The sequence below is a fragment of the Tyto alba genome, unplaced genomic scaffold (genome assembly GCF_018691265.1).
Source record: "Tyto alba isolate M040663 unplaced genomic scaffold, T.alba_DEE_v4.0 Super-Scaffold_27, whole genome shotgun sequence".
Classification (NCBI taxonomy): domain Eukaryota; kingdom Metazoa; phylum Chordata; class Aves; order Strigiformes; family Tytonidae; genus Tyto; species Tyto alba.
The window spans coordinates 6,533,296-6,677,474 of NW_024881301.1; the positions used below are offsets into that span (position 1 = coordinate 6,533,296).

General features: G+C 40.2%; 2 protein-coding genes and 1 long non-coding RNA gene across 5 annotated transcripts in view; 1 reads left to right on the forward strand and 2 right to left on the reverse strand.

Annotated features, from left to right (window-relative positions):
* Positions 1–1,679: 1,679 nt before the first annotated feature.
* TAF4B (TATA-box binding protein associated factor 4b) lies at positions 1,680–75,285 on the reverse strand. The gene is made up of 15 exons (XM_042798274.1): positions 74,939–75,285; positions 59,738–59,886; positions 58,878–58,970; positions 54,457–54,624; positions 54,222–54,344; positions 51,968–52,057; positions 48,277–48,852; positions 42,570–42,705; positions 41,887–41,992; positions 36,683–36,855; positions 33,792–33,922; positions 27,995–28,120; positions 26,906–26,962; positions 14,749–14,868; positions 1,680–3,474 (listed from the first exon to the last, which is right to left on the reverse strand). Exons 1-15 carry the CDS (start codon positions 75,195–75,197, stop codon positions 3,307–3,309), a joined length of 2,475 nt encoding a protein of 824 aa, XP_042654208.1. The 5' UTR covers positions 75,198–75,285; the 3' UTR covers positions 1,680–3,306.
* A 13,069-nt stretch (positions 75,286–88,354) lies between these two features.
* On the reverse strand, positions 88,355–94,048 carry LOC116963649. The gene is made up of 3 exons (XR_004408326.2): positions 93,908–94,048; positions 90,053–90,364; positions 88,355–89,615 (listed from the first exon to the last, which is right to left on the reverse strand). It is a non-coding gene; the product is annotated as an uncharacterized LOC116963649 (long non-coding RNA).
* A 9,081-nt stretch (positions 94,049–103,129) lies between these two features.
* SS18 (SS18 subunit of BAF chromatin remodeling complex) overlaps positions 103,130–144,179 on the forward strand; it is a 44,172-nt gene continuing 3,122 nt past the window's right edge. The window contains exons 1-10 of one of the 3 annotated variants that reach the window (XM_042798066.1): positions 103,130–103,424; positions 106,544–106,620; positions 107,937–108,021; positions 122,858–123,011; positions 127,916–128,137; positions 136,562–136,729; positions 137,453–137,557; positions 139,737–139,829; positions 140,553–140,675; positions 143,297–143,430. In XM_042798066.1, the coding sequence (XP_042654000.1) occupies positions 103,224–103,424; positions 106,544–106,620; positions 107,937–108,021; positions 122,858–123,011; positions 127,916–128,137; positions 136,562–136,729; positions 137,453–137,557; positions 139,737–139,829; positions 140,553–140,675; positions 143,297–143,430 (1,362 nt within the window). In that variant the 5' untranslated portion in view covers positions 103,130–103,223. The remainder of the gene's footprint in view (positions 103,425–106,543; positions 106,621–107,936; positions 108,022–122,857; positions 123,012–127,915; positions 128,138–136,561; positions 136,730–137,452; positions 137,558–139,736; positions 139,830–140,552; positions 140,676–143,296; positions 143,431–144,179) is intronic. The other 2 variants (XM_042798067.1, XM_042798068.1) reach the window with 2 other exon arrangements.

Consider the following 144,179-nt stretch of genomic DNA (forward strand, 5'->3'; position numbering starts at 1 on the left):
GTGGCCTTGAGGAATCACCTAGCAATGTCTCATAGGCCCCCACGACCTGACCTTCCTCATTAAACCGTGAACAGAGCTGCAGGGTGTGTTAGTGCACTCTGGCTAGTCTTTGCCAGGGGGGTGGAAGGGAAAAGTTGGAGCCAAAAACAGTGCAAAGGGCTGGATTCAGTGGTAAGACTTGAAAATGGCAATAAAAGGAAAAAGCAGCAGCTGGAAGAGAAAAAAGTACAGGGCCCCTTTTGTCACCACGTAACATACAAAACTCGGCAAACTATGCTGCTAAGATAGTAGTAATCAAGAAGCAGCAACAACAGCTTTCCCGCAACTGTATATACTGTTTGCTCTAAAGGCTGAATACTCACTTGACAGAGACAGTTGCCCAGGCAGCTCCGTGTATCAGAAATAGCCACTAGGCTAGCAGGCTACCAGGACAGCCACGAGTGCCTGGAGCGAGCTTTAGACCCCTCGAAGCATCGGTGGCACAGACAGCTCTGCTGCTGGGTTCCCAGGCTTGGACGCGAGCATGCCGAGAGCCAAGGCAAGGGAGCACGGTGCCAGGGTTTGTCCTCATCTCCCCGTGACTGAGATTCTAGTGTTCCCATAAAGGGCAGCACAACTGGGGAATAGAGGGGCAAAGTGAGCCCCTGGTCATCTCTCCTTTAACTGCTGGTGTGGCTGAGCAAAGCCCAAGTGTCTCCTAAGTGCCACTTTGGAGGACACTTGTTCTCAGAAGCAAAGTTGAGCTCAAGGGAGAGGCAGGCTGAACCCCTGGGCAGGAGATAAGTATTTTTAGCCTTTGCACCAAGGCCTCGTCTGTGCCTGTCTGAAATTAGGCCCAAAGACCTGCTGAAAAAGCTTTCTAAAAATGCCTGCTACTCCTTAAAGGATAAAATTTTGGGGTTTGGGGTGCGATTTTGTTATTGGGGGGGGATGAAGGGGGGAAGAGGAGGCACACAGGGAGGAAATACTGATGAAAGAGACAACTTGCTATGGCAGCAATGAAAGCAGGCAATCCACAGCATAGGTAGGCCATAAAAATCTTAAATCATTTATCATACTTTATATATATTTATCAATTAAGATATTTTCTCCAACATCTTTAATTTTAATATCGTATTGGTTTAAAGAAGATGAAGACGGAGACCAGTATGTGGATGCTCATATTTTGTTCTCCAACCTGCACTTAATTAATTATAAGTTGCTTTAAAAATAATTTAGGACAATGCTTCCACTGCACATTGCTAAAGTCTGAGACTGTTGTTGTGTTTTTACTTCCCAGAACACGTGCAAAGCACTCACCTCTGCCCAGTTGTTAAAGAAAAACCAAAAAGCACCCGAGCCTCTGTGCTGACTGACCGGGAAATCAGACAAATGAAAGGTTGATTTTTCTTGCTGCCCACTCCCCCTTCAAGTAATCCTTTGCTCTGTCACCTAGTTCTGTTTAAAAACCTTAAAATATAGATGTTTATCATTAATACGTCACGTGAGGCAACCATGCCAATTCCTGTGATGGGATGATAGCCGGGGCTCGCTCTCAGAGCCACGCCATTAGTCATGGTGACGACAGCTTCAGACGCTGAATTTCTCACGTTAGGAAACAAAGTTACCAATTTATTATTTTTAATAAAATAATTGCTTTAATGCAGTATTTAAAATAATTTTAAACATCTGATCAATAAGATACAGTACACAAATATGGAAAATGCTGCACTTTACGTAAAAAGTAAAGCTAAGCATTTAATTATACAAAACAATTTTGCCTGATGCCATCAATATCTTGCAAACTATAGCTTAGTCAAAGTACTGCTTTTCTTTTTTATATATATATGCTATATATACATATATAAATAATTTACAGCATTCATTTACTAGATTTGTTTACTACTGTACCAACAAAAAAAAACCCATAACCGATTCAAAACTTACTGAATTGGATAATTATCTGCAGGATGGTGGAGGGCGTTTGAATCATCACTTCAAGTTTTGAAGTAGCATTGCAAATAATCATAGGAAGCTTGTTCCTTAAAAGAAAAAAGTTCCAGCAGGAAGCCATTCAATACTGTCAGTACCTTTCCCACCAGTCCTAGAAAACAGCCATGCTATACAGCACTGTGTCATGGAAGGCAAAATGTTTGGAGGCTGGGGAGGAAGGTGAACCCAGAGGGTTTTCCTTCCACCACAAGGCAGTCTTTACCAGCAAGTAGAAAATCTTTGAATCTATTCTAGCTGTCTTAATAATCCAGTTCTCCTCCTTACTGAATGGAAACCAGGCAACTGTCTAAATACATTCTATTTGGGAAGTTTCCCCTGTTATACCACATTAAGGTATTAAATCAATATTTTAAATAAAGTAGTGAATCCTGTGCTTTGCAAACACTGCTCTTCTCCTTAAAGAGTCTCCAGCTGCTAAGTTTCAGTGCATCTCAAGCTTTCTTTTTTGCAGTCAGCACAGGTTGCTTTTGTTCATTTCTTTCTACATCTATACTCAAGTTCAATGCTATTTTTTATATCTACATAAACTGTTTACACTTCCTTTTTAGGCTCTTTCACTCTTTGTATTCAAGTTTAGTAACTCCAAATTTTCCCCAGACATTGAAGTATGCCCTAACTACACTGTCGGATGTACTTCAGTCACAAGAACGATGACCAATTTGTTCACTTTCCCTCAGTGACTTTCTCAGAGAAAAGGGGGAGGGCGGTTGAAGCTAGGTTGGGGGTAGGAGGGAGGGGGGTTGGGGAGAAGAAAGCAGCCCTCAATTCCTTTTGCTTGCTACTTTGCTCTCCACAAACGAGCATCCAGTAGCAATTCTAAAACCAGAAAACTTAAGGGGATGCTGAGTCAGGTAGGCAATACATTAGCATGTTGACTGACTGCTGGTTCATGATTAAATACAGTTGCCATGCTATGCAGTGCCTTTAAAGTGTTGTTTGTTTCCCTAAATGAGGTTGGATTAGAAGAAGGCACTACACATAGAACAGATGTTGCAGACTCTGGAGTACTGAAGCAAGCGACGTACATAAACTAGGGACATGTATCATGTCTTGCAAGACAGTCAAATGCAAGCAGGTAGTCAGGTGCTTGTGTGTGGCAGCTGAGTGTTTTCACTGGTTTACAGACTGGTTTAAGCCAAATATTATTAAAAACCCTACAGGTGCTAAGTTAGGTATTTAATAAAAACGTTTATCTGTAAACAAGAGTTATCCTTACAACGGATCAGTTTCCAGAAATTGGAATTTCAAGACAGTGCAACAATGCTTCAGTGTTTTCTTTGGCAGTAGACAGCAAGGTGAAATGTAAAATTCAAATCACTTCAGAAGAGCACGGTACAAGGTTAGAGAATGCTTCATCTCTCTCTCTTGTTCCATGCAGAAAATCAAGTCCCTGAGACAGACGCGTGTTATTCTTGGACAGAGCAGCTGTTTTGTAAGGCTAAAAGCTGATGATCCAGGAGCAATTCCACTGCCATTCAAACCCTAAATGGGAGAGAAAGAGAAAAAAAAAAAATTCAATAGAAATGCAAGTTTTTAACCAAACTGGTTGAATTATACTGCCTATTTGCATAAAACTAGACTGCTGACCTTCAGCTTTACATGCTGAAAACCAGCAATCCAGAAATTCTTGCACATTAGATACTTTAAAAGACAAAGCAAGCACTTGACAGTTGATGGTTTATTTCCATCAAAGCAACCAGAAAATTCTATCTTTCTTTAAAACTTTTTAATTATAAATATTATTATAGTAAGGTAACTAACTGCCATTTCACTGAAGTCATACTACGTAGACGCTTGCACCGAGAGGACAAGCTAACAATGAAGAAGGTACCACAGCTCCTGTGCAGAGCCCCAGGTTGTGTGCAGCTCTTACTCCCACTTGCAAACCCCCAGGTTTCAGACGTTCACACCTATTCTTGAAGAAAACCATCACTGTGAGTGGGCTCTAGCCTTGAAACACTGCCGGGAGAAACTCTTACCCTGGCCATCACCTGTGAATTGTGCTTTAAGGGAGCAACAAATACCCACAGTGGAAGCATCTGTGTGTTCAGAACACTGTATGTGAGCCTATCCATCTCAGTCGGCTGCCTCGCTTGGTTATGAAAGCACAATTGGTAGGAGATGATGATATTTAGTAGTTATATATTCAGGCTACTGGAATGAGCAACCCCCACGCATTCCAAAATGCCCCAAGATTTATTATTAGGGGCGGGGAGGAGGAAGATTACCATGAGCTGCACAATAGACTGGCTACTTATCTTGGAGCCAATCTATGCTACACAGCCAGTCTCTTATCACTACTGGAGGGTTCTTGGTAATGAATGCAATTTGTACAAATATGAGTGCTCAGTCTCTGTAACTTCAGTAAGGCAATGCCTGCCAGCATCAACACCACTTGGAGATGGTGTTGCTTGGATGCCGTGTTAACTATATAAATTCTTACTCTAACACTCTCTGCAAGACTTCAGCAAAATGACTTTGCCCACTTTGCTTAGAGAAATCTGGTTAAAAACCCCATATATTAGAAACAAATACCAGTGCTGGATTATCTATAGCAGTGAATGCTACTGTTGTTAAGGGGGAAGCATTGAAATTTATTAAAAAAATAAGGAGATTCACCAGAGAGCACACACTAACCACAGAAAACCCAGGGCATATTGCAGAAATGGAAGCTGTATTTCTTACTAGCAGCATGCAGGGTATTCAGCACCATTTCATTTGCTTTACAGTCAATACTATTAAACACTATGAAATGCCATCATTTGAAACTTTCAGTTTGTTAAATGGCTTGGAACAAATGTGTGCATGGGGAAGACTGCTGGCCACGTCGCACAGAGAGGGCACTGCTGTCCTGGTAAGACACAAAGGGGTCACGGTTCAAGTTTGTCATATGACAACCCTGAAGGATTCAGGGAAAAGATAGCTCTGCAATGCAGCTGCCAGCACGGGTTGAAAAGGAGGTCAATCCAACAGGATGCAGCAGAAGGCCTGAGGCAATGTTATAAATGAAACAAACCCCAAGGGTTTTCAGTAACCCAACAGCAACGTCCTTTATAATTCAAAGAACTTTATTGAGGTGAAAGTATTTTCCCTCTAAATAGTCATTAGACTAGAAGTCTTACCTTTAAAAACTAAGGTACCTCAATCCTGTTTGCTCCCTTACAAAAAGGGAGGCAGGCAGCACAAACCCCCCAGCCTACTTTGGAAGCTGTTGGAGCTGCAAGATGCTACAATAGGGCAGAAGCATCAAGCTGCCTGCATTTGAGAGAGTTACGGATTTGTTTATTCTTAAATTCTTACCCATCATGCCTAGTGCAGAGGAGTAAAGCGATATTATGCTGTAGTATTGAATCCAAAGCCAAAGCTTAGAGTGGGCTCCTGTTTGCTAAGACAGCCAGTTTGTACTTCTAAGTTTCATGTAGCATCACACTAGCTTATCAGAGCTATTGAATACAGCATTTCAAGGGCCAGGGGCTCTTTAACTAGTTACTGAACATATCTAAACGAACAGCTGCTACCACATTTAAGTTAAAAGAAAAGGTCCTTCTCTCAAAGTGCACAATGGTTTTAAATTAAAGAAGTCAACAGAGAGCCTACATCATTTCAATCCAGACTGGGACTGTGGTGGGGAACTCACTCTGAACCAAATTTATACAGGGCTGGGCACTAACTCTTTCAGCTACTGTCCTCCACAACTGCATCAAAACAGTGGTCTTTCGTTGGTTTGCTTTGGACTTTGGACCAAGCTGTGGAGGGTGATGTCTTTTTGTAATACAGTATTTAGAGAACAAAAAGTGAAAACACTTGAAGTTAAGATGCCACCTGCCAGCTGCTTCTGTTAATGTCCAAGACCTTATTTAAGAAGTGCCCAGCCCTGAGCTCTCCAGCTGACAAGGGACACTTCAGGGGATGGTCCTCTGCTGCTCAGTTCCCAGAGCTTACTCTTGAGCAAGTTCCTCTTGGGCAGCAGGTCGATCTTGTCTGGCCCTAGGCAACAGCCAGCAGTCCTCTCCTTTACATCTTATATACCCTTTCCTGCAGAGAAGCTCCCCCACACTACTTTTGAGACCTTAAATACACTGGTTAGAACACAACCAGCCCACTCTTTGCTCCCAGACATCTCTATTAGGTTCCTCCCAGCTGGGCAGCAACAGCTTGTGTCTTGATATTTCAGGGGATTCTTCACTGTGAAAGTCTGTAGCCTACCCTAACACAGCTTTGTAAGCCTCTTCTGAGGGGGAAAGTGTCGCTTTTCAACCAGGCCATAGACAAGTACAAAGATCAGTGAACCAATTCTAGCAAAGCGAGTAAGTGAGCAAATTCTAGCTACAACCAGCCTACGCCCCCTTTCTGCAACATCTAATTATTAGTGCCTTAACTAGCAACTTCTTTTTTTCTTTTTCCATTTTCTTCTTTTTTTTTTTTTTTTTAATTTATTTTTAAATTGGAAACACTCCTCTACAGGGAAGGCTGGAAGATGTCAGCTGTATCCTGAAGTTCCTGCCTTTCACTGAACCCCCAGCACCCCACTTTCCTTCTGAAAGGGAAATGACAGAGACACGCAGCCCGAGAGGGGTAACTACCAGCACAGATACTACCAGTTAACCTGGGTATCAACAGCTGACAGACCCTGTTTGTAAGGCAGGCAAGGTGCTACGGCAGCATGGAAACCCTCTTTCACAGTACTGAGAGCACCAGCTGGCTTAAAACCAGCCCAGGAGGCCACAGCGGCAGCCGGCCTGCTTTTGGCCTATCCTCAGAGTCGAGTCAAATCAGCAACTTTTCCAAAGTAACACGCTGTCGCACTTTCTTGATCCTCAGAGCTTTTTATGTACACCTGACAGAGATGAGTTACTCTCACTGATTTTGGCAGCAGAAGACATCGTGGAAGTCCTGCTGCAGTCCCACACCTGCTGCGCAGCTCGTTCTGTTGCGAGGCTGTTCCTGAAACCTTTTAAGATCTCTAGAGCTCTCTCCAGTGGCTGGACTGAGAATTAAATGCCAGCTCCCTCTGAAAAGGCAAGAGTGACATTGATATGGAGCCACAGCTCGCAACAAGGCTCCTCCTTTACCTGAGCAACCATCACCACCTTATTCCTCATCTCCAAGGTATTTAGAGCATGTGAGCTGCACGCCTGGATCACAGGTACTGACAAGGATAAAGATGCTCAGAGCTATTCTACAGGCCCTGATACAAAGCTCAGAGAGGTCAGCAGACTCCTTCATTCTCACCAAACTCAGATCACGCTCAGTGAGATGTTTCTTGCAGAGTATATGCTCCCTTCTCAAATTCAATGGCTTCACACCAATCACATTCAAAATTTTAAACTCTTGAGAGAGGGGCACTTTAAGGCAGCAAAGTGTTCAGTCAAAAGTAGAGCCAAGAGTTCTCACTTCAATTTTTGGTGTGGTATAAACACATCCCAGTCCCAGAGACAAGATCCCAAGAGAGCAAACTGTCATTGCAGCTCTGCTACACATTATAAAAACACCACCAGCAGAAGGAAGCAAAGTCACAAGACAGTTTTCAATGACATCTCCAAACACTGACAAATTACAGCTGTGTGCAGCAGGGATGTTGTCGAAAGGTGGTAAGAGCACCTAGTGAATTGGAGCAAAATCATCCAGGTTCAGCCCCCAGCTCTGTCACCTGCGGTCACACTGAGGTTGGTGGCGTCTAGTATACCCTATACATTAGGTTTCCCAGCTGTAAAACACAGAATGCATTCCTGTCTCACCAGATGATAAAAGGTTAAAAAGCCATTAAAACACTGTGCAGTGCTCAAACACTTCCCTGGGTCTCCCCCAAGGGAAAGAGGAAGGGAAGGAAGAGACCCTGTCAGAATTGTGACAATTTTGTTTGTACAAATAAGCGCCTGATTTAGGCCAGAGAAAACAAAGTGAAAGAAGTTGATACTACTTTGGTGACAAGCCAGCCTACTGGTGCTGCCTGTTCTAACAAGCTCAGTCTGAAAGAAATACTCCCAAATTCACAATACTAAAATACTACATTACTCAATATTTATATGATTTTTTTTTTTTTTTTTTTTAAAAAACAAAGTTGGTTGTGTTGGTTGGTTGGGTGGTTGGGGTTTTGGGGGATTTTCTTTTTTTTTTTAAACCTTAAAGGCCAAGCCAATGTCTGAAAAGCTTAGATCTCTCTTTTCAGGCTGTTTCTCCTGCAGCTGAAAACAAACATGTATATTTATGATGCTACCTGCAGCCTACAAAGAAGCCTCACGAAGCTGTCAGATCCATATAATAGAGAATGCTATTCAACTATGCATTTTTCCTCTGATTTCATTGCAACATTCCTACAAGTCCTTTCAAATGTAGGCAACAACATGTTTTACATATTGAAACAAATTACTGTGAATGTAATGTCAGTTTATTCACTATTATGCCCAAGATTCATGTACGCATGTCACTTCATATGGCTACATCAGATGCTTAATCTGTACCTGGAGGTAATGAATACTATACAAATATGTCATGTTAGTTAATAGACAATTATTAAGCTGAAATTTTCTGGCTCTTTGCCACATCATTTTAAGCAATGTATTGTCAACTAAATTATAAATCTCTTGACCCTTCACATGTCATCAACATTTGCGCGTTACCAATATGTTCTGCCTAAAGCTACAATGCAATTAGTCATTTAAATTGCAGATATATTTCACACATAAGAAGAATTAAGTTCATCTCTAGCACAGAGAAGGCACGATATGGGCCAATGAACAGTATTTCTGAAGTGTGTGAATGGCAGTCAAGAATATTTTTGCCTATTTACATAGAAAAAAATTCATATCAAGTGTATGGCCTAGATTGACAGCAGTCAGGAAATTCAGTGCTGAAATTGTAACTCTCTAGCTGACAGAGCTGTGCTTAGGTCTTACAGCAGATAAGTAAGATGCTGAAGCCATATTTTATAATTGCAGTAACACTTTTAGCTCCCCTCTTCCCCAAAGGTATGACCATGCAGTAGACTTCAATTGTCCCAACAGCCTGAATAAGAACCAGAAACTGAAATCAAGCGTCTGCATATGTTAAGCATATGCAAAGTAGGAAAAAGAAAAATCCTCCTTCAGACTTAGATCTCAAAATGGGCTGGGGGAAGGGGTGGTAGAGACACAGAGAAAGAGAGGGAAACCCCTCAAGTGTTGAAATAGATTTTGTAGTTTTGCTCTGAACACCTACTTACATGCAAGTAGGATAGGTCCGATTTAAAGTGATTGCTTTTAAATTAATTTTCTGCAGCTTTTAAGAAAGTACTTTAACAGACTATCATGTACCAATACCAAGCACCAGCCAGCAGCCTCTCTGCACCCCACGGATATACAGGGAGCAGAAAACCTATTGTCCATTCGCTACAGAGCCGACTTCTGTGTTCAATTTGCATTTAGACAAAGTCATGTCCTTAACACCAATACTGAGGTTGATGAATTATGCTAGCGTGTTCTCTCATCAGAAGAGCTTATGGCCAGAAAGGCAGCAGTAACTTCTGCAGCTACCACTTGTAAGAGTATAAAGCCAGACAGCCCTTTAACTGCCACATATCTCTCCTGCAAACATCAAAAAAACTGAGAGTGATTTGATTGCCACACAGTGGAAAAACCAGAACAACTCTCTTCCCCAAACATTTGGAAGAGTTGGGGTTTTCTTTCATTCTGCAGAAAAGGACTTGTGCTTAGAATCTTAGCTCTTCCCAGGTGAGGCTAAAGAGCATTTCCAAAGCTTAAACATGCACCACATACAGAATATGTTTGATCAACATGCATACCAGCAAACTAAGCTGAAAATCAAGAAGGGTAAGTTTAAATTCTGCTCAAAGTGATCATCTGTGGCAGACAGTTTGCCCTAAAAGAGAAGGCAACATGCTTATTTTCTCCACTTACAATCAGTACTGGAACAATGACCGGTGTGGTAAACAAGACACTTCTCCCATTTCTTCTTGCCAAATTTCTTCTCAGAAAGAGAATACAAGCTTATTTGTGGACTGCTCTATTAGAAGATGTGCATCACCCTGGAAGTATCACATTATTTCATGCATGTTGGCCAGAGCTAAGAGTTTGACAGAAAGAAAGTACTTGAATGGCTCTGCACCGATCCCAGGATATCAGTGGCATTGTTTACTTCTGTAGCAGCTACTTGCAGTAAGACTAAGTTTAGACTACAGGTGGCAAGACCCACACTTACTAACAGACCAGCCAGTCTTGGTGGGGGACAGAACAGCCACAAACAGTATCTGGAAGAAAGAAATTTCATTTGCCATTAGATCAGGCAAAAAGAAAGAAGAGACACAAGATCTACTCCTGAGTCAGTCAATGTGATAAACGTGGAAGGAGGCAAGTGAAGGACACACCACCAACAGCAATTTGGGGCAAGACAGACTGCATCCCTTCCAAGAAGTTAATGTATTTTCATTTAGCCAGAAAATGGATGAGAAGCAAGCAGTGTCCCAAAAAAATTATGCAGAAGTGCAGGCATCGAAATAAGTTTTCCTATATAAAGCAGAAGAATGGTCCAACCACAGCCTCCAGAAGCTGACCATAAGCCTAACAGCCAGTCACCTAACTCTACTTTTAAAAATGTGTCTAGACATTTTTTTATCTCACTTCTGTGTTACACCACACCAATATACTGCTCTCAGTTCAAGGCCAAAGATAAGTTGGGGCCTGCGATACCTTTGGATAGAAGGAAAGGAAGTTTAAGGACTCAGAACTTCAGCCTGTTTCCTCAAAGAAAAAAAAAGCTTTCAATATCTGCAAGGGTTTTCAAACTTCTAAGACTCCAGTTACAGTGAGAATGAGACAAAGCTGTTTCCAAAACAGCTTTGTCATCAGAAAAGCAGTAAAACTTAATCCAAAATAATCCTTGACTACTTCTCAGCATTGAAAACACTACAGGGCCAACCAATTATGGGAAAAACATTGTGTTGCCAACCAATAAAAACTATGAAATAGAACACAGAATTGGGAAAACAAGTCTGTGGCTTCAAGTCTACTTTTTTTTTTGATTTGTTTTAGATGTGTTCTCCCTTCTCAAGATGAGTTATTTTTCAATTCTTCCCACCCTTTAATTCATTACTGTTCACCACATGCCCACGTAAAAAAGAAAAGAGGTGAATGAAATCCAAAAGCCTCTTCCCACTCATTGTATCCAAAAGTGTCCGGAGGGACCAGAAAGAGTGATGAAGATATTACCACCTCTGGAGTACAAGTAGCACCAATTAACACATTTACACAATAGGAGGATTTTCTTACAAGGGCTTTCTCAAATTTCTCTTTCTGAACAATACCATTCAAATTCTAAGTTGTAGTGAAGAGAACATGCAAAATACCCCAACGAGTGTTCCCAACCAGAAGGGGAAAGAATTCCCATTATACTGATGCCTTATTATATATTTTTTTTTAATTTGGCCTAGAGCATTAGCCTTATTTTTTCATTCCATGACCGTCATGGATTTGCCCCTATTGCTATTTCAAAGTTTATCGACACGTAAGCAATAATCACGGCAAGATGTAATTCACACTTTTTATATTGCTTTTAGGTCCGAATTAGTCAACAGATGCTCCTCTGGGCAAGAACTTCTTTATTTGCTACCTGCCACACTACAAAGTGATGTGGCTGCTAGTAAGCAGGTTTCTAGCTGTAAAGCACATGCTCATGTCACCATATATTCTAGTTCCCAGATTAAAATAATCCCTAACAGGCCTCCTTAGAAGAACAAATAACGAAAGCAGAATTTCAGAGAACAAGATAGGATGAGTGTGAAGGAATCACGCATTTAATGATCCCAGGAAAAAGACTTTCTAGAAGAGGTGCAAAACCAGGTGGCAGAGTACAGAGGAAGCAGATACCTAAGGCTGAAAAATCATCCCAATTAAACACAGATACATTTATGGAGAAAGGAAACACGTTATGTTAACAAATTGCTGTTCTCAGCCCTTTGCCCTTACTGTTACTGCAACAGAAGGTAGCAGATCCATACCAATCCAGTCTGCTGAGCTACACTCTTTCAGTACCCATTACATTTTGGTACTGAATAAAGAAAGGCAAATATGTAACAAATTTGCTTAGAGAGTTTCACTTTTAAAATATATACTGTAACTGATTATTGCTTCTTTGTCTCCCCAAATACCTTAGGGCTCCAGTTTACATCAATAATAGCTTGAAACAATTCCTTTCCTTTAATTATTGCAGTAGGCAACAATAAAAAGAAGCTGAAGAGAGTCAACTTTGCTCTAACACAGACATAAGACATACAAACATTGTACAAAGAAGATTATCCAAGAAAAGTTGAAGTCTTAGTTAAAAAAAACAAATGCGGTTAGCACCAGCGATTTAATTCAATACTGTCAAAGGATCATTCATATTCAGGAATAACTTCTTCCATCATACTTGTCTACCAAGATATTAGGCTTTAAAAAAAAGTCACAGGAGTATTATGCACAGATTTGCTCCTTGTCATTGCATAGTCAGGAAGTTCTGACATTTAAGATTATTTGAGAGTAAAGCTGTCTGTATTTGTAATTTGAAATGAGAAAGTACATCCTGACTGTTTAAATTATTCTCAGACAAGTTGCCCAAAAAGATGATTTTAAAGATGCCCAAATGTGTATCAGCCTAAGGCCATATTGTACCTGCTTTCAGTTTCAAAGACCTCCTTTCATCTCTGAAGAATGGAATGTTGTTTACTGCTCAGGATGTTTTGCCATGTTATCATGAATGTATTACAAATGTTCTTGCTCCTTGAACTAGAGGGTGTTTGTCAAAACCATTCTTTATTCTACATGAGAAGTCTTAAGCCTTTTATAAATCCTGCTCAGATATATTGGGACACTTAAACATCTATGTCTAAACATCCTTCTCAAGTTTGCTATCCTGCATAATTTCACAAAAAAGAAAAAAGGTCCACAGAGAATTGCTTTCTGGTAGCATGAAGTCTAAGTACTAGGCACTGGAATGTGAGATTGCATGCAAGAAACAGAAGTAGTTTCATTGGCAGAATTACTTTCACCTACTGCCCTTACAACTCAGTCTAGTAAGGCAGCCTATATGAGAAGCATCTTAAAATACAGCAAGTAAATTTGTGACAATGAAATGCTATCAAGGTTTATGGTCAGTTTTAGGCATGTTATGTCCACTGGCAATTAAACTGGCAATGTAAATTTTCAACAACTCTTATCTGTCTCACTTTCGCACAGTCTCATGAAGCTTTTAATAAAGCAGACACACCACAGACGATGAGAAATAACTGAAAAGTACCTAACAGGCAGACTTGTTAAATATTCAGAAACAAATCCGACAATAATTACAGAAAACCACTACGAAGAACAGGAATAGTTACTCAATAGAAGCTTGGGGGAAGACGAGAAAAGGATGGGGAAAACTGTTCTTGTGCTAGACACATTTTTTTCAAGTTTTTCCAGTGGTATTATAAAAAAAAATAACTATACCTTCAGCTCCATGTGAAAGTACATTCAAAAACTTCAAAGAAATGAAGAATAGCTGCTCAAAAGCTGGGAATGCTTTCTGCAACTTGTTTAGATACAGATTTCTTCAGTTCACTTGCAGTAAACAGGGAGTGGTGTTCAAGGAGCTAATTGTGTCTCCACATCAGAAAAAAAAAAAAAAAAAAAAAAAAAAAAATCAGAGAAACAAGTCTACCTCACCTCCTTACAGAGGTCTCTCATCACAGTCCAGGCCAAGGGAAAACCTACAGGACAGATGCCACCACTGTCTCAATTACACTGCAAATAACTGAGCTTTATATAAGGTCCTTCCAGACTCCAGTATGCAAAAGCACCAGATAATTTTCAACCCTAGTATCTATTTAAGTCTCCTAGGCCACAAGAATGAAAAAGACTTAAGGCTTATCAGGAAGGACAACTTCACCACCACTTCTTCTGCACAACAGTTACTCTCCAGGCTTCTGTTCACTGTGCTTGGTCACAAGCCAACCAGATGTTCACTTGAGCAGTGCTGAGGCTTCATGAGAAAAAGGGGCAAAACTGTCAACAATACTTGAATGACAGCCCACCACTCATTTCTCCTGTCTTCAAGCAAGATGATCACTAATAGGCTGTCAGCCTCCTTGGAAAGAAGTTCTGCAGCCCCATAAACTTCCCAGGACCCAGAATCAGTTAATCTCCAGCACAACATTAAGAGATTTGTTCAGACCAAGATTTCTTAAAAGCATCTTCAAGGCACCTTTCAAATGCAGCACGAGCCAGAAAGGTGATCTGGCTCATTGCAGAAATAGAATGGTCTAGCTTTGGTTATTTATTTATTTTTTTATTGCTTTTTGGGAGGATCCAAGGCAAATTCACAGTATATTTGAAAAGAGTCCCTATGCAATGTGCATGGAAAGAAGTCCACAGCCACATATCAAAGCGAGAGTCATTTCAAAAGCCATCCAAAATGGCCATTACAGCTTCAACTGAGGAGCCATGACAACTAGCTGCTGTGGAAGACCACCACAGCTTCATTACCCTCCACTGCAGATCGAAGTTTCTCTGAGCCATAATTTCATTCAGAGCTTTACACACAGTGCTCTTATCCACAGTTCATCCTGTAATACGCAATTAAACATTCCCCATCAAACTTACCAGAAATAATCCTTTCAATCATCTAACATCCAGACCAGTTTACCTGAAGTATATAACCAGCCACTGCATGTGAGAGAATTCTCACTTCTTCCTGAAGTATGAAATAATTCAGTATGAAGATACAACATGCAAGTTATTTCTGTACCTCCAACCCAGATCCAACGTTGGATGAATCCAATGGTCTTTTCTTCCTTGGTCCAATGGCTGCCAAAGCTGTGAGGTTGGCCTCTCTCTGTTGCATTTGTGCTAACTCCAACTGTTGCATCTAATTTAAAAAGAAAACACCTATGTTAATTATGATATACAGTATCCTAAAGGTCTTGTTCTCTTTATGGCAGCTTCAGACAGCTCTGTAGTCCCTACTAAAACAATGTATTTCAAAGCATCTTTTCCTTTTTGGACGCTTTTGACAGATTACAATACTCAGTCACGCTTAGAGCCTTGAAACGCTAACAGCCCTACAGATAGCACTGTGTAAGTAACACGTTTCATTGTGGTATCAACGCAGCCTTAACAGGAACCTCACTGCTGGTTCCTCAGCTCATAAGCTCTACCATTTCTGATTGACAGAAAATATTGATTGGAAGTGGCTTACGAGACCAGATTAGTATTAATAGTTGAGAGCTGCCGAGTTCTGGGAACTGGGTATATTGTTAATTCAAAATCTCAATTCATGACTGGCACAAGGAAGACACTCAATTTCTTCATGCTGTACTACCTGAACCCAGCACGCAATACTGCAATTCTGAAATACCTTATTATCCAACTGAACAGGATGCTGTCAGTTCACTGATACTCCCTCTTTTCCCAGTACATCTTTGAACGTTCAGGCATATCTGAAGCAAGTTAAAGATACGCTACATATATTTATTTTTGCTCACCTCCAGAAACCGTTCAACACAAGAAAATCCTTAGAAACAACTTCTACCTGGGATAGGTAAAATTGGAATAGGAAAGAAACCCACATTCAAGAGAATTTAAAAAATAAAAATAAGAATTTTACCTCTGTATTTTGAGGTACATACTACTTCATTCTATTCAGTAACTATATGTGCCAGCTGCTCTAGAGCTCAACTAAGTCACGTCTGCTAACAGACTAACTAGCTTGGATTGGCCACCTCACCAGTGCAGCCACTCTGCCTTCAGATCCGCCAGCTGTCCAGCTTGGAGCAAGAGTGGAGGGGAGTGCTTGCTCTCTGTAGAGAAGGAAGCTCTTCTATTTTCTCAAGTTGAGTTTGACCTTAAACACAAACCTTCGGGTTTGATGTTAACCCTTAGATGATCTGACACACAACTAGAACAGCTCCTTAGCCCATGCTCTTCTCCCCCATCCCCAGGACTTACAAAATTGTTTGGATGGCAATTCTCTGCATGCATCTGTGTGCATATCTTTAAAGAAAGTACAGCCATATCATGGTAGGAAAGTATCCAATTCTCCTCTCTTACTCTCCTCCCCCTTTCAATGATAAAAACAATTAATTTATTGGAATTCCTCATCCAGTCAGTACAGATATTTTGCTTACTAAGCTTGCAACACCCTATGGTTCTGCTTGCCTTTCAGCTCTCACAAATCCCACTTGGAGACGAGAAATTCAGCGGGTAAGAACTGAGCTTGTAGCACCTACATGGCATTACTCCCCCACTTGCTACTACTTAAATAAAGATGAATCCACAATAAAGAAATAGTGTGGGGTTTTTTTGGGGGGTGTGTGTGTATCTGTTGTTTTGGGGAAGATGGCTGTCTGGTTAGGTGGGTTTTGGGTGGGTTTTTTTGCAAGTCTTATTTGATTTCACATGGCAGCTTCACATAGAATACTGCAGCAGTTGACTATTTAAAGAAAAATGGTATTTCAGTGCAAGATTCCTAAAAGGACATCCTCCCCTGTAAGACTCTATACACACGCTCAAGATTTTTCAGCAGAAATCAGCGAATACAAGACTTTGACACATACATGTTGAGAACAGCTAATCTGGGGGGTTTAGTGGGGTTTTGGGTTTTTTTTTGAAGAGGAAACAAGTGCTTCAGTTACAAAACCAACACTATTTGCAAGTCATCTTTGAATCACACTATGTAGGCATAAGATTACAGAAATGTAGTAGTGCTTCTTCAGTGCTAGATACTATCATTCACTTACTACACACACTACTCTTGCTTTTGTGTGCAGTGTAAACACAACCTTTTTTATTAGAATCTATTCATTCTGAATGGGGTCTTGTTTGTTTTTTCAAAGTATGCAGTATTGCTTTCACAAATATTTTAGAGACTGTAAGGTTTTATGTCCCTTGAACTTGAAAACTACTTGTGTTCTGCAATTGTCCAAGGTTACCACCAGTCAGCCTACTTGCATAACACGTTTAAGAAAAACTTCCCCTTAATTTCAGTCTTAAATATGTATATTTATATTCAGGAACACATTGCAACCAATCAGGGATGGGGGAAAATAAGACTAAATCTGAAAAAGTAACACAAAACTTCACAAACTCTGTGAAACACTGAGGCTTAGAAACTATTTTTATGTGATATCTTCATCACTCCCTGGATTAATTGGGAGCAATAAAATGCTGAGCTTCTCTGGCAGAAGCACATGCTGACTACCAGCTCTGGCTGCCCAGGCCTCCAACACCTGGAGACACCCCCGGAGCTACCCCCACCTTCCAGGCAGCTAGATAGCATCCCTGCAGAAGCATACCTTCCTGCTAGCAGTGCTGTTCAGTTGTCACAGTGGTTGCATGTACACCACAGCCTTCTTGCCATGAGAAGGGGCATCACAACACTCCATGCACTGGCATCCCTCTGGGGGCTGATTAAATGCCAAAAGGCTCCAGTGGCAAAGAAAACCAGAAGAGAAAAGACCTCCCTCAATGCTACAAAACACAGGTAAAGAAGCTTCACTGCAGTTAGACACGTTAAAAACAGGTGGCTGCTAAACATTTGGTCACTGGCTTGAAGCAGCATCAAAATAAGACCCTCTCTCCTTTTTACACCTGATGTTAATGGGCAGCCATGGTAAAGACCAAAGACAAGAGGCAGAGCTGTGAATTAAATACCAAGGGAGTTTTGGGTGGGCATCAGCAGAGGGTGGAGGGGACTGAGTGCCTCTTGGTGGGGTACAACTGCAGCTCTGGCTGAGGACTGGGCAGTGCCTGGGCACCATCACCACTTACCCCACGCAATTCAAGCTGACAAAGAGTGCCATCGACATAGATGCCCTGCAAAAGCAAGCACTGCTGCTGGAGGGCAGTGCTGGCAGAAAATCTACTCATATAAACGACGGGAAAACACTTGGACGGTATGAAAAAGATGCACTTTCTAGAAACAGAACTGGTGCATCTTTGACCACACATTTCCCAAGACAATGCTGGAAGCACATGCCATTACCGTCATCTATTCTCCCCAGTACATTTTCTACCTTGTAACCAGTCAAAGGAATTTTCAAATCAGGAAGAATCTCACCAGGGTTTTGGAGCAAAAGAAAAAAAAGAAATCATAGTCTTGTTGCATTCTAGACATCTTGGGAATTTTTCTGAGAACATAATTAAGACAAATGAATTTAAACATTCAATCTCCGTAATGGACTCAACAGATCCCCATTAAGACATATGGGCAGGCATCCAAATCACCCTGCTGAAGCCAGCAAAATCATCTTTTCATCAAGTTTTGTTCCATTAAAAAGTGTCAGATTAAATGTCCAAACATTGTGTGAGCAGTTAAAAGCACAGGATAAAGAGACGACAGGCAGATAACATCAAGGGATACCCGAGGACACTGGCTGGCTAACTACTGCCAGATTTTCCTAAACAAGATTAGGAAAGAGCAAGAGGCAACTATGTTGAGTTCTTTAACAGACAGTTTTGTAGAACACAAGTTAGGGCAGAAAGATCACTGCAGCAAGTGAAAGACAATAAAAGTTGTATAGACACTGTATTAAAATATAACATAGAGAAGCTGCATCTAGTATTGTTGCGCTTCTATGGGCCAGTTTGACTAATATTAGTGTCTCTGATTAAAATTGGAAACGAATAGGAACTGTCATACCCAGGTTTGTATCTTGAAAACAGATTCACTTTTTCTCTTGAAAACAGAAGTGTGTAATGACAGTTCAGGAGGAGCAGGGGGAACCTGCACCATACATTGGTCCCACAAACTAGCAGATTTCCTCTCAACCCAACCTACTTCATCTGCTGAAAGATGCTGCTGCTGTTCCACCACGACACACAGGAGTCCAACACATGTTCTGTTCAAAATTCATTCCTCAAGAACGGCATTGAGAAGGGACAGTCTCCAGGCAAGAAACAAATGAATGTTCATGCTCCTTTTCCCCTCTTTCTGATTTTTACATACACTAAGAATCACAGTACAAAGAGTTCTAAAAACCAGTGTATAAAGATCAAATTGCTATGAAAACGTCTCAGAACTTGTAAAATAGTCTTTGTTGCTGCTGGCCTTTTTAATAATAAAAATAGGGTTTAAAGTCTGGTCTTGCAGCAAGCAGAAATCTCTAGGGTGACACAATAACCATTTTAGTTAATCTGACCTGCAGCACAAATCAAGAAGTAAGGTATGTTTTAAAGTCCTCCCTTATAGTGAAATGGCATTTGCAGCATGGCTGTAATCACACAAAATGAAAGGTTTTAAAATTGACCTCTCTGTTCTTTACTCAATCCTCTACTGAGAAAAATATTTCTTTTCCTGCTCACAGAAATTCTCTCTCACATCTCACACTCTACATTTCAAAGAATACGTAAAATCTATTTTTACTACTACACCAATGACATATTTGTGGCATTTTAATATTAAAAATTAAATTTCAAGTTGCATAAGAAGACAAGTACTTCAGCTATGAGATGCCAAGATTTTTCTTTTAAAGCAATACTGCAAGTTGGTTTTAAATGCTTTCAGTTATGAAGTACACGATATGTGGTTGTTAGCATTATCAGAGCTCCAAGAATTCAAGTTATGCAAATCTCACAAGATTTTCCCTGAACGCTGCAAGGAAGAATCCCTTAAACACAACCGAAGAAAGGAAAAGGTATACTCTACTACAAACAAAGTCAGCTAATTCACATCAGCTAATCCATGATGTGTACAGCAGCAGGTGGCTGTATTATCAAAGCAGGGAAACAGAAGAGCTACCTAGCTGAACACACATTCACCTTCAAATAGGAGTTACACAAACCCTCATGTCTGGTCACAAAGTACCCAAAATGGAGCAGGGTATTTGGTATAAGCTTTCATAGAAGACAAAGCACATGAAATCTTTACTGTCTAGATCCTTAAGAATGGTTTTACCAGGAAAATTTCTCTAAAAGGTAGAGACAAGAAATCAAGCACCTGTATGAGCCAGGGCTCACAGAGCAGTAACAGGTCTGAGGTTAAAGAAAAGCCAAACAGGTGGCACTTGTCCAGCACAACGTTGGCAGCTAACACCTATCTCAAGAAATTCATACCGCTGTCCACTTCTGCAGGAGCTTCAATATACAAAATTCTAGGAAGTAAACGAAGAGAGATTTATTTTCTCTACTTCTCAGATTTGAGTGCTAGAAACTTAGTTTAAAAAGAAAAAAAAAAAATAAGTCTTGGCAATGTAATAACAAATAAATACAGCTGTATGGACGTAAACGAGCTCAGAAGAAATGCTGGTAAGACAGATGGGGAAGTTAAACACCACGATTCTGGACCTGGTTATAATTAAACTAAAGGAAAGACGAAAAAGCATATATACAAGGTACTGGGTTTAATATCAAGGAAAAAAATGGGGATGTCTCCACATATGACATTACAGGCTGACAGAGTATGGGACAGATTAAATACATATTTAAAGTAACAGAAGAACTGGCAGGAAAGGAAACCAGGGAAGGCAGAAGACAAGTTAATGTATGCCTAAGGGTTATGCATGCTATCCAGCAATAAGTACATCAGAAGTAATAAAAGCACTAAAGTAGATGAACAAGAACTTGTATAAGACTTGCGGGGGGCAAAAAAGCAAGGTATATAAGCATACAAAAGAGGCAGAAGCCCCTGATTCTTTCAGCTTCCACAATAAAGAAATTAAACAATAAATTAATGAATATTAAAATTCAAAATAAATCGAAGCAACTGTGACCAAATATCAACATCTTTTTTCTAGCTTGCATTAGTGAAAAATGAACCTGAACACCTGCATGGGTCTTTACTATTGCCCTTTACTGTACATTTTTAAAGAACTAAATACTGAGGTACCTTTCAAGTGGGGCCTCTTATCCCACTGAACTGACTTCTCTCTATCTTTCTAGTCATAGCTTTTTGACCCCCTTTTTCAACTAAAGTTTCACTGGATTTCACTGTGTCCTCCATTTAGTGCTTTGAAAGTTTTCTACTGCTCTCAGCTGCTTCTCCCTTCATTGTTTTTGGAAAAAAGGACTCAAATTTTTTCACATTCCCTTTAAGCATTTTAAGGAACTTGAGACAAAAACGAAAAATAAACCTTAAAAATCTGTTTTCAATCCCAAGCCTCTCACACTGGTTGTCATAAAGCTCAATGAGCATTACTGCCTCCAGCCTTTACCTTTCCCACACAAAATTTTCTGCCCTACAGGTTGAATGTGGCTCAATAGCAAACTTTTCATATGGGGGACATTCTCTGAGGAAAACTGACATTTGAAGGCTGCATATTTAAACATTTACCATCCTCTCCTCTTGCCTATAATGCAATTTCTCTACTTGCAATTGCTTCCTTTCAAACTGTTTTAATTAGGCATACAATTAGTTTCCACTGACTTTTCCCTCCATTGTAATTTTAGATTTAACAGCAGAAAGGCAGAATAGCATGCACTGGTTTGATATGAAGTCCTAACTTATAATAGGGCTGCATGTAATACTGTAGATTTCTTTCAGGTTAATACTCCACATACATGCTTCAGTGGCAGAACAGGACCTATTGTGGCTGTGTCCCCCAGGACAAGGTGCCTCGTCTGTCTAATACTAAAGTATTGCCTTTTACCATTTTTTTTTGTTTGTTTTGTTTAACAATTATTGATACATTTCTGTGTATTCTAGAACATCTGGAGCATGCTTTTCCATGTGCACACACCATCAGCTTGTCTGACCTGGAGGCCCAGGGAAGTTCCTGGGTGTTTAGTATCCGGCATCCAGCTCTTTCCGTGTGTTTTCAGATACTGCCTAGGCTACTTTTGTTGCAAGGCCAAGAACAAGCCTACAGCACACCACACCAAGGCAATGTATTCTGTATTTTTTGCTTCAGGTGCTATCACTTGTGAGAAGAGTGCTCAATGATCATCACAGACCTGCGCTATCACAACGGGGCAGTGCCCAGCCCTTGCAAGACATTACTTTAAAAACAATCACGGTTATTCCAAGTGCACGGTATTTTGAATTCTTTTCAGCTGCTGTTACACTGTATTCATTCACTCACTCTCATTTCCTCTATTAGCAAATTTCTAATCCAAGGCTATATTTTCAGTTGGTTACATGTCCATTATAGTCTTTCAGAGAAACTTAGAAAAGGTTATTTGAAAATCTATGAACAGGCTTAATGGAGTTTGGGGGAGCTTTTGTTTTTCACTAAAGACAGTTGCTATCGTCTTCCAGTCAGCTGGTTTCAGGGTATCCGACACAATCTCAGCTGCTCTTTTCTTACGTTCCTTCAGAATACCAATACGATTTCCACATAAACAGGAATTTGGTTCACTTTTTAGTTGGCTCAATCTAACACTTTACAGGATTTCCATCCCTGACTTTCTGCAAGACTTGTAACACACTGAATCTCTGAGGATAGTCCTTTGTTATTTGAAGGGCTACACTGCAGGGTAACAAAATTTACGTCTGTTCAATAATCATGCTTTTTTTTCAGAACATGTAGAAGCAGGTAAGGAACACTACAGAACAATAATGATGATATAAATCAGATAATTAAGCAGAAGCTCTCAGGTTGTCACTGAAGACTCATAAAAAGTCAATTGATCGCGATGAGATCTTATTTTGCTCGCAGCATCTTGTTTGCTTTTTTGAGAGGTTATGGTTAACTAGGGAGTTTCCTTTTCCCCTGCCATGAGAGTGGTCTTAAAGAATTTGAACCATTAGGTCCAGAAGACTAAATACAGAAGCAGCACAAGAGGCATGGGGGGAAAAGTAAACAAACAGCTTGAAAATGTGGGTTGGAGACGGTAGGGAGAACAGCATAGAATCAGGTTACAGTTACTTTTTATCTGAGAATGTGAGAAGAAATTTGGCAAAGAGTTAGGATGGACAGACGAAATAGAAAATTAAAAAAAGATGATTTTTGAAAAAAAGATACTACAGAACAACTAAAATTCAGTTAATAACTATGTAACACCCAGGAACTCATTGGAATCATGCAGACTTTGTGTTTGATGTTTTTGATAGGGTTTGTTTTGTCTCTACAAAAAACCCCAGGGTTTGCTATTTTCCTCCCAGTCAGTTGATACTAAAAGGTATTGAATTTTCTCAGCGTCTCATCTACTGCCGTCTTGTGACGTCTGTGACAAACTCACAACAGTAAAATGCACAACTGCGTCAAGCAGGCAGGAACATGGGACTGGGAAGACCTGTGCAGCCGTAAGTGAATAGAGCTGCTGGACGAGCAAGGAATGAATGGGGCAGGCAAGCCTGCTGTCCATCAGGTGCTTGCTCCACACACTCCTTCCCCTAGTTCAAGACACAGCTGCTCACCTTTATCCACCAACAAATGCTGCAAGGTCCACAAGTTAAGAGCAGAGATGAAGGTAACTACCATGGAATGAGCAAAGATGCTATCGGTACAACACCTGTTCACCTGCTCAACCCCAAGCAGCAATCTTGCACACATATAACCTGAAAGGTTTCTTCAGCCTCAGCCTTAAGCTTCCTGAAGCCATCCTACAAGCATACTCATTTTTGAAGATGAGAGACAGAATTACAAAAGATCAGGGTTTATATTTAAATTTAGAGTATACGTGGTTTAATACTGACATTTTTACAGGTCTCCTGGGATTCACTGTTCATATGGTGTGCTTGTGCATTTGACAGCATCCTACACCTACTCAATTTAAGTAAGCTCGTTTCAGAAAAGGGATGAATCCAGAGATAAACTATAAATACAGCTACAAGAATTGCATCAACTGAACATTTTCTTTGTGATTGGAAGTATAGTTGAAAGTACAACAGAAAATAGCAGAAAGCACCTAAAAAAAGTTATGGCTTAAAAGTGCAAGCATCAGGGACAATGCAAGGACTGTGTCCTCTCAGCTTGAAGTGACAGATAAGGCTGAATGAACAGCAGGGGTAATTTACCCAGACTTCAGGAACACCGTTGCACAAAGAGCTGGCCCATGAGGTGAGCAAGGACAAAATTCTTGAGTGCACAAAGGCGCAGCTTGCGGCAAGCCTTGAAGCTGTCTCAGAAGGAATGCGCACTTTCTATATGTATTAAAATCTGCTGAAACAGGTGAAAGGTGGAAGTAAATAGATGTAATTCAGAGCAAGCTACGTAGACTAAGAATATAGGAAAGTAAATGACTTAGCATAGGGGAGGTTTGAGGCAATAGGTCATGCAAAAAGGGATGAAAAGGTCACAGCAATTATATATAGCCTTTTGGATAAAAGAATCCACTGCTGAGTCTCTGGATGTACTTCCAGCAATGTTAAGATGTTGCCTCCAGCTGCTGGATGACAGCACATCCTGGATTGATGAGTATTCATTGTTAGGATATAGACTTTGCATTTTGGGAAATAATGCTTTAGAACATGCTCCAGTGCCATTACCCCACCCCCTCTTCCTTCTCCTGGGGTCACCATCAACACATAAAACATGGATTTGAAAAAGGAAGGCCCATATTCATTCTTAAAGAACTTTAAGTGGATCAGATCAGGCTTTCCAGAGGATACTCGGAGTGGTCTGGAAAGGGTCCAGTTCCAGCTGACAGAGGTATCAAAATTCCCGAGTGGCTTCTTAGGAGCAGGCTACACTCCCAACACAACAGGACAGACAGACAATGGTAAGCACCTCAGGCTTTCATCCCAGTATACACTGTGCTTCTGTGTTACCAGTTTCAGCCTTCGGATATATGTCAATTTTTATTTTGTTCTTATTCCAGCTCTAGTCATGTTTGCATTTTTTAATGCAAAAGTGTGCTGACCATTTATCACCAAGCTGTCAATAGAGTGCCAAACTGACCAGTTGCATTTGGGCTCACTTCCACTCTAGCTTAAGATGGTCTCACAGATAAGAGAGGCACAGAAGGTAGGTATCCCCATGTGAAATGTGAAGCCTAGAGAAGTTCTGGCTGCCTCACTCTCCAGAGAACAAAGCAGCAGGACAAAGGACAAGGCAATACCAACTGACACAAAGATCTGTGTTGTCCCAAAAGGCACATCTGCCTCCTCTTCTTTTGGTGAAGCAGTTGGAGACTGTTGCTGTGGGAGCAGCACAGCATGGAAAAATATGCACGACAAGTGCAATGAAGGCTGTGTTAGTCTGGCACAAGATAAGATGCACTTAAGGAGGTGAAGTCAAGCACTTAGTAGAACACCAAGTGCTAAACTTAGATGCTGCCTCTGCTCTGTTGGGTCCTTTTCTCTACACCTATATGCCACTTTTTAAAAGAAATTTCATTAACAAGAGATTAAAGAGATTTCATTAACAGTACCAACCAACCTAAAAAAAGACCCAAACCACACACCTAACTTCCTTCTGTTCTAAATATCCAGATCACAGAATATTTTTCAAGATCCTACACATTATTGTTCAGAAGAAAAGAGAAAAGAAGCTGCATAAATGTATCACTTTGCAGTGTTTTATTAAAAGAAAGAACCTCTAAAAATGACCAGATGATGCAGAGGTAAAGCCACCTACAAAACAAGACAAATTAGCATCACCCACTGATTGTTGATCCTGGTGCCACTAGAGGCAAACTGGGAAGAGCTTTAGGGCAACTTTGTACTCACAGATTGCAAGCATGAAGAAAGAGTTGTAAGTAGAAAGAAAGAATTAATTGATAGATAGTAAAGCAAGTTCCTTCTCTCTCCTCTTATTTTACAAATTTCTTCTACTATGGTGCAAATCCAGAGCATTGATTCTAATACTATTTTACTGGATTTCCATTTGTTTTGCCTGGGCTCCTACATTAATCCAAACAATAAGGGACTTTAAAGCATTCATAAATAACCTGCTGCTGCTGCTGGCACCTAGGAGCCAAGTGCAGCAATGTTAAGCAACAACAAATTTCATAGTTCAAGAGGCACAGTTAAGGAAAAAGGTTGCTCAGAAAATCACTCTCATTTAGCACAAAGATCCTTAAAAATTGCATGAAATCAGTCAAGTAACTATAGAAACCAATTTCTTCAGCTCTGTATCACACGTCTCACACCTCAATTGTCTTTATTATCGTCTGCTGTCAGATCCTTAATCAGAAATGTGAACAGGCTTGATGATTTATTCAGCAGGGAAAAGAATCTGTAGGTCAAGTGAAAAATTTCACACACATACACATGCACACACATCTTCAACCTTAGGTACTTTCATTTCATTCTGTTCCCAGTAGCTCTGGGGGCAACTCCAGTGAGATCCAATATTAAGGCTCAATTAAAATAAGCTCCAATTAGTGGAGCTTTTTTCTCTCAGGCTAGAAAAGTCAGGAAATGGATATTGGGAAATGTAAAAAGTCAGCTACTGAGAGGAGGCTGCAGACATAAATGAACTTATTTGTTGATTTCTACAGTTGCTATGCAGAGGCCTCTGGGAGTAAAAGCTTAACCAGTCTAAGCTATAAACTAAAACCCCTGCAGCTAAACATGAACTGTGTGAAACAAGGGCTCCATTCCAGAACAGAAAACTGCTGGGCCCAGAAAATTAAAAGCCAGAGGCGTTTTCCATTTAAAACTAAATCCCAGTACCGCCTCCCAGCCAAAGAATTATAAGCAGTATCAGATTTACAAAACGAACAATTACCCTGGAAAAATGTAGCCTATTGTACAGTCCCAGATGCTAAATCTCAAAGTTTCTTTTTTTTTTTTTTTTTTTCCTCTCTAATCCCACATTATATTCCTACCAAGTGTACTGCTGCAGTTTACAAAGGACCATTTCTAGACAGGACTGAAACTACGAAAATAAAATGTTAAAAAAGAGAGCTCATAATTCATTGACCTCATTTGAAGCACTGCCCTTGCCTGTGGCAGTTCCTGTCCTTCCCCAAGGCCTCTGCAAATGGTATGCAGCAGCAAAATAAACCCTGACCTAATTGCCAGGACAGGGCTGCCAACCTTCTCTCAACACACAAAGGCAAGCATGGTAACTGGAAAGTCCTACCTCTTTCGCTTTCTGCTTTAACCGCAGTTGCTCTGGATCTTCTTTATTGGAACGGCTCTACCGAAGGAAGAGGAAAAAGATTGAATAGAAAATACTGGCATCCAAACACCGTAGTATCTGTTAAATATTTAATAAATGACAATTTTCTCTGGTGATTGAAAGATTTAGCTCCAGGGGTGAATGCCTCAATCCAGACTGGCTTCCCTCCCCCTCCACACACATACGCACACCCCCTCCTCATCTGGGCTGGCTGCCTCTGCTCTAGCCTGAAGCAAGATTAAGCCGAAAATGATGCTAACACTGTCAGTCAGGTCCAGTCTAGGCATGATGTTGTTCATGTCTGCAGCAGACACTTAAAAAGAACAGGAAGTATAAGAAAGGGAGTCATACTCCTGCAAGTACAACAGTTCTTTCAAGTCTAGATTAGGTGTCCACTCAAGGGGCTCCAGAACTCAACTTGACTCCAAACCAAAAAACCAACAAACAGAAGATGATCAAGTCACATCTGATGGAGCAACATCTATTGATTTTTTTTTTCTCCTGTTCTTGAGGGAAGGGGGAAGAATGGTACTTATTCTGTACTAGGAGTGGCTCCATCAGGAGCTCGCAGATGCTAGGGTACCAGCTCCAAGGCTAGCCCTCTAATCTGACTACAGAAGGTTAATACATCTGGCAGGGTGGTGGGTCTCACCAGGCTCCAGCTTGAACATACATAGTGAACCCATATTTTCAAACAGTGCCATACACAAATATGAAGAAAGATATACCAATTCCAGATCCAGAAATAGAGCCAGGAAGGACGTTTACAGCTATGTGAATACTTCTTTTATTTAATTTTGACCAGTAGGAATAATCTCAAAAGAAGAGTCCACCCCACCACACATCTGAAAGAACTCCTGTGATTTTTTTAAATAATGTAAAAAGCTAAACCTCTTTTCTCTATAGCCTAAGCTATCCTAAACATTACAGATTTCCAGTTACAGGGTTAATGGTTACTACATTTAAAGCAGAAATAGGAGAAACCTGAATATGTTCACCAGTCTAAAGGACAGCACTAATTCCTTGGAGAGCTAGAAGTTAAGTTCTTACCTTGGCTGCTCGAAGCAACATTTCACGTTCCTCTTCAATCTTTCTCTGCTTTTCTAGGTGATCAAGCTTTTCAAGAAATCTCAGCTGTGCTCTAGTGTCACTAGATACAATATATCTGTCACTCTCCTGGAAAGAGAAGTTTGTTACAGACAACCAGACTTTTAGATACACCACTACAGCTAATAAACCCAATGGGAACAACCTAAAAAGAACAACAGTGTTTTTTCAAAGCTGAAAAGTGTAGGTCATAGGTAGTCATTTACACATTTCCTCTCCACTGAAGCATGTTTCCTGGCACGTGTGACTAGAAAGATGTTACTGAACAAGTGACATTAACAACATCTAGTCTATATTGACTGTAACAACAATAAAGTCTAAGTCTAAAGGCTAAAATTTTGTTTTAAACAGTAGCTTCATATCCAGTAAACATATGTACAAGACTGTCTTCTGGACAGGTTAAGAGGAAAAAAAAGAATTGTAAAGCAGTAGAACATCATATCCTTTCCCATTTAAAGAGAAAAGGGTGAAGAAAAAAAAAAAAAAGACATTTTAAGTTTCTAGTGTTTGGTGTTCTAGTTTCAGCCATTTAGTCCAGAATTTGAAATAAACCATACCTGGCATTTCCAAAAAGAGGTTTTATGGAATGGGGAGGGGGGTGGTTTAGAACTAGTTATAATGAATCTTGGGGGTGGGAAAGTGACATAAATTACATATGGTTTATTATAGTTTTAGGAATACATATTTTTGCCTCAGTGGATGCTTTCAAGTAATGTAATACTTTATGTTGAAAGATGACTTGTGGAAGTCATCTGGGTCAGCCCACTGTGCAAAGCTGGGCCAGTGAATACTAATGAATAGTTCCAACAATAACGGGACACACATGAATCAAAACAAGACAGTAGTTCTTTTGATGTAAAAAATAACAATCAGTAGTTTATTTTTCATACTATTTTTGCTCTCACTGGAAAGTCTGAGTTTAGGTTCACTTTAGATAGGAAAGATGGCAGAGAAAGGAAAGATCTAAAACATGGGTCAACTAGCAATGAAAAGTTTGGTTTTACTATTCTGCTCTTCCAAAACCAGGCTATTTAAGCCATGCATTGGCCAGAGGGCATTAGGCAAAACAAGGCAGGGAGCCTATTCCAGATGAGACATGTCTCTGCCACCTGTTTGTACCACTCTTTAATGCATGTCCTAGAGTCATCTTCTTTCTCTGTTACTTTGCAAGCTTGTCTTTTCCTGAGAAACTGATCCTTGGGCTTTTACCAGCCAAACCTTCTATATACTTTCAACAACACTTCTTTCTACCCTACCCCAGTCTCACACTTTAATGAAGCAACGTCAACACACAACTATTCTGGAATAAGCACAGCATATTTTGCAGCTATATTTAAGGCAAGGGTATATTTTAAGTAAATAGACTATCAGTGACTTCCGCTGCTAAATTTTTAGTTTTCAAATACAGTATACTCAGACTCTTCTTCCCACACCCAGTCATATACTTTTAGAAGCCGGAAGGAAAGTAAAAGTCTTCTTGTGGGGCACCATTGTCTCCCAATATGAATTCTCACAACCCAGCCAGAGCATGAAGTCAATCCCTCTTCTGGTATTAAGTTTGGTCCTTTCCAATGAGCCACCACATTGTCACGTATCACTAGTGGTGGCTCAGATCACACCACGTGTTGCAACCAAGGAGCCTTTCTTTCCCAAGCAGAGTCTGTGGCTCTGAAAAGTGTCCAACAAACCTTTTCCCCCTCTTCTGTTACTGCTCGAGGATTTGTTTTTTACACAGCTCCCCACAAAACATACATTATTTTGAGTCAGTCTCAGTACATTAGTACAATTTGTTTCAAAGCAGCAGTTTATAATAATTCACAAACATGCTGTGATCCTTTTAAAAGGACAAAGAAAGCTGTGTTACCAGAAGATTATTTTTTCCAAAGTTTACAAGTGTTTCGCTTTGGAATGCCCAAAGTCAGAGTCAGATACTCACATTTTTAAAGCCAAATCCAATGCCAATTAGGCATAGGGTCTCTCAACCAGAAGCAATCCAATGCACTACTATGAGCTTATATGGGACAGGAAATCAGTGCATCCATAACAGTATTTCAACTCATCAACAACTAAATTTAAGATACCTTATTTCTGGAATTTTTAGAAGAGGAACACCTGCAGTTATACTCTGTACTACTCAATGAACTTGTTCTCTGTGATCATTTAGCACTGAATTGCTTAGACAGAAAACATTATATTGCATACCTATTCAGAACTTATAGCCATTACTATCTGAAGCAAGTTGGATTCAGTGTTTGTCCATATAACAGTTCAACTTCCTCACATATGGTCAAACTGTCCCCAGCTACAACTGTGCAATCCCAACAAAACTGAACTTACAAGTGTAATTGAGGCCAGAATTGAAGTTACTGATAGATAAAGCACATAACCACAATACAGAGCACTGTTAGATTTCTATGGACCATAGCTGAACTTGTGTATCTTACAGTTAAAAAAGTAATTTCTACTTTAACTGAGCTAAATTTAATCTGGAGTTTAATCACCAGAAGTGAAATAAAGTTTTTGTGCTACCCAGAAAGAAGCTATCGCTTTCACACAACAATAGCACATTAGTGCATCTATACAATCTTGTTATAAAATTAATTCTTCCACACTTTTTTTTTTCCTCCAAGAGAAATGCATACACTCAAGACTTCTCCACAGATGTGCTCTAAAGCACAGCCGATTTCTACCAAAATTTTTACATCAGGTTTACACATATTTGAAACATGCAGCACTGAAGCAAAGCGTTCCCAGGTATGTCTTTAGTGAGAAGAGAGCTGACAACAAATTCAAGACCAGTTATACACCTTGTGTGGGATTTGCAACTTCCTTCCTAGATTATCACATACCTGTAAATGAATCTGAAACCTGTCTAAGGCGGTTCAGCACCAGGAATGTATTGCATATCCAGGGGCAGAAAGGAAAAACCCACATACAAGGAACCTGCACTCCACTTCAGTCCACCAGGAGGAAGTTGGAAGAATCCAACAAAATCTGAACAGTTTAAGTCATGTTGAACAGCCTTGATGAAGACAGAGCGGGAACACAGGCAGTTCATTGCAGAGGCTCAGCTACTATGTGGGAACCTATTAAGCTTTAGATTTTATATAGTCAACCCCTAAACCAAGTCAATAACAGAAAAGCTTGTGGTAAGTTCTTCGGCATGCTGCAGTTTGATGGCGGTCCAGGGTGGGTGGGAGGCTGGTTGTTCTCACATCTAGGCCTGCTCACTCCTTCGCTACATTTAGAGCTTACCCCTTAAACCAGTGCAGCAGCCACACTATGTTGCCCTCCAGATAATTCAGTTTGGGGTTGCAGTGCTTGGCTGCTACTGCACACAGGGTAAATGTTTTCATGGAGCAGTGTTTACAGCACAGCACCATGCCATGCCTCTCCAAGTCGTGTGCTCACCAGCTCCAAACACAGGAGCATGGCAGTCATCTCATGTTGTGCTGAGCCCATCTACATCAAAAATGGTTTTTAAGTACTCTACTGTTTAGTTGTCATTATTAATTCTGGTCTTGGTTATCATATTATATCACACGTACGCTCGTATCTCGGCAGTTCTCCAGATTATAGGAGGGAAGCTGCCGAGGAACCAAACCAGCTAGCTAATTGCTTTTATGGTCTTACTGAGGTACTATAAAGGCACTGCAAGAAGAGTTGCAGCACAGAGATCAGCTTACAACAATCTGAAAGGCTATTCCTGCTTCAGATAAAGAGATCACCATGATAATTTTATCCTAATTAAGTTAATGACTTCCAATTATATACTTTTTTTTTCCCCCCCTTCTTGTATTTATCAAAAAAAGGGCAAAAGTTGGCAAGTCTACATGGTGGTATGGTATGAAGCTTCTACCCTGCCAACTCTCTTTCTCTCTACAGGGCTACCCATCAGATGTAAGCTGCTTGACATGAGCTGAGCAAACTGGGAAGAAGAGCTTCAAGAGTATGATTCCATGAAGTACTGGCTTTTTACACCAACTTCTACCCTCACAATAGTTACTTTGGTTTCACCACACCTATCCCTATTACTGTGTGTCTTTTTGTAATGAAGATAGGCTAATAAACATACAGGGCAACCACCCAATCCTCTTGAAAAGGTTCTGGATAATTCTCTGAAATACATGGAGCCCACACTGCACACTGGTACCTACCAATAGCCTACGGGGAAAAGAGGACGGGGCAAGGACTGGGGGAGATGGAATATGGGGCTGTGTAAATACATATATAAATACATCACAGGGCTCCAAAACCCTGTAGTGTTCTGTTCTTGAACTTAGATTTCTAAAAGCTTGTCAGCATCTCTCTCAATAATATTACTCACAAATGCAATCTTGTAGGACACTCCTCCGTAGTATAATACCATCTTCCTAACAAAAGAGGACACTTGTGCCTCTAGGATTATTATGCCCATTACTTTTTTGTTTATTTGTTTGTTTTTGAGAGAAGAGGAAAAGAAAGCAAGCTTATTGCAGTCATACAATCCTATCATTGCTTCTGGCAATTCAATCAGACAAAAACTATCAGTTTTTCTATTGCTTTTGTTCAATGAGGAAGAAATCAGTCCTATCAAACCCACTGTCCAAAAACATTCCCTTGTGTCCCTGGTGTCTGAAAGACACCAAGTCCTACTGATTACTCAGGACTTCAGCTTCCACCTCACTTTTGCTTACAAGCTCTATTGGATCTCCCGCTTTGGAAAGACAACACAGAACATGTCCAGATTTCTAAAGACTTCTCATAAAAAACTATACTTTTTCTATATTGATTTTTTTTTCTACTGCATCATCTTCTGGCAAGGAACAGCATACTCCAACTGCTCCAGACATCATTATAAATACTTGGAAGTTTCCAAATAGTTCCTGCTCTTTACTACTGCTTCTCCAGTGCTTAAAAGCCTATAAAAATTATTCAGTACAAAAATAACTCCTATCCCATCAGTTAGCTGCTCTTGTTAAATTTCATTAAGCATAAAGTTCCTGTAAAAAAAAACGTGAAACAAACAAAAACTTAACAGTTGACAGATACATCTGCTTCTAACTTCCAATATTTTTCTAAAACAGCTTGATAGTGAAAAAAGTAAGGACTAGTATCTTGTTACTGAATGACAAAAAAAAAGCCTCAAAGAGCTATTCTGGCTACTAGTAAGCTATTGCTTCCCATTTGTACCATATGTGCATCTTAAGGGACACTGCCTCACCAGAACCCAATATACTTTCTATGGAATGGAGATAATACAGGGTTCCCTCCCCTCCCTCTCAAGTAGCACTGATGGGAAAAAAAGTTCCAGAAACTTGTAAGATCAAAGGGGTCTCTGCCCTCACTTGGAGCACTTCCTAAAAACAAAATACTCAATTCAGTTTCCCAAGGCTTTTGACTCAGCCAGTACTGCAGTTCCACCAACAGTAAATGCATAAAGCAAACACAAATCTATAAATCAACCCGACCACCAAAACCATTCTAATCCAGATTTTGTATAACAGCCACTGCTTCTATGGAAAAGGAGAAACGCATGCATTTACTCTTATGCTGGCTTTTAAGAGCACCTATCCAACAAGTTGAATAGAAAATGTAAGGAATAGTTAGAGGCTATAAACAGTTAAAACAAAACCAGCCTTTGGTAGATACTGAAAATGCACATACTGCATATGATGTGCCTATACTTGGAAGAGGTTTACCTTCAAGGCTGCAAAGCAGGAAAACTTTGGTGCAAAACTTGCTTAATGATTTCCTTTACCTTATGGGTTGATACTCTGTGCTGAGCAATTACAGTTAGTTTTTCTAGGAGCCCTCGTAGTCTCTCCTGTGTAGCGTGGGAGATCAAGTTCACAACATCAGAGTTAAGTTCCATAATGTCATGCCTTTTACCTGTGGAAGCAGAGAAAATCCATTACGTGTTTTAGTAGTGGCTGATAATTGAAATAATTAGCACAGCAGGTATTCTGTTCCCCCTGGAAGTCATACCCATTATGAATAAAGGTTTGGAGATTATGATTTTCCTGGTAAAGTCACAACTTCAAAGATCTCAGACATTACATTAATAAAACTTAGCCTGGAGCTTCAGAAAATATAGACATTGTTTCACTTAGCCTCCAGAACCACTCTCCTTGCAAGGTCATTTATAGGACAAAGTTAATAAGAACACAAATCAAGCTTCATGTTCGGGGAGGGGGAGAAGTGGTAGCTGTAGAAATTAGTGCCATATTCTGTTAATTCCAGTAATTAAAAAAAATAGAGAATTACATTCTGCCCTGCTTGACACTGTGCTTGTTAACAACTCATGACATTTATTCGATGAGCAGGGATGGTTTTTGCAGTGTACTCCAGGCACACGGGACCCTCCCACCTGCCTCTGCCGGCTGGCACGGGGCAGGCCGACCCAGCCATCGCACTGCAGCAGCTCGGACAACACAGATCAAGCCCAGTCAGGCTCATCATGCCATCACCTTCAACCTTTTCTCTCGGGCTGACTCTGCCTCTCTGTGTTTTAGCAGCTGAGACTGAGGCTGGTGACGGCTCCGGGCAAAGCTGCCCCAGCCCCGTGCCCAGAGCTGGGCATCACCTCCGCCACCTTCCCGCGGCTGCAGGCTGCCGACAGAGAAGCCTTCCCATGGTTGACACCATCGATCACTCAACACAGCTCCATCAGGACACCTGAATGGCAGCAACATTTCCCTGGTAGGCACAGCAGGCAGCAGTTTCACATGCTTCACACACCGTACCCGTCAGAAGCGCTTTTCCTTGCCCCTCACTGCATTTACAGTGGCTGTAATACTTTATGATGCAATATACAGCACGCCTTCAAAACACATTTCAGTATTTATTGCCAAGTGGAGTGTTAAGAATGGATAAACAGTATACTGTAAAAAAAAAAAAAAACCTAATCACCTATTTCATTTGCCTTTGCCACTCTAACTGAAAACAAATAACAATCTCGCAAGACAGGAAGAATCTATGCTTTCCCAGATATAGTCAAAGTGTTCTCACTATTTGATCTTGGCCAGTAAGCATTGGCCTATACCTTAGCTGAGTGCAAAGCTCATTTTGTTCAATCACCTTTCAACACTTCCTCATCAGTTTCCCACTATACTACCAGAATACTGAAACATCAGCTTAAAGACAAAACAAAATCCCCCCAAACCTCAAGACCTCCCTCCACACACACACACACACACACTTCCTAAAACAAAGAGGGCTCAGTGCAAGAGCAGAAGCATTCATTTTCTGAATTGCTGTACTCCCTGACAGCATTCCTTTCCTCACAATCAAAACGTGTTTCATTTACGACATGAATTGTTATTATTAATGTGAAACAGCTACCATGACAGCCATGAAACAGCCAGACTTGTATTTTCCATCTTTCAATGAATTGTCTTCCCACTCCAAACCAGACAAATATTCTAAAGTACTTTCTCTTTATGTCTTTGTAGAACCCTGTATTTTTCCTTGTATCTACTTCCCACAGGTAACTGTTTAACTCTCTACTGAATTTTGAGAAAAGCTTCTAGGCACCAGTTTCAATGTCTACTTTCCCTTTTCCCCTAGTAGCACAGCACTTACTTCACTCAGCTATGCCCCACACAGCTCGGGTGGCACATCTGGCTAACTGATGCAGGATGTACTGAGGTAGCAGATCACATTTGCAGGTTACATGCTCGTCACAGGCTAGCTGCTTAGTTTGGACTAAGAACAAGTTGCATGTAGGAAGACTTTGCAATCAAGTAGTTAAACCACTGTGACAGAATTATGACTGCACATATGAACTGCAGACCCTCTTGAATGTTCAGCTGTAAAACTCACTGTTCCAGTGTGGCAAGCTACCAGCCAGAGAGCACGAGCAAGGAGTTGAGCAACATTCACCCAGTTCACTGTAGACAGCAGTGGTACCAATCAGTGTGGTGCTATACAAATGCATGCTCCCTGCTCTGACATAATGTAACATTGCTAAGCAACAGTTATTATTTTGCTCAGAAACTAACAGCTGAGATGATACAAACACTAGAAACTTCCTATTACAGCTTAGTCTCAGCCATTCAATATACATTCCACAGTATTATTAACCAATACAAACAGCTTTACCATCTCTTTTGCATAAAATAATTAAATGTTTTTCCATAAAGGGAGTCATAAACAAAGGTCTGCCCTGTACATATTGGTAGTTTGAAACTTCCTCCTATTCACATGGGCAGGATCTGTAATGTTGGTCAACAGAGTACCTGTATATGAACAGGCTGAGAAATGCAAAAGCTGTTAGGAAGCTCAGTGTAATGCATCAAGTTAAGTGCTGCAGAAATAGAAAAGCACACTTAAGTGTTTGATTTGACACTAGCATCTATATGGCTGTTGTGTGCTCCATTAAGAGTAATAAAGTTGCTCAGTTCTCACATGTAAAAGTGGCACCGATTTTTTTTTCTGGTTGTGCTTCAGACTATTTCTAGGTAAAAACTTAGAGAACAGTTGTTTCCTACAAGGGGAAGTAAAAACAGTATATTTTGGTAGAAAAAACATTAATTTAGATGGCAGATCTTAATAGTTCCAGCTCCTTCTTCAAAGATTGGAGGCTGGCTGATGTAACAGGCAAGGAAATACTATATCCACACATATTTGTTACGTACGCTTTGTTCTCACCTATGTTCAAGATCTTCTTCTGAAGCACTTCCGAGGAGAGAAAAGGTTCATCTGCACAAGAGCGGATCACTGTTCCAATAAGCTCAGAGTTTGTTGCCAAAATGCACGCGTTCTCCTCGTTAAGACTGACCCCAGCCATAGAAGTCACATCATTTATGTCATCTTCATCTCTACTAAAGAAAAAACCAACATTTTATGCTTCCTTCTGAATGGATACAAAAGGAATGCCTCTTGACTACCAACAAACAGCCACTTCCCGTATCTTGGAGGCCACCCCTACACAATAGATGTTTAGTGTGCGTGTGAACAGGGACAGAAGCTTTCACACTTCACTGAAGTGCCTCTCAAACCTCAGCTTGGCTAGTGACTCAGTTGCTAGGCATACAAATCCTTCACATGAAACTGAAATTTTGAGCAAGCTCAGAAAATAAGGACTGAGGTAAACCTGGATTAAAAGCCTCCACAAGCCCCCTACCCTGCACCACCGCTCTTACAGCCTGAAATTTGTGCTAAAACTCTAATTCATCAGGTGGAACCAAGTGTTGAATTAAGTTGAATACTGACTCGAACTTACAAACAAGCCCATTTTCTAACCAAGATGCCTATCTTACAAGCTGAAGCTTACAGTACGAGCATATTAGCATAAACCTGATCTTGACTTTCCTTTTAGTGTGTTCTCTTAAAAATAAGATGCAAATGCTCCATGTCAAGATACAAACCAGACCTTGCCCTTTGAGTCAGTCCTACCACACAGTACTTATGTACGCACCGGGGAAGATGCTATGCTTCTGAAAAACAGCAGCAGAGCTTGGTTTTAACATCCCACTGTAAGCTGGATTCTGCTGTAGTAGCTTTAGTCTACATGTTCAAAATAAAAACTCAAGCCTGGCATATTTAGGGCTAACATAACTAAGACTAGCTATAATCATGGCAAAGCTCATGTTAAGCAAATAGCCTGTATGCCTGAGCATTTCATAAAAAAAAAAAATATCCATTTTGTTAAAATACGGAATTAATTTGATATGGGAAAAGTTTTTGCAAGACTTTAGCAATGAAAATACATACGTTGTTTTCAACTAAGTTTACATCATCAAAAGAAAGTCTTTTTTTGCTTCACAAAGCGACAAAGGCCCTATAGGTGGCTTCAAGGACTTAGAACCAGAACACAACCCAGCATTATTAATACAGACACGTAGAAGCTCTCAATCTGGAGGTCTCTTGATTTGGAAAACAAAAGAAAACAAAAGCCAAAACCACACACACACCCCTCCTGAAAAGTATTTGCTGGCAAGGTTTGATAAAATTAATCTTCAGAAAATACTGTGTGGCCTACATAACTCTTGAACAAGGAGTTAGTCAGAAATTTGCCATTATTAGGTGAAACGGGATCTCTTGAAGGCTGTCTTCTGACCGGCAACAGGTAGAAGCTGAAGTTATTAGAACATGGGTTGGGTTAGAGCAATACTCAAGAGACACGAGAAAGTGTTAGGATTTTTTCTTAAACTATAGATGCATTTTTCCCTTTGAGTTTCAATACGTTTCTGTGGCACAAGTCTTCTCCTACAAACTTCTGAAGAGAAGCCTGGCTAGGAAAGAAGTCCAGACTTCCCCCTACTCCTCCTGGCATTCGCTTGTGTGCCCTCATGGCTAGGAGTTTCTATGTGATTTATTCAGGGAAAAGGAGATGCAACAGATTCTCAAACCTGCTTCACTCATTAAGTCTAATTAGACATAGCTTCCTGACTAGGCTTGTGTCCCAAATCTATTGCACTAAGAAAAGCATTAAACCTTAGGATTGTCAGAATGGTTAAGTGATCACAGTTGTGATTCAAAGATACAGTTTAAGTCACCACTGCCAGAACACCTTCCCTCCTCCTACCCCTTCACAACCTGCAACTGAGCAGTTCCAAGCCTATACTCATGTTCTATCAGCTTAACAGAGACCCTGATCTTTCAAGAAGCGTGTAAATGAAACTTCACTGCATGCTAATTGGGTGCTAACTGATCTTCACAAGCACACTCCAGTTTCCTCTTCTTAATGACCACTACAGAGAAGTCTTTGTTGGTGGCAGAGACAAGAATCCCACCAAAGTGCAGTGACTGCCAGGGATCTGCTGATAAAGGAGATTACAGAATCAGCACAACTATCACCAAGAATGTAGATCACAAGTTACAAGAGCTGCAGATGCTGGAACCTGACGTTACCCCAATGGAGCTGTTTATGGAATCCAAGTAAGGATGCTTGCACCTCAGGTACAAGTGTAAAGCATGCAGTTTCAGTAAATAATTTTAGCTTTTATTCTGGACACATACTCCAAATACTCAAGCAAGAAAGAGGTAACATTTCTGTTACATCTATTCACCTTTCTACATATACAAGTTTCAGTTCTCTAAAACCAGCCTTTTTCAGGTTACCATTTTCTTTAATATTCCCATGCACAGTCTCTCCTGGGAGTACACACATAAAAGAGATAATATGCAAGCAGACATCTTTACCTGCACTATGTTTAAGGATCAGTTTTAACTTCTTCATTGTGGGGCTTAAGTTTGCATTAAGTCACCAAGTCACTAGCCTTGATGAAAGATTAATTTGTACCTGCACTTATTTTACTTAACCCAAAGAAATTATCATTACATTTCCTTCAAAGTAGTGCTCACAAAAGATTAATGTAAGTTTCAGAAGCCATGTTAAGTTTGTACTTTTTATTATTCTTTTTTCCTTGCTGTTCAAACAAAACCTCAGTCATTTTATATGAGGTATCATGTACCTGAAGTAAACTAAAAAAATCATCCTACGAAAAGATAAAATTTAAAATATTACACAGTATACATGCAGACATTTCTGCTGGATACGGATTTGCTTTCATTTTCAACAATTTCTCTGCAAGCCCCTCTTCTACACCACTTCCTTTAACGCTTTTTGCATTTGATCATGTCACATCCAAAAATTTCAAAAACTCTCCCAGATGTTATAAGTCTATCCAGTGATTTAAACTTATCAGGACAAGGGGGAAAACAGAACGTAGAGGTCTGAGCATTACCGTGCATCGACTCAGGTTTGACATTTATACTGAATATTCTACTGGAAAAGAAGCCCAAGCAATGCAGGTGAACACACAGCTGTGCATTAGCCTAAACTGGCTGAAAAGTGAGTCTGTGGCACCCTCTGGTGTTTGATCAACATCCATGTCCTCTTCCGAATCCATCTTTATTTACTCCATTTTATACAACAGTCAAAGGGAAAACTAGAAAGGCACGCTTAATCCAAACCTCCATGCACCATCATGGGATGGAACAATTCCAGCAGAGCAAGAACCACCAGTGCTCTCCACCAGCACGGGGCAGGAGGAACAGCTGCCCAGATGTTCTCTGCTGTCTTGCTCCTGTTTGTCTGCTACTTCAGATTGCTAATACCTTCCAGACAAAACGCAGAAGTCCGAGTTGTATGTGCTCTGGAGAACAACTCTATTAAATAGAATAGATGCAGAACAAATATTTGAAGATGATAATATGCCTTATTTTCTTCCAGGGTGCTCTCTAGCATATACTTTAAAGAAGTATGTAGAGCAGTTTATAAAAATCTTGATAAAGATTTAAAGATTATAAAAAAATTCTGTATAAAAAACAGACTGCCCTTTACAATACATGCCATGGGGCAACTGAGTGCTAGTCATGCCCATGCTCAGCTGAAATAATTTCTAGGAGGTTTTTTTTTTTGATTAACTGGGGAGGGGAGGATCACCATTTTTTCTACTGATCATCTTAAGCAACCTAAACCAGCCCATTAAAGAGTAGACAAGGTCAATTTGCAGCTTATTAAGTATACCTGAGTGAGTATTAAGTTCTCGAATCCTAACCTAACCTAGTCACACCATGGCAGAAGGAATCAGGCTTGATGACACACTGCAATGAGTACACCGTTTGAAGTGTCACATGTATGATCACATCAATTACAAGAACATGCCCTCTGCCCATAACTAATCTCATTGCAAAACCTAGAAGGGGGCTTCTCTGCCTCACGCATGATCAGCAGCTGACAAATCACAGGTCACAAAGAATAGCTGTGGTGGGAATACTGAAAGATGGGACAGAAAAGAACAAGCCACGTCTTCCTGGGGAACATCTATTGCCCATGCCAGATTACCCTATGTGGTGGTGCTGGACCTGCTTGGAGAACAGAGACACATGACTTGAAACATCACTACCCAAAATTACATCCCAAATTATGTTCTGAAGTATATTTCACAGGAACTTGAGGCAGCTGAACAGAGATAGTGCTTTAACATCAGCTCTTCATTTCAGCTTCTGGCTACCGATGTCTTAAGTGTTCACTGTATACTGTATGTTACTGTAAACAACAGCTCTCTGTCTGTATCAGTGAACAAAAAGCTGTAGCTTTCAAGAGATGAGAAGTCAACTGGTCAACAAGACAAAGGTGTCATGTCCGCTTTTACCCCTGGAAGAACAACTTCAAGCTTAGCTTAGAGTCATAAAACCAGTAATGCTTATGGCAGTCTGTACCTCTGTTCCAACATTACATTTCAGAGTTACAAAAATCATTTCTGCTTTTGAAAACTTAATCAGTTACCAGAATTAAAAGCTTTAAGCACTCTTGTAATTTAAAGGCCTAGAGAATATGCCAGAAGCCGTAATTAGAGGTGTAGTCAAAGACTTTCACCTCTACATACAGGGACAAGCTTGTAAGAGGAGCTAATAGAAGATTTCAAAATACAGAACAGAGCTTTAGACATGTTACCAGCCAGTCCAAATAACAGTACAATGTTATCTGGCCACCTGTAAGAAACAAAGGTTATATCAGCTTTAATCCTACAGAGAGCTTTTAATACAAGGTAACTTTGCTTTAGATTAGTTAATAGCACTTACAGGACGGAGAGCAATATGCCTCTTCTGCAAGTGAAAAACTGATACATATTGATGGACACTGTTTATATAATTACACTCTTGTGATAGCATGATGAAAATCCAACCTCATCATGGCAGTTTTCTTATATTAAGAATAATTAACATCTGCTATGAGATCAAAATTTTTAGGTTCCCCCTTCCCAATTAAGTATTATAACATGAAAACCACCTATCATAAACAAGGTTTTAAAGACAGTTGCTTTTATTTGGGCTCCGTTGCCACCTCTATACTTGCTATCTGTTCCTTCCTATAGTAAACTTCTGATACAGTTTATTTTTACCTGAAGGATGTTGCTCCATTCTCTTTTATTTTAGCTTTCGGAACAGGAGAGGCTTGAAGTGACAGAATTTTATTTCCTGGCAGGGTAATTTTTTTCAGAATGGAACCTAAAACAAAACAAAGAACATGACACAATAGTAATCCAGCTGCTAAGACAAGTGTTTAATCAGTTCATACCTCTAACAAAGGCTGCTGCAGAATTAGTAACAACAAATTAGGTCCACCTGAAAACCAGACCCTCTAGAGGGTCTGTATGGCCAAAACCCCTACACGCTCTCAGCAAACACCCTCCTCTGTGCTGACCAGTGAAAGGTTTTATGAAAACTGGCTGGCTGAGACAAACTCACATTATGCATCAACCTGGACCCATTGAAAGAAAAATCTAAGTCTCATGAAAGGATGATCAAAAGCATCATGGTTTAAATGAAGTTCACTGCAAGGAGCTTACTCACAGTATTTTAACAAGTACAAATGTTTGATTGACATGCTTGTGACAGGTGCCAGAAGTAGACACGGCACTGAGTTTCTTATCAGAATTCCAAGAAGACAGTAAAGATGTCCAATTTACTGTACAGAGCTTACACACAACCACCTTCTTACATTCCTACAATCTACCAACAGCCTGCACTTATTTCTATACCTCAGCAGCCCTCTTCCTTCTCCATTAAAGAGGTTCCACTTTACCTGCAGGAAACTGGTTAGTTTGAACAAGTGTATTCAGCGGCATCCTTTCCTCAGCAGATGCCTGTAGGGTCAGTGTTGAGGGTTGCGGGAGTGTGGATATTTGCTTTACGATGGTTCCCGATGGTTGTTGAACTACCTGGAAACGGAATATCCAGTATCAAGAGAAGAGCTAAACGTACAGAGAAGTAAATAGCATCAATGTGTTCGTTTAGCCAGAAGTGCCACTGGGCATGCATGCATGGCTAGCTTTCAGGTTAAAACAAGTAACATGCTCTGAAAAACTTCACTTTTTTTTTTTTTTTAAATTATTAACTTCAAGACAAGAAATCTTAAGAACTGGTGGTGAGCTTTAAGGTGCAGCTCATTCAGTGAGCTCTAACAGACACTTCACCCCTACTCTCTATTGATAACCATATTAGACAAGTTTCACTGAGTATTACACAATCCATTACACTAAGAGGCTTTTTTCTCTGTAAGTCTTGCTTAACAGACTAACAATTGAATATTGAGTCTGTCTGACAGTAAGTTCAGAAGGGCAGGTATCCCATATAACTAGTTACAAAGAGAGAACACAAAAACAAACAGTTATAAGTCTTGCATTAAATCCTTTTCCTGACAAGAATTAGGAGTACACACTATAAAGTTACTAAAGCATTTTTGGAGCCACAACATCAGTTGTAAATTGAGATGCTGAGTTTCAAAGTGTTAAGCAAAAGTACACTGAACACATCAGTTAGCGGGAACATGAAGTACCAGCTAACACCACCTATAGTGAGTAGAGCCTCTATACAAAAACATCAGTACACTGCTGAAGGGTAAAAAGGAAGGGGGTTGACAGTTTTGTTTAAAGAGGCTCTTGAAAGAAACAAAACCAGACAGCAGGATGTCATCACAACACAGACCTACAGGCACAGCCCATAAATACTAATTCTTCCTCTTCAGGGGCAGCTATTAAAATGCAAGAAAGTAATGAAATTGCAGCATCCCTAAAAGCCTCATTTCTAAGCCTCCTAGCTAGCAGAATGCGGGCTGCAGATTTTGAATCATCCTTTGGAAAAGTTCTTGATTACAAGTAGTAGAAAGATGTGCTTTTACCAAAGCACAGAACTATCAACATTTTCAGACTGAATCCTATTTTTTAATCAGAAAAAATCTAGTACAAAGGTATTTTCAGCATCAAGAAACCACTTTTTCTCCTCTACATCTTTTAACTTCAGGGAGTCTAAAGAGTGCTTGCACAGCAACACTGCACAAGTTTAATTAAAGAATTGACATTTATTATACTTCAGAAATTAAGCTGTCTCCTTCTGTCATCTAACTTCAGATTTATCAGTAAACATCATCAGCACAGGCATCACACAATCACAAAAAAAGGTACTTTGTGTATCAAATAGTTGAGGTACACCCCACCCATCCCCATATTAATAGCATCATGGTTTGGCATAGCAGCAGCAACATGGAATAACTAAGCTGAAGGTGGTGTATGAGAACCAGGCAACAAACAGACAGTTCTTTAGAAGAAACATAAGATCCATAAGAGGAAAGAACTAGAGTACAGGGACAGACTGTGGACAGAGTCAGGGCTCACACCTGCAGCACCTCCTCACAAAGTAGTACGGGCACTGAACATTTGCTTCCATGTGTTTTTACCAAAGCACAATTTGATCTTTCTGAAAGATCTAGCTTCCATTTGCTGGAAGTTGCAAATAATGTTAACAACATCATTTCTATGTTCAGATAATCAGTGAGCCAATGACGAGCTTGGACAAATTACTCACAGGCTCTGCCAGCACCCGCACTGACATGCACCTAGGGATCCCCCCTACCACAGTGAGAATTATATTTCATCTTCAGCATGCAAGACACTGAAACAGCACAGGAGGAAACATAAGCATTCAGGATTAAGGTACAGCCGACAAAAGAGCAGATATAGGCAATGTTAAATCAATAGTATAGGTGGAGATTGGGAAATAAGTCAAGTAACCAAGGAGACTAAATCAACGAGAAAGAGGATTTGTTGGCAGTAAAGCTAATTTTCTGTTTGCCATGCTAGCTGCTAGACTAACAAAAGCTAGAAGTCCCTGGGACTTGCAACAGGAGAGGGCAACAATCCTAGAAATTCTGTCAAGGATCTAATGCCAGAAAGAAGTATTACAAAAATAGGTTATATCTGTGAGAAAGAGTTATTGTCTCTCTTCATCAGGTTAGCAGCAAGAAAAAAATAAAGAAAAGGGACTGTTCCTTTGTGCCCCACTAAATAGGTTGACAGAGACACCAGAATAAAAAGCACAAAGACTTTTAAGTACAAAAAATGCAATGCAACAACCAGCTGACAGCAGAGAGACAGCTGCCTGAGAAAGACTCCGATTAGCCTTACCTGAACTTGTTTTACATTCATAAAGCAAAGTTCGGAGATCAGCAGAGAGATGTTGAGGTATCATCATACACTACAAGAAGTATTACTTCATGAAGGAAGCCTCACCAGCTGAATACAAAAGCATACATCCTGGGCAAAAATCTCTTGAAAAATAACAGAAGAGACTCTGTTCAAGAAAGCTCAGCTCTGAGGGGACTCAACACTAACAACTCACTAAGAACATGTAGCTGGAACAGCGCAAGCACTTCACTCCTTGCTTCAGCTGTCAGCAATGTCCAGGGAGTGTGTCTCACTGGTAATTGAAGAGGCTACACCATAAAACTCTTGCTCTTTATGCTTAACATGAAGTTGTAGTCTCACAGCAGTCTTCTCGCCATTGGAGGCCAGGGGCTGGTAATGTAAATTTGCATTTACTGTGATTTAACAAGAAACAAAGTAATACTACAGCAAGATAAGATTTATTTCCAAGATGAAAATTCTTTCTAAGCCAGTGCCCTTAAATGAGGTTGTATTGAGAAAGTCACCAGAACCCTTCCAAACGGGCAACTCTCACAGCACAGGCATGTGATCAATCCCAACAGCATCCCCAAAGAACAGGTCCCTTGGTGTCCACCACACAGCCCCAGAGTTTCCATAATCATGCTACAGAAATGAAAGTTACGTGTTGTATCACTCCAGTCACAATTTTTACATTAAAATATGGCAGCGTTGCATTCTTAAGCACCACCAACATTACAACAGAGCTGGCACATGAAGGTTAGCTTTACATTCCTCAAGCACAAGAGACCTAAATTAGAAATGGACATGCAGAGGGAGTGTAAGGCTTCAGACAACCCTGCGGGCTGGAAAGGAAAAGAAATTTCTGGCAGCATTGTATGGACAGATTTGCACAGCTGGCATGTGCTGCTTTTCAGCTGGCAGCAGAACTCTTCTGTTTAGGGAGGGGAGGTCCAGATTTGCTTTCTTGTGGGAGGAAACAGACCCTCTGTCCTTTCAAGGTAAGGCATCAGGGAAGCCCCAGAAGATGCAGCCGCTTTTAACTTGCTCTTTGTGCAAGTAGGTTGCCTGAACAAACACCAATATCCTGATATGGCTCAGCAGTGAAGTGGTCAACTCAGCCCTTCAACCATATCCAAGACCAAAATTAAGCAGGTATTTTGAAGAGCAAGTATTTTAATCACTGTGCCTGGGATCTACCCAACTGAGGATAAAAACCATGTTTGTATGCAATTCAATGTTCGTAAGGCAAAGCAAAAAGCAGCAATTGCAATAGGTTGCCACACTGCGGTAGTAGAGGAGGCAGAAATTATTTCTTGAGTTCACCAATATCATATTCAAGAAGTGTTTCGACTCTCCAGTGTAGAGTTAAGCTTCCTCATCTATTTGTGCAGATGGTCAACCTTTCCCCTGGATTACATGGCTGGCTGTGTAGCCAACAAACTGCTCTCCAGCCCTTATACAACCTAAGAAGCCCTCATTTTCTTCTGGCTGGAATTTCAAATTTAGTCCTCAAAGACAGTTAAGGGTACCAACTCCTTTTCCAATTTGGCTTTAGCTACTACTATCAAAAACTGTCAGTGCATATGCTTGATAACTGTTTGGGGTTTTTGTTATTTGTTTGGGTTTTAAAACAAAAACAAAACAACAGAAAAACCTACTCATAAACAGGACCCCCTCCATACAGTTGAGTGCTTCGTTCTTTTTAAGCAAGTCTGGAAAGTTGAAAAGCTGGTAGCGTACGCTCTTTATTTAGAATGCAGGATTCTTGTAGTACATACCCTTTATGCACTTTCAAAGGAAGAAAATTTAAAAAGCAGAACATTTTAGGGGTCTGAACACTGTTAAATCAAGTATGTACAATAAGTAAACTACAAAGGAAAATCACACACTAGATTCCCTACTATAGGGTCTACCACCTTCGTAGGAAGTCTAATGTTTTCCCTTCTTTTAAGGAAAAAATCTTTACAAGGAAGTCCTATTCAAGAACTGAGTTCCTTATCTGCCAAGGGGAAACGATTCACTCAAAATACCCGAGAACATTATTTACAGGTTGACTAGTTAGCATACTACCCTGTATCTCAAACATCCATAAACCAAACCTAATATATTTTACAACATTGCTCTTTTGGGTATACCAGTGATCCTCAGTTTGTTGGTATTTAAAGTTAACATTAGCAAGAAGTTAACCTGTGCCAAGAAAAGAGATGTTAACACATTGCTTTTGAGGGTATTGTTTTAATAAGACATTTATTCCTCCTGGAATTTGTTAGCTAATGAGGCCTGATAGAAAAAGCTCACTTTCGGATGACTTCATAATTAACATGTCTTAGTAAATTTGGAGGTCAGAACTCTGCTCTGAAAAGCTCCTTGAGCAAGTTCATACATCTCAGTTAACATATCACAAAACATCATCAAGCCACTTGTGCCTGCAAAGTATCCAGGGTAGGAACTACCAAAGTAGAGAGACTATAATCCCTGGAGGCTGGCTGAGGCACAGCCTGAAACAGGGCATCTCATAGTAATTAACATAAGCAAACCATCAGCAATTTCTGTTTCTGACACTAGCATTTCCTGCCTCTTCTTTCAGATGCCAGCCTAGTCTGACTGCATGCACAGCAGGGGTCAGAATTCATGTTCTCTCGTGTCTCAAGCTCGATATTCAGTCTGGTAGAATGGTGGTCAGCATGTCTTGCAAGAGATCGAGTTTACAGCTTAGCTTTAGATTCACCTATTCAGCAAGGGCTCAATATCCCTACACTATGGCAAATGTAACTGATTAAATCATGACAGACTAGATTCATATGTTAAAAAAAAAAAAAAAAAAGAGCAAATTGGTATCCTCTTTATAAACAGTAAGAGTCAAAGTGATGATCAAGGTACTGGGAAGCCTGCCATACAAGGAAAGGCTGAGAGAATTGGATTTGTTTGGCCTTGAGAAGAGAAGGCTTAGAGGAGACCATAATAATGACATTCCAGTATTTAAAAGGTGGCTACAAAGATGATGGAGACTCCCTTTTTACAAGGAGTCACGTGGAAAAGATACGAAATAATGGATACAAACAACTCCTGGGGAGGTTCCAACTGGACACAAGGAGAAAATTTTTCACAATGAGAACAATCAGCCACTGGAATAATCTCCCGAGGGAAGCAGTAGATTCCCCATCATTGGACACTTTTAAGATTCAGATGGACAGCATGCTGGGCCATCTTGTCTAGACTGTGCTTTTGCTAAGAAAGGTTGGACCTTCTTGAGGTCCCTTCCAACCTGGTATTCTAGGATTACGAAAGTAAAGAAACCCAGTTACAAAGAAGCAGAGAAATTAATCTTACCAACTGTTTCACTTTAACCACCTGCTGAGCACCCACTGACTGCGCAATGACGGAGTTCGGCTGTGAGATTTTAATACTGACTGAGGTTCCAACGACTGGTTTCAGAGGCTGGAGAGGGGTTGTTACTGAAGATGCCGCCATAGGGACCTGCACTGGTTTTGTGGACTGAAGAGATGATGTTGCTACTGCAGAGGTGAAGACTGGCTTGACAGTTTGGACAGCAGTCAGCCCTGGTGTTGCTATTGTTGTGGTGAGGACTGAAGCTGCAGGCCGAAGAGGTGCTGTCACCACTGCAGAAGGAACAGGCTTCATGGTCTGCAGAGAAGCTGTCGCCAACATGCTGGCAATGACTGGTTTTATAACTGGAGAGGCTGTGACTGCTACAGAGGCAGACACTGGTTTTGTAACTGGAAGAGAAGTCGTGGCTACTGTTGAGGGTGCCGCTGCTATCAACGGAGCTGGTGCTGCAGAGGTACCAGTCAAAACAGCTTCTTGGGTTGGAGTTGGCTGCTGCATACACTGCTGGATAAAGCTCTGAGCGTTGGGCATTAGCTGCCGTAAGGCAAGCATGCTTTTCTAGAAGAAAAATGAAAAAACACCGGATGTAACATCAGCAGCCTTCCAGAATACTGCTACATTAGCAACTGAATCCTCATCTTCCAATTTAATTTTTCATGAGATAATAAATTGCTTATTCCAAACAAGTTTTCCTAGAATCCAGGCACCTGTAAATTGATGACGACACTGCTCAGTGAAGACCACAAGATACACCAGCACGGGCTGAGCAAAGGTCAGCACTCACCACAGCTTCACTGCATGCAGAAAATCCCACCTATAGGAAAACTCAGCCTTAACTTTGTTCCTATGTTTAGATTTTTCAATTTGGAATTTACATTTCAGAATAATACCATTTTAACTGCTTTGCTACCTCAAAAATTTTTGCCAAAACCCCCTGCTATATTATAACAGCTGTGTTTATTCCATGGAGCCTGTCTGACAGAGAACGACAAATTATCCAAGGAAGTCAGAAACAAGCTCTGAAGATACCAGCACTTCTATACCAATACAGCTGTATCTACACTAGGGGGGGATACCAGTTTAATAATGTCTGTATAGCTGCAGCAGCACAACTTAAGCCAGATAGTTTTCTGCAACAGGAGAACATTTGTAAAGGTATCTGGCAACATCTCATTTTTACTACAGCTGTGTTTGAGAAGGTTAATGGACAGAATAATCTTCAAGCCCTCTACAGATTTTTCTCCCTGACTATGTACAATCTGTTATGGCTCAGGACCAGGGGAAATCAGTTCTGCAAGCTACCTGTATATTCTCACAAACCCTTTTATACCCCTTGACAGTTTTTTAAGTTTCTAAGTCTCCAGCATAGTGCTGTTGCTCTGGGCTTCATGCAAAAATGTCTCACATGTTAATATACCAAGTGAACAAATTGTTTGCGCATCTGGACCTTCTGCAGCACACCTATCTTTAACATTCACTTCCTTTTCTTTTAAAAGGCTGCTCAGTTTTCCTCTTGCTCCTGATGCAATTTATTTACCAAAAGCATCCAGCACAGATTTAAAAAAATCAAGCAGGCTTCACAGCCAAAGTCACTGTACTTTTCCACCTATTCGAACAGACAAAACAAAACATGTGCAACAACTTCATCAAAAACCCACAGCTTAAAGATAAGGAACAACTCCACAGAGTCCTCCCTAAAACTCCACTTCACTATCTAAAATCAAATTGGCAACAAGCCATATCACGTCTTTCCAGACTCAAGCTGCAGGCATTTCCCCCACAGACAAGGCCAGCACCCATCCCTGTAGCACCTTCAAGAAATGCTCCTGAAGTCAGCTTCCTTTTGGCACTCAATCCTGTCACAGCTGCCCATGGTTCCAAACCAGATTAACTGGTGCGTATCAACTACACACCCTTAATGTATTTTGGAAAAAAGCTAACGAAGTGGAAGATGTTTTAAAGGATGGGTAACACTACAAAGCCAGCTAACTGACCATGACAGTGTCCAAATGTTTCTGAAGTCACAGTATTTCTTTGTTTATACAGCATGCAACAGGGAGGGAGCACCTTGTCAAGGATTAGGGGGTATGGATACAGCAAAACAGAAAAGCCTAGATAATACCAGTACCTGGTAGAATGATGCAGGAGAAACGTGCAAAGGCTCTGCTGTGGTGCCTGAGCTAATAAACCCTTGGGGGACCCTAAGGAGTGGAAGCATTAGCAAGGGTAGTGCAGCCACCCCCCCGCTTCTGTGCATGAGCTAATCTGGGGCTATCAGGGCTCACCAGTCCCAGGCAAGGTCTAGTTGTGACAGATTTAGGCTGGGTCTGTGAAGAGCTACTGAGGTTCACCCATTCTGTTTCAGGAGCAGAGCACAGCAGCACCTGGCCTGGCCCCACACAGGCACAGCCAGCCCAAGTCCCTCAGGGCTCATCAAACACAGCCTTGCAGAAAGCAGCTGTGCTCCCTCTGAAGCCAAACTTGCCCTGGCAGTTAGTAGAGCTCTGCTGAGACCCCACACAGCTCATAGGAAACCTCTGCCAGTCGCACTGACCCTGCACTCGCAGCCTGGTTCCTTCTGTAGCCAGAGCTGCACTGGATGCAGGAAAGCCCATACTCTGAGCTGCTTGTTTTTCTGGCTTTTTCATGGGCATTTAAGAAGCCTCCAGGAAATTAAACAGAGAATAAATGATCAATATGAAAATTTTATATCAAGACCTGTAGAGATGACTCTGGTCTTCTGAACTCATGGTACACTTGCTAACAAAGCATTCAAAGGCTGCCACTGTAACAAAAATATTCATCCCACACTTGAACAGATTAACACCAGACATCTAAAGTAGTATCAACATTATCACATGCATTGTTATATGTGCTGTCAAATACTAAGGAAGAGGACAAACTCCAGAAAACCTCTGTCCCAGCTTTACCACTCAACTATTCTGCTTTGATTCTCCACCACGCCTATAATAAATGCCAAGCTAAGTACAGATCTATTAAGCCTGACAATACTGTGTACACTGCAATTAAGTAAATGTAACCAAGTTTTCACTGGGAATTAATGCTTGCTGTACAACAAAGATGTTAATTTTTATTTTGTCAGTACCAATCTACCATATGATTAGAAGCGTTAAGAGACCATTTTTTAATTTGTGTGATTATTTGCTTGAACAGAGGTAGAGTTGTCCTGGGTTACTTTTTCTAAGATGCAGTAGTCTTTTCAGACCCTTTCTGGAGAAAGGGGTGGGGTTTTTTTTCTGCCTCCAGTTAAACACAAACCAGCAAACAGATATATAAGTCTATGTAGATTCTCTGAGCTTAAATACTGCTTAAGCTGTGTACAGTCAGAAGAGCTAAAGTTTTGATGAGAAAGTAAAAGTTCATCTTAGTATAGCTACTCTACTGTAGATGCACCAGCTTCCAAAACATTAGTCTCCACTAACACCTAGAGGGTAATTAAATTCCAATTTAAGAACACAGTGTAAATTACTCCTCTGAATTCCTCTGTCCCCCAAAAATTGTCTTTCGTGGAGCAAGTCACACAGGATTAGGGGTTATGCACGTTTTCCTCAACTGACCTGAGCAAATACCTATTTGAATGCTCTGACTCTCCTTTTCTGGTTCTCCTCCCCCCCCTCATTAAGTATATATATATCCACAATCAGACACTTACCTTGAGAAAAGGAACTAAATACGGTTGTGGAGACGACTTGAGCTCTATGTATAGCTTTTTTGTAAATTCTTCTGGTTCAATTTTTGCTTCCTAAGAGGAAAGTATAATTACAATGGTAAGTTATAACCGTGAATCTATCATATTTTTTTCCCAGATGTATCAAAACTTCATGGAAATTTACATTATCATGGAACTGTTAGATTTCAGTACTCAAATGCTTTTTTCCTCCTGTATTTTTAAACAAAAGGTTTCAGGATAGAATGGTATAGTAATGTAGATATAGTATTATCAAATCAAATTACTTTCTTCAACTACAGACAGTTAACACACTTAAGGATACTTCTTCGAACATCCATTCACTGAAGTGAACTGATAGAAACAAGTTTATAAGTAGCACTGATCCTTTTGAGTACCTCATTGTTATGCAGAGATATTTAAAATCCACTACAGTAGTTTCTTCTGTAAAGGTAGTTTATCTGCATAAAGATCTATTTAAAGAGACCAGAGACAAAAGACAACTCAGTAGTTTTTGTAAAACAATTCTAGTCTAATCCATACATAGCATGATAAAGCAGAACACTTAACATCCTCTTTCAAAGTCAGAAGAAACCGAGCATCAGAACATCATTTCTGCATACCACTATGGGAAATAGTCCTCTGGCTTGCAGAGTACAGTCTCCTTTCTTAATGCTTTCTGCTCTGCCCCAACACAAACACCTGACTCAGGGGCTTGGGAGTGTTAGGAAGCTGCAGCAGACTTCTGAGACCCCTCACTCACTGCTTCAGTGCCACCACAACGGGGCTAAGGTGGTGGGTAGATCCAGACACTGCTGCCCTTCCTCACCTTCCCAGGTGAGAGCCTACCACAGAGTCACCAAGAACATAACCTCCTCCAACTAGGTACAGACACACAAGGAAGGGGAAGCCCAACATCAATCTCTGTCTCTGCAGAGAAGTTACTCCTCTCGCCCATACTCTCCCCTTCAGAACAAACATACCAAGGAGCTATGCGATCAGTGCAGGGGTCTTAAGCACTGTATATTCACAGATAAATAGAACCTAACAGCTCTCCTACTTCTTCATTTGATCTGCTGCCTGTTAGGTCTCACTGAGCTGTGGGTACAGGTCACTGAGGTCTCACCAATACAGATGCAATGATTTGGTATGCTACATCTCAGTGCATACAAGGAGATTGACACCCACTTCATGAGACACTGCCTTAAGGACCACTGTATTTCACAGCTGCCATTTACTCATTTCCTTCATACATACAAAACATTAATTTATTTTTCATTTAAATCATATACACATACTGAATGGCAGAAGAACAGCATTTTTAAAAAACTACAAAAAGCAAACAAGTACACAGTTACTATATTAATGTCTGGTAACAACTGCTCTTTAAAATAATAAAGTACTGTAAGCACAAGAAAGAACAACCCTCTAGTATGTTTCTACAAAAGGTGAATAGTTCAGCAGGAACAGAGAGGCAGAGGAATCAAATTTTTGCAAGGCTGCATCTTCAAACAATCTGCTCTATGAAATTACACCTCTGCCTACACCACACTTTTCTAGACTGAAAAGTCCTTTGGTACCACTGGCAAAGCCATCCCCCTCCACCAGCTCACAGTCTTCTGCTACAGTGGAACAACAAAAGAGCAGCACTGGTCAAATTACAAGAAATGGCAGGAGAAATCGTTACCAAAAAAACCCAGCTGTGCTGGGGTACAGCACTAAGCAGCATAAGGAAGCCACCTGCAAGGAGAGAGGCTGGCAGCCACCACATTACTTTCTCCATCCCACTGCCTAAAGACATAGATAATGACATGCTTGTTCCACTGGAGCTTCACTATCAACCTGTAACTCATTTCTGTCTTGGAGTAAAGCAGTACTATGGACTTAGCTCTGTACTACAACCTCTGTGGTAATACTCCTGCCATTGATGACTCTCAACTACAGTAACATGAAAAAAAAGAGCAGCTCCGACCCAGTAGCTGTGCTAACACTATCAGCTCCTCCCGCTGGCAGTTACCTGTGTGCATAAAATGAAACAGGAATGTGAGGGGGGAAAAATACAGCATGGGATCCAGTACAATAAGAGCTATAATGTAAGACTCAAAGAGAGTCAGATGTACTCAGCCACAAATCCAACCCTTCAGCTGTTTAAAAAAATAAGACAAAGAACAAAACTATGAAGTCAATGTCAGAAACAATACACAAATTATGCAGTCTTTTTTTTAAAAAAAAGTCTCACCAACAGATTTTGCACCAGATTCTTCACATTCTGCCCCATCTCATGGGCTTGAGGTCCACTACATGCCAGTTTTATTAGCGTAGCAAGAAAATTTCTGCATTTCTTCACATTCTCTAGCATCTCCTAGCATGAAAATAAAGAGAAGACTGTTAGATGTTGCACTGCCTCTCCAACCTCTGATGAATATAGAGAATGCTAATTTTTAATTAAAAACTTTTTTTTTTTTCCTCCTTACTGCAGAAGCGCTGGTCTGTGCTACTGTTGTGCCCTCTGCTTTCACAGAGACTGCCTTTTGGGAGTTAGCTTGTGCAGGTGGTCCTGTAACTGGAAGTTTTACAGGTGTTCCAGTACTCGAAGGCTTTACAGCAGTAACTGTAGTAACACTAGCTGTTGCAGCTGCTGGCTGAAAAGAAAAATTAACACTTTGGTTAAAAAGTCTAACGTGACAAACATACTGTATTTTGCTAGGGTATAAGATAGCATCCTCCCTCCACATTATTATTTAAAACATAAATAAACAATTTTTGTCTTTTTTTTTTTTAAGTTTGGATTAATTTGCTTTGAGAGGCTCTATTTAGTACAGTAAGTGACAGAATCCCCGCAGCCATAATTCTGTTTTTAAATCAAGGGCAGGGGGAAGAAATGACAAAGGCTGAAGCCATGCCTGCAACTTCCAAGTGAAGAGAGAAAGGTAAAGTTGTCTTGAAGAAACCAATATATTATTAACTTTGCCAGGCTCCTACAGTCTAAGACTAATGAATTCTGGACAATGACAAGCCAGGTGATACTACTCTGAAGATAAATACAATCTTAAGTGATTATTTCTCTTCCTTTGTTCCCCTGCAGCCAGTCTCTCAACTGCAATATCCCTTACTCTTCCCATCACACCTGCAGCAGGCAAAATACATCGTGTCCACTTTGAAAGGATCCATGTGCCAGCCAGCTGGGCAAATGCACCTAACAAGTTCTTCCTGCCTTTTCCTTGTGGGCAGCAACTTAGATCTCTCTCTCCCCTGTCCAAACACAAACCCTCACAAAATTCAGTTGAGACCTCTGTTTAAAATGTCATTAGAATTTACCAACAGATTCAAAAGCTCCAGCAATAGGAGAGCAATGAAAGTTTAGGAAAAAAATAACACCACAGTTGCTTCTCTCTTTTGCAAACCAGGCTAAACAGTAGTTTATAGAAGAAAACCTATGAAACTGAAATTCTTCTACTTCAGACTTTAAAGAAAAAAAAAAAAAAAAAAACACATCCAAAAAACCAAACACAGCTCTTCTGATACAACAGAATAAAAAAATGAGTAAAAGACTTCACCTCTACAAAACCCACTACTTCAAATTTCTCAACTTGAAAACTAAAAAGCCAGATTGAACCTGAAGGTTACAGAAAAGCAAGAGTTTCAGGTTAGCATTCGAAACCTGAAGTTGGGTGTCATTTTTCCTCCAAACTTCTCAAGAGAAAGGGAAAATCTGGTTTTGTAGGTCAAATTCTAGCACAACACAATTGCTTTCACTGTCTCTTAACACATTTAAACACCCCAGCTTAGTCTAACAATCACAAATTAATACTTGCTAATTGCATTAATGATAAGAAAGTAACACGAGAGCCTAACTTATCCTACCATGGATTAAAAAAAAAAAACTAATCAGAGCTGGACAGACATCATGTAGAATATCAAAGGGCTTTTAAGTTTTTCAGGATAAGGAAAATGAATGAACAAACTTTTAAAGCTAAAGCAAGACACTGGCACTTTTGTAATTTATTTATAAATTATTTTTTTCCGGGTGGGGTCTGTCCCCCTGCAAGCTGCTGCCAGCTTGACATGAAAGAAGCAGGCAGCTACCTAAGCTTTCCAGCTTAGGCTCCCACTGTTGGTAACACTTTAATAGCTCTCTGCAGGATCTTTGCCACCACCGCCTCTTCCAAGTATGAGGCTCAACAGCTCTAAGACCACAGGGAGGCAAACTGGGCATGAGAATCCCACAAACAGATGGACGGGAGGAAGACGGAAGGGGACAGAGTACAGATCTGTCAAGCTGCAATGCCCTGGGCTTTTAAAAGTTGAAAACATGAGGTTCGCGGGAGCTGATCTCTTGCAAATTCCAGCATGTTTACACATCAAGACCAGAACGGCATTTTATCAGCTGAGGGAGGAAACAACAGGAAGTCTGCTGGACCCTTTTCCCAAGAAGATGAATATATGGGAATTAACTTCTGTCATCTGCCCTCAACCTTTTTCACTACTGACAATTCTCATTCTCACTTCGAACAACAGAGAAACAGTTGCCAAAAAAATGGCATTAATCCTGCATATTTTGAAGTACTTTCAAGAGAAGTAGTGCTCTGCATCTAAATGAAAGTGCCCCAGCGTGATGCTAATTAGATACTTCGCAGCTTCGTTACCCCATCTGGGAAGAAGGTAAAAAATAAGAACGGGCAGGTATTTTGTCTAACTTCAGAGCTTGAGCATTCAAGGAACATCAAAACATGGAAATACTTTTGTAGATGAGGAAAATAATCCTGGAGTCAGTAACTAGATAAGAGTTTTGCAGATATTAGTGTTCCAAGTTGTACTTCACATAGGATAGGAGATATACAACCAAGCCAAGGGCTATTTCCTCCTCACTGTCTCCCACTTTTTGTGATGCCATCATACTTCCACACCAACACCCCTCCCCGTGACCTCAAAAAACAGTCCAAGACTAACATCAACAAGTTCTTTTAGAACTGATGAATGAACCTCCACCAAGGACCAAGCTCCACCAAGAGCTCTTCCTTCCTTTCCCTAGACAGTTCCTGCAACCTTATGCACAGACTCCCTGGTCAGCATTCTTCTCCTGTCCACCCCAGGGTGAGGAGTGAAGTGGTCCTTTGATAGCAGGATGTATCCGCATTGCGCCTATTGACTCTTTATTGTATGAAGAGCTTGTACAGAGGGCTTTGCAATCCTCTGCAAAACAGAGGGGCTCCCCAAAGCAGCAACTCCAAACAAAACAGTGCTATTAACCTTCCCTAGAGTCATCGTTTCTGCTGTTTAAATCCAGCCCTATGGCTCATTAGAAGCGTTCCAGGTTCTACACAAGGAAAAAATATGGCTTACAAAAAATACTACATGTCTACCTCTTCCAATATCTCAGAAGAGCACAAGTTAAATTGGTTACATAAAAACTGAACTAAGGAAGTACAGAAGAACTAAGTCAAAGGCAGATGTAAGTTAAAAAGGAAAAGTTAATAGCATGATGAATCTCAGTGTTTATCCACATGAGAGTGTGAGAATACAGGCAGCTTCATCCATCAGATGGAATACATCTTTACCTTCATCTCTTTTCCCCAGTGCAAAGGTAGTACAGTAGATGGCTATTGCTTTTATATCCTAAAGATACCTATACGGAGATCACAAGCACACGGTTTGCAGGCTAGTATTCCAAAATGAAAGTGGGTAAGGTACACCTGTTACTGTTCTTAGACACAAAGTGTATGCTGTTTCCATTCTATGCAAAATAGAAAAGGTATTGAGAGGCCTTTGGGTTTTCCCCTTTAGCCCCAACATTATCCATCTGTAGTGAGAAGAGAAAAAAGGTCAGAGAAAGAGCTGTGAGTAGTTTTCAGTTGCTGATACAGAAGAACAGCAGGAGGATGAATTTGGAAGTCAGACTGTTAGTTACCACTGTCAGTAAACATACCCGCCAATCCTTCAAACACCCCCAATGTCAAGAACATATATCCAGCATGGGTTTTTGAATGACTGATCCTGCTCATTTACTGAGTGCTCTGTCAACCACTACAGCCCAGACTCCTTCAAGCTCTTGTTCACAAAAAGTATGTAAAAGGCAGACTTCCTCCCAGCTTCTCCTCCAGATTACGAGGAGAACAGAAAATTTTAGCTGCAGAAAGAAGTAGGTTTTCTTTTCATCACACATGATTATTCAGAACTCTAGCCCCCAAGAACAGAGAATAAACTGTATCTAGAAGTCTCATACTCTACAGGTGGCAAGAGCCTCTTCACGAGAGTCCTACAACATTTTTCTCTGAAAAAAGAGAAATAGGACCTAGGAAATAAGACAAAAACACTACCTAAAAATAACGAGGCATTTTCAACCACTGTTTACAGTCATAACTGTGGAACCTGTCTGCCAAACTCAATTAGAAAACAGAGGTCTTCAGATATGACCTTCCCTCAGTTTTAATGAGGGAAAAATATGTGCACATGAAAAACATCTTGACTTGTGCAGACAGCTCATTTTCCCCTCACCAACATCTCAGATATACTGTTTTCCCCCCTTGGAATCAGGGAACCCCAACAGGAGGGAGCATTAGGAAGTCCATCTTGCAGAAAAGCTTCAGCTAGAGCTTGAAGGAGCTCTGTCAGAGGATACAAAAGCACCAAAGGAAATGGCTCACTGAGCTATTTATTTTATCCACTGTTTACGCGCTTTCTACTGCAGTGAGAGGATGATCTGGCACACACTGGCAGAAGTATTATTAAATTATGCATTTTTAAAAAGACATTTGGGAAAGAATGTATCATGAGAGCAAAAGATACCAAGCTTACTGAAAACTAGGTTAAAAGTTACAAATAACAAGGATGAATCCATATTTTCTTCAGTTCTCTCTGCTGCTTATTCCACCACATTATAAAGCTTGCCACCTACCTGTATTACAGCAGGTGGCTGAACAGTGGAAGCCACAGCATTTGTTGTCTGAGGAGTAGCTGCTACTTTCTTTAGTAACTGGGTGCTAGAGTTCTTAAAACAAATAAAAATAAAAAATAATTGTACATGTGCAGAGAACAGGAGTCAGACAAGTCAATGACAAAACAGACACTGAAGTTAGTTCCTGCTCTTGTCCAATTTAAGCCATGACAACCACTCTTACAGTAAAATACAGGTATAATTCACATAGTCCATATGGTTATAACATTGTTCAACAAAGCTATATGTCTACCACTTTAATACTCAAGAACAGATTCAGAGTCATTTAGACATAATGCCTAATCAGAATAAAATGGTTAAATAATGAGCATGTTGGCAATATGCAGATGGTTACCTTTTTGTAAGTGCTCTTACTCTTGTGTGCTGGCCACATCACAAGAGATGGAAGCAAAAAGTCAGCAGAGCTCCGGAGAGGAGGTACTCCTGGGGACATGGGAAAGGTCCTCAGCTTCAGAGAAGTATCTCACCAGAGGATCGCACGGTTGCAGTTACTAGCAGTAACCATTTAGGTAGGTTTTTTGGTTTTGTATTGTTTGGTGGTGTTTTTTTTCTTAAAACCCTTTATATATCATCATCATCAGAGAGGATTTCCTTAATTTGAACTATACCGTACATAACGGCTAGCAGATTTTTCAAACTCAAAGCAAAGCACATAGTGATCTTTACATGCAAAACTAAACACCATTATGCTGTTCAGAAAGCATTCAAACACTTATTTAACCCTCCATAACTTGTTTGCAAACCCTGTTATAACTACATAACATATAGCTATGTCAAAATAAAGCTATAAAAGAAGTTACCGGTACAGCACATATTCTGATTGCAGGTGTGCTGGTTGGTACAGATGGTCTCACGCTTGTGTTATTTTGTGGCTGGTTCTGTGTTTGTGCTATTGCTTGTTGAGATACTAGCATTAGTTGACCATTACTGCTTCTGATAAGAACAGTTCCTGTTGGAGAAAAACATGCAGACTGTTAGAAATTAAGTGATATTATGGCTTTCCAATACATCTGTGGAAGAAATAACTAGACCACACTGGTAAGACAATGTAACATTTTGTTTCTTACTCCAAGGAACAGCTGTCAGGAAATATAAGAGCTAACCATACATCAGCTTTACCCTGGATTTTATGACAGAAAACAATTCCTAAAGTCAAGAGAAAAACTTAACTCGACAGACACATTGAAACATTATGTGCACACAAGATGCAATTTGCAAAGCAGTTCATCATTTGAGTCAAAAACATATGTTTGGACATTAAAGACAGACACACCCCACACACACACTCTGGGATTGCATAACTTCTTTATGAAGTTCTTCAACCTGCAAAATTCATCACCACGTTACACTTGGCTGCCTCTATACATTTTCACTTTGTGAACGTTTAGGCACATACAGGTGAAGATATGGTTTAGAGAAAATCTGCAATGGGAACTGAAGCCTTCAATCCAAAAACATCAACAATACCAAGTTCACCTGCCTATATCAAGACCATTCCCCCAGGTCAGAGGTCAGTGGTCTCCAGTGAAAGCCAAGGCCACTCAGATATCTGAAGCTATCCCTCTGTCAAGGATCTGACCAAAGAATTAAAAGGCATGGTTTTAATCAAAGTTGCTTACAGCCAAACAGGGAGATTCCAATGGAAATGAAAAAAAAAAAAAAAAAAAAAAAAAATGGAAATGGGAAAAAAAAAGAAATGGGAAAAAAAAAGAAATGGGAAAAAAAAAGAAATGGGAAAAAAAAAGAAATGGGAAAAAAAAAGAAATGGGAAAAAAAAGAAATGGGAAAAAAAAAGAAATGGGAAAAAAAAAGAAATGGGAAAAAAAGAAATGGGAAAAAAAGAAATGGGAAAAAAAGAAATGGGAAAAAAAGAAATGGGAAAAAAAAGAAATGGGAAAAAAAGAAATGGGAAAAAAAAGAAATGGGAAAAAAAGAAATAAAAGGCTTTTCTGCCTTATTTCCTTGCTTTTTTATGTTTTACTTTCAGACCTACAGCAATGTCAGCCCATCACAATTCAACTCCTACCACCTTTCTCCTACCCCATCAGCTGTAACGACAATTAAGCAGTTAACAAACAATTAGTGTTTTTACTAAAGCTTTCAAATTAAAATCACCCTGAGGAGAATCAGTCCGATGTCACAACACAGTCCCATCTTTCCTGTATTTACAAACCATTCAGCTACAAATGCCTCCTCCTCCTCCCCCTCCCCAGACTCCTAAGGGCTAGTCTCTGAAAAATCCAGAAGTTTCATCAGGGTCACAAATACAAAACAGCCCGTTGGATCCCTGGTCTGAACGGCTTCAGATCCTTCAAGGGAGCTACAGAGCACACTACCTTTGCTGGTGCCTCACCTGCTTTACCTTCAACAGCAGCTACTGCAGAGCCCACCACTAAAACCACCATCCTCAAACATCTCACTTAACGCAGGCCTTTCACATAAAAGAAAAGGGAAAGGTTCAGGAGAATATCATATATGTAAGAATACCTCAACGTTTTTTGAGGACTGCATTAAACTTTCTTGCAAGTTTATCCAATATCTGAAGAATCCCAGATCATATATAGACACTTATGATCTTTCCTAGTATAAAGCAAGGCCGCATCAACGAAATAGACTTTTTTTACTACCTGGTTAGTCTGGAAGCTGTCAAAATGTTGCTGTACAGTATAGCTTGAAACACTGTTTCTGTCTGAGTTTAAATGAATACAACAGGAAAAGCCGCAAGCTCCAGGAGCTAGGTTTTGTTTTTTGAAAAAAGATGAAGCTATAACCACATGCTTAGAAACAGCTTTTCATCCTCCACATCTAAAAACATAAGAGAATATTGCAAGACAACAAAATACTTGGTATAAAATTCTGTAATGTCAACATATTGCCATTTACATAGCACACACAAACTGAGACTGCAAGAGTAGCATCTAGATGATTCCTTCCTTTCTCAAGCAGCCTTTACTAGATGGGGCAGATGCACAAGACAGTTCCATAACCAGAAAAGTACTGTTACTCCATCTGACAACTCAGCTTTCTCCTCCTCCGCTGAAGTCTTAACTATAATTATATTTAGGTACAGATGGATCTTTTAATTTAATCAATGAATACCCAGAATCATAGAAAGCATCACATTGATACTTTTGTTTTCATGCCATCTTATTTAGATGGTGATTCATGGCATACTATTTATCTTCAGTGAGGAAAAGGGCATTTTTTTCCTTGTTCATATCACATACTTACGCAAATTCTAGGGGAAGAGAGAAAGCTGACAATACCACACATTTTGATAGCAATAGAATTTCTCTCTGCTCTAGGTCTACATTCAGACTGACAGAAATGTTGCTACTAGAGGTTTTATGCTTTTCTTTTCTAAGCTTGCTTTAAAATGTCACTGCTAGCTCTACTCTTCAAAAAGGCATATATAAATTTATCATTTAATTCCTTTAGAGATTTGGAACGCATTAAGTGTTTTGTTAATGTCTTTGCATATTTTGTCACTACTCATTACATTTGTTTTTTAAGCCACGCTGTCAGAAGCACAATTTCTACTTCTCAAAATCATACTATGTACCAGAAAAAGCATTGTTACCAGTCAACTCAATTATAGGGTTGCGGGGTTTTTTGCACTACTGTTCTGAAGTTTCAATTAGCATTTTCCTGAGATGGAGTCCCTGACTGAAGAGTATCCCATCCTCCAGTCATTTGAATGGGGAGTTTCCAACGGACTCTACTTGACAGGAAATTAAGTCAGGAGCAACACTGTTTGAACATACAACTGACACCTGTTTACTTCCATATAAGTTATGGTAAGAACCTGTTCCACTTGGAATAAACACTAGTTTCCCTGTATTTGTTCCATTTGGCAGAATTTTTAATATGGTGGTAGCCTTTTCATGGCAGCAGCTTTTCGTGACAGCTAGGGAAATCAGAACTCCAAAACCAGCAAAACCAATATTATGGTAAGCTACTAAGCATGGCTTTTGTAGGATTAATACTGTAAATGCCTGATACTAGCATAAATAAAGATGAAGGCAAATTTGAAACAACTGTCATAACCACAGATCCATACAGCAAAGAGCCACAAGAAATCTCTTCAAGCGCAAAACACAGTTCTGGGCAGTTACAACCTAATGTCACAAACTGACACATGGATTGTCTGAAACAGTTTGAAAGCTGTTGAGAACAGCATTTATTTTTTAGTTCTGGTTGCAGCAATCTACTTACACTTTTTCACAACTTAAAAGATACCCCCAATCTTTTGATACTCCCTTTCTGCCTTGAAAGAAAAGCAGCGACCCAACACAGAAGTTAGCAGTGCAGATACAGGAGGTATCTTCTGCCAGAAGAAAAGGGCTTCCAGCACTCAAAACTAATGCCTGAAGCCTCATACACCACGTACAGCTGCACAAGTGTGACAGGAGGGAACAGCACGTGACGGTAACCTTGAGGTTCTCAATAGAAGGGTCACGTAAACAGACTCATGCAGCTACCAAGATGCTACTATCAGAAACAAAGAGAAGATAAGTGCAAGAATCCACATTCTCCACTTGGGAAAATAGAAACTTCATATCAAGAGCTGTTTTTGCATTCACTAGAAGGCAACCTTTGACAAACTAAACATGAAAACAGATCTGGTCTTGCAATCAGCGCAACTCCACAGGCAAGGGGAGGGGGGGACACCTCTGAACAGATGAAACTGTGAACTCAACTGTAGCTGCTCAGCACAGCATTTAAAAACAGAAAAGATATCTGCAGTCTCTGAACAAAATATCAGCACCAACTGTAGTTACTGGCCAGCAATCAGGCATCTTCATAATGCCAATGGTGCCCTCTTTTGGGCAGCACTTCCAAGAAAGCACTGTTCGCAGGATACACAGTTTGATACTTTTACTCAAGTTGTTTCAGAGAACAGGAAAGACTGTCTCACTGCTCATGCACTTTGATAGTAAGAGTAAGGCACAATCCCTTTGGGGCTACAAGACCCTTCCTATTTTCAGTTCACAAGCACAAAATCTAAATCACCAGTTACCAGCAGGGATTAATTCTTACACGTTTCACTGGGGGACTTGGGTGTCTCCTGCAGATTCAGAGACAGCCAGTTTTACAATGAATTGAGACTTCTGTCTTTAGATACTCTGCCCATCCTGCCAAAAACATCCTTTGGAAAGGTACTTATTTTTCTTGACTGCCAAAGAAGGCAGTTAAAATAAAAATCAGCTGTTTCATCCCTTTATTTCCTGCACACCTTTCTTCAGTTGCAGTCCTGCGGGAAGTCTAGAGGGGAAGGAAGTGACAAGCAAAACCCAGCTCAGCCTCCTCCAAAGCTACAGGGAAGGATCAACACTATAGCTTCTCACCTTGAAGGCATCTCATTGAGATCTATACCCTTTCTCCCCAGTGACCTGCCTTCTCCTGGAAACAGGGGGTCCAGGAACCATGCCTCCAGAAAGAACACCCAGAGTCACTCCTGCAACCCTCAGGCAGCCACCACCTCAAAAAGCCTCTACCTACACATGCCAGCAAGTGCATGCCATGGAAGACCAGAGGCCTGCTATTAAAATTCCATTTGCTGCTCAAACTTGAGATACCTCCACTGTAAATTTTTGCTGTCCCAGCACCACCAGCCAAGGAAATCCAGCGAAATCATGGCAGAGATCTGTTTAAGCCACCGCACGCAAGGCCACCTGCGTTGGCTTCGCTGCATTTCAGGAACAGTGTTAAGGAAACCACACAGTTGTTAATGTAAAGCTGTGCTGCTCAGGGTTTCATCCAGCAGCACTGAAAGCAATGCATGCTAAAAGGATCCTATCATATGGGCGACTTCCACCATTAAATTTCTACCACATAAGGCAAGCCTGAGGCCATTTCTGAAGGGGAACATCCTGACAGAATGTCCTGAGATGAACCAGCCAGCAGGTCTGCCCTGGTGAAGATACACCACCTGCTGTTACAGGTGAAGCTGAAGTTGTCAAGTTAAGCCACCACTTTGATTACATGGTTTCCAACACAGCTGCTCAACACAACAGATCTTCGTAACTGCTAGCTGGGGAGCAACATGAGGAAATGAAAAGTCTTGCTCCTAAAATAAAATACAAACAAGAACCAACTGCATTAAACCCAATTTATTTAAGAGAAGACAAGTTACATGAGCTGCTTTCAAAGAAGGGCAAATTTAGCTTATCAAAACAAGGGATGCCTGAATCAAGTATGTTGCCAACCTTAGTATAAAGTTCACTATAACACCAATTAAAATACAGGGCTAAATGAGACTTTCAGGTCCCAAATAAGTAAGTGAAGAGTTTATTGTTGTCTTAAAACATTTTTTGTTGTTAATGTTTCAGTGATCTCTGTTCTTAAACAAATCTCTTTCTTTCACTGAACTACTCAAAACAAAGGGATAGCTTTTAAGGCCATTACAAGATAAGACCAAGCTTTAAAGGGGATGTTTTAGTAGGAAACTAAATGGCAACTAGAAAGGAATATTGGCTTCAAACTTCTTAGCCTGACTCTTTAGGATGACTCAAAATTCAGCAAATAAGGGGCCAAATATTACTAATCCGTACAACAGCTCTGAAAATAGTTTTTCTCTTTAACAGAATCCTTTAAAAAAATAAATGCATTTTTTCTTCTTCAACCCCATTTATTGAGCCTTACAGAACAGGTCACTTAAGTTACAAAAAGACACTACAGGACTGAATAAGACAGACCCAGAACAGACATTATTAGAGACATAGACTGTTTAGGCAGTAATCATATCAAGGTGCGTTATGTTGTAGACTGGCTGTAAGACTGCTGAAGAGGCAGAAAGTGTTAATGAAATACTGTGAAAGACATGATAAATAAGTGTGATACTGAAGTGACTTAACTTTTATATGACTTACATAACCTTTCTAAGATGCTGGGGTTGTATGTTTTCAGACGAAGTATGGACTGTACTGCATGCAGGAGAACTATTTATTCCCCATGACCCTCACTTGGTACTTGAGTTTTCCTAGATGTCTACTGCAGATGGTTGTACTGAAGATGAAGACACAAAGATAACAGCCCAGTGTGGAGGCAGCATCTAGCTGTGCTTCTTGCTGTCTGAAGAACAAAGCTACAAAGAAGACCTGGCAGCCACGTGAGGTTACCTCACCACAAGTTCCCAGTGATGAGCCCTAACTTCTATTCTTAAATCAAATACAATTGACTTCAGACAACTTGATCTTCTGGGAAGTCATAAAGGTTTTCTGTTTGGGGCTTTTCTTGGAAAAATAGCTCTGATTGCTTTTCGATTTCCCAGACAATCAGGGTAGAGGGCTCATCTACACTGTATGGGTCAAGTTAAGTTGTTCAGCTTGTACACTACACCCACAAAGCATTTTACTCCATACAACAAATCATTCCCTTTGGAAGTCCATTTTAGCTGATGTAGGAGGAATTCAGAAATAACCAACCCATAATCAACACTGTTATGGCAGCAACCAGAATCACTCACCACATACCCAGGCTCTCAACCAATTCATTCTGTTCACATGTCATTTCAGTAAACAAAGAATTACATATCTCAGAAATCACTCTCTCTGCCCTGTCTCTCCGTTCCAGGGAAGTTTCTATACTAAGGGGTCTTTATAGCAATGGCTCAGGACCAGTGACTAGCATGTAGATATTGTAATGTCACAATAGGATGCCCGATTTTGGGTTCCAATAAAAGGCATCTTGTGTTGCTCATAGATATGGAATTCCTTAATTTCCAGGTCAAGAGAAAAGGTCAAAGGGCATGATCTCAATATGTGTTCATCTACAACAGAACAAAGACAGCCTAAATAAAAATACAATACAATGTTATACCCACCAGTTCTTTAAAGAAGTTGATTGCATCTTTGCCACCTGCAGAAACACCACACTGCAGATTTTTGTAGACGCTGGCCTACAACTTTTAAGGTTGCATCAGCCTCAGATGGCTGACATCTCACCTTTTCAAAACCAAGGACTAGACTTACTCAGAGACATCACTGTCCAGCTGACCAAACTGTTTCACTAGCATTAATGTTTCCCAGATTGCCTGAGTTGCTGTGAGCAGCTTTTTAAACCACCATGCACCCACAACTGTCACACTAACAGCCCGAGGGGTGTACAGTCCCAGCAAAGGCTGCTGCCTCCAGTAACTCCTCCAACCTTTCTCTAGGAAGGTTCTGTGCTAACAGTTGGCACCAGCTCCTGAGATGCTCAGTACAGGCATAACCTTTTCAAGCATAGGGAGCCAGGAAAGGGTTGAAGAGAACTCTTCTAGGCAGGATTGAGCAGAGTCTGAAAACCTATTGTTTCAAATAGTCTGGAATAATGGACACCACACATCTTTCTGAAGAGTCTAAATAATATCCCCTCTCCCTCCCTTCCTCCAGGAACTAGGCACAAAGTGCTAAAAATCTGAAGCCAAGTTTCACACACTGCTTAATCAATAAGTCTTATCCAAGCTGTTGGAGACTAGCTGTTCATCAATGCATTTGGTGCCCAGATGGATATCTCTCTTTAACAGACTAGCAGTTGGGCTCCCATAGTGCTGATGACTTTTTACAGAATACAGGCCCACATTTCAGAGTTAAGAGTTCTCGACTGCACACACTGTTGAGCTTCATTACTTGAGAATACATTTATATCAATGCAATTTTACAGATACAGCAGAACTCTTGTGCAAAAATATAATTGTCCCAGTTGCAAGGTAGCATACCTTTTGTTTATAGTAAACAAGAAATGTCCATACCAACCATCTGAAGAAAATCTGGATTTTACATTGATTCTTGGAGGGGCTGTAAATAACTGACAGGTCATAGATGTTTTCTGGGCATAGTTCCAAGATGGCACCACTGCTTCTATTTGAACTCAAAGTGTATTTATTACACTTGAATCCCAAGAGGTTTTGTTTTTATTGTGGGTAGGCATACAGAATTCTCAGCCAACACTGCATTCCAAAAGGCAGAGGTTTATTTGATATTGTGACAACATCTAGCTCTTGTCCTTGGGCCATGTCTTTCAGCAACCAGGATCATTTCTCATCAGCATTTCCCCACCTCATCTTTGTGGTTTGCAACTTTGCTACTTGAGGCTCAGTTGCTTTCCTATCTGTGTAATCAGTTACAGGATTGTCTACATATAAGATGATCTGACTTAAGAGTTCTCCAGGATCCAAGTTACCTCATGAAGGAGCTTCAAGTATTTGCAGAAGACTCAGCTGATGGCAGTTGAAATAGTACCTCGAAGGAGCTCAACTGACACTTCCTTACTTTCAAGATAAATCTTACTGCCCTGAAAAAGGCAGTGAATCTATACACCACACGCTCTTCTAGTTTGCTGTATACTCCTAGTAATGACTGGAGTCAAATTCTTTAAATAGCAAGTTAGATGCTTGGCACATTGCAGTCATATACATACAGCACACAGCTTTATAAGGACCAGAAAGTGTGCAAATACTCTGGCTCTGACCATTTCTAGAACACCAAGCTATTAAGCTGTTACAGAGAAATGAGAAACTTTCACTGTTGATCTATAAATCTTAATTTTAAACCAAAAGGTGCTAAAACTGTAACTGGTGTCTTGGTAGTGTTCTAATGGAGGACAAGACAAGCTCCCTTTAAATCTCTGTCTCCTTTAAATAAGAGGAGAATCAACTCAATCCAGATTAATTTTGCAATGGGACACTTGCTCCCTTGCTACCTACATGGGAACCAGCAGAAGGTCGAATTCCACTTAATTTCCTCTAAAAGTACATATTCACCACTCTGTCGAATGGATTTTCACTTATTTCAGAAGGGCAAGCAAGGGCTTAACACTGAATTTTAACACTGATTACTGCCTTACTCCAAGTGGGATGGAGCAAACAAAAATTATTGTAGGAGACATCAAAATCTTTATGGAAGTATTAACTTCTGTCTACACACTGTGGACACTCTCACCACAGCTGTGTGATATTTGTCAAGTGGCTAGTATGCAAGCCATATACAAAAGTGTTCTGAATACACTTACCCCCTTCACCACACACCATCGGCTGCCTCACGCAGACTGCCAGACTCCCAAGCAGTCAGCTGGACCTGGCTTCAAGGGCTCCACTTGAACCAGACAGCAACTGCCATTTGGCAAGCTGCAAGTGAAAGTCTTCGGGTGTTGTGCCACCCAGGGCATGCCGTTTCACCCACTTGCTAATCTAGCCTGGACATCCACATAAGGAACTTTGATCTCCCAAGAGCAGCCATGACTAACAAAGTCATCTCATCCGCCTCCACCAAACTGAAGCGTGCACTAGAAGAGGTCTGCAAACATGAGCTATGAAAACCAAGTGCCATCACACCATCTGACTGTTCTTAGTTCACCAAAATACCCCAGTAAGGTCGCTGAGCTTCACGAGTTCTCCCGCCTTAACAGACCCTACATTTGCTCATTAGCAACAAGGATCTTCCATCTGCTGCCATTTTCACCCTGACTCAGTTGTGATCAGAGACTATTTCCTCAAGATACTGGTGGAAAAGATCCGTTACTGGGCGTTGTTCTAAAGGTGACCCAGATGTCAAAACAGACTTTAATCCCGACAATCTGAATAGCAACCCACTTAGAAACATCTATTGTGATCTTTTTCACTTTGCAAAATTATACACATTTTTCTTCAGAAACCACCATTGTTTTTAGAGAAGTAACTTCATGCAAAAAGAATCCAAAAAAAGTATTTGCCTTTAGGGTTTTGTCTAATTGGTTAGGGCAGTACTAGTTATTCATCTTTGCCAGTTATCAGAAGCTTTGCAACTTATAGCAGAACACACATACTGCTGTAACATACAACCCTACCCACTAAGCACAACACAGATTTCTATTACACGACGTGACAAATACTCGGTTCTTCAAGAAAACTTTAAAAAAATGTGGTATTGGAAACTACTCGAGGTGACAACTCATGAACTTACCTACTTTATCAGCATCTTTGGGAAAAGATTACTGCAATATAATTAGTATTTTTTCCAGCTGTCACTTGTGTGTGGATGATGCTTTTTTTACTCCTACAAGCTGAAGGGTCCTTTAAATACCGCAAAAGCAACAGAAGTCATGCTCACATTCTCTCTCTTCTAAGGATTAAAAAAAGTTTACTATTCACCAATCTGTAGCTGTAATTCTCTGTGTTATACTCCAATTGGTTGTAAAAACTGAACAGCACCTAACGTTAATTTAACTGAACATCATATTTCAGTGCTTCAGTATTTAGAATGCATCTGGGTTTTTTCTGTGAAAACCATAAATCTAGAAGTTAGATTTCCATCTTCTGCCAAGATTTAAATCTTAATTCCCACAGGGCTGTGTATTTAATGATATGAAGGCATTGTTTTGCTAGACACATTCAGTCCTGAAAGCAGAATCAAGTATACAGAACAGCTGAAATTTCTACTGGTTACAGCGAAAGTCATTTATTCACTATTTTTTAAGTTTGACTTAACTCCTCACGTCTGTCAAAGCTTTGCTGACCTCTCCTCAGAAAAAAAGTTGACTGGCATGACCTATTGTGAAGAGAGAAGTTTGCAAACAATCCATCCTGACAAACCTGTTGAACAGAGGACGCTATTGGGATGTAAAAGGTCGCAACTGTGTATTATTTAGCCCCTACTGGTCATTCTACAGGGCAAGTATTATGCTTAGACTTCATGAGATTATCAACATCCTGAAACTGCAGAATTTGAAGGAGTTTCTAGGTTTTCTGTCTTGTTGAAACAAGAAATCTTTGGATAGCCTCCTCCTACCCAAACAAACATGCATTTTAAAATCAGCATTTCCTTCTATTCCAAAGTGAAGGGACCAGATGCAAATATGAAAATATCCAATTCCTCACGTGGTTTTACAACTGAGAAATAATAACTAGAACATGACCAGGGAGATTCAGAGTTCCGTACTTGAGAGGCAGTAAGCCAACATCAAAAGCAGTAGACAGCAGCATCCAGACATTTACCAACCCTTACCTCTTCGTGTTACCTTTGTTTCTATAGACAATTAAAAGAAACCGGATGAGATCTGGCTCTGTACCACCCTGTAGCAGTTTTGGGATACCTGCATCAGCTCTCCCCCTCCCACCCACAGGTGTCTACACGCGGACAGCCGGCCTCTTGCCACGCAGCCCTGGCCACCTGCCTTCTGAGCAGTTACCCACCATCAGCCTAGATAAACTACAAGCAGTGGAAAATCTGCCAGGCACAAGCCAAAACATCCAAGACAAGAAAGCTGAGCTGCAAACAGAAACCAGGAACCTGTAACTGCTGCCATTCCCCTGCAAGTCAGGTGAAAAGGAACCTTTACAGGGGGCAGCTGTGCCTTGCACCAGCTTACTAATGAAAATCAAGGCAGAGTCAGGACAACATCTCTTTGCTGACACCATACTTGTTCAGAGGAGTGCTGGCAGCTTCTGTCACAGCCCCGTAACCAGTAGCAGAGGCACTGGGTGAGCTTTTTGAAGAGCTTCCTTCTGTAAGCAGCTCCTAAGGCATCAACAGAGAATCCCCAGCATACAGTCAAGTTCTGTATTTTTTCGCCTCTCCACAAGAGAAGCAGATACAGCTGCTGATTGTCCTTTCAACACCTGCCTGTAATGAGCATTTGAGGGCCAGGGACAGCATGAAAGCCAGAAGGATACACACAGAAATGACAGAAAACCAAGTTCAAGAAAAGAAGAAAGGAAACCAGGCAACAAAGCTTTCCTTGCTATTTTTATGCTTCTTTTCTATCTTCCATTTCCCCAAAGCAGTGTGGGGCCCCAAAACACAAAGGTGAGCTATATGCATTCAACACTGCCCACAGAAACCTTGTCACTCCTTCCCAAGTCTTTAACTACTCCCTCTTGTAAATAGCATAGCCCAACCATCTTCCCCCCGCCCCCCAAACATTAGGCTCAAGTTAACCAAGGACACGATTCCTTGTTAAACAGATGGTCCACGACACAAGACATTTGCAGTTTTGAGAGCATCAGCACAGATTACATGACCAGCAGAGTTCAGAACTGAGACAGTACTGCACCCACCAAGCTGGTCTGCTCTCTGCCAGTCCCACAGACTACTTTGCTACATGCAAAACCTTCTGAAATGCTTCTAACATGTTCTTGTCAACAAAGAGGGCAATTGAAGAAGATTCCCTTCAGTAGATCATACAAATTCCCTCCATTTAAGAAGACACAACCCAACCATTCAGTCTAAGAGTTGGTGTGAGATCAAAATGCCACAACCAAACCCCTAAGGCAGAATCTGTCCAGCTGAAGGTATATAAAGGACAGAGAACCCAACTGATGTCCTACTGCGTGCAGTGGCCAGACATAAGCCAGGGGTGGACTCACACCTCCTGACTGCTAGTACAGGAGACACCCTGAAGGTGAAAGAGGAAGGCCTTGAGTACCAGCACTGGTCTAACAGCTGGCTACTCAGCTGCAAATTGCCACTTTGTAGAGGAAAGCATAGGAAAGTGATGAAAAGCCCTTGTTACTGATGAGCAAGAACTTGTAAAGCTCAGTGATCCTTCCTGGGCAACCATGTAAAGTGGCACTTGGCAGAGGGATAATCCGTGCTCCGAGGAGTGAGGAGCCATACCCGGTCATCTGCCTTTCCCACCTCCTGGCTTTATTCTGGGCAAGAGAGAGGGGGAGGTAGAGACGGAAGAGAAGGAACAGCCTAAATCCATGGCTTCCATGAACCGCCGCTGCCCCCCAAGCCACAGAGGCAAACACAGCTCCCCTGGTGCCCTTCCTTCCCCCGCGTCCTGTTGAAGCACAGGAGCAACATCTGCCCCAGGCCACAAGCAGTTCACCGAGTACTTCAGGATGATCAGCAAAGACAGTGCTGTCCAGCCTTTCTAAGAACAAGCCAGTTCAAGTATCTCCCTTCGAAACTCAAGGGGAGGATGCTTTTCTGTATGCATTTTTCTAGCAGGTGCCACAGGTTGAATGCCGTGATTTTAAAGCCAAGTGCGCTCTCCTTCTGTATTTTATCCTGTACGGCCAGGTTTAGCAACGTATTTGAAATACAAGCTTTTCAAGCCTAAGAATTTGGTGGTTTATTCCACCTTCTTTTTTAATGATGCCAACACTTGTAGCTTTAATGCTATTCATCTTACATTTAGATTTCTGAATTATTTTATTATTCATTAAAAATTGAATTCACATAGAAGATGGAGGTAGAGTAGTAACACGCAAGACAGAATGCATGTTTAGATCATCCTTAGGATGATTATTTAGGCAAGTTTCCCTGAAACATTGATCTATTTGAAATCTGACAACTTCTGTGCTCCTTTTGAAGCATTAAACTCCATACAGTTACTTTTAATTTACAATACTGCATCGTACCAGCACCTCTGAACTTCCAAATACAAAATCTGCTTGCTTTGTTTCTTGTCCCAGGAGCAAGGAAAACAAGCTGATGCAACCGAAGGGTAATGCTACTTTTATTACACCTGCCTACTGCCACGATACAAGTCAGATGACATTCATCAGTATACCTTGATGTAATCAAAGCCAAGCTACTAGGAAAAGCAAAAGTTTTGCTAACTTGTAGCTCCCAAACTACAAGCAACTCGCATGAGCCTTCATCTTCACAGAAAAATGTTTAACTGAATGCAAACACGTTCCAGAAAGCCAAAACATTACATGGAAAACCTGAAGATCTGGGGGGCCCTATAACAACAACAAAATATATGTATTTCCATCAGGATTCATTTCAGAGGAAAGCTGTCAAGGATTTAGACTCATCCTTGGCTGTCAACTACCCAGACATTATAGCATCATGTCAGTGCTGGGAAATCTACAGTAGAACTTAGTGATTAAAGACAATATCTTTTAAAAATAACATTAGTATTATGTATTTCCTTGACAGGTGCATGACTTTGATAGAGACATGAAGGAAAAAAAAAAAAAAAAAAAGGAGGAAAGACAGAAAAAAATGCAAATATGTACCAGACGCACAGGAATTAATGTAAAACCAGTCATCATTTTAGGCAACATCCTATCTGAACGTAATAGCAATAGATGCTCCAACAAAGGAACTGTCCTGGCAGGAAATATTTATAGCAACAATAGCCATAAGTGATTACATATCTTGGGGTCTCACTATAGCGATACCAACGCCAACGGAATCAAAGTCACTTTCTTTTTTAAAAAGCATTTAAATACAGCCTGCCAGGGAAGAGCGGGAAGTTTAGAATCAACAGCACCTTCTTCTTCTTGTGAGAAAGTGCAGGTAGGACCTGACCCAAAGTATTAAACCATCTTTATCAGCACCACACAAGTACTTCACTAATATATTCTGTAAGCGTGGTACCTCTCTAAACTCTTCGTCTCCCACACGCGCTTTAGAGAAAAAAAGCGCTTCAAAGGGCAACACGCAATGAAATTTCAACATTACGCTCCTTATGCAGGACAATATTTTGTTTCAATAACGGTTCCCCTCGGCCTGGTTTTAACAGTGAAAACAATTCCTCTGGAACAGCTTGCTCGGAGGGGGAGTAAGAGCAGCAGTATGACTTGCACTGTAAGTGGGAGTTACTTCGCAGCCGGTAACCCACGCTCACGCTTCCCCGCGTTACTCGTTCATCCAAGTTCCACGAAAGCCTCCATCGGTCTTTTTCAAGTCACAAATCAAGGTAACTTGGCCACGGAGGTTTATTGGTTAGTCCTCCTCCTGCTAGCCGGCAGAGCAAAAACATGCCTTAATCCAGAGGCTTCCAGATCCGTCCTCCAGACGCTCCACAAGCATCCCAGAGGCTGTCAGCATCCCCAGCGCTAACCGACTTCGCCCAGGTTCGTTCCCAAGACAAACACCCCCAGTTCCCAGAAGCCCAGGGCAGAACAGCAACCCGCCCCAAAACTTTCGGCGCCCCCGCGTTCCCCTCGCCGCCCTGCCCGCCCTTCGCGGCGGCTCGTCCTCCCCCGCCCCGCAGCAGCAAGGGCAGGGGAGCGCGACACGCCGCGCGCCAAGTCGCGACACGGGAGGCAGCCCGCGAGGGCGGCCGCCCCGCTCACTCACCCGGGGGCAGCTGGAAGTTGGCCGGTAACTGGAGGGTGGCGGCGGGCGGCCCCTTGGGCGCCACCGGCCGCGGGGCCCCGGGGACGGCCACCCGCGCCACCAGAGTCCCCACGGGGCGCGGCGGCGGCGGGGCGGCGGCGGAGGGCGCCGGGCCCGCGGCGGGGGCGCAGAGGAGTGCGGCGGGCGGCGCGGCGGCGGCCGCCTGCTCCGGCTGCCCGCCGGGCATCAGCCTGACGGGGGCCGCCGCCGAGGCGCTCATGGAGGAGGACGCGGCGAGGGGACGGGGGGCGGCCGCGTCGCGTCGAGCCCCGCGCCGCCCCGTGGCATGGCGGGCGGCGGCCGCTCAGGCGCTGCCCCGGCCGCCGGAACACATGGCGGCCCCGCTCCGCCGGCTGCCGCCCGCCGCGCACGTGGGCCCAGCCGGCCCGGCCTCCCCTGCCGCCGGCGGGAGCCGAGGGGCGGGCGGGGGGCGGGACCACGCCGCCGGCGCGACCGACTGCGGCGGCGCCCGGCCCGGCCCCGCCGCCCCTCAGAGCCCGCCCGGCCGCAGCGCGCCGCCACCCGCCCTGGTTCGGGAGCCGTGCGGGACCCCCCCCGCGCAGGCGCCGAGGGGAAAGTTGGCGGCGCGCCGAGAGTGTGTGGAGGGTTTTTTTTTTTCTGGGGGGGGGGGGGGGACACGCGCCCCGCCTGCCCCGGGACGGAGATAAACCGCCACGCCGCGGGAGCCGGCTGCCGCCCACCCGCGGCCGCAGTCCCGCTCTTCGTCCGTGGGGTGGGTGAGGCGCGGGTGGCCCCCGCGAAGCCGGAGGCGAGCGGGCCGGGCCGGGCCCTGTTCCCGCCGCCCTGCGACAGCGCCGGGAGCGCTCGGGGCTTCCCTTAAAAAAAAGCCACGGCAGGGACTCCAGCAAGTGCGAGAAGGTGCCCGTGTCGCGATCAGCGCAGGGCCGGAGCTGGGCTTGCTGACAGGCCGACAGCAGCACTGAGGTGTCAGGATGGGGGGCACAGAGTCGCCCCGTTTGACCTTCACGCCCGGGGCCGGATTTGAAGAAGAGCTGAGGAGCGGGGGGATGTGCGGCTCAACCCCCTTGCAAAGCAAGTGTAATCATTACAGATGCATAAGTCACAGCTTTTAAAAAACATTTTCAGACTATAACTGAAAGTTGTTGCTCCCTTGGTAGGGATGTCAGTGTGACCTTCAGTAACTCTGTTTTGTGGGGTTTTTTTGCATATCGTAGCTAAGTTTGGGGTAAATTTCAATAGGTTTTGAAGCATGCTTATGCACACACATAAGCCATAATTTTTTCACCTATGAAACTTAAGGGCCATTGCTCATCTGCCTGAGTTGAGCACGCGTAATTGATTATAAAAACCAAGGCCTGGGATACAGTTCATTGTAGTGGTATGGAAAGCACAAAATCCAACAAAAATACTAGGAGAGCAAAACCACCTTTTAATTACTCTTGCATTAAAACATCCTTTGCAACTATGTTTTTCAGGTAAAAATGTAGACAAGGAAGTCTAACGCTTGAGGATACGCAGGAAAGCATGCAAAATGTGAACAGAATGCAAGGAACTACACAACTCTTCCCATGTCCTGATAGATAGTTGCGTGCAGTGCTGCTTGCAGGTTTGTCAGACACTGGGAGCAAAGGAGACAGTCCTCTTTTTTTTGACCATTTCTGTTCACAGCCTTGCTTGATTGCACAGCGTTACTGCTTTAAAATGCTGTCAGCAGCAACTGAAACAGCGACAGAACAGAAATCACTCGAGATGAGAACTTAAAGCATACGGCCACAGCTTAATTTCCAGCATGGGCACACCACAGGTAACTGTACCCTCCCAGACTCCACTAGTACAGGTAGCAACAAGCATGAAGGAACGGTGCATGGACTAGCTGGATAAGTGCCTTAATCTTTTACATGCATATCAAGCTCATTCTAGCATGCTTTCACCACCGTTGTTACACTGGTAGGTAGCTTTAACACATTGCAGAAAGCACAGCTATGGCACCTGCATTTGCAGCATACCAGGCAAGAAACACAGTGTCACAGGAGCCAATATTCAAGAACACAAAACCCCCTTATTTAGGATCCAAACACAGCATTTTCTCTCTGACACAGCATCGCCTCTCGCTCATCGCCTTGCCCCAGCTCTCACTGTGCCTACCGTTCCAGAAGAAACCCAGCCCAAAATCCCAAAGAGGCGGCTGCAGCAATGGGGACAGTTTCCAAGTGCAAGAGCGGGCTAGGAAGATGGTGGGAGATGGGATAACACTGGAGGGAAGTAATCTCTGCACCCCTTAGAGCTCTGCCAATTCTGAGCAAATTACATCACTTCTCATGTGTATAGAGAGAGCTGTGTTACGCATACAAAGTAACACCCAGGATAAGTGAGGTACCTCCCACATGCCAAAGGATGCTCAGAGACGAGGAGACAGGCAAACGTCAGTTCCAGCAAAGACCAACAGTGACTGACAGCAGGAGGAGGATGCAAATGAAAGCACTGTCCACTGTTCTTGGGCTTCAGGAAGAACGGAGTTGGCTTCTTTCTTAAGGCCAAGTTTTTCCTCTCCTTGGGGCCATTCAACTTCTGAAGGAATCCAAGATATCCATGCAAGTGCTTAGGAGTGAAAGCATATCTGGAAGAGACAAAAAGAAACAGCTGAAGACGACAGAAGTGTATGCACTGAAGCTGAGAGGCACAGCAGAGTGTGAAGAAAAGGAAGTAGAAAATACAGCATAGTGCGAGAAAAACATACGGAGGCTGCAAAAGGAGCAAAGGAAGCGATATGAAAGAAAACACGGGAAAAGGTATATCACAGGGATAATAAAGAGAAAAAAATACCCAAAACACTGAAAAAAGCCCAGAAAGTTTAGAAATACGCATATCTAAAAAAATACTGGGCTAAGTTAGAGTGCCTTTATTGTCCTCTCCAAATAAAGCAGATTTTTTTTTAATCTATTTTCTGGGGTGACTGCTACCACCAAAAAAACCCATGAATTGATAAAAACTTTAAGTCATTATTCTTGTCTATAGCTTTTTTCCCCAAGACCTTATCCAGGACATACCGTTAAATACAGTAACTCCTTTTCAAAGTCAGCTGAAGATATATCTAGCTGTTCATTCCGTGAATGCCCAGCCTTGGCAAGTTGACCTACTTCACTACTTCAAATAACCCATGAATGGACTGATCTGACATTCATGTAGAAGTATCTTCTTTAAGTTCCGAGCATGGGAAAGCATTACTGTAAACAAAAGTTCAGATTTCCTTCCCAGGCACGATTAGGTTATATACTGTCCAAAGTTTGGTCTGCATAACCCCTCTCCAACAACTGAATTTCAGCACACTGAATTGGTCTCTGCTGTTCTAAGCTTTCCTGAGGCTTTCAAACAGCATGTTTAAAATACAAACCAACTACCCACCCACAAAAATTTCGAACTTCAACTCCTCCAAAGACAGACCTTTATAAAAATCCTTAGATTTTAAGTCAGTTTCACATCCAACACTTCGGTTTTAGTTTCCTACAACCCTATAAAAAGTCATCTAATATGCTTCAGGGTTTTTAATCTGTCAGTGATCCTTTTTACAAAAGTTTTATTTTCTCTCCAATTGATAAATCATCAATTAAATACAACCAGCAAATTAGCTGGAATGAGAAACTTGTAATATTTGCTTAAAGCTTTTCTTAAATGACAGAGTCTTGGCAGCACTGTGGAATTAACTTAAGCATATAACAGCAACATGAAGGAAAGAAATGTCTGAAGATTTAATCTCATTAGTTAAAATATTTAATGGGAAAAAATAAAAGCTTACCATGAAACAAGTTAAATAGTAACAAAGAACACTAGCTCTTCAGGTAAAAAAATGCTGGAAGAAATCAGATGCTGTAGGTAAAAGCAGTAAAAAAAGTCAGGGAATAGAAAATTCAATTTAAAAAAAAAAGCAAGAATGAGTTAGTTGGAAATGCAGGAATAGAAGATATGATCACAACGGTTAAGTAATAGGAATACAGTTTCAGATGTGAATTAATTTCCTAATGAAAGCAACCAAGTGAAATCACAGCTGGCTATTTAATATCTTCAGTAACCACACCTCTACATTAAGCTTGCAATTTGAGTAGTTGTTTTTGGTTTGTTTTTGGTTTTTGTTTTTTGGTTGTTTTTTTTTTTTTTTTTTTAATTTATAGTCAGCATGGCATTCTGCCCTGATTTTTTCTGTCTTGACTGATGATCTTTTATGGAGCTGCCTCTTCCTTTTGGACATTCAGATCACATATGCCAAACCAAACATTACACTTACATAAGTAAGTCAAACTCGTTGTTCCATGAGGTACAATACACTACAGCTTTAAAACCTTATAAAACATTTTAAAGTACAACAAAAGAATTAGGCATATACTTTTATATTGTTGTTCTAAGCTATAAAGCTTGGTTGACTATCCTGAGCTACTAGTAACAAGAAAGCTAACTGACTGTGGAGCTAAGCTGTACGGGGAGGCATGCTAAGTCCCAGGAGAGGAAAGCCTGCCTGGCTGTGCGCCTGCGGTTCCTGATGGTTTGGGGAACCCAAAGCTGCGTCATGAAGCCACAGAAGTGATGTGATGAGGTGGGAAGGTCAGAGAAGCACACACACCTCATGAGCTAGGCTTTAAGTGAGGAAGAAAGATCAGAAAACTAAGTGAACAGAGGGAGAAAGGAGGGAGGAATGGGCACAAGCAATGGACATGGGTAGCGGAAAATATACAGTAACAGGATAGAGGTACAGTTAAAATGCCTCCTCAAAAAGGATTCACAGTATTAAAGGCTCAGCCATTGGGCACATATATATTCTCAGTGGAACACAGTAAAAAAGATTGATCTAAGACTTAACATTTAAAGTATTACATAACTGTAGTGAAGTCATACTGGATACCACTTGCTATCTGGCAAAATTCACTAAAAGAAAGAAGTTCTATCACTGAAGCTGAAGTAGCCTATAATAATACAGCATTATGTAAAGTGACATTGCTACTCTATTTTTCATGAATAATGTACAGCATTGCAACACTTAGTAAATGAAACAAAACACACATCAGAACTTTACTGGACTTATAATAACAATGAGCAGTAATTATCCCATTTGCAAAAAGTTACAGTAGAAAAGGAGAAAAAAAAAAAAGGTTCTGACAGATTTTATGTATCTCGTACAACACTAACCAGGGGCAATCATCAGCATCTGGAAAACATGTTAGTAACTTTTTGTGGCAAATACACGTGCAAGAAAAAGAGAAGAATATGTGAATATCTGCCTCTTTGCACAGTGCAAGATGAATGAGCACACTGAGTTTAGCACAACTGTAGCGCCATCAGGTTTCAGGAAAACTACAGAACTCAGCTTCGGAAGGGACAAGTTCATTCAGCAGCTCTATGCATTGCAGACAATGACTGCCTCTTAGAACATCAAAAACATTATAACAGCCATCATAATTGTGTGATGCATATTTTTCTCTTTCTCTTTTGAGATTCTTTTTCCCTTCTCTATTTCTGCAACTTGCATTTCAATATCTTTCGCACTAAAAATCCGAGTGAGACAAAATGGTTAATACCATTGATTTCCAACTGTAATGCTTTAATCTATTTAGTTACATCCCATGGCAAAAACTGTGCTGCTAAATATTTGTAAAGCATTTCAAAGTGATGCAAACAGTCGGAATCAGACTTATGAATCAGATGATGAATTAAGAGACCGCTGGCAAGCAACACTGGAGCTACCACAGGGGCTAAACAGGGCTGCATCCCTTTCCCACCACTTAACACCAGCCACGGTAAGGCTGAGCGAAAGCTGTAACACAAACTACACCAGTAAAATCTGAAATCCGACTGCGGACAAATTAAAACTGGTGTTGGTGTTCACCTACCTCCTTAAACAGAGACCGGAATTCTGCTGTAGCACATAGGACATCTTCCTGTTCTTTCATGCAGTGCCCTAGTATTAAACAAGCTCAGGTGTCAGCTGGAACTATACTCCACTATGTACTTTCCAAAATGTAGAAATATGTACTATATTTAATTGTGTTTATCAGCATTTTATGAACACATAAGTGGTTATGCCAGCTATTAGAAATTTTTGTTTCTAGAAGAAAACAGAACACTCAAGGATTAATACTTTGTTGAGTACTCCAACTTTGTTGGGAAAATAAGCTTACAACCCAGATATTTTTTTTTTCCTCTGGGGGAAAAAAACCCCAAACCAAAATTAAACCAAAAAACCCACTAGACTGGGTTTGGAAAAACAACATAGCAAATCAGTTTCATCAGGGCAAATCATGAATTCTTCAAATGACAAGGCTGTGTCCTTGTTTCCTTTTATCCTCATAAATACCATGTTGTAGGAAACTATTGCTGGAGCGGTGTGTTTAAATTCCACCTCCCTGTGCTTGCATATCATCTTGGATTAAGCAGGTGCATGTTTTTTAGCTGAACTGGTGGGAGTTCATAATTTGATTTGCCCTTAACACACGCAAAGCATAAAAGCATGGAAATACTTGATTTCTGAACTTGGAACTGTAATTTTGCTTCCTTCTTTTAGATTCATGGATGTTTCAAACAAGCTGGTTTACTTGATCAAAAATAAAAAGTGCCTGAAAAGAATACCTGGAATTATTTTCTTACTTTTTTTGCTGGATAATAAAGAGATTTATTTTTTTTCCCCCTCTTCTCTCCCCCTCACTGTTCTTGTATTTGAAGGGCTGGAGAGGTATTTTAAACTTTGAACAAATGTTAAAACTAAAAATTGCTTAACTTAATAATTCAAATATTTTGGGAAATGTGTGTTTACATATTGCTATCTCCCCCATTTTCTCTGTGCTGTTTTCCTAAACATCCAAGTCACAGTCACTTACTGTACTATTTTATTGGGAGATATGAAATGCACACTGAATTTCGAAGCACATACTCACTCTTAAAAGTTGTTATTCAAGTTGAAGACCTAGAGACAGTCAATAGGAAACCCTATGTACCTGTAGTTAGGTCAGGTAAATTTGAGTCAACCCCTTCTCTTCATCCACACCTGAGAGTTACTGGAGGGGAAAAAAACCCAAACAAACAAACAACCCATACACACACACACACAAAAAACAAAACAAAACAAAACAAAAACGGGCCAACTTTATGAGCTGGAACAATTAATACAGTTTTGAAGATGACGTCTTTATTTTTTTTCTACCAACTATCACGGAATGGCTGAGGTTGGAAGGGACCTCTGGAAGTTAGCTGGTCCAGCCCCTTCCTGCCCAAGCAGGGCCACCTAGAGCCGGCGACCTGGGACCACGTCCACATGACTTGTGAAAATCTCTAAGGAGGGAGACCCCACAACCTCTCTGGGCAAACCATGTCAGTGCTCGGTCACCCTCACAGCCAAATAGAGTTTGCTGATATTCAGATGGAGCCTCCTGTGTTTCAGTTTGTGCCCGCTGCCTCTGGCCCTGTCACGGGGCACCACAGAAATGATCCTGTATCTATCATCTTTGCACCTTCCCTCCAGGTATTTGCAGACATTGATGAGATCCTCCCCGAGCCTTCTCTTCTCCAGGCTGAACAGTCCCAGCTCTCTCTGCTTTTCCTCACAGGTGAGATACTCCTGTCCTTTAATCTTCTTCGTGGCCCTTCACTGGACACTCTCCACTATGTCCATGCCTCTCTTGTACTGGGTAGCCCAGAACTGGACACAGCACTCCAGATGTGGTCTCACCAGTGCTGAGTGGAGGGGAAGGATCACCTCCTTTGGCTTGCTGGCAATAATTTGTAGTACGTAGTAAGTATTAAAATAACTGTTCCAAAAAATGAAAATATTGTGTTCTGATAACATTTTAATGTACTTTTTTTTATATGCCTCAGAGCCTACATTTTCCACTTGTGATAGAAACAGAAGCTATTAAGCTATGAAGGGACCACAGTACGTCAGAAATACTGTGATAACGATCACTACAGGATAAAACATTGCTATCATTGTCATAATTTTCAAAAACAAAGATAATGTCTTCTACAACCCTCGCAAGTAGCATGATGCCATACACCTTCTTACACCGCTTTCTGCATGAAATGTTCCCAACAGTGTCTTACACTATTATAAATTAGCAGCAATCACTATAGCTCCCAGCACTATCAATCTACAGAGATGCTACAGAAGTCACCTAACATTGTACCACCAGATGTTAGGGGAGATTTCATACATCAAGTTGAATGCACAGGTGTCACCTAGAATAATTTTTGTGAGATGACTTTGTATTCCAATTATGTATTTGTTTCCTATAAAGTCATTTACACATACTTGTGGTGGCTGCTTTCTCCTTACTATAGAAAGTTGAGTGCTTTTTCCACCAGATTTCACAACATAGCATACAATGAAATAAATAAATTAAAACAAATATACTTACCAAGCATTTGATATTTTCATGAAGTAAAGAAGCCCAAGCTTTTCTTGAAGCATTTATCACATTTTTTATACTGCATTACTTCTTAGCAGAACTGCTTGTTGATTAGACGGTGTCCTTTCGAGCTTCGGTAGCTTCTTCTGGGTAATTCTTTTCCAAAAACCCTTACCCAGTTTTAGCATTGCCACCAATTAAATTGGCCTGTGGAAAACAGAAAGGAAGTTATAAATCTCCCCACAATGTACATTAACTTACCTGCTGTAATCAATCTTATAAAGGCTTGGGTACGTTTCATACTGGGACTCCTTCACTATCACAATGCCATATGCAGTACACAACTTACTTTTCTGCCGGGCCAATGATTTCCCCTTGCAGCTTCTACTTAGAATCTGCTAATGTTTCAATACTTGATCTCGGGGTCTCTGGGAACATAAATATACGAGAACAGCAGTTCTTAACCTTTTCATGCCACACATGTAGTTCTCTTTATATAAACTATTCTAGCAACTCTGCGTTTGCCAAATCCTTTTCTGATGTAGAACGAGGGGAAGGACAGAAATTTCAAACCCCTTTAACACAGCCGTGTGAGTAATAGTTGAAGAAACTCAAATTAAATTCTGTCCATGGGAGAAGCATTCTGAGTAAGCCAGGATGGAGAATGATTCACTAAGCAATGTGGATCTAGATTCAGTATTTTAGAAATGCTGTGGCTTGGGGGTGGGGTTTTTTTTGGAGGTTTGTTTTTTTTTTTTTTTTTTTCAAAAAGCCAAGAAGTTCTGTTTGGAGGAATTGCCATGCTCAAATGGAATTAAAAATTGTTATCAGTTTCACTGGCATCTAAATTGCTATGAGAGCTTGCTGGTGAATTGAAGAGTGTTCATGTGGTATGATGTACAAATCTGGCTTCTGGTGCTGCAGCTATTATTTTTTTTCTTGCAGTATCAGGTGAATAAATATCTGTTGCCATTCAAGGATCATTTTGCCCTCTCTGAAGTTTAATAAAAAAAAAATCTAGTGTAATAATAATAAATAAATTGCTAACATTTGTTCATTTAAAAAGAAAGTGGGCAGAAGTTTGATCTGTGTTTACTGAGGAGCTGATTGTGACCATCTCCACCTATACCTTGAGTTTGTCAACTAATCGTATCCCTGGTGGCCCAGCTGCCAAGACACCTCTGCCAATCCCGAAGACAAGGTTGCATCAGCATCTTCTCCAATTAAAATGAGAATGGCAAGAAAGGTGCCTTGCACTGTTTACAGGGGAAAAAAAATACATTCAAAAAGTTGATTTTCTTTCCATGTTTATTATACTGTCATTAATAAGCCATTTGTCAGATTCTGTAAATCCTCAGCTTTTCAGGGGCCCATTGTTTGACCTAGCTAACATCTATCTGCACATTCCAGGACCCTTTCCCAGCTAAACTCAAAACCGCTTTTGAAGTGTTATGGCTCACAAGCACAGTGGTCTGTGTTTTGGTCCGAGTTCATTAGAGATGAAAGAAATCCATGGGACAGGGGAAAAGTAGATGGTGTCTAGGACTTCCCTGCTCTCTGGCTCTTGGGAATCAAGCAGAGAACATGAACCATAATCCAATTAACCGCACCCTTGAGGCAAAAACTAGGGAATAAGAGGCAACTACGGGCATGTCCCAGCAGGACAGGGAACCAAGAAGGCATAATGGGCACCTCACAGGATAGAGCAATAGAAGACTGAAAAGCAAAACCACTACCACTTGCATTGGTAAGGAAGTCTGCTACTCTATGCTCACCTTGGGAAAAATAAAACCAAGAAAATATGCAATAATTAAGGAAGGAGGAAAGAAGTTATTAGGACCTCTCCTTACCTTTTGCCCATAACCTCCAAGTTAAGAAGCCAAATCTTAAAGCAAAATGGAATTGGGAGGGAGATAATGCTAACAGCAAGAATGGCTATTAACTTCATGTATCAGATATCTAAAAGGCAACTTTCTCCGCAAAGTTTCTAAAATAGAGACAACGCAGAGTGTTTACTTACTTGCCGGTTCTAGCAGCTACATTAAAGCCATTGATGGCATTAAGAGTTATAAGAAAAATGGCAAAAATATCAAATTGGTAAAACTAGCATTTACAGTATCAACCCAGGAATGAGAAATACTTATATAATAAAACTATCCACTTGGAAACAAAGATAGGTCAATACAGAAGTGGTATTCACTATTCAACTTTCTCTTTGGATTTTTTATTTCAGTGGTAGAAAGAGAGAAATTCATAAAATACACAGAGAATACATAAAACTTGTGTAAGACTTTAAAGGGTCTTTATGCCCTTCAGTCCTTTGCCTCAAAGCAAATGTGGTCTTTGATTTTGCATTCACTGGGGCACATACACTTACAGGTCTGGAGGAGTTTTAATCCATTCTACAGAAAAATGGTTCCAATTTACCCATAACCAAAGTATGGAAGCTGTTACAACATGCTGGCGTACTGCCTTCCTCCCTCCTCTTCACCTACTAAGTTTGGAAGATACTTATTTTCAAAGAGAATTAATCCAAAGCCTTCTGAGCAGTAAAGGTGGACACCGCTCCTACCTGCATTGGAGAGACCAACCCACCGCACCAGCTTTCAGCTGCCTCAGCTAACCCATGCCAGAACAGAAAAGTCCTCAGCACACGGGTCCAGACACGGGAGCTTGGTTCCCCCTGCTGCCGCAGTGGTCTCTGGCACACATCGGGGCCAGGCAGCCAGGACGCGGCTGGTCCGTTTTGGAGGCAAGGACAGTCTGGCATGAACGAGGTCTCAGGGACAAAAAGTGGGCTTTAGGAGTTTTGTTCCTAATGAAGAGGTGCCCCACGAGCTCATGCACTGCAAGAGCTTTCAGCAACTGCTAGGCACAAACTCAGCAATGATATTACCCCCAGTAAATTGAAGTGGTAAATATCTGATTGACTGAAAACAAAGTGTGGACAACAGCAACTGCAATCAGGTATGACCATTCCTTTAGCCACCAGACTCCCCCAACCCTGCCTCTACCTGTCTTCAGTTAATAATACTCTTGGTCATTGCCTCCGTGACCAACCAACATATTCCAGTCTTCCTACAACTGGAATGGATGCCTAAATATAACCATGTAGACTGCTGTCTTGCTACTGTTTGCAGCGGCACAGGTGCAACACTGGCAGGGAGAACTTCTAGCCTGAACAGAAAGTACACTACAGGGTTCACCAGGTTTGGTCCAGTCCTGTTTGAGTCAGCTACAAAAACCTGTGCCCAAGAGCAAGGCATGACTAAAATTCTCCGTTACAAAAACCCCAGTAATGGCTTGCTTGCTGTTTGTGTTTTTTTCAAATACAGCTGATATGCAAGTTTTAAGCATCTACACAGAAAATGTTCTGTAAAAAGCAACAAGAGAACAGAAGAATCACAAAGAAACAGAAGACACATTTGAGATAGATTTTTTTTTTTCCTGTATGAACAGGCTACCATTTCTTCCAGCAATTATTAAGCCTCTGTAAAGCTTTTACATCTATTTATGTTTTTTTGTTATAGCTTATTAGGAGTTTATTTTCAAAACCAAGTATGCTTCAGGGACTTAGCTTGAACCTTCCCCCTGATCCTGGTGATGTCTGGTTCAGAATTCAACATCCAATGTCGGAGACACGCACTGACTATGCAAAAACTTTTGATGCATAAAACTGATTCTTCATACAGTCCAAAAATGCAGTACTTACATATAAGTACTTAGATACTTACAGACAATGTATACATATTAAGTCGACACTTACCTTCCAAGATCAGTAAGTACACAGATGAATCTATCTGGTGCAGTTCAGGACTCTCACTGTTATCAAAGTCCATAGGTAAAGCAGACACACAAAAAGGACTACAGCCATTTCTTTGTGTGCAGCACTCTGGGAAAGCTGGCCCGTTTTTGCATCCTAAAAATTTAAGAAATTTACTGGGCTAATACACAAATAAAGTACAAGACTGAAAAGGTTGGATACAAATATTCACCATAAAATTCTTCGTTCTCAATACATCAACAGCTTATTTCTGCTCTTCAGAAGTTACTTTGCAGTCAATGTTCCAATTGCACTACTCCGTTCAAGTCAGACACATGTAACAGACAAAACAGGCTTCACCATAAAAAAACCTACTCCCTGTTAGACCCACACAGACTACAGGAATTAAGGTTTAATCAGATTATCCTTTAACATGGTCTCAGGCACAGTTGTGAAGAGGTTTGAAGGAACACCTCAGATGGTTGCAATCAATCAGCCTGCTCACAGGTGTCCTGCTAGTCTTTAGCATTTGAAAAGAGGAATCAGTATCAGCGAGGTTTACATTCGATTCGGCCTTTCAGATTGTTCTCTTTCGTAAGGGATTTTGTTGTTTTCTTTTTAAGTTTATATTTTTATCTCAATTCTTTTATACAACAATATAATTTGGTCTCTCTTCATTATTATTTCCAAATTATACAATAAAGTTCTTCACAGATCTATACATATGAGGAACCGTTATGTTTGCTGGTGCTCCTTCAAATAAAACAGCTCATAACGGTGATTATATTTTTGTGAAAACCAGTTATTTTTCTTAAGTGATATTCACTTTTTTTTAATAAGTCGTGCAAAGGAAACTTAACCTGACTTAATTTTTTTTACAGATAACAATAGAAACAACTGATTTGTTTTTCAACACTCGGGATCATCTGATGCTTTTAAGTGGAAACCCGAAAGTGTCAAACTGGTTATCTGCTAAAGTTGCAGAGCAGTGTGTGGTATATTGTACTGTGACTGAACCCGCAAGAGTCAGTTTATGGCGCTGTTAATCAATATTCTGGCACCAGCAGCCAGGTCTGCATAATCACAATGATAAAGTCATCACAAAGACTTTCATTAACTAGCAACAAATTATTATTCAAGAAGGAGCAAACCATTGCAACTTTTTTTTTTTTAATTCAGAAACTGCTGAAAAAGCAATGTAGGTAAAGACAGAAACAAATTTAAAACAGCATACAGAAGTAACTTAAATCCGAGAAACAGCAATTTTAAGTAAATTTCAGGTCATAGTAACATTTAAGTTTACAGAAAGTTAACTTACAGAATCAAATATGGATTTAGCCCCTCCAAAACCACATATGAAATGTACCCTGCTCCCTACCATGCCACACATCATGGTTTTGGTATTGTACCACTCCCTCCACCCCACAGTACCAGGAAATTGGGGTTATAGTACCATAATAATGAGCAAGAAGAAAGGGTTGCTGAAGTACATCCTTATTCTTCTTCATTACAAGCTACTGTAAAAAATCAAAGACAGAGTTTCCCATAGCTTTCCTGATAGCAGAGCCAGTTGAGTAGGTTCCTGATTTCCCAATTTCCTAGTCTGTTATTCGCTCACTGGTATAGTTCTCCATTCTCCCACAAATTCACCTGTGAGGCTAATGAAAACACTCAGCTTCCAAGAATAGAAGATTTTTTTTTTTAAGCTGGTTCATTTTGGTGAGCCATTTATTACAAAAAGCTGAAAATTTATTCTAACACTTGGAATTCCCTCCTTGGGGAGCTACTCCATGTTCAGCATCAGCAAATCTAAGAGCACTCTGCTACCAAATGAGGAGATTCCCCTATCTCCTGTCCCCCACTGCATCTTCTCATTCTCTCCCTGTGTTAGGACGAGCTTTTCTGCAGCTGTCAAGTCAGATTAGTGTGTTGACCCAACTCAAAACTAATTTTATTTTTTACAATCTGAGTTTTGTTTTCATCCTTCCACAGGCATGCAAAGAGGACAGTTTCACATCCTGATAGCATGACCAAAATGGAGATCATCACAAAAAGCAGCAGTTCTGTTTTTTGTTTTTCCCAACCACTTCCACACAGACATTCCTGCACCTTCCCCTGAACTGGATTTAACAATCACACAATTTTGTAGCAACTCACAAAAAAAAAAAAAAAAAAAAAAAATTTCTCTTTGCATCAGGTCAGTGAGTTGAGGACTATTTTCTTCAGTAGCAGCTTGCATGCAGAGTTGGTTAGGTGTAACATCAAGTTGCACCCTCAGTGGGTGATAATAATGGTTTGACCACCAAAAAAAGGACAGTTCCATCTCTTCCACCAACTTCTTCCTTCACTCCCCTCTTCCCTCACAGAGTTATGGGGTTCACACAGTTGCACACTGAATCAATTCAAGAAGCAAATGAAGAGGGCTTTTTCTGTGAGGTTGGTGAGTTGAGTCAATGCACAAAGGGTCAAAGAAGCATCTGAAAGGGCACCGGGGAGGAGACGAAAGTGCCTAGGGTAGAGCAGAGACACCAGGAAGATGTGGCACCACCCAGGAGCACACACTCGTATGAGAGTTTAGACTGATCTAAATCAGAGCTGCTGGCGCTCTCCTCTGTGAATTGCTCCCCCTTCCCCTGAGCCTCTGCTGGCTCTCGCCTGGCCTTGGTCAGATACTGTAAGAAACCTTTTCTTCCTGGCTTATCTCTCCACTGGCCAGGTTTCCAGCCCGCCTTACCATGCCTCAGCCAGGCAGCAAAGCCAGCACAGAAGCAACAGTGGGACAGCACAGCCAGGAGCAAGACCTTTGTCTTGCAGTGGCAACTAGTGATGACCAGTTGGTTTAGTGGTCACACGAAACTGTACACTGAGATAAGATGTATGCTCTAGGCAGTTTTGCTAACAAATTTGCCGAGTTTCTAAGAAGTCTCACCTTCATGCAAACCTTACCTGAAAGAAAATGTTCTGTAGGGAGGCTCAGAAGCTCAGAAGTGTTAGTTCCTCCATGGAACAAGGGTCTCATAATGTCTCATAGATGGGACAGACATGTCAAGAGCTAGTTTTGAGGGCAAAGGAGGAGGACAGCAGCACAGGTTCGAGCCCCAAATTATCTCCCAACTCTCCAGGAATATTTCCAATACCATCCTAGTTTGTTCTGGTGAATTTGATCTCTTAGGTTTGCCTTTCTCCTCCCTTTCAGTCTGCTTATTGCTGTTGCAACTGGTACAGAACATCATCTGCTATCCAAGGCGCTTGTTCCTGCTGATGAGATGCAAACAGACCCATGTAAGATGGTTGGAAAAAAAAAAAAAAAAAAGAGAAGAGAGACCAGTAAGCTTTAAAAATCAAAAGAATTCCCACTGGCTCCATAAGAATCCTTCAGCTGTATTCAGTTATTCAATCAGGTATGTAGGAAACCAAGCCTTCATATTCGAGTACCAATCTCCCAAACCACTGTGTCCACCTTCACCATGTTTTTCATAAATCCAGTCTTTACAGGTCTCTTACATACTGCATACCTGCAACAGAATGTATTGTGGAACAATAATGCTACAAACAATACCTGCAAAAGTCAAACAGACATGATCAGCCACTGCCTACATTTTCCTCAGTTCTTTCCTCTTGAAGCTTGGTGACAGATTTTTTTGTGTACCCAACACAGCTGTATCCAGCCCTCAAATTCCAGCCTCTTAGATGAGAATAAATCAATTGTTCTTATCCCCAGTACTAACTTTATTTATGTTATGCAGAGGAGATGTTATAATACTAAGTCTTTTCACAAGGACATAGGCAAGCAGCTATGTGGAGGCTGTGCCATCGTCCCCAAACAATAAATAGTAATGTCTGACATCTGTTAGGAGGGAAAAATGATAAGGTGTGGTAAACATCACAGCAAAAATTTTGAAGTTACAAAAGTTGTGGTTTACAAATACAGTACAGAGGGGCAGCCTCTGAAAAAAAAGGGCTTACAACCAAAGTATAAAACAAAGGAAATAAGGTGGTTGCAGACACAAGAACACGGGGAGATAGCAAGACAACACAGATCACTGTGATAAGCAGTATTCTTGGTATACTCGCTGTCTATAGATGCAATCATAGCTAAGCTGATCTAAAAGCTTACTGCTGACAAAGAAAGTTAATGTTGCTCAATTCTTGTGCCCCAATAATTGTTTTCCCTTGCTTTGACATCAGAATTCATCTGCTCCCAATTTGTGAAACTCAGCAGGCAGAAAACTGCTTTTGTAGAAAAGAAATTGTTTTTCTGCTAATTTAGCTTCCTTAAACACCTCACTACAAGATCAGGTGAGTAAAAGTGATGGCACAGGAGATCAGCTGGGAACTCTTGGCCACAAGTAAGTGTAGTGGAGGCTGAAGGAAAAACAAGACTTTTGATAACAGTTAGCCATGAGGTTTACCTAGGTATAAGAAAATGCCAGACTGCAACTTAAATGCTGTCACTGGTTTTGTAGATATTTCAGTGGGGAAGAGTCTTCAAAGTAGACAATGATATACCATGGACTTTTATGATAAGCTCCTTTCATACACACATGTAGAAATAAAGATGAAGACTGCTGTTTTGAAAACATCTAAGAAAGACTAATGGAAAGGATGTTAGGGTAGGCATCTCAAGAGCAGATAAGAACCTTGTTTCTTTCTCGTGGTTTGAAACACAGCATTCCCCCTCACAAAACCTTTTTATTAGAAGACACATATCAATTACTGCTGAAAAGGAAAGAAAAACTAACCAGCACTGTGTCAGGTCTGACAATGGACTGAAGAAAATAAATGAACGATATGATCAATAACAAATGAACTAGGATGTTGAGCTGAAAGTCTCAACCATGACTGAAATAGCACATAACCATCCCCTACTTTACTTTCTCAGTTTTCCTCAAAGATGGTCTCCTACCAACACTAACAAATTGATGCAAAAGGGGGCTTATAGGAACACACAAGCAGTTCTTTCCCTGCAGAAATTTATCTTCTTATCTACCACTCAAGAAAGAAAAGCTCTTTTAGTATACTACATATAAAACTCATCCCTTTTTTACATGACTTCCTTGTAATAAATATTCTCCTTCTCACTTAAGATCAAAGCTTTGTTACACAACAACCAACATAAAACCTTTCAGTTTCTGTGGCTATTTTATATAAAGTATGCACAAGCTAAAATACTACATACATGAATGTAGAAAACTGTGTATTATTTTAAAAGACATAAGCTGATATCTTTGGGTATTTAGGAAGAATAACAGACTATGGTTTCATACTTCTTCTATAAGATGTTTGCTCTTTAAAAAGTCCAAACCATCAGGAACATACAATCTAGCCATAGTTTCTACTTGTTTTAGAGCTCATACAACTTCCATTTAAACAGGCCAGAAAGAATTTTCATAGGCAATTTCTTGTTACATTTGCAATCCATGACAATTTCTGTCCTCTGTTCTAGCCCTACAATTTATTACTTTGCCTACAAAAATTAAATCTGAACCAATAAATATTAGTAAGGTTTCAGCTGCTTCTCTTCACCAGATTTCACCACTATCTCTTCCACTTGGCTCTCCTTGCAATAATTTCTGATGAATTTCATATTTTTCTTTCTATCCCCAGAGAGCAAAGTTACCTCTATTCTTGGTTCATGGGTTATAATTTCTTGTCCATGCCAGTGTCTAGTCAACTTTTCAAGTTGATCCTGAACAAACCATATGAGAAAGTCTGGGAAATACAAACATCAGGCAAAAATAAAATCTATACTTAATATTCTGAATAAATACATAAATACTGAATCCTACAAAACTAGAATTATTCCAGACTGAATTATTCCCACTAGCTGAATCAGCAGGGTAAAATGATGCATCATATATGGCAGAATCAAAGGTCCACTTGGAACCAGTAAGAAAGAATGTAGCATTTAGAAAAGAGCATAATCAATTTATTTAAGAAACAGCACCTGAGCAACAGTACCTTATTCCTGCAAAAATATATACACACTAATAGGTAAACTGTGAACATATTTAGAAAGTTATGCAAAATCACATTTTATCATTAGCAGAAGACAAGCAATATTTAACAATAAAGTGTAAATTATGTTATTGAACAAAAGACTCCTTTTTATTCCTATAGAATCAATGCAAGAGAGACATAGGTATTATTATGATCCACATTCCCATCAAGAAGGCTTCTAACTAGTCTTTTAAATTAGAATTTTTCTTACTGATATCCAAAGCAATCTCAACTCAATATTCAGACAGATAAATTGCTATTTCACTTGCAAAAGAATATATATAGCAATTACATAATAACACTATGGTACTTTTCTAGGGTATCTTTTTAGACTAGAGTCATACTTTAAAATTTTATGCTGAATCAAAGGAAAAGATGGGGAGTGGTAAAAAGCATTGATATGTCCTTAAAGCAAAATTATCATTAGAAATCAACACAATTAGTATTTTTTTCTGGTTTCATATGTTGTTTAGAGAAAATTACAGTCAATTCCTCCTTGTAGGGTAGTTTAAAGGTGGTTTACCTATTTCTAGCATGGACCCCTTGTTGCTTTCATTCTAAAACAAGGGCAGACCAAGGCCTATAGTTCCTACCTTGCAAATACCAGCTACAGACATTGTAATTAAAGTAGATTTGTGTGTGCTCCCTGCTTCTCCCGGGGCTCAACCTTTTCACCACCTTTTGGTGTACCTATTGCTATGAGCATGAAAGGAGGTCCTCCCAGGCAGGAGGACACCTCCCATGACAAGGCAATATCCAAACATTTTGTCATCCTTACACATGCCCGGATCGGTTGCACACCTGCTTTCCTCAGTGGCGTAACAGGGACAGAGCAGTGCTCCAGCATTCCTACGGGCCAGGCTTCTCCCTATGGATGCAGTCTCCTGGTTTGTACAGCAGACCTCCTGTACCCTGGGACCCTTTTCCCACACACTGCACTCAGATGAAGTATCTTCCTTCTCTGCCCTTTTGCTCCTGCTTGAAAACAAGCACACATGCATAGATACCTAATATATTTATTTTAAATATATATATGTTTACAGTAATGCAAGTTAGACACACTACCATTTCAAGCAACCATTCACTGTACCTGCGCAGTCTATGGTTAGAAATTCGGACTAGATGTGGGAGTAAAGAATTGGTGGTTAGCAAAATTGTAAACTGACCCTCAGATTAGAAGGATGGTTGTGGGTAAATGAAGCAACAGTGAGGAACACCCTGTTGCGAGCGTGAGAAGCTGCAGGTCAGAACACCACCTGTGGAGCATGTGATGAGCGAGTGGTCAGTAAACAGACTAGATCTGAAGGTCAATAGGATGGGAAAAACAGAAATGAAAGATGTAAACACCGGGTAATAAATTGGGGCTTGCATACAGGATGGCAGCATGTGCTCTTGGCAATGCTCCCCCTTCACAAACTAAATTGAGTTTGACATTATTCAGCACATTGTCCCAATCCTGGCTGGACCGAGACCAGCAAAAAGAAACACTTCAAAATATCATACTGTTGTGGTTTGAGCTCAGAGGGCAACTGAGCACCACACAGCTGCTCACTCCCTCCCTTCCCCCCAGCGCTGAGAGGGAGAAAATAAGGAAAAGCTCAGGATTTGAGATAGGACAGAGAGGGATGAATCACCCATTATGGTCATGGACAAAAGACAGACTTGTTAGGGGAAGAAGAAAAAAAAGAACATAAATTTAATACAGACACTAACAACAACAACAACGTTTAAAAGACAGGGCAGGACAGCGAGAAGCATTACTACATCTTGAAAACACCTTCCCTCGTCCCCTCCCTTCTTCCCGGGCTCAGCTCTGCTCCCGATATCTCTACCTCTTCCCCCCAGCAGGGGCAGGGGCAGGGAATGGGGGGTGCAGTCAGTGCTGCTGCTCTTTGCATCTTCAGTGGGGGCAGCTTCTGGAACTTCTTCCCTCTGCTCCAGTGTGGTCCCCCTGTCACAGGAGACAGACATCCACAAACTTTCTCCGATGTGAGTCCCTCCCATGGACCGCAGTGTTTCCCTCATTGCTCCAGCGTGGGGCACCAACTTTCTCCAACTGGAGTCGCTCCCACGGGCTGCAGCCCTTCCCGAGCTGCTCCAGCATGGGAAACCCCTGCATGCTGCGACCCTCCCAGTGCCAATCTACAACAGTGGGGGCTGCTTGTTCCCACAGAACCCCAGCTTCCTTCAGGTGCAATCACCTGAGACAGTACAAGGTCCCCCACAGACCATATGTCAGCATCTGCTCCACCGTAGACCTCCACGGGTGGTGGTGGGGGGGGCCACCCTGCCATCTCACCACAGGATATGAGTGGGTCTCTGCTCCAGGGCACCTCCTCCTCACAAATCCAACTCCTCCTGACAGGTCCCTTCTTAAATACATTATCGCAGAGGTGCAGCTGACTGGCTTGGCCTTGGTGCAGAGGTGGGGCCAACGTGGAGCCAAGGAAGCTTCGAGAAGCTTCTCACAGGGGCCACCAACACTCCACTGCTACCAAAAACCCCACCACTCACTCAAACCCAGGACGCATACTTATTTTGTCTAGTGATTTTCTTGGCTCTTGAAAATACATGCATACTCGGTTACCATATTTCCATTGACGATGGGACTACTCAGAACAGAAAGGTATAAATGAGCAAACTTTCACAGGAAAGGAGGAGTTTTGTCCTTCAGCAGGCCATGTGCCTTTTGAGTGGTCCCAATGACTCAATTACTGCACACGTACCAAACACAGAAATGACGCCAAAGAAACGGAGCCACTTCTGATAAGGATGAATGCCATGGTACAGACAATGTTGCAATATGTGTCTTCAACATAAGCTTACTTTGGCTTCTTTTTAAGCATTATAAAATATGCTGTATCTGTTATTCCATGCTAAGAGTGAAATGTATGCATCGCATGTGTATGAAATGTTATAGAGCCTCACTTGGCAACTAGATCTCCTCAAAAATAGTTGAAAAGGGGAAGAAAGCAAGCAAGAAGCAAGAATCCGACAGACATTAAAAGTGGAAAACAATAAAAGTACATTAAATATAATAAGATTTTAGTTAAGTGTATATTTTCCCAGATTGGTTTCAAGCACAGTAGTACTCACAAAGCATATTTACAGAAACATGAGTATATTGTTTCTTTTGCTGTGCTTTGTTGTCAGTGAGGTGCTGTGTAAGAGAAAATGCACTACTGGTTATTAACTGTGACAAGACTATCATCTATTTTAGGTTAAACATAACTGTATTCCCTGCTTTGTATTTCATTGTATAATTTATTATTTTTTATTCATCAAAAGAATTAATCTTCTAAGATTTTAAGAACTTCTGATAAAATATACAGTGTCTCTGAGCTACACTATGAATACAAAGTTAAAGAACACTGTTAAATGGCTATTTATTGTTCTTCTATGATTTAAAGAGCAATGTATAGAGTACATCAACAAAGAGAGCAGAGAAAATAGAACAAAACCAAATGCCATTTATGTGAGACAGCAGCAGGAATGGAGCATGGAGCTCTGCCTTGGGATGCATGAGGAGTCAACTGGGAGCTGGTGGGGCGGAACAACATGGGTGAAGTTGTTCTGGATCTCTGCTACAGACCCCCTGATCAGGAAAAAGAAGTAGAAGAGGCCTTCTTCATACATTTGGACAAAACTTCATGTCTGCAGGCTCTGATCCTCATGAGGGACTTGAACCAACCTGATATCTGCCAGAAGGGCAGCAGAGCAGGGCACAAGCAATGCAAAAAGTCTGGGGAGTGCACTGGTTGACAAATCCCTAACAAAGCTGACTAAGGAGCCAACAATGAGGGGGCTCTGCTGGACCTTACACTTACAAACAAGGAAGAACTGGTTGGGGGTGTGAAGGTCTGGGGCAGTCTTGGCTGCAGTGGCCATGAGAAGGTGGAGTTCAGGATCCTAAGAGGAAGGAACGAAGCAAAAAGCAGGGTCACAGCCTTAGATTTCAGGAGACCAGAATTCGATCCATTCAGGGACCTGCTTGAAAGGGTCCCATGGGATGTGGCCCTAGAGAGAAGAGGGATCCAAGAGAAATGGTCAATTTTCAAAGATCAGCTCCTCCCAGCTCAAGAATGGTCCACTCTGGCCTGCAGAAAGTTGAGTGAGGAGGCCTGCAGGGATGAACAAGGAGATCCTGACAAAACCCAGACATAAAAAAGAAGCATACCAGAGGTGGAAGCAGGGCCAGGTGACCTGGAACAATAGAGAACCTTATCTGAGCATCCAGGAGAGGGACAGCAGTGGATTTTTTTTATTTCAACCTTATTAAGGTTTTAGACAGTTGTCTCCCATAACATTCGCAAAGGCAAACTGAAGTAGAGATTAAATAAGTGTACAGTGAGGTGTACTGAAAACTAGCCAGGTCCATAGGGTTGTGGTCAGTGGCATGGAGTCCAGCTGGGGGCTGGTGAGTAGTGATATATCTCAGGGGTCAATACTAGGTCAATACTGAGGCCAATACTGTTTAACTTCTTGATTAATGGCCTGGATGCCACCCTCAGCAAGAGTTGTCGATACACCAGATGGTTGTGCTTCCATTCAGAGGGACCACAACAGGTTGAAGAAATGGGCAGACACGAACCTCATGAAGTTCAACAAGGGGAGGTGCAAAAACCTGCACCTGCGGAGGAACAACCTCATGCACCAGCACATGCTGGGGGCTGACCAGCGGGTAAGTAGCTTGGCAGAAAAGGCCCTGAGGGTCCTGGTGGACAAGCTGAACGTGAGGCAGCAATGTGCCCTTGCAGCAAAGGCCAAGAGCCTCCCGGGCAGCACGGGGAGCAGCACTGCTAGCAGAATCAGGAAGGTCTTCTTTAGGTCATGGGATTAGGCTCACTGAAATAAAATTGCACTTGATATAATTATCTTTCTGTATTCCCTCAGAAAGTTGTTGATTAGGATTGTGACAATAAGGTGGAAGTACTGTCCTGTAGCCATCCAGTCATCTCCTCTGTCCTTCATGGTCATGAGTCTTTAGAAGGCAGAAGCTGAAGATGATTCAGGTGACGCAAAAGTGAGAGTCCCCAGAAGCACCTCCAGAATAGTATACCTCTCCATTGCAAATGTGTTGCCTTTAACAGATATGAATATTCAGATCATCAAGATCATTGCTACCTTTTCTTCAGCACTGCTTGGCAGTGTCTTCTCATGTTCATCTTTCCTGCTTTGCTTTTGACATCCAAAATAATAAGAAAGTTCGTGAACTACAGTGCTTTGCTTCTGCATCCTAAAATAAAATATTAACCTTTAAGAGTTCTTGAAGAATTTTCAGCTCTAAGGAGGCTTAGATTAGATGTTCTGCTATTTTTTATTTATAGCATACTTTCCTAGTAGCTGGAGATTCCCTTCTGAAGAATAAAATCAAGACACAGAGATTTTTTCACTGCAGCTGTTGCACTTACTCCCATTAGTGCAAACTGCTGAACCTGCCATGAGTTTCTTTATTCTAAATATTTATATTTGCAGTCTAAAATGGCAGATACTAGAATAAAAATTTAGCATCCCAATGATTTTTTTCTGGGTTTGTTATTGCCCCTCTGCAACATGGCAGAGCCACCAATATCCTTGTAGCATGAAGTGCTGTTTAGGTACTTCACTTTATACCAGAACATATAGGCTTGCATTTCAGGTGCTACTTCTTATTAATATTCTCTACAACAGCTAAAGCAGAATATAAATGAGAAAACTGAAAAAAAACAGACAAGAAGTTGACAGAATAAATTCAAGACAAATTTATCCTGCTACTGTGATCTCCTCCAGGAAGCAAAAAGCACCATTTACCCTACCAACAGTCTGATATTGTTGTGTATTTTGATAACAAATTATGATTTGTTAAATAAGCAGAACAGGAATAATTTTCAAGACTCAACCATTTACATAGACAGACCTGCAGGTGCAAGCGCCGTTTTGCAACAAGATGACTTAACATGGAGACTGGACATGTGGGAAATGACACCGAAGTTAGGAGATCGCACCAAATTCAGTTGGTGAAGAAATACTAAACCAAAAATAGCATTCCTTCCTTTTGCTATCTTCCTTTTTCATCTACTGAAAGACACTCCTTCCTTGGGATCTGCTCTGTTAACTAATTGTATTACTGATATCACAAAACATATGCATAAACACTTTTTTTTAAAAAACTGCTAGATGAAATAGTAGTCTCACTTGAAAAAGAAGCTCAAATTCACCCTGTGATCCTATTAGCAGTAGGTCCTGAGCCATCATAATTATTATAGTAAGGAAAGGGGGGGGGGGGTGTGTATCAATTTGAAGTGAATGCAGAAAATGAGGTGCTGTCACCAACATGTTAAAGGCTTTGACTGAGAAACATCTAATGCTCAGCAATCATTCTGAACTTTCATACTGAGATCACCAGTCAAGCAGGTTTAAGCAGATGGTGCTACCATAAAACTCTTTGCTGTCGTCTTTCCTGTATATATAGCTTTGTAAATACCAAGTTTGATTTTCATTTTAAATGCAAATTTGAAGATTATGATGAATCAGCATTCTGTATTTTCTTGCTCGTGGATGGGAATGTCAGTGGGTTCCTTCTCTTACTTATTTGAGAGAATTTATGGAAACTCAGATAATAAAAATCGCAGAAAATTCAGACAGAAACTAAAGATCGCTTACCATTTTTTCTCAGAATTGTTGGAAGATTGGATCACTGCAAATGTTATAGGTTACTCCAAAACTAAATTCCTCTGCAATGAGGAATTCTGACACAATCCTGTGAAGACTAAAATCACTCTACTGTTAGCACTTCATTTCAGATAGCTTTCTCTATGAACTAAATGTTAATGCTTTCCAGACCCTAGTCTTGGGAACTATATCTCTACCTGCTACTTGTTACTGAGTAATAGGAGCTGGAAACATGGGGAAAAATATTTCAGAAAAGGGCCCATTCTTCTCTGTCTGCATTCTCTTCTCTCCAAAAAAATATAACATACTCAAATGCACATCAACAAAAGAGACACTACACTGACAAAAGTTGGTACAGAAGAAGTGGAAGAAAGATCTGATTAAAACATATTTGCATTTGAAACTCTTGACGATGGTCTAGATTTATGCATCTAAATTACAATTAAATAATGTTAAGGTTGCGAGTAACTCACAAGAGCAAAGAAATGTGCAATTAAAGAGAAAATATACCATATGTCCTTTGATATCTAGGCATATTGCAGTGCATTAAGAAAGTCATAAAAGAGACACCCTGTTGTGGTTATGTGTTCTGAGACATGTGGCACATTTCCATTGTAGCTATCTATTTCCCTGCTTGTATGCATCTGTGCCATTATTTAAATGTTGATTTTTGAGTGTGAATTTCCCTTTGCATGGCAAAAAAATGGAGCCATGGACTCTGTTTTTCAATGCTTCTTTAGATCTGTTGCTATTTATGAATGTGAAAATTCAAAATGTTAAATATATGAATGAAAAAGCATCACAAAGGGGAATAAATGAATTTAATTTAATCATCAGATAAAATTAAGCAAAGGAGATGGTTTTAGTTACAATGAATAAATGATCTTATATCTTTCTCTAAAATTGAAATCCAAACACTGTGCTCCTGTATTTTGCATGGAAATAGGAAGGTACTACAAAATTTCACAAATTTAATTTGTATTATTTTGGGAAATCACTGCTTTCAGTTCAAGGTTCGTCACCTGTGGCATCCTGCAAGCCTATTTTTTTTCCTCTACTCAAAACAAACCAGAAAATGTGGGAGAATATGATGGAACATTCAGATCTTACAAGCAGTATTTATGTGGAAGATATCTAACAAAAATCGTCTCAAATGCTGTGATCACAAAGACATCCCAATGTAAAAATATTTTATAAACAGTGGTTAGGTAACCAGAGGATGAGAGCAAGATAAGTTGTACTTGTGGGAGGAGAAAAACATTTTGTGGAATTCCCGGTGTTTAGAGTATTTCATGAGAAGATGTTTGTCCTCCAGCTGCTGAAGATGCCTGCAGCCTTGGGACACTTTCAGACACCTCACCAGTTCTCCAGAGCCAAGCCTATGCTTCTGCTAAAGAAAAGTCCTCACAATTCTGTTTGCAACTGGCTAGGAGATGGTACCTTCTGATGACATGCCAACTTGGTCACGGCTGTCTTGTATTCTTCATTCCTAGGATTCTTCGTTGTTGTCTGTAGTAACTAGAAATAGTATCAGTTTGAGCACAGAACTATTATGACAGTTATTCTATGAATTCACTCCAAGATCATACAATAATAACCATGAAGTGTATCAACTTTAGAAAAAACAGGTTTCTTCAACCCTTTCTCTCTTCACTTTTGGCTTCCTACTAGTATGACAGTGACGAGGATGATAAAAGTGTGTGGGAGATGAAAAAAAAACCAACCTACTAGTCCAAAAATTGGACCTAGATAGCAATGAGTGAAATGGTTAGAAACACAAACAGCCTAATGGGTATGCTGGCATCGCTCCTTCTTCCTTAGCATGACCTACAGCGCATGGCTGGGCCAGAGACATTTTTTCGAGAGGTAAACAAGCCAGATTAGTATCACATCATCTCAGGGTCCTGTATAATCTGAAGAGACAGGGCAGAAGCAGCACCATTCTGGTCACAGAGCATCAGGCCCAGCTGGCAGGCCCTTGGAGAGGGGGCTGCCGTAGGGATGCAGGAACAGCTTGGAGCCAGCAGTGTAGGAACTGGTTGTCAAGGGAGAAAACCAGGGGGTGACGGGCAGTAACAGTAAATCCTAGGACAGCAGAGCCAGGAAGAGGAATCTCCACTGGGCTGGGGAAGGAAGCCAGCCTGGTAGCAGTCTGAGGAGAGAGCGCGCCAGTTGGGAAGCAGCTGTACAGCCACGGGGTGCCCTGGGATGTCACTTACAACAGTGTGCTGTAACCAGAAGGGTTAGGGCTTGAGGGAAGAGCCAGGGGCTTCAGACAGCTGCAGCTGAGAACCAGAGCAAGCACTGCACTGAGTAAGGCACAGGATTCACGTTTCCCAGTGTGGCGTCGTGTCCCCTCGGCCCCTGCAGTACACGCCAACCCAACAGCAGAAACCAAGTTTACAAAAGGCCACAGCTTGGAAAGGGAACAGTACTCACAGCCTGAGCAGGGGATGTGCCCAGGAAAAAGCAGGCTTAAAATGCTTTACTTGGGGATCTTCAACTTTACAGTACCGCTACCCTTTGAAACTCCCGTCCTTGTAAAAAATAGTCTTAGACTTCGCAAACTCGTACACGAGGATCTTTGGCAAACCCGAGATTCCCTCCAGTGGCCGCACTGAAAAAAATCAAGGCTGATTTTAGCACTTTTCAGCGTCTGTAACTTATTTAAAGTTGCAACAGTAACTGCTTCTCCTTGCTCCGTTTCGTTCTCGCGACAGAGAACCTGCAGCCGCCTAAGTCGGTAGGAAAGCCGCCCCCACCAACGAGCGGGGGGTTGCACAGCCGCCCCCCTTCCAACTTCTTCACGGTTTGTTCTACCCCCACCCCTCCACACTTGTCGGCGTTAGCAGCGGCGACCGCTGAAGGAATGGCACCGCAGCAGTGGCACCCCCCCCCCCCCCCAACTGGCGGTTAGCAGCGAGCCCGCGGCCGCCAACCCCTCTCTCACGGGCAGTGCCAGGCCGAAACGGCGGCAGCCTCGCCACGGGAGCGGAGACCCCCCCCCCCCCGCCGCCGCCACCGGCTCCTCCCCCTCCCTCAAGTGACTCCGCCCCGCCCCGCGCGGCCGCCCCAGCGGGCTGCCCGGGTGCAACCAACCGTCGCGGTGGGTAGAGGGGGGAGGAGCGCGCGCCGCTCGGCACAGCCAGAGCGCGCCCCCCCGTAACGTGAGCACCACGGCGCTCCCATCCCATCCCCCCCCCCCGCCGGCCGTACCACTTCGCTGCCTGTCCGGCGCAGAGGCGCGTCGGGCGGGAATGTACCAACGCCGCGGAGGGAAAGGGGGGTAGCCGAGAAGGTCTCGTAACAAAGGGAGGTCACGTTCAAACGGCGCAGCGCCGGCTCTCCCTTCCCTGGTTTTGGCCGAGGGCTGCGAGGCGCCCACGGCCCTGTCGGCGGTCCCCCTCGCAGCGGGAATGGGGGAGGAGCCGCCGGTCCTCCTCACGCCTTCCCCGGCGGGACAGGGATGGGCCGTCCCGCTGGGCAGCCGCCCCCGCCCTCCGCGCGCAGCGTTCTTCCCGGCTCGTTACCGCCTCCCGCCGCTGCGGGTGCCGCCGGGCGCGTGAGCGGGCGCGGACCCTCCTGCCAGCGGCCCGACATGTCGGTGGCGTTCGCGGCCCCCAGGCAGCGGGGGAAGGGCGAGATCACGCCGGCCGCCATCCAGAAGGTGAGGGCGAGAGGAGGGACGAGGCCCGGCCCCGGGGACCGCAGCTGCTTCCTGCCGCCGGGCCGCGCGGGGAAGGGGGTGGCGGCGGCCCGGAGCGCCAAGGCCGCGGCGGGGGGGGCCGGGCCGGCGAAGCGCTGCCCCTCCGCGCTTCGGCACGGGGCCGGGGGGAGGCGCCGAGCGGGCGGGCTGCGCCGTCTGCGGCGGGGCGCGGAGGCCGAGCGGGGCCCCCACGCCCCCCACCTCCTCAGTGTCCCCCCCCAAACCCCCCAGGGCCGCAGGGCCGCCGGCGTGAATTAACCCGCAAGGGCTCGGCCTGGCACCGCGGGGAGGCGGCGGAGGCGGGTAACCCCTTCCTACGAGGGGAGCCTGCAGGCCGGACTGCAGTTGGGTTGTTCCTAAACGCTGCCCGGCTTTTGGGCTCTGTCTCCGCCGGGTGAGCGACGACTGCGGCTTCCAAACTTGGTCGGCCTAGTAGTAAGGCTTCTCCCATAAACCTTGAGAGTTATTAAACAAGAACATTATGGTCAGAGCCAATGACAGCGACTCCGGACGACTCCATTTAAGCTTTCGTGGGAGGGAGCAAGTAAACTCGCTAAAGCAATCAAAGAAAAGTACATATAGGATGTGTAATAATCCACGATGTTTTGTATTGGTAGAAGCAAAGGAGCACGTTCAAGTTCACTGGTAACTCGGTGATATTTAGAAACCTAGCTGAAGACTCGCACTGGTATCAGTGTAAATAGCCATGAATCTAATAAATTTTTGATTGCTACAAGCTCCTTGTGTAGGAGCTTTTTGGGTAGATGTAGCTAACCTCATAAGGATTTAATAAGGAACGAGGGCGTCAACAGGGTTGATGTTGCAGGGATCGGGACATCAAAGAAGACCCCAGAGTTATAATAGAAACCTCCAGGGTACTGTAGCAGAAATCAGCTCTTGTGAAGTGTAGGTGAAGAATGCATACCCCCTGGGTGGAAAGCTGCCTAAAGGTAGTCAGTAGAGACTTGAGGTTGCTGGGGTGCGTAAGGAGAGTGTGGACAATTAAGTTTTTCTTATGCTGTAGTCAAACGATTAATTTGATGGTGGTGTGCTGGCAAAACTCTAGTATAGTTAAAGCTGAAGAATCTTTGTAATGTACGTAAGCTGTCAGAAGCCCTGGAGGTGTCTTCATTGAGCTGGAAACTAAATTATCTTTTGATGGTGGGTGGTTTTAAGTCTTTCAGAGAACTATTTCAACTTTCTATCAGCAACTGCTCAATCAAACTTGTATAAAACAGTGCCTGCAGGCCCACCTAGGATACAGTTGTATTCTTTCTTGTTTTTTTTTTTCCTCTTGGTCCTGGTGTTCCCTTCCTCCCTCCTCCTCCCCCCCCCCCCCCCCATGCCAAGAGGTCCATCTTACATGCTGACAGTGAAGAATGCAACCATCTAACTGGCAGGGTCAAGGTCTACCTGTGTGCTAAGACTTAAGTATCTGCTGCCTTCCTCTGGAAGGTGGGAGAGACTGAGGAGAGCCTTGATTCAAGGCTTCCTTTCCAAGTGCTCTATTAGACTTTGGCATCAAAGGCTCCTTACTTTTTTACTGGTGAAAATGGCTACTGTGTTTCTTATAAAACTTGGTGTTAGTATATGTGAAATGTGTCTGTGTAGCAATGTTTGATCCTCTTCAGAGTGTGAAGATACAGTTCTGCCTAATTTCTGAGGCTCAGACAGTAACTCAAAATACTGCAGTTATGTCTGTGTTTAGTGCTTAATGACAATGTTTCCAGATCCAGCAGTTTCAGGCAAAATAATTGCTCAGGGATCATTCTCGTCAGTTCTGGTGGATTGCTGGTTTGACTTTAGGAAGACTTGGCTGGTTGGCTTATTCTGGCATGGATAGAAGTCTTCAGTGGACTGCATGAGGTTTCTGACTTCATACCTTTTTCACGGTAGAGATGGATTAGTCAGAAGAGAAGGAAAAAAAAAATTGTCAGTACTTTCTTTTTTTTTTTTTTTCCCCCCTCTATAGAATTTACTTCAGTTGGATTCCTAGGGACATAAAGGTGATGTAATGACACTGTGCATTCCTTGTAGAAGTATGAGCCTTTTTGGCTAGTCTCAACCATGTTTGGAAGATGGAAACAGTCTTGGAGATGGTTAAGATCCTGTTAGTTTTATGAAAGTCAGCAGCTGGGTAAAGAGGTCTAACCTAGCTTTCCCCTGAGAGGAAGCAAATAGGTAAGTCAATGCAAAATGTTCCATTTGGCAGTACATTTTCCTTTTAGTTTAGTTGATTTGGGTAACTTGGCTGGTAGCTTAGATTAGCTATGGTTTTGCTGACTCTTGTCTGGTCAGAGTGCGGGAGAGTGGTTAAAAAGACATGAGTGTGGGGTTGTGCAGCTCTAGGAAACCAGGCTTTATTTTTTTCCTGTTTATGAAGCTTGGAACAGCTTGAATTTGAGAGCTTTTTGTAAAAAGCTGAGATGCAATTTCCCATGATTTTAGGACTACTTTTTATTTTGCCAGAGAAGTAAGTCACACATGTTTATATTCCTGGATACTTCTGAAGTATAATAGATCTGTTGTGCCCATTATACAGAATATTAAGTGCAGTTTAATTGGAGATTCTTAATGTAAATAGCCTAGCTTTCCAATCCATTTCTTTGAAACAAACCTTTCTTATAAGCTCAGTTTCTATCAATAACAATTTCAGTGCATTTTATTATTAAATTTTTGAACAGTTGCAGGCTTCATAAGGAGAAAGGAAATTTGGGGCATAAATTTGTAAGTAAATTTCTTTGTAGAGATCAAACGAAGAAATGCAAAACTTTGAAAACTTTGTAAGAACTTGGTGTAGAACAAGCATAGGTATTTGAATGAGAAGCTTCACAAAGGTAGCAATAATAGTGACTTAAACCCCATAAACTGAAAGTTGTAAAACTAACAGGGGCAGAGAGGGAAGATGGGAGCAAAAGTGTGTACTATAAATAACTGGTTTATCTTGAACTTTCTGGAACCCTACTTTTCTTTTTTGTTTGTTTTTAAAAGCTCTGAGAAGAGGAGCAAGACTCAAATTTATCTTCAGTTTCTTTCCATAAAGAACATGAAACTTACTCCAAACTTTTTTATCGTTTCAGATGTTGGATGAAAATAACCATCTTATTCAGTGTATAATGGACTATCAGAACAAAGGAAAGACGTCTGAATGCTCTCAGTAAGACATTAATTCAGATATACTGTGGACTGGGTGAATTTCTATCTAGATCACCATTCTTGATTTGCTTAGGTCATGTTGTAGAACTGTGCTGTGAAGAACAGAAAAGTATTGCTTCAGATATTACACTTAATTTTTTTTTTTTTTAATTATTTTCCATTTGACATCACTTCTATCGCTGAAATGTTGCAACTTGAACACAGCACGTTGGTGTCATTATGATGATGCTCGTAAACATTGGGACTGCGTAACCAAGATCTTTTTCCACTGCATCATAATTATACTTTGGGAAAGAGATTGTTTTCTTTTCAAACCTTTCAAAATCATGTAGGAATGGACCTTTCTTCCTGATGGCATGTTTAAAAACTCCCTGTTTACCATTTGCCCAAGAACAAACAAGCTTGTCTTAAAAGTTTGGCTTGGCAGAATATCCCATGTGGACTTGCTTTGCTCTCTAGTGGGGTCTCTGGAGAGCGATCAGAGTGAACTGTGGAAGTAGTCAATTATTAAGGAAATACTATTTTCCCATTACTCTTATCTGGTATAGGATGATCATGGTACCCTTGTAATCAGACAAATACTCAGTTGTGTGGCAGATGGGGCATCGCAACATGGCTCTTGAGCCCTTACTAAGAGAACTGGTAGTCTGGGAGTAGGAGGGGGTCATAAATGGTAGGTATTTTTGCTTTAAGGGAATACTTTTATTGTAACACAGTTACTGTTTTAAGCTGAATGCAAGCCTGTAGTTATGTATTTATAATCTGTTCCTGCTTTCAAGGTTATTCTTGTGATTGTGGGCTAGTTGTTTAGACCTTGGGATGTGGTTCTGTACAGAAGAATTATTCCATAGCAAACTTCCAAAGCTCAGAGTCCTGATGAAATGTTTACACCGCTCTTGGTCATGATTCACGTAAATCGATGATATCTTGCATCTGGGGACACAGTAAAAGGAGCTCTCTTTCCCTAAGGTTTGTGATGGAAATTACACCAAACAGGCACACACACGTCTCCTGTTGACTTAGTTAGGGACAGGAAGTGAAATAGGTGAAAACAGTGTCACCCAGCTTTAGATTTTCATAGAAACGCAGAGGTTGTAGAGAAGATAGAGGCACAGATTTGATGGATACAGTGAGAAAGACTGGGTAATAAATAAATGTGAGGGAGAAGGCTTAAGATTCCTAATAATGATACTCTTCTAAGTTTCTTGCATCTTGTTTTATATAGGTAACTTTCTTTACATGTGTAGAATGAAAGTAAATTCTGATAGTTTTATATTCATGACTTAAAATCTGTTTTGCTTTTGTTTATTTTGATAGATACCAGCAGATGCTGCATACAAACTTGGTTTACCTCGCCACTATAGCTGATTCCAACCAGAACATGCAGTCTCTACTACCAGCAGTAAGTACAAAATAATGTAAAAGTAGGGTATAGATTTCATTTGGGTTCCTGGAAGAAAAAAACCCCAAACCTGACAGGGCTGTCTGAGGCAATAACTAAACATTAAGCCTCTGATTTACTTTATGGTGAATACAAGATGCAGTGTCTCTTCATGCTGTGTTGGGAGTAATCTCACTGCTTAGATCCTGTTCAAAATCTGACTTGTTTAACTGAAGACTGATAACCTGTGCACTGCACATTTAATTCAGAGTATCTGGCCTGCTTCATACATAGTCTTAGCTTTTTTTTCTTAGCTAAGAACTCTAGTGGTGTAGCTTTTAGTCGGCTCCTACAACAGCACTCTGTTTTTCCTCTTATGTTAGGGGAGAGGTAGGGGGGGATGGGATTTTTTTCATTATATTTTTTTATTATTTTTTTGCTGGAATAGCATCTGTTATTTTACCTCAGTGGAATGAGGTTGGGTAAATTTTTGAGACTCACCTGAAATACAGAGAAGCAGATAAATTCTTTGCCTCTCTCCTGTATCAGAAAGCAACCTTTTTTAAGATGAATAACAATAATATGCAAGAAATAAGGTCATACAGGCTTAACTTGAAACACTGCCTCACTTCACGAATGAAGCGTTTCTTGGATAATACTTTCTATCTTTTTCTTTTAAATCTGGAGTTTTCTGAGTCTGTATTCCTGAACTCTTTGTTTTATAAGATACCTGAGATTTTTTCCCCCTTCCATGGTATATGCAGCAGTAAGGAAAGATGCAACAAACATTAAAATAGCTTGCTGTCTGTTTGCCTTCTGTGTTAATCAGAAAGCTTGGGGAGTTCATTGTGAGTAACACAATGAAGTTTTTTGTTTTTTGGTAATAAGACTTTTCTTGAATTAATATAGTCTTGATTCATTTCTGTAATATGAAGCTAAAAAGAATGTCTATAAAACAGCCATTCCTAGATACTAGTTTTCACCAACTGAAATTGAATTACTTTTTCTTTGGTCTCTGGAGAAGTGTTCTCCAATCATTGCTACTAGAGAAGCATCCTTTCAAGTTGGTACCTAGAGGACTATAGAAACAGTGCTTCATTATGTCCAACCTGTTGTGTCTGTAGGGGCTTCTCTTTTTATAAATCCATGCTTGTAGCTGAGGGGGAGAGAAAGAAGCCTTTAAGAGGGCTGTGTGTATTACTCAACTAATATGTTTTTGGAGGCTTAATTCATATCCTGGTTCTGATGACAACTGGAAATGAATTTGACCTTATCCTAGTCCCTGGTGAACAGCCTTGTTCTTAATGTTGAATGTGATGACGTTCTTTTCTTAAAAGAAACTGAAGATAGGGCTGGGAAAGACTTTAGCAGATCAGGACTGAAACGCATTTCTAAACGTGAAGATAAGGAATATTCCACTGTAGTGAGAAAATAGCACAGTGTGGTTTTGTTTGGAAGGTGAGAGGAGTCAGCTCTGGACAACTGAGGAGGGAATAAAAAGGTAGCTTCTTGGTGTTTCTTTCAAACTGAAATACAAAATAAAATTTAGATGTTCAGTCTTACTTTAGTGTAAACACTCTGACCTACCAAGTCAAATCTTTTTGAAGACTTGCTTAAAATGTGCTAGCATAATCAGATGAAATGACTTTTTGTTGAAGTTTTTAGAAAAATATTCTTTAAATTCTGTCTTCCCAACAAATTTTAGCCAGAAGAATTTGGGAACACGTGAACTGCTGCTTTTTTCTTTGCAGGATAAGCTTCTTCAGACTCTTTTCCTTTATTGGTTTTCAGTTTAAGAACTGATGAGGCTCAAGTTGACTGGGAAGTATTATGTTTCTGTTCACCATGCTTCTGTGTCAGCTGTTGAACAGTCTTACTAAATTCAAGGGTTATGGGTGGCAACAGTTAAATGTGGAGCAAGATACTGTGTGTGTAACCATCTACTATTTTTAATAGTAAAATACATCAACTTTATGATACTACCATTGTAGTAGTCTCCACCGTAATTTAGGAGGGATTGCATCTGGATAGTTTCTGAAGTTGTATTGTATCTGATCTATTCGTATCTGGAAGTTTGTTTCCCTAGTAAACTATGCTTTTTTTGTTTGTTTGTTTAAATATTATATTTTTTTTTTGCTTTAATCAAGTAAATACATTCTCAAGAAATTTCACAACTTAACAAATACTCTTATAAAATGCTTTATGTGATAAAATGAAGTTGAAAAGAGAATACTGCTGTTAAGATAGCACTCACACTGAACAAAAGAGCTAAATGATCAGGTTCACTGAAGTTTTTAGCATAAGCTAATATGACTTGAACTTGATGATAGCTTCATTGTATCCTCTCACAATACTCCTTAGACTTAATGCTTCGTGTTGTTGGGAAAAATGCTTGTAGTCAGCTACTGTGCCTCTGTCCCCGTCTTTTAGAATACACTATTCTAATCAAATGACTGTATATGCTTTCTGAAAGTGTGGTATTGACTGAAGATATCAAGATAAATTTTATACTAAACAAATTTTTAGTGAACCAACTGTGGTGTGCACAGAAATGCTTCTACAAAGGGGGCTTGGACGTGAGGAAAAGGTAGAACGGGTGAAGCAAGCGTTGCAGGGTGGGATAAGGGGAAATGGAAAGACTTTGAAATTCCAGTGTCATAACAAAGCTCCTGTTGTCTTTGCATGCATTATAAATTTAAAGTATTAAAATACGCTTTCTGGGATAAGAGATCTTCCTTCACATCAGAAGACAAAAGTGTGAGTTTAATCTGCTTGAGTCAACCGGTCTTTTCTCAGCCACATGAACAACAGCATTATGTAAGGGCAGGGCTGTTTTGGATTGTCTTCCCAGCTGGTTGAGAGTGGTGGCTAAATCCATGTGTGAAGTTGATGGAACTTTTTGCAGCCTCTTTCTGGGTTGTGGCAGGTATTCTCTTGGAGAGCAGTCAAGTCTATTACCTGCTGTTGTACGGGATAAGCTTGCTGCCCAAAAAGGGCTTCTATGGTGGGGAACACAACACCGTTGCATTCTTTTGATTTTCATTGATGCTACTTTTGAGGGAGGCAATAGCCAAGTATTAGTCTCCTTGAACTGTAGAAAGCAGAGATGCAGTTAAAATTTGTTACCAGGAATTCCATGAGAACCTCCAAAAAATAGTAGTGAAGTATCGTGTGTGTGTGTGTGTGTGTGTGTTTCTAAAGACATGAAATACCAAACTGCAGAACCAGGCGTCTTATCCTCCCTGACTTCTATTTACTTATTTGCTTTATTGAGAGTGGTGTAGTAGCATTAAAAAGTCATTGCAGACTACTGAGTAAGAAAATAAAGCAAACAAACAAACAAAAAAAAAACAACCCAAAACAAAAAACCCCACCCAGTTTTCCACTTGGATGTTTTCCCTCCCCGATGTGTCTTCATTTTGCTAAATACTTATAAGATGCCAAAGATTTGTAATATACCCGTGACCATCAATTTATTGGGAATAGTAGAGGGGAACTTATGTACTGTACTCCAGCCTTTTCATATCAGCATTAGTTTTATAACAGACAAATACTGAGGTCTGCTGGAATTACTAGATTGGTAATATTCATTTTGTTTAAACATAGAAAAAGTTAATTTTTTCAGGATTTTTCTTATATAATGCAACTTGCCTTCTGTCAGCATACAGAGCACTTGATTTCCGTATGTATTTCAAGAAGGTGATGAAAATAAATACTTAAAATATTACTTCTATAATGTACTAGTTTTATTTTGTATTGAAAGTGCCAGTTTCTTCCAGTAGCAAACTAAACTCTGTGTGAAATGACTTCCAAGAAAACTCATTGTGTCTGAAAAATATTCACATCACATGAAATGTTTTTTCTTAATTTTTTAAGACTGGAAAGGTTATTAATAAATGTATTAATTAGAAAGTAAATTTTCTTTTTTTGCTAGACATATTTCTCAAAACTGATGCTTTTTGTAGGACTTGTGAAATCCCTTAATGTTCCCAGACTTGTCACACAGATTGAGGCAGAGTCCATGCCATTTTATTTACAAAACACTCCTCTATAAAATGGTTTTTGCCTCTTAGAAACACCCCACATCAACACACACTGAAATGCTGGTTACTTCCGAGGAAACTGCTTGTTGTGGTTTAATCTCAGCCAGCAACTAAGCACCGTGCAGTTGCTCTCTTGCTCCTGCCTTTTCCCAGTGGGATGGGAGGAGAGTTCTAAAAAAAAAATGTGAAACTCATGGGCTGAGATAAAAACAGTTTAATAACTCAAAATATAATAATAAAGTATAATAATTGTAACTAAAGGTAATATAACAAAAAGAGAGGGAAATAAAACCCAGGAAAAGATAAGTGATGCACAATGAAGTTGCCTACCACCCTCTGACCAGTGCTTGAGCATCTTGTGCACTTGCTCACTGGCAGAACATGGGAAACTGAAAAATCCTTAACTTAGGCTACGTAGTACTTAGCAACAACTGAAACATCAGAGTGTTATCAACGTTATTCCCAGACTAAATCCAAAACGCAGCACTGTACTAGCTACTAGGAAGAAAATTAACTTTATCTCAGCTGAAACCAAGACACTGCTTTAAAAGGTAGAACCATTAAACATCATTACTAGTACTGACTAAAACTTTTCTTCAGGGTTTTTATTGGAAGTTGTTTTGTGTTTTTATTTCTAAAGCTGTGATTTGAGTGGCTGAATAGGAGTCTTCAACATAAGAATAGTTTTATTCCATCAGTGGAAAGTCTCATAGGATCTTAAATACACCAGTATTTTTCAAAGGAGTAGTGTTCAATCTGTAGTCGTAATGTACTTGTGATTAGTTTGTAGAAACAATTTGGAGTCTCAATCTCTGCTTGTTTAATAGCCTTCATTTTGAGCATAATAGTTGTCTAATATATATATATGTTAATTGAAATACCTTGATACTGTTCTTGAAAAAAGCAAGATGGTATCCAGAAAAGAAAAATACGGCTTAGTTTTAATAGTTTAAACATAAATTTTCAAATAAAACTCCTGTTGCTGAAGATGAGAGGAATCCTAAATTAGTAGAATATTTCTTCAGTTATGTACCAAATGCCTGGGAAAGTCTGGTATCTGTGGTAGTATAGCAGAAAGTCTGTTTGTGGTACCTGCTTTCCTGCTGATCACAGCTGGTATTGGTTGTTAAACCTCTGGCTTAATTCTGTGTATATTGAATGTTAACGTGTTGATTAAATTAGTTTTATAGCAGATACACAAAGCAGTGTGGTGTATTACTCTGCGTTAGCCTTTTAGAACACAAGTCCATGCCAAATTCAAGTTCAACTGCTTGTAAACTGAATTAATAGAGAACAGAGCAAAAGAAAGGTTGAATGTTTCCTGTCAAGAGGTGAGCGAGCTGTTAGTTGGAAGTGGAGCTTGGATTTTGAAGAATAATTGCTCTAAGTGTTTGTTAAATAATTTTCAAAAATCATAATAATTTCTAAAGACTTTTTAAGAGAGAAACATTAGATAGCCAAGTTTTTGAGAAAGGGAGGAAAGGTGTTGCATTCATACCTACCGTATTATGCGAGCACACGCCGGGGAACTTTACTGTCAGTCTTCAAGTGAGAGTCAAGTAGAGCCACTGTGGTTGGGATAGGTAAAAGAAATTAAGCTTCGCATTTTTGTAGCGTTACTAGAACTCTATCAAGCTAGTGCAAATCCATAATTGATAAAAGCTAATCTATTCATGCTTGCATCCTCCTTGAAAAGCATAATTTCTTAAATTATTCCTTCTTCCAACTCTTTGTACTCTACGTTTTTATTTGCTATGTTGATTTTGCATAGCAAAAAATACTTCCTGAGTTTTGAGAGCAAGAAACACATGCAGTAAACCTCCTTTGGTAATAGTCTCTAGCCCCAGTTAGTTAGGCTTTGTCACTAAAGAATGGGAAATGTGGGCCATTTGGGTTCATGTTGTAGTACCACGTTACTCTTAAGAATTCAGCGTTACCACTGTGTCAGTGATCTCAAGAGACTCAGCACTTTGAACAAAATGGTAAATAAGAGTTTTCCTGAAGTTGTACAGTATTACAGATCTGTTAGACATAAGATTTAAGTCTTTATTGCTGTCAGTAGCCCAGTTCTTGGGTATGACTGCAATAACCAGTCATAAAAGCAATGCATTATAATCTAGCTGTATAACTGCTTACAGAGAGCTCTAGTGTGCCTGTATCACTTAATTGTGTCTTTGCTCCAAGGCCTGCACATGATCATCTGTATCTATTTTCTTTCTTTGCACCTTTGCATTCTATTTGACTTCTGACCTCTCTGTGAACACTCTGCCTACATGTTCATTGTATGTAAAAATGTGTTTATGGGATATTAACCAAAAGAGAACTAGTTTTTCAAATAGCTACTCAGATTTTGTTTTGTTTTGTTTTTTTTTTTTTTCTATGGGTGGAACATAAAATAACACATCTATCTCTTATACCAGGAAACTGAAAAACTACTCATTATGGGAAGAAAATCTTGTAAAATTGTCAGTAATACAAGCTTTTTAAAAGGCAAAGCCAAACCAACCAAATTTGGTCTGATTTAAGTATTGTGGGTTGTTTCTCCCCTAGCCTATTTGTTGAATCTGTAACACCACCAGTCCTTGTGTTGATGCACATCTTTAGGAGCTAGTAGTATCATCCTGCTTTAGCAGAAGAGAATTGGGTATGATGTGTTTTTAGAAGAATTTTCAGATTGTGGATCCTCAGTTTATCCACGTATGCCGTGGTCTTATAACAAAAACTACTTTTCCAGGTTGTGAGTTTTGCTCCAGAGTCTTTTAAATTCTGGAAAGAAGTTTAGCTGTTGTTTGAGAAGTCAGATTTCCTTTTGATAGTAATGGTTATGCTGACATGACCAGAGCTTTACTCTCATCAGCTGCAGTTCTGCTCTGTGATGTTTTGAAGTTGCTGTATGGTGAAGCAATCTGGAGAATAAGTCCAGATTAATTAGGTGGAAAGGGGGATACCTTCATTCTGGATTAATTCAGATTAACCACTGGGTTATGTAAATGGCTGTGTTGGCACAACTGAAAGGATAGTACTGGGAAATGGTATGCCACTGGAGGGAGCTTGTTAAACCAACAATTCCACTAAAAAAAAAAAAAAAAACCCAAACCCAACCAAAACAACAGAATATAGGAATTTAAGTTGTTAGCATGTTAGGAGGGAATTCACAGACCACTAGTGTACTCCACTTTAAATAAGAGGATCACACTAACTTCTGTAAACTACTCTGCATGTTTTGCTAATCCGGTGTGTCCACATGGGGAGCTAGTGCACTGTATACAAAAATTACTTATAGTGCCTACTAATTCCTGTGGTTGATCTAGAAAACAGTAAAAATAGCAGCCAATTTGAATTAGGAGTATGCTCTAAAGTGTAATTCTTTCATACTTGAAGGTGTGATTTGCCTCTCTGTAGTACAGTATCTGCACAATAAATACCTATTTCAACCCTGGGCAGTTTGCTGAGAGCGGTACAAGGCAGTCTGGTAACATAGATGCTGAGTCGTTTAGCCTGTATGGTTTCGCTGTTTCCCCAGTGAAATGCTCTGAGGGTTCTGCACGCTTCTTTCTGCTTTAATTGAGTTTACATAAGGCCTTCTAGCTGGAATAGAGATGGAATTTTTCTCTTAGGTTACTAAATGCAAGCAAAACCTGTAAATATTGGACCAGACATTAAACCAACTTAAAGGACAAAGAGACACGAGGTAAACAGCTGTGAAACAGAAGGCTCTTGCTTTTGAGGACAAATATGAACTGCATTTTATGGGGGAATTATAGAGTGCCTCTGAAGTTGTCTGTTTTCTTTAGCTCAGTGTTCCCCAAGTTAACGTCCACAGTTGTTATTCCTAGTCACTTAAAATAAAACTATCAGAATTTGTACCAGGTTATTTAACTTCTGATTTAAATAATTTCTAGTTGTATCAAGAGTTAAGAATTTAATGTGATTATTTTTTAAGTATCAGAAGAGCTTTTGCTATGTGGACATCAAGTATTTTAGGGTTTGGTTTTCTGGTTGTTAAAATGATGAAAAGAATATGTGTGTAGTGAAATATTTCTATATAGTTATATATGCAATTTGAAACAACTAAAGATTCCATTGTCCTCTTTAAACAAAGTGTTTAAGTATTACACTATGTACTGTTTTAACATTTTGCTCAAGTACTAAGTTAGTTTATCTGATTTTTGAAGATACTGATGTAAATTGAGGTTTAGGAACTGGTTGTCATTCTAATTTTAGAATTCCTTACTGCTAGTGTCACAACTGGTACTTCAACACTGAGAGCTCAAATTACATTTATAATTAACTTCACTATTTAGACATGATTGTAAATATTTTTCATGTAGAAATCTTCTCTACCCCCAAATGTCACAGTTGCTGAGAATTCATATAGGCTCTTTATTTTTTTAATTTAATATATTCTCAGTACTAGAACACCCTGCACCTTGTAGAAGAATTGTAACCCAATTAAATAAATCTCTCCTCTTTCAGATCTCAAAAATGTATTCCTTTATGATCTTATTTCCCAGTCTGACACCTCGGTAAGTACTCTGCAGGTGCCATCACCACGTATCACCAGAGTACTGTTCTCTGAGACTGGGACAGGTGCTGTGGTATTAGCAGGGCAGGGTACCTCCTGGGATGGGATATTTTGCTTTGCAGAAAATGGTATTTGAGAACTGAAAACAAAGATGATTGGTTAAATCCTGAGTTAGAGCTTCTCTTAGAAAGATGAGAAGGATTTTATGTTTGTGTTCCATGTAGCTTTAATTGTAATTCCGAGAGAATTTCAAGAAAATTGTATTTTTGATAGTGTACTTCAAATTTCTATTGCTATCTGTATTGATTAGCAATACTTTGTTTTAGTGTGCTTAACAGTATTTCCTGTCTTTTACATTTTATTGATGACTGAGTTGGTATTCCACCTCAGTTTTTATAACAATTAATGTTCCATAAACAACTCTTTCAACCTGCTGTTGATAGTAAGAAAAATCTGATAGGGCAGAGAAGAAATGAAAGATGGAAGTTCCAGGTAGTAGAATTCCACCATGGCAGCTTTTATTGTTTGCTGTCTTGGATTTGATCTATTTTATTATTTAAGAGGAAAACCTCTTAAAAAAGGCAATTTGGCTATTGTTTTAAGTGTATGCTTTCAAATAACTTTGGGGTATAGTAGGATTTTGTTTGCTGAAAGTTGTCAGTTCAAGTATAACTTTTTTTTTCCTCTTTTTTTGGTTACAACTGCAGGTCAGTTTCAGTCTTCTTCCAGTTCAGATTTCCAGAGTTGAACAAAATAGTTTGTAATTTGTTTTGTTTTGTTTTTCATGCTTTGATAATTTTTTAAATGCTCATAGTGTCTATAAATTGTAATCTATGTGTTTGGGGAAGTGAACAACAAATTAGTATTTAGCAAATGAAGCTGTGTCTAACATCTTACTTGTAAATGGCGTTTTACTGATAGTAAAATGTTTTAACATTTTCTACTTTATAATAGGAATAAAATCAGTGATTTTAATTTCCATTCCTTTCTGTCATTCATCCAGCAGGAGGGAGGAAGTAGCCTGTCTTTGGTACTGTTAACCTAACTACATTTTGATGTTGTTTCACCCTTCATATCTAGACTGAATGAGTATGGTTCATGTTGGGCAACTTCCCTTCCACGAAGGGTGGGGAGTTTGTTTTTCTTAGTATTTAGCTTTTGAACACTGTGTGGTCATTTTATATTTTAAAAGGTCTTTATCGTGCATATTAATGTGGATAGTGAGTTTCCTTAACTTCTTGTGGTTTGAGCTCAGAGGGCACCTGAGCACCACATAGCCGCTCACTCTGATCTTCCTCCCCAGCGCTTGGAAGGAGAAAATGAAGGAAAAGGCTCAAAAGGAGATAAGGACAGGGAGGGATGAATCAACCATTACGGTTAGGGCAAAAGACAGACTCCCTAGGGCTAAAAAAAGAGAACATAAATTTAAATTAAACACTAACAACAGCACTTAACAGACAGAGTAGGACAGTGAGGAGCATTAACACATCTGAAAAATACCTTCCCCCCACCACTCCCCTCCTCCCTGGCTCATCTTTGCTCCCGATTTCTCTACCTCTTCACTGCCAGTGGTTCAGGGGGCAGGGAATGGGGAGGGTGTGTGGTCAGTCCTGCTGCTTCTTCTGTCTCGGGGTAGGGGGAACTTCTGGCGTGGTCCCCCTCTCACAGGAGACAGACCTCCACAAGCTTTCTCCGACTCAAGTTCCTCCCACAGGCCACAGCATTTCCCATGCTGCTCCAGCGTGGGTCCCTCCCGTGTGTTGCAGTTCTCCTAGCTCTGAACTACAACAGCAAGGGCTTCCCACAGAGTTGCAGCCTTCTTCGGACACAGCCACCTCCTCCAGCGTGGGGTCCTCTGTGGCTGCAGGTGGGCATCTGCTCCACTGTGGACCTCCATGGGTGGTGGGGGGGGGTGGTCCTGCTGTCTCACTGTGGGCTGCAGGGGGGGTACACTGTCGTACCTCCCCCCTCCTGATTTCTTCCACTGACCTTGGTGTTCACATAGATGTTATCCTCGCAACTCCAACTCCTCCTCCCAGGTTCCACTTCTTAAATATGTTATCACAGAGGTGCAGCCACCATCACTAATTGGCTCGACCCTAGCCAGAGGCTGGTCTGACTTGGAGCCAGGGGAGCTTTGAGAAGCTTCTCACAGCTACCACTGTAGCCCCGTCCCCTGCTACCCTGCTATTCACTCAAACCTAGCACACTTCTCTAAGAACAAAAAAGGTTAAATGACCCAGGTTTCCGTAGAGTTTTGGGTTTGGGTTTTTGTATACTTGTTTGTTTTTTTTAAATTAAAGATGATTTAAAAGAAATTTATCACCTGTAAAAGCCTGGATCAATTCTGATAGAAATAGGGAAGTTGCCATTTTAAAACAATTCTTTCTTGTTTTCTTTTGGCTGCAGCCAGTAGAAAAATACTCTGGAAGAATTTCACTGGGGAATAATTATATGTGGTGAAGACATTTCTTTTTAATTACTATCAGATAGTGATTGGTTTATGACCCTGACATGAAGCTTGTAACACACTTTTAAAATGTCCTATATAACATAACATTTTTGATGGCATATATATGTGTAATTATCTCTGAATCTTATTTAAACTTTGTTCCACTATCTTGTGTTGGTGAATTCCTCAGGTTTATGTGATTTATGTGGTGTCTTGTATGTTTAATGTTATTCCTCAATTTATTGCCTGTTCTCCTGGGATTTTCTTTGTTGTTAAAGCATAAATTGGATGATCTACTTCTTGCATGTATCATACATTAAATTGTATTTCTGTCATATCCTCTTATGTTCATTTCCTTTCGATGATGAAGAAAAAAAAATTGTCCTTTTTGACTTGTTTCAGGTGATAATATTCAGTCTTTAATCACTGGTTGCCTGTCTTTGGAATCCTTCTGCTTTTTACAGTATCTTTTTGCGATTGCTTTCCTCAAACTGAATGTGTATCATGATCACAAACACTATGGCACCTTTTTTCTTGCATAACGTACTTCACTTTTTATCAAGTACTGCAGATAATCAGAAGATGAACACAGGTATTATGAATAATTCTTATGGATTATTTTTTTATTATTTTTGCCCATCTAACTGTCTGGGTAGTCATCGGTTGTTTGGTTTGGTTTGTTTTTTTTTTTTTTCCTGTAGTAGTTACAATAGGAGTTTCTTCTTTCTGAAGAAAGAGTGGTTCTAAATTCTCGTATAATTGCTGTATATTTATCCATGTTGAATTTCACCTGACACAATTCTGATTATTTTTTTCTTCCACAATTTTCTGTAATAAATGTTGCAGAATCTTCAGATGTTGACATTTACTGACAAATATTTTTAGGGATCCTCTATATATCCTTTATTCTTTGAACTTTGTGTAAAGTTACTGCTTCTTTCTTCACTTTGGGCAGTTTCTGATCAGTGAAAGTGTGTACCTGTGCACAACATATTTCTCCAAAAGGCTTTGTCAAAAAACTTCCATTAAGAAGTTTTTGTTAAATATGCAGCTGAGTGGTTTAATTTATATTTTTGAAAATTTTTAATAGATCAGAAAGATAAGACTTCCCTATATTGACACTTTACTAACTCATCTTTATTTTTATCATCGTTAGAGTTTTGTAAACTCTTAATTATTTTCATCCATTTACTTGTAGCTTGAGGAACAAGGCTCACAGATTTATGATTCCTAGAATTTGTCCCACTACTTTTTTATAGAAAGAGGTACAGTGTTTACATATCTTGTAGCCATCTTATAGGGTAGCTTATTTTTAATGAAGGATTGAATTTGTTAGCAGCTTGGACGTTTTTCTTGCATTATTTTCAAGAATCTGAAATGGGTTCACACAGGTCTTTGGGCTGTTTCCATATCCAGAAGCTCCTCTTGCTTAATTATTTCCTAGTAGTACCTTTTTGGGTGTTTTCAGTTACTCCCTCAGTTCTCTCAATTCCCTGTGGTTTGTGAAGCCTGCAGTTTTTTTGTAATCCTTAATACTTTTTTTCCCTGTCCTTGAATGTTTGCTTTCTCAATGCTGTTTTTTGCTTACTGCAGTGTTTGTCTTAATGTTAAACAATAGTTGTTTTGAAAACTTGCCAAATAAATTTCAGAGTTGAAATATATCGTTTTGTCTCAAATAATCTTTGCAGGGTTTTTCTGGCCATCTTTCCATGCATAAGGGCATGTCCCTGTTTGTGTAATAACACCTGCAGGATAGCTAAAACCTAAGTATGATCTAATATTTTTTTAGTTCTTTATAGTATTTTTCATTATCAGCATGTTGTGTGAACATTGGATTTACTAATGATTTATACTTGGGATCTAAGAAGTTAATTTCAATTCAGAAAATATTTCAACTTGGATGTTTTTTGGCTTTGCTCTCTATTTACTGACATGGGGTTGTTCTTATGCTCTGAGCTCTAGCTGCTCATGTGGAGGTACCCAGTGTGTTGGCTTTGCTGGTATTCCAAAACATGCTGTCTGAATAAAAATTAATAGTCTCATTGTTTTTCTTTTTTGTTTGTTTCTCGGTCTATCAGTTTTAGATAATTTCTGTTAGATGCAAAAGTAGGATGATAGTGATCTTTTGAAGGTGAAGGGAAGGAAGACTTAACTGAAGTGGCCTCACTTCAGTTGCTCACTAGAGGAGGAATATCAGGCAAAGTGGAGCAGCATTTCACAGTGTTCAGAGAGTAGAGCTGCCTTCCACTCTTACCTTTTGTACCTTCTGCCACTTCTGCTACATGATGAGGAATAAACTTGCTTACAAAAGATCATTCTCTTCATCGTGGAGGAACAAAAGGAATTTAGAAAGAGAAATCGTCTACTTGCTTGTTTTCCTTCATCTCCTTCCTTCTTCCTGTTGAAAAAAAAGCTTTTCACTAATTTCTGGAGAAATTTTTTGAAGTATTGTGGAGAAAATAATACCAGCTTGAGGCATATGAAGAAATGTTGAGAAAATAAATTAATACCATTCCACCCTTCCTCTTAGGAAGTAAATTATATGTGTGTATGTGACTATATTACCCAGATCTTGTAATCTCCAAGGCCAAAAAGAGGTCCTGCCTTACACTGATTTGGAAAGCGCTACTCTTCTGTACTCTATTAAATCTTGTCTTTATGAATGTCCTGATAAGTAGGTGTAGGTATGAGGGGAGCTGGGCTAGATGGGTACTTAGGGATCACCTTCCTGGTTCTTTCTATGAAGAGAAATGTTGAAAAATACACATGTTTTTCTCGTGGGAAAGGTTTTGCATGAATAGTTAATGGCTGTTTAGAGAGGGTCCTCAAAAGCCAGAGGCCCAGGCGTTTGCTCTAACAGAAATGATTTTTATTCCCCTGAAAGCATTTGGGTAAGGTATGTGAGGAGCACCGTACAGTCTCACAGGTGTCTTTAATAGGAAAATGAAGCTGGCTACTAGCAGTTTCTGCTTCTCCTTACATTGCCATGAGTAGAACCTAATAGTAAATTCCCCCTTGTATTTACTGTTTTTCTTGCTCTCCCTCTTTGAACTCTCAAGGTTATTCAGTTATTTTCCTCACAATTTCATTAGGAAATTTGCCAAAAACATCCTTTCTAGGCAGCTGTCTCTGGACCTTTGGAGGCCAGCACTAATGTGCTTCCAGTCTGTAGGGGGTGTTTGGCACGAAATTATGAACTAGGCCTTCAGCGCTTAGGGGGAGAGAGGGGAAGAGATTGCAAACATTTTTACCACACCCAGGTGTAAATTTCTGCTAGTCTATGAGCATTCAGAGGCTTTCATCTCTTGTTGTACCTGTTTTGTCCTGGTGCAAGGTCTGTTAACAGCAACAAATTGTTGATGTGAGAGAATTACAATGAAGAGTTATTTTTCTGTTCACCAAATGTTGCTTTGAAGGAAAGCTTTTATGTGTGTGGGAGGGAGCGACTCCAGCAATCTTAAACTGTTCAGGTATAATTTTTTAATGAGGCATTGATCTGTGGTTTTGTGTTTGTTTTGTTTTGTTTTTTTTTTTTCTTTTTTTTTGTTTTGTTTTTTTTTTGTTTGTTTGTTTTTTTTTTTTAATTTAAAGCAGTGCTCGAAGATGCTATGGTGTTGTCTGCATGTAATACTTCACGTAAAATTGATTGAAATATTAAATTTTTTTCCAAAATTAATATTGGGAGGAGTTAAACATATCAGAAGGAGCAAGAAATGTGTTTCAGTGCTTTCTTTCATACCCCACTGAACAATATAGGCAACTGCTGTACCATATGTACATATAATATATTTGTCAGACTAACTGCTTCTCGTGTTTGACTAAACTGTCTCCTTTCAGCCACCCACACAGAATATGCCTATGGGTCCGGGAGGGATGAGTCAGAGCGGCCCTCCCCCACCTCCGCGCTCGCACAACATGTCTTCAGATGGTATGGTAGGTGGGGGCCCTCCTGCACCACACATGCAGAACCAGATGAACGGCCAGATGCCTGGTAAGTTTTTCTCCTCTAAGACATTAACACCAGCGTTGCCTGGCAACTGAAACGACATGGGGGCTCAAGGGATACTAGATTGTTGATGACAAAACTGCTTTGAATGCCCCCGAGTACAAGCTCTCTTAGAGTTTGTTAGCTACAGAGCTACGTGACCTGTATTCAGTGTTTATCAGACTGCCCTTGGGCTTTGATGTGGCTGACACACAGCATTCCTCTGATGAACAGAACTGGCTAAATTTAGTCTGTTTGAAACTGTGCAGTACAGCTGGCTTTAGAAGGCTTATTGGGGAAAGGTATTGGCCTGTGGCTGAGTGAACAGAAATCCTTCCGTAAAAAGATAACGTGAAAGCATTTTAGCTAAACAATTAGATACTAATAAAACAGATACATCTTAAAGAGGGTGTTTCAAATGTGGGTAAATGTTTGAAAAAAAAATCTCTTATACAGAAAGTCATCCAGCTTTCACTAATCCTCTGTGTTCTTTATTATTGAAGATGTGTTGAATCATAAGGGATTTGTAAAGAAATGGCCTCCAGATTATTATTCTAGGTGTAAATTTTAAGTCAGTTTTTATGCCATCCTGTTTGTAATAAAAAGTGCTTGGAAAGTCAGAAATAAAGCAGTGAAACAAGATGATAAAATTACACGTTGTACCTATCAGTACTGGCTTTGGGGTAACTATTCCCTTTAGCAGTCAGATCAGAATGGAGTAGGCCCTGGAAAAGCTTGCTGCTTTATATAGAGGTTGTTTTCCAGAATTTCCACTCATAAAGTCATACTGCCTATTTCATGTGAATTGGCTTTCAACTTAAAATTGCATTCCCAGGATTGCTTTTGTTCAGGACCCCATAATTTTTTTGTATGGAGGAACTTTTCTTACAAAAGCTCTTCAAGGTATTGATTCTTCCAAGAAAAGAAACTGCTGTCAAAGGATCTCTGAAAATTCATCTCTCGGTGATCACAGGGATAAGCTCCAGGACAGTAAATGCAATAAATAACTATGCAAAACTTAATATGAAGTAAAAAAAAAAAAAAAAAAAACAAAAACAAAAAACAAACAATGATGGCTGTATTCTCTAATTTCTGTGCAAATCTTGATGAAATGGACCTGATAGTGGCAGCTTTTCTGAGAAAAGTAGCTGAATAACCTCTAGAGGCTGTGTGTAAGAAGTGTAATAAAAGATCCAGAGAAGAAGTTAGTTCCATTTTCCATGTTGGTCATGGTCTGCATTTGGAAGTGGAAAGAGCAATATATGCTGCTCCCTAAGTAGGGCAGAGATATTCTGGCTGTGGAGTCCTCTATCCATCTAAGATCCATCAACCCCCATGGAGAATAACATTGCCTCTCACAAATCAGTTTCCTTGACCCTCTAGTGTAATCACATTATTGTTATTATAATGATCTTTTCCAAGGAGAAGGATTACTAAGTCACAATGTGAGCATAATGACTTCACTGCAGAGCCACACGGGAGAAAAGTCACTCCTTAAACATACATATTTTGTAATTAGATAGAATAAGAAAAGAGCTGTTAGGAAAATATGTGAAAGGTAAATAGGTTTGTTTTGGTATTCACCTAGACGTATACTTAAATACAGTTTCCAAATAAGCTTTAATTTAGCCTTTCTTCCAACATACTCCCTTTTTTGAATGTGTCTTCCTTCCCTTCTCTGCTTAAGGTTGTCTCTGAGGATGTGAAGATAAACAGCTTAGGATGAGGGCATCTCTAATGTCGGAAAGGCAGGCTGAAATAATTTCATAGTTAGGCATTGGAAAAGGGGAAACAAAATCGTCTTGTTAAGTGGATAGCTGAATGATATTTTTTTTTAGGTGTTTGCTAGTTTGCTTGTATGCGAGCCTTTCTGTATTTCATAGACATGTATTTGTAATAATTTCTGCAGTGTATGCATTTGCTTTCTGTTTATAGGGTACTTACTCTTAAAGTTACGTAGACACTTTGTAATAGAAGCCAAATACAAAACCTTAAATACATGAAGAGATGATCTGTCCAAAAGAAATAAAGTCACTAATGTGCAGACCAAGAGAATCCAGGGTTGACAACCATGAGTTGACCAGCCTGAAAGTAATAGCAAGCATGCTCTTAAAAATTACCAGCTAAGGATTTCTGGAAGGGCTATCTGCATAGGGGCTTCCACAGGCCCAAGTATGGGTGGAAAGGTTGATGGGAGGATTAAAAGAGCTGCCTAGGGATGGTCAGGGCATGAGTTGATTTAAAGTTCTGCTGTAGACCTGTCCTATTACCTAAAGCGCAAAGGATTACTTTTGTCGTACTTGTGGTTAATAAAGGACCTGAAGTGCTGCTGAGGCCCTTAATTGCATCCCCTGACAAATGAGTGTCTGTATCCTCTTACCTGGGAAGGCAGTCATGATGAACCTTTTTCAGCCTATGGTGGAATAGAGTGTTATCTGTACCTGTCACAGCTTAAGGCTTTTACCTGAAAAAATTACCGTCTGAAGAGTTACATTGACGAGAGTTTGTGTGGTGCAAAGTAAGGGTGGTCTGAATTTGAAAGGAGATGATGAACTGGATTGTGCTGTTGGCAAGTTATCTTCTCCATTTCTTGAGCTTGTTTTATCGTATGCAGAAAGTTGAGAGCTAAGACTAGCTGTAGGGTTCTCTGGCCTTTGTCCTGGCACTGGTAGGTGACCTTCCTGAAGAACAGGTGCTTGTGTATTACCAAAAAGTTCTCTTAAAGTCTCCTTCCTGCAAATGTAGTCTCAAATGCATTTAGACTGGCTTACAGCTTCTCAGAGCCAAGATCCTGTCCATAAATGGGTAAGAGGAAAAAGTACTTCTGTTTATAGTCAAAATAGATACTTTTTCCACTAATTTTTTATAACACACAATCTAATTCATATGAAAAAATAAAATCAACTGTTATGTCATTATGTGCAGGAGAACTCTGTGAAATACTTTAGCAAACTATGAAAAAATTATTTTGTAAAGTGTGTTCTTACTATTTTTCATTTGCAAGGTTTGATACTATGGTCTTAGATTTTCCTCTGTCCTTGTCTTCTAGCTTCTCACTAACTACCTGATTTTGACCCCACAACATACGCATGCCTGATATTTCATGTGCCAGCTTTTTCTTACGAGCACTTTCTCCTATTTTAATGCTACCTGAGATGTGAAGTGCAAACCAGCCTTTTAGAGAAGGTGTTCTATTTTTTCAACTTCTTCTCTCTTGTGATGATTTTTTCCTTTCCCATTTTGCTTCTTACATTACCAGTTTTCAAAAACTTACTCCACTGTGTGCTTGGTTAGCTCTCTGAAATCTATTATTGACAATTTCTTCCTTCAAACTAAAAGGAACAAAACCACTCCCAGGCCCTGACTTTCTGGTACGAACCCTGTGTATTCCTTTCTTTTCTTAGGAAAGAAATTAAGAAAATAGTCTTCTAGCAGCCCTGCAATAGTTGCTTGGCACTACAGTCTGGAGCTTTTCTTCACTGTAGCTTTAATACATTGATGACTGAGCTCATGGTTAGAGATGATCTCACTTTTTCAGAAATAAACTCTCCGTTTTCTCACCATTACGGAGTTAGGCATTATTGAACTGAAGAGGAGACAGTATAGGCATCTATAGTTCTCTGTCACGGTCATAACCCTATTCACGGAGTTATTTTTTCTGTATTTGTGGTGGATCTGTACACCTTTGTACAATTCAATTTCTGTTCACCTTGTTTTGCAGGAACAGTGAAATGCACATATGATATCTTTGTCAGCTTTCATTGATAAAATACGCTTCTGTGTTAATTTCAGCAAGGTGTCTTGGAAAGTGCAAGAGGATAAGCATATTCATAAATTTATTCTCTGTTTCTTCATGTTGACTTTTAGTAGCTGTGTTCCTTGATCATTGTTGTCTGCATTTTTTCCTTTGCAGGTCAGTTGGTATTGCCCCTGTGACCTTGTATACAACTCTTACAAGTCTTCTGTATTTCTTAGGGTTTTGTAGTTTAACAAAAAACTTGTGGCATGTTTGGCAACAATGGCATCTTGGTGAACTCTGTATACATTAATATTTGGCTTGTTTACAGTTGACCTACTCTGTCACATGCTCTGGTTATACATATCTTCATAAACTCTTCATGTGGTGTTTGTCATACGCATAATCCTTGCATTTCATTTACTTTTTAAACTTGTCACAACCAGTCACACCTCTTTCTAATTTTAGAGTAGCTGCTCACATCCCACCTGAAGTAATGAGTAAACTGATCAGATGGTGGTGTAATGTTTGTACTTATAAAAGTATCATATGCCCCAGCATAGTTTCCAGGAGTGTTTGCTCCATGATCTTGCTGGGCACAGAGGTGAGACTGACTGGCCTACAGTTCCCTGGATCCTCCTTTTTTTCCCTTTTTAAAAATGGGGGTTGTATTTCCCCTTTTCCGATCAGTTGGAACTTCACGGGGCTGCCACGACTTCTCAAATATGATGGATAGTGGCTTAGTCACTTCATCCACCAGTTCCCTCAGGACCCATGGATGCATCTCATCGGGTGCCATGGACTTGTGTACCTTCAGGTTCCTTAGATGGTCTTAAACCTGATCGTCTCCTGCAGTGGGCAGTTCTTCATTCTTCCAGTCCCTGCCTTTGCCTTTTGTGTCTTGGGTGGTGTGGCTGGAGCCCTTACTGGTGAAGACAGGCAAAAAAAATCATTTGAATACCTCAGCCTTCTCCATATCCTGGGTAACCAGTTCTCCCATTTTGTTCTGGAGAAGGCCTACATTGTCCTTAGTCTTCCTTTTATCACCAATGTACCTATTGTTTTAATGTAATTGTACTGAATTACTTTTATTGAGTTTTGTGATTCAGTATGACTATATTTTCTTGTTTTCTGATAATTAATGTAGAACCTTTTTCTGTTTTTCTCTCTGAAGGACCTAACCATATGCCTATGCAAGGACCTGGACCTAACCAACTCAATATGACGAACAGTTCCATGAACATGCCTTCAAGTAGCCATGGGTCGATGGGCGGCTATAATCACTCAGTGCCATCCTCACAGAGTATGCCAGTGCAGAATCAGATGACAATGAGCCAGGGACAGCCAATGGGCAACTATGGTCCCAGACCAAACATGAACATGCAACCAAACCAAGGTGAGTGAGGTGCTTGTTAGCTTCTGTAAAAAGGAAGCATCTCAGGTACAGACTCTTTCTAAAGGTCTTTTCTGGTGGATTTCCTTCTCTAAATGCATTTGTGCCCATATTTGGAGGACTGTACATCTCCTTTCTCCCATGTGTTGGTGACTTTTTATTTATTTGCAGAAATTGAACTGTTTCCAGGTATTCTGTGAGAATCTGGGAATGGATCTGCTTTCATCAGTGATAAGTTTGAACTAGTTTATCTTTCTCAGACTTTGCACTTCTGTCTAAGTGTTATTATTGCTGGAGTTGATAAAATACATCTCTTCTGTCTTTTGGGTAAACTGAAAAATTAAAGTCAGGTAGCCCTCAGATTGTTATACCTAATCAATCTTTGTTCTCTGCTTCATGCTGTTTTAGCATGGAATGTCTGTTAATCTTGAAGAAATAAAATTCAGTTCCAGGAATAAATCTGCTACTTCCTACTGTTTTCAGGAGATGTCCTTGTGTATATAGTAAAATTCAAACCTAATTTTGTGTTTAGGATATTTGCATAGCATAAACAGGTGATGTATCCTGTTGACGTCCTTGTTGAAGTGCAAAGACATTACAGGATTAAAATACTGCATTAGAGTCACAGCAGAGCAAATTATTAAATGGTATATATACTGCATATTCTTAGAAATGTGCTTTACAAGTCAGCAAGTAGTATTTTCAGATTACCTGCTAAGTCTGTTACTATACTGGATCTGGACATACCACCTGCTAGAAGACATACTGCAGAATTTTTTTTTTTTTTAAATGCTTCTGCCACATTTACAGCAAATGTTTGGGTTTTTTTTTCCTCAATATGAGTGAAGTCTTATGGATATATTAATTGAAGGATATGACTTGAGGCAAGGTTTTCATCTGTTTTCTGATGCTGTAGGAGAACGTGTTTTTTTTCTAAGGCTCCCTCCCTGGTCATTGTAGAAAAACCAATCCTTCGGTGGCATACATTCTTCTTATTGCCGTATACTCTCATTGGAGACCAAAGCTCCACTTTGTTGTGTAGATATCATTTGTTCCTGAGGTGTACAAACAGACCAGGTTATACTGATCAGTTTGATTATTAGATCACAGAAAGGTTCAAAACCTGCAAAAGACTAAGTTAATGAGAGACCAAAAATAAGTCAAGATGAAACAGCTATTTCTACAGTTTTCTTACCAGTAGTGAAAGAGAGAAGTCCGAGTCCTTCATCGTCTACATTATTAATGACATTTTTCTTAAAATTTAACATCAGAGGAAACAAAAGATAGGCCAGTAGCAGAGGAAACCATCACAGGTGGGAATATTTTTGACCGTCTCTCTGAACCAACAAATTATCTGTGTATGCTGGGCAATTCAAATGGAGTAATTTTGTAAACTTTGTAAGATGCTTTGGAAAAGTCCTGTGCATGCTCAGTTTAAATTTCTTAGTTGCAGAGAGTTAGCAATATATATGTAGCAGTATGTGTGAGGCAGCCATCCACTAAGTTGCTCTACAGAAAACAAAATACTTTGTATGACTGGCTTACAGTTTAGGCCTAGTGATTAATCTGTCTCAAAGTAGTGTTGTTTCCTCTTCCTCATAATATTCCCCGGCTATATTTTCAGTATTCTGTCAAACTTGAAAATTGCTTGTTAGAAATGAGGCAGAAAGATACTGTCCTAGATTTTGGCTGGGATAGAGTTAATTTTCTTCCTAGTAGCTGGTACTGTGCTGTATTATGGATTTAGTCTGAGAATAATGTTGATAACAGGCTGACGTTTTAGTTGTTGATAAGTAGCACTTAAATTAAGGATTTTTCCGTTTCCCATGCTCTGCCAGCAAGCAGGTGCTTGGGCATCAGTCCGAGGGTGGTAAGCGATTGCATTGTACATCACTTGTCTTTTCTTGAGTTTTATTTCTCTCTTTTTTCTGTTATATTACTTTTCATTATTATTGTTATTACTGTGATTTATTATTGTTGTTATAATGTTTCATTCTATTTTACTTATTAGCTAATGACTCCAGGACAGCAGAGGAATCTCTGAGACCATGTAAAATTTACATAGGTAGCCAAGATTCAGTCTGGCTGGGCAGAGGTCTTAGCCAGACATGGACACTGCAGGCCTCTCATCTAAGTGAAAAAACAAGAATGAGCTGCTAGGAAATGCACTGAGATGCAGTTTAACAGAAAGGGAGTAAAGAGATTGTGACTTGAAGATTTCTTAACTGGTAGTGTGTGCTGCCATTCAGAAACAGAAATTAACCAGATATCTGAACCTCAGTATTGTTGTCAGGAGACATTTGTGGACCCCTAAATGCTCTTCATTTATTTGCCTTATAAAGGGGTGATCCATATTGAGAATGAGAGATCCTACTATATCTGCCAGTTAATAACAGCACTAGCTAAAAATAATGCTAAATATTTCGCAAGATAAGGGCTTAACATCTCAAGCTGGCTGTTAAAAATTAGTAGATGTTTTTGACCTTAATCTTTCCCTGCATGGGTTCCCCATCTGTAGAGGAATGAATCTGATGGTAAGATTATTATACCATCTGATTTCACAGGAGTGTTGTGAAAGTATATTCATTATGAAGATTTGGACATTTTAGTTACGAGTGCCATAAGAAAGCCCATGAGTAAATTAATAATTCTGTCTTCAGTGTTTGACTAGTCAAGGCATCTCAAACGAACAATTAGGAGGAAACAAAATATTGAAACAGCTTTTCGGTGAATAATATCTGCTGTGTACTGACTGAGGCCAGTGCTTTTAGAAAAAAAGCATGCTATTGTATAATACATAAAGACAGCATAACACGCAGAAAGGTTTGATCTAACTTTTGGGTGGTTTTAGCATAACTTTATGTGCATTTTCTAGCCAGACATCTTGCTGTACATACACGTTTTGAGGCAGATGGTGTTAGTAAGAAAAAATGGAAAAGTTCTAATTAAGAAATAAAATGCATAGTAACAGAACCCATTGTTGCATTTACTTTCTCTTTTGACTTTGTACTCATTGATTTTCACTGGTTTCTAAAATGCTAGCCAGAGGAATATGTTAAAGGAGAAGCAAAATTTTCATGAAATTGTTTTTATATAGTCATTCCAGTTGAAAGAGGAATTTTAGTAATTTTGGATTTAGGAAGTTTTTAAGAATGTTTTAAGTGGAAGATTATGAAGATGACTCTTGGTTAAAAAGCTACTGTAGTGGTGTAGAGCATCCACAAGGAATATTGGTTACTTTTTTGGAAAAGACAGGAAGCAGCAGGAACTGAGTGAATGTGAAAGAAACTCCTTTCTTATGGGTGCATTTCTTCTCTTGTATGGGAAACTACTTATGTTGAATGAAATATTTTAAGACTTTTCATAGGGGAGGTGTAAGCATGATTTTCTGGAACCTGAAACTTACACAGAAATTCCTCTTATTTATGTTGAACAGGTCTTTCACAGTCAGAGAATAATAATAAATAGTAGAGTTCAAATACTTTAAAAGGAAGGATCAAGAAATTATAGCTTGGCCATCTCAGAAATTTTGTTTCTCAGATCCTTTTGCTATGATTCTGTTCCCTTGCCAGACGCACTTGGGGAAAAGTTGTCAAATTCCCCAGTCTGTATTTAATGAGCATTATATGTCACTTGGGATGAGGGAGGGAAACTAATTTACTTTTAACATGTGAAGTCTACATGAGAATATCATGTTGACCTGATCATTTGCAGAAGATCAGTTGTCAAATCTGGTGCTGGGATTTTTTTAATGACAGTTTCATTTATATAAACTTAAAAAATTCCATTAAAGTTTCTTCAGAGCTCTTTCAATTGCATGCAAATATGAAGAGATACGGAGACAGCAGAGATGAGGCAGGTGCAGAATTCCTGTTCTTTTGTTGCCCACATAGGAACATCCAATGTTAGCTGAAATAGGAGCATATTCAAAGTATGACAGATCAGGATAAAATGATTTCTGAGGTTGAGGATCTTTTGTGAATATCTTGCCATCTGTTCATTCCCATGTAAGCAGAGGTTGTTACATTTCAGTACCTCAACTGCCTGTAGTAGCCACGATGTCATGGACCAGGCAGGGCAGTCTCAATTTTTTGGGCATCTAACCTATTAAAAAAAAATAAAATAGCCTCCACATTCAGGAGTGCCATTGTGCTATATCTGGATGTGTAGAACATCTGGCTGTAGAAGATGCTGCAGTTCTCTGATCTCAAAAAAACCTAAGATATAAATAGGTACCACAGTGCTTGTTCTTTCATCTTTCTTCCCTGGTATAAAACATGAAAGGTGACATTGGTAACTAAGGAATTTTTTTTAATGACTTATGTATTTTTTTCCTAAGTGACACTTGAAATTACGGTTCAGTTTGAGATGAGGACTTTGTGGAATAAGCAAGTGTGGAGAAGTTTCTACAAACTAAAGTTTGCAGCCTAAATCATACATTAGCAGTAACAAAAAAATTTGTATTCTCTGAGTCTTTTGAGGTGGTATTTAAACTGCCCCTTGTAATAAAACACCTTGAAGATTTTTGTTCATTTGACCAAGTACATATGAATTGTAGCTTTTGTCAGGAATCTTGAGAAAAGTGAGAGTTAAATTTACCCTATGGTAGAGTTCCTAAGATAGCTCTTGCAAGAGTTATCACCATCTCTTATGTTTAAAAGCAAACATTTTTTTGTAAACATGAAGAAAAACAACCAAAAAAGATTTGCTGGGGCTGCTGTGTTGCTAGGTATATATTTTGTATTTATGTAACAGTGGACACAATGATGACATTTACCATGGTAAATCTGGCATGGCGTGCTTTGCTGATATATTCTGGGTGCCGATATCCAGTTGCTTTATCAGTATGAGTGCACATTGTGAAATGCTTGAAGAATAGACCTCCTCTTAGCAACAAAACCAACATTTTTGAAGACTGAAGAAACAATAGCTTATACTGTTGTTTTTTGTTGTACCTAGCTGTTCCCATACCTCTTTAAACAGAACAACAGAACCGCCAGTTCATTTGCGAGTGTGGTTCCTCATTTCTCTGCTCCTGCATATGTTTCAACCATGTCAGCAGTTATTCATGTCCTCTTAGAGCAACTACCACCAGTACCTGAGTTTCAGCAGAAGAGACAAAGCTAAGGAGATATTTTTAAACTGCTGAGTTTTTCTGCAGCTCTTTCATCCTCAGTGCACTTCTGGTCTCAGATTTGTTAGGTTTATCTGGTTTGCATTTCTGGTTATTCATCTCACATGTCTGAATACCAGATTGTCAGTTTCCTTAAGTCATTTCTTCTCAGGAGACTGCCACTGACTGTGTCACTGCACTTAGAAGATGAGATACCAGCCCATTTTCACTTAAATCCACATACCTTTTTTTCCCTATATGTGAGTCCTCCTTAGGAGACACTGGTTGGAGCAGGAACAGGTTTTTTCATTTAGTAGGTATAGACGACTTTGAAGTGTGCAGTTGAGGAAAATGTGTGTTCTTGATAATGTAGACTATTTTTAATTAAATTGAACAATGAGCAGTTCAGTTTTCACCTATTGTGTGTCTTGCTTTATGCATACACATACTCTATAAGACTGATTTGAGTCTACACTGACTGTGTATTTTTCAAATGACTGTTTAATGACTACCAAAATTGCTGACACTCCTCATAGGACCTGCAGTATTACTTCTTAGCATCTTTTTATTCAGAATTTTATCCCAGGAATGCTTCCAGTATATTGACATGTGAAGACTACCTTCTGAATATGCAGAAGCCGTATAGGGCTTTTGTACTAAAATACAGGGCTTTTGTACTACCAAAGTTAAAATAGTTTCTTGGAAATACAGTAGTCTCCTTGTGTACTTGCATATTTACAAGGATAGTCCTACACAGGATTTTCTTGGACTCACTTTGAACTCTACAAATCAGATATTTTGTCCTCTCTGGAGTAAATAGTTCTGTTCTAGAAAATCACCAAAGAAAGGCTTCTAAGGAGAGCTTTCGAAAGCAGTGAGCATTCTCTTGCAGCGCACAGTTTTGTGATTTTCTGTGTGTGAAGTCTTATCTCCAAGACTGGGAGAGATCATGACTTCTACTGAGTGTAGTTTGTTAGGACCTGATTGGAGATTCAAGAGCTGTATTTTAAGTGGGCTGCAGAAATATGTGCTACAAGTATTAGAAAGTCTTAGATCATGAACTAACGGTCTTAAGTTTTTGACTTAAGTTTTCTGAAGGGGTGTTCTAGGTTAGTTTTATGTCATGTTAAATATTATATGATGAATAAATGTAGCTTTAGTATAGGCTTGATTTTTCAAAAACAACAACAAATTAAAAGTTCCCTCACCCTTCGAAACTACCGCATAAAATGGTTCTGTTGTGTGAGACGATAGAAGCCATGGTTCTTCTTTTAGGTACCTTCTTAATAAGAGAGAGATGTGAACCAAACTGGAAGGAAGCCAGGCACTCTGTTAATAACACAATACACAGTCTGATACAGGGTAGTGAATTCTCATTGTGGCTCTACAAAGCGTTAATGAAGTTCTAATTTAAAAAGCAAACAGAAAACCTCTACATTGCACCACGGGGACCCAACACATTTTTATCACATTGTATTGTGACTAATATTAATATTGTTAATTAACAAGCTTTCTTGAGATCTAGGAATATTATGGCAACAAGTTTTTATTTTTTTTTCAAGGCTGCATAATGTTTCTCAGTACCTCCAAACAGGAGCAGTGAAATGGAATGATCTAAATTACCTACTTGTTCAGATCAAAAAATGAAATACATTTTTGCTAAGTGAAAAATAATTACAGTATTTCAATTTAAACCATTTTTTCACTTTAAAATTGAGACACAGAAACTGCCATGCTGAAGGATAGAAGCATAACTGGATCATTTTAAGAGTGGCCAATATTTATCTTCAGAGGAAAATGAAGCTTAACAGAACTAAGGCCACTTTACTTCTCACTGAGAGATTCCACACAGGGGTTTAATGGGATTTAACTAACGCACTTTGAATTCATACCATTAATTAATTTTGCTTAACTTTCTCTTGTAACCTCACATAGACAGAATCTAAGGGACTGTGTATTCCTTTCCGCATATAAATCCATTGTCAGTATTTGCTGTATCTAGGTAATTTTCCTGCACTGTGGTTTCGCACAGGATTTTCTGCTTGTTCTCCACCACCTAGTTATTTAAAAGTATTAAATATAGTGACAAAATCTAGCATACCGAAAACTAGATGATACCTTCCTTTTTCTCCTGGGATGAGGCTAAGGGAGTGCCTGTGCTAGTTTGATGTTTTGGTTTGTTTTGATTTTTAGTGATACTAGTTACTTGTTGTCTTTGTAGTTCATAAAATAAATTATTTAAAACAAAACAAAACAAAAACAAGAAAAGCTTAGAGTTTTGCCATTATAGAGTGTGCACTATGTGTTGAGTGGTTTGAATTAATGTATTATAAAAAGATGTTTAAGAAGTTTAGCTTCTCACAACTTTTTCCTCCTCCTATTTCTAATACTGGAATAACACTTTTCTGAAGTGGTACTACAGGGTAAGTGAGGAAGCTGTTCTTTGTTAAAAGTTATACCAACTTAACCAGCATTCATATAATAAAATGGCATAATCATAATTTTAATTGCTGTATGTTGTCAGTAGGGTGCTCTTTAACTGTCTGTTTTCATTACTGAAGTTTGCATTTCTCCAAGTTCAGCCTTAATCAGATTTTTCTCAGTTGATAAAACATGGACAGCACTTGATCTCTCCTGGTCTCTTCCTGTGGTTCATAGGAACTCGGTGTAGCTTGGTGTGAAAGATGATTTTTGTTACAGGCTGCTTGGTACTGTTCAGTGGTGGACAGAGCGTGTATTCCTGTGGGCCTTTCTTCGTACTGCCTCTTGTGTGATTGCCTGGCTCACTGGTGTACGTGGTTTGTCTTTACAGGCTAAATAAAATTGTTTATTTTGTGGTAATAGTTAAGTGGCTCATTGATGGACTATAACAACAAGTACATGTGTATTAAAACTATGCCCTGAGGAGTTCATAATGTTAAATAATTTTTCTATGACTTCTCAAGGTTTCACCGTTAGGTTTTCATCTACACTTTACACTTTCTTTGCAGATGCTTTTTAAAACAAACAAACAAAAAGTGACAAAAGCGTCTGTTATCTTTATGCATGAGTAAACTAAATATCTGTGTAGAGTTTGAAGAAGAATCATCTAGAAAGCAGCCTTATTTAGGCTGAGTTCTGTTTTGTAATTTGGTTACTGAATTGATCACCTGCATTTGCATAGGTCCAGAAACAAGGAATGCTTGTGAGACCACTAGAAATACAGAGCCTCATTTGGCCCATTTTTAAAGGTTGGGTTTTCCATGTTGTTTCTGAAAGATTTAGTCACAAATCATGTGTTGCAGAAGACATATTTGCTGCTTTTCCTTTTACAGGTCCAATGATGCACCAGCAGCCTCCCTCCCAGCAATACAACATGCCCCAAGCAGGTGGCCAGCATTACCAGGGCCAGCAGCCACCTATGGGGATGATGGGCCAGGTTAACCAAGGAAATCACATGATGGGTCAGAGACAGATTCCTCCATACAGGCCGCCACAGCAAGGTAGGACTTCACTTCAGTGGTTTTATATTGATTTTAAATAACCGTCTTTAAAACTATTTTAAAGCACTTCCTTGCTTACACCAAATTTCAATCAAATCATTGGGTGTCAGACTTGGTTTGCAGACTCTTTTTGTTATCCTTTAACGGGTGGTTCTTGCAGCAACAGATTACTGATATCACCATGAAACATGAAGACAAGTATTTCTTTTGTTTTGAGTTCTTTCTGACAAAAAAATATCTAAAAATATGCATCTTAGATATGCTGATGCAGAATTCTGTTGCAATATTTAAACAGTAGGTACAGAAAAGGAACAGAGTACCTGCTTCGTTCTGAATTTGCTCAATTGCAAAAAAGGAACAATGTTCCACAATCCTGCTTTTCTTTTTTTTTTTTTTTCTTTCTTTCCAGTCCTTTTAGAAAAGGAATAACTTTATTTTTAACACCTTAGTCTGCTATACACATGTTCCTAAAATGAGCCTAAAACTGAAATTTGATATATATGTGCTCAATCGAGTGCATCCAAACAACTGTGTGTGTGTATATATATAGATACATTTCTTTATTTTTTTTTAAGTAAACCAGATTACATATGTTGTCTGATATGCAACGATATGGGTGGGGAGTACATTTGAGAAATATTTCTCATACTAAAAGCAGAAATTAGCAGGCTTTATAACAGAGAAAACAAGTTATTTACGTATTGACTGGTTGTGGTTTTTCAGGCCCACCACAGCAGTACTCAGGCCAGGAAGACTATTATGGGGACCAATACAGTCATGGTGGACAAGGTCCTCCAGAAGGCATGAACCAGCAATATTACCCTGATGGTAATCTCTCATAAATGTTAACTTTCCCATTTTCTATACCTGCCCAATACTAATGTAGTCATATGCCCAAACCTAGGGAATGAGGCAAGAATAGTAATTGGATATCATACCTCACATTTACAAAACCTTCAAAATTCAGAGTTCTTACTACAGTTTAAATTACTATGACTAGTTAATTTTACAATTTACTCAAAGCATGTAATTTGTAATACTCCCATTTGAAACTCAAACAACAGTTTTAGTATTTCAAAATGAAGGTCTGTAATTGGTTTATCTAAAAGTATGGAGGGTTCTTTAGCATATCTAGTATAATTGAAATTAATTAAAACACTCATAACTTTATTACAAATAAGAGAGGGGGCAATATCCTTTTATTAAAGATTTTACTGAAGTGGAAAAACTTGCTAAAAAGATGTGTTTTTTCTGAAAATACTCTGGTTTTTATCTTAGTGTTTAGTTTTCATCTAAGTTGCACAAATGTGTTATTGCTGCTATGGTATGGGCCTTTAGTTTTAATTTTTACAAAGGAATAAAATGGTCCCTGCCCTGAGGAGATGGTAATTGTGAATCCTCTTTAGAAGTCCCCCCAGTGCTTTAAAGACAAGACCAGAACTTTGAATTTCATAAATCTGTCCTCCTACCTCTTGGAATTTAGAGTGCTGAAGGCTATTGGGTCGTGTTACAAATTAGAAAAGTTGCATTTAACCCATGTTTAGGCTGAGCAGAGACTGGGAGAACAAAGATGCTGACTCATGACTACAGTGATAACTGTGTGCAAGTTAATGGTATCTTACAAAGTTCAAGGAACACAGTAGACATTAATGTTTTAAAAATGTATATGAAGCAAAGCTGTGTGATTGCCCAAGCAACTACTCATTGTAAATAAAAGGATACAAGTTAGTTGTTTGAATTTTAATTTCTATTAAATTAAGATACATCAAGCCATGTCTGTATAAGTTTACATGTGTTATTTTTGGAGATACACATGCAGAGTTATTTTACAAGTTGCATTAACTTGTAATTATTAAGCTTTCATTTTGGAACTTTTATGTTATACACGTGAACTTTGGTTACAGCCAATTTACTGTAGTAAAGGCAATTCAGTGTTACCATCAATAGCTCTTTGGCAGTGCAGATTACTTCTCTAAGACATATTCCTTCTAAAGATTAATTGTTTATCATTACTTCATTACTACTCACATATAGAACATAAATAGTATATATTATAATACTTGTTCTAATGGTTATGTATTTATATTAGATTCAGTCAGTGATGTATGGTACAGTTGCAGAACTAATTGCAAAGACCAGTTAGTTTTTGAACTGTTTTCTCCTTTCCTTACCTTTATTCCAAATGTATATAATTTGTATAATTTAATTTCAAATTTGAACAAAATTTTGGCTTGTTTTCTTGACCAAGTTAGCAATAACATATATTTCAGTCATCCATAAGACAAAATAAATTTGTCCTAAAAACAACAACAGGTGGGGTGCTTACTACATATGTTGGTTTCTTAATCAGAGATGCCTGTAGTCTCTGAAAAGGAAGGTTTGTTTGTAATGATCCTGCTCAGGACTGGAATGTAAGAGGAAGAGTTCTCTTACAACTTGTAGGAATTCTGTTTGTAGGGAAAATCTTGAGAATGTTATTCTTCTGTCACTTAAAAGCAAAATTTGATGTAGACTGTGGTTCATAACTTCATTGAGCTTTATTTGTTATATTTCACACTGCTTTTAGCATATGCTTTTGAACTGGAGATCAGCAGAACAGGTGTCAGACAAAGTATGATAATTGATTTCTTTGTTCATTCTAATTTAATTCAGGTTATTTACATGTGAAAGGCCTAAATGCTTTCTTTTTTTTTTTGAGTGAAAGATAAAGTACTTTTTTTTTCTCCTTTTTTTTTTACCCCCAACAAGGATTATCAGAAGGTTAAGACCATCCCTTGCTGTGATATTGCTAAAACTGCATTAAGCCTTTTTTTTTGTTCCTGTCACATGTTAATTCAATATGAAAGGAAATCATATTAATAAGTCTTTGGCTAAATACAATTGCAAATTCTTTTTCATGTATATCCAGTTGAAATTTTTTTCCTTTTTTCTGAGATATGAAATATTTTTAGGGTTTTCACTCAGAGGCCATTAACGTTTCTTCCTGTCTCTTGTCGAATTGATGTAGGTCATAATGATTACGGTTATCAGCAACCGTCGTATCCTGAACAAGGCTACGATAGGCCTTATGAGGATTCCTCACAACATTACTACGAAGGAGGTATCTATATACCTTCACACACATACGCACATACATTCCCTTTCCTCCCCCACCCGCAACGGGAACAAAAATTCTTGCACAACACGACTTATACCCATGCAAAGCTCTTGTAGAATACTAGTTGCTGGCTGTCTTGAAAATTGCAGGGAACTTGAAGCATTCAGAATAATTTCTTGCAAACACCTAAAATATATAACCACAATTTGCCATTTCTAACAACAGTAAAATGACTAAAACACTCTAGAGATATTTTTTTTTTTACCTCAATGGAAATTTTTATTTAAACATAAATTTGTTGGTTCAGTTGTATATCTTTTTGTGTGTGTATATATTTTGTATAATTATAGTGCCGTTAGGAAACAGCTTGCTGATCTTGTGTAGCTAGTCTGTGCTCTTGTAGCTGTCCTTAATTTTGTCTTTTTTTTTATTTTATTTAGCATAGTCATGATCTTATGACTGTGATGTTCCAGTAAATGTAATGCTCGTTTGGCAGAGATGCTGAAAATGCTGCAGTTCAACTCTGCAAAATTGGCTTTAACTGCAGTTTGTTTGGCCGAATTCCTTCTGTTTGGTTTGAGTTTTCTTTGTTTTGTTCAGTTTTTGAAATCAATATTGCATTTTCATTTTGGTCTTGTGTTGTTGGTTGTGCATCTTAGAAGGAAAAAAAGAATGAATAAAGTAGGTATCTTTATAAGTTTTTGCTTTCTTGCAATCATCTTACAGGAAACTCGCAATATGGTCAGCAGCAAGATGCATATCAAGGACCACCCCAACAGCAGGGTTATCCTCCACAACAGCAGCAATATCCAGGCCAACAAGGCTATCCAGGACAACAGCAGGGTTATGGTAAGAACCTGAAGTCACAGACAGCACTCAAAGAAAAGACCAGGAGAGATCCTCATATGTTATTCCATCCCTCTTTTACTGGGTTGAAAGGCCAGGCTTGTGCAAAAAAGTTGTACACCCACAATTTCACTGGGCCAAAACCAAAGAATTGCAGCAGACAGTTGGGAAGTAGATCCAGTGTTGGCAGTCAAGGACAGCGTGGTAGCACAGAAAACGGAGGGTGGCTAAAAAACATTATAACAGGTGTCTGTAATTTAGAAAGACACGAAAGGACTGCTCTTTTCTGTCCTCTGTAGGTGAACACAGAGTCAGGAGGGCAGAGAGACGGCAGGGAGCCATTGCTACCTTTTCTCCCTGGATTTGCCATTTAGAACAAAATCTTTTAAAAACTAGTTTAAAATTTCATCCAACATCCATGAATCGTTCTTTTAAAATTCTTGTGCTGATCAATAAGGAAATGCATTGCCAATGTAGCTTTCAAGTTTGTCATATAAATTTGCACTAGTAGTGCAAACCTTCTGATGTATGGCAGGAATGAGAAATCCTCTGTGACAAGTGAGATAATACAGTCCTTAGATTCAAGGAAAACCTCCCAAACAGGAAACATAAAGTAGTAGTATGTAATTTTTGTGCATTACTTTTGAGAACTTGAGGTCAGAAGAGCATACTGAACATACTGCTCTCAAGTTTTGCATGCTTGCATATTGTAGGGCTGTGTATGTATTTTATCTCAGAAGAAGGAATCTCTGAAATCTAGTTCTCTATATTTTAACTTTTAGTTTTGTTAGAGGTTTAAATGCTAAAACTTTCAGCATTGTGGGCATGTAGATAAATGGCAGATTCACATTAAATCCGGTTATGTTGAGACAGAGTTAAGTTTTAAGAGGATCCACTGAGATTTAGCAAGTTTTCTCCTTTTGGAGATAATGGATGAATTGATAGTTCTGAAATAATATTAATGTACTTATTCTGCTAAACGTAACACAGGAGCACAATGATGATCAGAATGAAGGTCCATCTAGCTCATTATTGTAAATGTTCTAAGTAAAGAAATAAAACCTGACTTACTCTGGAAATTTAGGTTAAGAAATACTGGAGGAAAGGGATGAAGAAATCTGTTGGAGCAACTTAACCACTGTAATTTGTAAACCCAATTAACATACTTCTCAATTTCTATTTTTTAGCAGAACTAGATACTGAAGTTCATTTTTATTTTATAAAATCTTATCACTGAATATTTAGAATTCAACTATAAATAATTACCATTAATAAATGAAACCAAGTTTCATTTGTCAGATGAACACAGCACTTTTTAGTACGTAGTATCCTTGCTCGATTTAATATTTAATTGCTTTCTAATTTGCACAAATATATCAGCATCCCAGTCATTATTATCAATCTTTAAGATTTTGTTCCACTATAGAAAGCTGAAGCTGCATAGTTCAAGGGGATTTGAGGCCTGAGGAGAATGGTAATATCTTCGGGTCTTCTCTGGGTCATCATTTTGACTGTCTCGTATATCCAGAATTACTGAAAGAGTTACCAGCTGTTGTCATCTTAATGTCCAGTGTCTGTAGCTAAAACTAGCTCTCTAGCACTGAATCACAGTATTGCTAAAACACATCTGTTTCTTCTGAGGAAAAAAACCCCAAACTATTGGTTTGTTATAAAAAAATCCATTTCTAAAGAGTTGCAACTCTTCCCAATTGCCAATTTTTAAGGCACATGTTAAAAAAAGCTAACTTAGATCCACTACAGAAGATCCATATGGAGTGTCATAGAAATGCACAGTACATCATCTCTCCTGAGGTAGGAAGGGATGAGATTAATTTTGTTTGGAACATAGCTGCACTGCCTGATGGTAGTAATGTGGAGCTTCCAGTGGTAGACAATCTACGTCCCTGTGAATAGTAACAGAGTTTGTACTGACAAAAGAACTGCTTCCTTTTACAGCCAAAAAAGGCTGGAGGCAAAGTTGTTGGTTTTATTGGTTTTCCTATCGTTTTCCTGGAAAGTTAAGATGATCAGAGGAGTATGGAGTAGAGGGTGTTTTCCATCTCACAATAGCATTTAGTGCTTGTCACATCTCACGTTTTCTGCATGTAACTTGCGTGCCTGACATCCCATTTGTGATTGCCTGCTGTGGGGCGAGAACTGACTTTCTGGCAGTGCAGCACTGCTGGTGTTTTCAAAAGGTCCAAACGCTGAACACAGGTGATCGTCTGCCTGCTCCTGGCATTATAGAGTCCTGGAACTGGAGCAGTGTACAGCAGGAGGAGAATGTACCTCCCTAAATCCTGGAAAGTGTTCATGTTTATGATTTGTCATTTCTTGCCTTGTTCTTCCCCATGACCTCATATGTGGAACTACATGCGTTGGTAATAAACAATTAATATATAAGTAAAGGTAAACATTTCTGTGGTTGGAGCACAGGCCCTGTCAGTTAAGATGCTTTCTGGGGTGAGAGGAGGACCACTGATCCCTGATCTGTTTTTGACAGGAAAAGGCCTCATTGCACAGCAGTGATACTACTTAGCCCTGCTTAATGTTCTCTTCTTCCTAACACCGTAAGCAATCTTTTTTTTCTTTTTTTTTTTCGTTTACATTTTAATGATATCCAGGCCCCTCCCAGAGTGGTCCTGGACCTCAGTATCCCAATTATCCACAAGGACAAGGCCAGCAGTATGGAGGATACAGACCCACACAGCCTGGGCCACCACAGCCACCACAGCAGAGGCCTTATGGATATGACCAGGTATTCTTTCATAGAATTACAGAATGGTTTGGGTTGGAAGGGACCTAAAAAGAACATGTAGCTCCAGTTGTGATTTTTACTCATTTGATAATCTCGGTTTCTTGTGGACATTTAAACTAATGAATTTGAGGACATGGTCTCTCAGGTGTGTATATGCAATTCTCATGAATTTTGTTTCCAGGTGAGTTACCCAGAATCATTTATCTGAAGGTGTGATTAGTCATTCCCTTCTAAGATTACAAATTTTTCATGCAATTTGGCAAAGTGAGACACTCCAGACAATATTTCTGGACCTTAAAAATTAAGATGATCTGTTTCATAGCCTCATGGTGAATGGCTAATATGAAAGATGAGGTTCCTGAACCTCGGGGTGGGTCATTCTTCATTACTGCTTTCACTTCAAGCATTTTTACTGCGTTTTCCGCAAACACAAATCCATTAATTCTCCTCTCCAGTTGCAGAACACCTCTGGTGTGCAGCTGAAGTCTCTCTACTTTAGAGCTGTGTGGGGAGGCTTGAAGCCTATTTTTGCACAGATTCTCTCTGAGCAGTATAAAGGAAAACTGAACATGGGAAGGAAGTGACCTGAAAAATCAACTGCCTTTCCTATCACTACTAAGAAAATTTAAAACAAACAAACAAAAAAACAAGAACCGCCAAAGCTCTAGGCTGGAGTTGTAGTGGAGGACTCCTGTCAAACAACTGTCTTCTAATTAAAGGATGAAGTGGAGGTTTATTCCTGTAGAAGG

Coding starts and splice junctions, on each gene's coding strand:
- TAF4B (XM_042798274.1), bottom strand. CDS start 75,197: ATGAGCGCCTCGGCGGCGGCCCCCGTCAGGCTGATGCCCGGCGGGCAG. Junction 52,058..54,221: donor ATCTGGTGCAAAATCTGTTG/GTGAGACTTTTT, acceptor CTTTCCTCTTAG/GAAGCAAAAATTGAACCAGA. Junction 14,869..26,905: donor TAAAGCAGAAAGCGAAAGAG/GTAGGACTTTCC, acceptor TTTTTAAATTAG/ATGCAACAGTTGGAGTTAGC.